This window comes from Lepidochelys olivacea (genome assembly GCF_965140295.1).
Source record: "Lepidochelys olivacea isolate rLepOli2 genome assembly, chromosome: 1".
Classification (NCBI taxonomy): domain Eukaryota; kingdom Metazoa; phylum Chordata; order Testudines; family Cheloniidae; genus Lepidochelys; species Lepidochelys olivacea.
Window position 1 is genome coordinate 217015717 of NC_140411.1, and position 144179 is coordinate 217159895.

Genomic DNA, 144179 nt, shown 5'->3' on the forward strand with positions numbered 1-144179 from the left:
GGTCATATGTCCAACCTTCCACTTCTTGTAAGCTTCTTTTTTATGTTTAAGATCCGCTAGGATTTCACCGTTAAGCCAAGCTGGTCGCCTACCATATTTACTATTCTTTCGACACATCGGGATGATTTGTCCCTGTAACCTCAACAGGGATTCCTTGAAATACAGCCAGCTCTCCTGGACTCCTTTCCCCTTCATGTTAGTCCCCCAGGGGATCCTACCCATCCATTCCCTGAGGGAGTCGAAGTCTGCTTTCCTGAAGTCCAGGGTCCGTACCCTGCTGCTTACCTTTCTTCCCTGTGTCAGGATCCTGAACTCAACCAACTCATGGTCACTGCATCCCAGATTCCCATCCACTTTTGCTTCCCCCACTAATTCTTCCTGGTTTGTGAGCAGCAGGTCAAGGTGTTGCCTGGTATATAAAAGATGTATGAACTTACACTGAGGTTGAGATGGGAAATAGGAGATAGACTTGTAGAAAGTCTCTGGGCAAGTATAAAAGAAGTACAAAGCAAGGGTGATGTCATGGTTGGGGTCTACTATAGACCTAACCAGGAAGAAGAAGTTGATGCGGCTTTTTTTAAACAACTTAACAAAATCATCCAAAGCACAGGACTTGGTGGTGATGGGGGACTTCAACTACTCAGACATCTGTTGGGAACATAACACAGCAGGGCACAAATTATTCACCAAGTTCTTAGAATACATTGGAGACATTTTTTTTTTATTTCAGAAGATGGAAAAAGCAACAAGGGGAGAGGATGTTCTAGATTTGATTTTGACAAATAAGGAACTGACTGAGAATTTGAAAGTAGGAGGTAGCTAAAAATCATTAAATGCTAAATTCATGATTCTAAGAAATGGTAGGAGCGAAAACAGCACAATAAAATGATGAATTTCAAGAAGGTGGACTTCAGCAAACTCAGAGAGTTGGGAGGTAAGATCCTATGGGAAGCAAGTCTAAGGGGGAAAAGAGTTCAAGAGAGTTGGCAGTTTTTCAAAGAGACATTATTAAGGGCACAAGAGAAAACTATCCCACTGTGTAGGAAAGTTTGGAAGTATGGCAAGAGATCACCCTGGCTTAAACAAAAGATCTTCAATTATCTTAAACTCAAAAAAGAGTCCTACAGAAAGTGGAAACTAGTCTAATTAAAAAAGGATGGCTATAAATAAACACAAAAAGGTAGGGACAATATTAGAAAGGCCAAGGCACAAAATGAAATTAAACTAGCTAGAGTCATAAAGGGTAACAAGAAAATATTCTACAAATACATTAGAAGCAAGAGGAAGACCAAGGACAGGATAGGTCCATTACTCAATGAGGGGGGAAAGACAATAACAAAAACTGTGGAAATGGCAGAAGTGCTGACTGAGTTTTTTGTTTCAGTTTTCACCAAAATGATTAGTAGTAATTGGATGTCTAGCATAGTGAATGTCAGTGAAAATGAGGTAGAATCTGAGGCTAAAATAGGGAAAGAACAAGTTAAAAATTATTTAGACAAGTTAGATGTCTTCAAGTCAGCAGGGTTTGATGAAACACATCCTAGAATACTCAAGGAGCTGACTGAGGAGATATCTGAGCCATTAGTGATTATCTTCAAACACTCACGGAAGATGGGAGTGATTCCAGAGGACTGGAAGAAAGCAAATATAGTGCTCAACTATAAAAAAGGGAATGAGGACAACCCAGGAAATTACAGATCGGTCAGCTAACTTCAGTACCTGGAAAGATAATGAAGTAAATAATCAAGCAATCAATTTGCAAACACCTAGAAGATAATAAGATGATAAGTAACACTCAGTATGGATTTGTCAAGAACAAATAATTTCAAACCAACCTAATAGCTTTCTTTGACAGGGTAACAAGTGTTGTGGATGGGGGAAGCGATAAATGTGGTATATCTTGACTTTAGTAAGGCTTTTGATACTGTCTCGCATGATCGTCTCATAAATAAACCAGGGAGATACAACATATAAGGTGGGTGTGTAACTGGCTGGAAAGCCATTCGCCTAGAGTGGGATCCCACAGGATCAGTCCTTTGTCCGGTTCTGTTCAATATCTTCATCAATGATTTAGAGAGTACACTTATAAAGTTTGCAGACAATACCAAGCTGGGACAGGTTGCAAGTGCTTTGGATGGTAGGGTTAAAATTCAAAATGATCTGGACAAACTGGAGAAATGGTCTGAAGTAAACAGAATGAAATTCAATGTGGACAAATGCAAAGTACCTCACTTAGGAAGGAACAATCACTTGCACACATCCAAAATGGGAGATGACTGCTTAGGAAGAAGTACTATGGAAAAGGATCAGGGGATTATAGTGGATCACAAGCTGAATATGAATCAACAGTGTAATACTATTGCAAAAAAAGTGAACATCATTCTGGGATGTTGTCACCGAGCCTCAGTGGGTCACAACTGAGAATACCAAATTAAGGACAAACTGCTGAGAAATAGGGCAGACATATCCCCAAACTAGTGGTTATTCTTCTATAAGATATACCAAACCAGCCACAAAGGCAAACTTCTGGCTCACCACACTGGCTAACAAAAACTCAGAAATGCAGCCTCCGTAGGTATTCCAGTCCTGGACTCAACACCCAGACACTAGACTTACTGATGTGTGGTTCTTTCAAACCAATTTCATCAACCAAAGGGTTCTTCTTGTCCCAAAGGACCAGCCACATACCCACGTCAATATATTACTCAGATCCTACCCAGTAAAATGTTGCTGCCAATCCTTTAGTATCTAACATCTAAAGGTTTATTTATAAGAGAAAAGAAAGAGGTGAGAATTAAAATTGGTTAAAGGAATCATATACATACAATAATTGCAAAGTTCTTGGATCAGGCTTGAAGCAATGGTGGAATAAACTGTTGTCTTGTTAAGTCTCTGGTTGCTTCCAAATAATTGGAAGGTCCTCAGTCCCTTGGTTAGACTGCTCCCATTAGTATAAGTCCATAGTCCAGAGGTTAGAGCAAGAAAAAGGGAAAATGGAGACGTTTCCAGGGCTTTTGGAAATGTGGAGGGAAAACATGTTAAGGGAAACCCATTGTTCCAAACAAAGCCCTCAGCACAGTCAGTGGCAAAATACAGGCACACAAGATGGAGTTCAGTACCCCTTGATCTAGTCACATGCCCTTGCATGCTTTGAGGAGTCATAGCAGAGGCCATTATCCATATTCTAGCTGGAACATCTGCAAGAAAGTCCATCAGATATAGACAAGGTTCATTCATGAACTATTGTGTTTGTTGATGGGCTGGCAACTTAAATATTTCCTTCACAATGTGCTGGCTAGATTGGATGTAAATACCTTTTTGGTGTTACTCAGGAGCATTTGAAATACAGGTATACAGTCAGTATTCATAATTTCAGATACAAAAATGATACATGGATATAAATAGGACAATCACATTCAGCAAATCATAACTTTTCCATTGACACCTTACATGACATAATTTGTACAAGATTTGTTGCAATTCTATAACAGTGGTAGCTACAATGATCTACATGGTCATATTTTAATCAGATAATGACACAGATGTATTAGCAGGATTGATGTAAGCAAGGCACAAGAAGTAATTCTTCTGATCAACTGTGCACTGGTAAGGCCTCAACTGGAGTATTGTGTCCAGTTCTGGGCGCCACATTTCAGGAAAGATGTAGACAAATTGGAAAATGTCCAGAGGAGACCAACAGAAATTATTAAAAGTGTAGAAGACATGACCTATGAGGATAGATTAAAAAAAAAAGGTTTGTTTAGGCTGGAGAAGAGAAGACTGAGGGGGGACATAACAGTTTTCAAGTACATAAAAGGGTGTTACAGGGAGGAGGGTGAAAAATTTCTCTAGTTAACCTCTGAGGATAGGACAAGAAGCAATGGGCTTAAATTGCAGCAAGGAAGGTTTAGGTTGGACAATAGGAAAAACTTCCTAACTGTTAGGGTAGTTAAGCACTGAAACAAATTGTCTAGGGAGGTTGTGGAATCTCCATCATGGGAGGATTTTAAGAAAAAGGTTAAACAAACACCTGTCAGGAATGGTCTAGTTATTACGTAGTCCTGCCTTGAGTGCAGAGGATTGGATTAGATGACTTCTCAAAGTCCCTTCTGGTCCTACATTTCTATGGTTCTATGAATTTTCAATAAACTCTTACTTCCTTTAAGATACTTCTTCTGGTACAATAGTGTGTTATTCACAGTAATGTTTAAATTTATTGAGAGGTGATCGAAGTGTATGTAGTTTGTATCTATTATGGCTGTTTTTCTCTACTGCATCTTTAAATGGAGAGAATTCCTTTCCTTACTGCAATAGTAGAACCCATTTTGTACATTCAGACTGATATCCAGAGATGTGAACAGCTTGTGTGACTGAGCAATAGCAGTTGAAATGCTGGTGTTCTAGCTGAGTTCATTATAAAGGAAAGAACGAGTGGTAAAGTTTGAGGCCTCAGTTCTCAGCTTCCCCCCGTATTTGCTGGTCACAGCTGAATGGGGAGGACATGTTTGCAGCTCTCCAGTGCAGGGTCTGGCTGAGCTCCAGATCATCCTCAGGTTTAGTATGGAGCAGTCCCAGTGCAAATTATTTAATGTTATTATCAGAGATTAGGATGAAGCACAAAGTTCTGATTCTCAGTTTTCACAGAGTTCTAGGTGTTTGGGTCTAGAGCTCTATTGTGGCTCTAGTTAGAGACAAAAACCAGCAGCAAAGATCTGATCTGGATCCGAGCCCACCCCCAAAGTTGAAGATTTTTCAGGTGCAAGATTTTGGATGTGGCCCAAATTAATTAATTAAATTAATTAAATTTCCTATTTTCTTTATTATGATCACCAGCCCCCTACCTCAGTATTTCTTTTATCTACCCTCTTTTCCAGATAGCAAATCCTCTTCTTCCCCTCCACACCCCACCTCCTAACCTTCGGTGTTTCAAAGGTGTTATTTTTGTACTCTGTAAAATGTTTCACAAATAGATTTTTTTAACTTTTCTCAGCACACAGAGAAAAGTTATTACCACCCCTCACCCCCCTCACAAAGAATAGTCTCTGAAACCCAATAAGATTTACAAATTGTCTTTATTAAGCATAATTTGCATGATTTCCCCCAGTCATCTGTACAATGACATTTTTTTATGGTCATTGATGGTCCTGAGACAAACTGTGTATATGGTGTGACACCCTGGCACCCCAATATTCACTACTGTCATGTAATTAGGATATATTTTCCACAACGTATGCCTTGGGAGGTATCATTCTAAAAGTCTTGATCTGCTAGACATTAATATCTCATTGGATTGTATGTTCTATCATCGTATGTGAAGTTATGAGGTTTGCCTATGTATGTGTTACTGAAACATGTTGTGAGGTTGAAAACGCAGTTAAAAAGGCCAAACAATATTAATGGCTTACTGAGGAAAGGCACACAGGCACAAGGATTGCCCCAGGAACTGTGTACAAAAGAAATCTCTCAGAGATAGCACTACACAATGGGAACTGTTTGACCCAGGTCACAGCAAAAGAGATTTCCACAAGTGAGAAGAAGATATAAAAGGGAGATGGGAAGATCATGATGGGACCTCACTCTCCCTACAACAACACACCTGGAAACACCTGAGGAATAAAGACTGAACAGCAGGGAAGTGATGGTCCCAGGCTAAAGGATTGCTAGCCAGTGTATGAAAACCTGGGAAACCAAAGCTGCAAAGCCCAGGCAGCTAGTGCCTTAAGAATCTGCCAGCCTGTTTATCACTCAGGGTGAGAATTTGCTAATTCATATCCTACCTATCTAGTATGTTAAGTTCATTTTGCAGTTTTGTTTATTTACTAGGTAATCTGCTTTGATCTGTTTGCTATCACTTACAATCACTTAAAATCTATCCTTTTTTAGTTAATATGCTGTCTTATATTAAACTTATATTATGTTTAAATCCAAACCAGTGTGCGTTTGACTAAAGTATCTGGGGAAAATCTCAGCTTGGTTACCACAAGTGTGCATGGTCCTCTTCACATTGAGAGAGGGGCAGATGGGATGTTAAACCCATATACTGGTCAGATTTGACCAGGGTAGGACAGTACTGCTCTGGGATCCTAGGCTGGGAGGCTGGCGGTTAGAGAGCCTGCCTGTGACCGCAGTTGTGTCTGTCCCTATGCGTGTGAATGCTGGTGAAAGTGCAAGCTTGGAGGGCTTTGCAACTTGTCACAGCAGCACAGGGTGAGAGGGAGCCCAGGCTGGTGGGTCAGAAGGCTCATTGGTACCCCATGTAGTAGGAAGAGGACCTGAAACACAAGATCTTGGATCTGAGGCCTGAGGCCTGGGTTAAAGTAATGGTTAAAACTTACTAATACAAAGCAAAGTTAAGTTGTGAGCAAGAGGCAGGCCCTGCTCACAGAATCTGGCAAGAAAAGGGCGGATTTTGCAGAAACACACATTCCTAAGTAGTGCTAGGAATAAGAATATATAAGCAAACACATTCCAGAAAGGTGGTACCAGAACACCCTGATACCAAACACTTTCCCCAGAGATAACAGGAACACAATGACCCATCCTAAAGATAAGGTCAGGATGACAGCATGATGGATAGAGCTGTTTAGATTGAACCAACATGTACAAGGTGTTGGGTGGCACCCGACTATGTCAGCGGGTACCACCGAGATATGTCAGGGGCAATACCTAACTTGTTTGTATCTGTGTATAAAGATGTATCTCAGCAGAAATGTCTTTGGCTGGTTGAGGGAAGAAAGGAAAGTCCCGCCATTAACTGAGCTAGTCCATTGCAATGGGCATACATGTGTTAGTGGTCCCATAACCATGAAGCCAGGACATTAGGACCATGCTTAGTTGACAGTAAACCTGACCAAGTTCCTTTGCTACGAACTGAGTCTGTGGATTTATTGGGCTGTTCAATCAGAGCCTGCTTTACAGGCTATCTGGCCAGAGTGAGTACAGCATGCAGAAAGAATACACACACACACACACATACGCACACACACAGCCAAACATCTGACCACATCCCAGTTCCAGGTGGCACCCCAGGGGGAACCCATCACTGATGGACCCAACTGTTCAAATGTACAGGAAACTCCACACAAGCCTGGGACTCAGCAGCAGGCTGTTTATTCTTCTGGATCTCTGTGGGGAGGGGACTGGTGTGTGGGCTGGGGAGCCCATGGCTGGGCTCTGGGGAGAGAGGAGATGGAGTCTGGGCTGGGGGGGGGCACAGCTAGGCTCTGGGGGGAGTGGGTGTGTATTTAGGCTCCCCCCCACAGCTAGGCTCTGGGGGGAGGGGGTTCGGGTGTATTGGCGTGGGAGGCCCAATGGCTGGACTGGGGTGTGGGGGAGGAAGGAGTTGTGAGTGTTTGGCCCCCTGACTGGGCTCTGGAGGGGCAGAAGGGGCATAGAAAGAGGAACTGGGTTGTCATAGGGATTTCTTTAACTCTTTACTCCTAGGGGAATTTTTGTGTGTGTCTGTATTGTTACAGACCTACTTGCTGACAGGTATTTTTGAAATAAATTACCAAAATAATTGAAACTGGCATGATTATATAGTCTTATTTTGACAAATAAAAATGTGCAGAATTTTAAATATCATGTGCTGAATTTTTTGGCACAGAATTTCCCCATAAGTACTAAAACCCCATAGCCAGCCTCTAGCATTACCACAACACACATCATCTAAAGTAAGCAGACAGATCACAAGGATTAAACTGAATTCTTCATTCAAGCAAGCTGTTGTATGTCATGCCAATTACATGTAGCACAAGTGACTAAATGCAATACCCAATAGACCTCACTAGGGTAAGCATGAAAAGGTGCCAGGATGAAAATGGTAGATCCCTGTCTGTACAGTGTGTAGTAGCATGCTGCTGGTCCTTTATAAGCAATACATAACAATAAGAACAAAGCAGGAGGTCTTGGATTTACAACCTGAAATATAACTTATTTCATACACCATAGGGGACAAAATTGGTGACACATAGTCAACCTGTGGAACTCATTGCATGCGACGTTCTGAAGGCCAAAATTATAAATGGATTTTTAAAAGAATTAGATAAGTTCATGGAGGATAGCTTCATCGATGGCTATTAGCCAAGACAACCCCATGATCCAGGTGTCCCTAAATCTCTGACTTCTAGAAGCCTGGACTGGACAACAAGGGATGAATCACTTGAAACATTGCCCTGTTCTGTTCATTCCCTCTGAAGTATCTGGCACTGGCCACTGTTAGAAGACAGGATACTGGGCAAGAAGAACCATTGGTCTGAGCCATTATGAACATTCTTATGTTCTTATATTAACTTTTGAAGTTAAACAAGGCATATGCCCTATCTTTCTTGACTCTTCCTAGGCTCTTTGCTTTCATTATAATTATCCTTTGCATCGGGTTTTTGTTTTCTTTCTATCTTAACAGAAGACACTGTGATCTCCCCTCCCCCCCACCTCTCACGTGACTGAGTTACCAAGCATTCTGATGGGAACAATATATTTGGGGCTGCTACCATTACCCCCATCTGTTCCCTGGTTCCCTTCCATAAGAATCCATGAGGCATTCCACAGCACACTGGGGAGGTGGGATGGAAAGGGCTGCAGCAGCTAGAGCTTCCCACAGGAATTCTAGCTGACCTGGCCAGAATTCCTCCGAGGACAGGATGTAACCTGGTGGCTAAAGGTTTCCATTTTGTTCTAAATGAAAGCTTAGTACCCGGAGCACAAGAGGCCTTTACTAGAAAAAAAAGACAGCAGCTGAACAACCATGGATCAGCCCAGTTCTCCCACTGGAGAATATGGAAAACTCCAACCATGCAGGGCTCCTCCCATCAAACTCCGCTACATTTACAGTAGTCTGCCCTACTGACCAAAGGGTGATTCCACTGTCCCTCATTGCTACCATCTAACTTACCAGCCATTGAAAATCACACGTGATAGCAATAAATTCTGAGCAGTTTTACTGTGTGAGATATGTCTACAGGGTTTTGTCTGCTGTCTAGCTCGCAGAATGACTTCTACTGGTAGGTTTGGGTAACAATGCTGAATTGCCAGACAGCACAATCTCCAGTTGTGTGTTGAGATAATGTCCCACTCTGAAGCAGTGGGAGAGAATTATAGGTTTGGCCTGGTCTGAAGGGATGTCCCTGTCACATTTCAGGGTGCATTTCAGGTCAGTCAGAGCTTGTGTCATTGCTTGTATTATAACCCTGAGTGCCCCAAAATGCTTCTGATATTTGTGCTCCCTGCCTGGGACACCAACACAGCCCTAGCAGCTAGCATGCACACTGTGTTTTGTATTCTGTACAGTTCTGATTCAACCCCTTTGAATCCAACATCCTGCCAGCAGATATCACAGACAGAATCTGGTCTTTACCAGATTGGTTAATGCTAGCAGATGATCCAAACACATCCCCAGTCCTGAACTTTCCCAAACACATGTGCTCTGCAATGTAGAGCCTTTTCCTGCAACATTCAGAGGAATAATAAGATCTGTTTATTCCTTTAAAGAGACAAAACCCAACAGTTTATTAACTTAACTGAGCTAAATATGCTCTTCCCTGCAAATACAGCACTGACTTGCTTTGTTGTAAAAATTAAAAAACAACAATAGGACATAAGTAAATGATGCTAAGTAAAAGAAATAAAAGTAGAGATGGTTATAAGCAAATAAAAGTGAAAACACACATCTAAAAGTCTAAAACTTAATCTAGCAAGGTACAGATGTTATTTTCCCCTTATCAACCTTTCTTCTTCCCAGCCATGGCTGACTTTCCTTCAGTTAGGACCTTCCGCAGAAGTACAAGATGCTGACTTCCCTTTTCTTCCTAGGTGAAAGATCTTTGCCTAAGCAGGTTTCTCATCTACACTCAGTTCCCAGAGATTTCAACTCCTTCTTGGTTAAAGGACCCATTTTTCCTAACTTGCAAGAGCTGTAAAACATAATGTCATATGTACTGTGCATATTAGGCATTCATAAAACACCTCACTCATTATACTCGTTAAAATACAGTAACACTTGATCAATCAGTTGAGTCAGTTGCTTGTCACTTGAGTTTCAGACTGCCTGCCTTTATAGCTCATATATCGTTTTTTCTTTCTCTCTCACCTGCCAGCTTGATAGCTTTGTTTACCTAATATGTAAATAGACCTTCATTGTCTCTGCCTGAGAGATCAGGCTGGTCAGAGAAGCAAACACATTCCTTTGTCTAGGGCAGACCTGCTTACCAATTCCCCATGACATACCTGGTTTAGACTGATGAATAGCTGTGTCACCCCAGCCCTCTTACCTAGGTGCCCTTTTAAACTTATTTGCTGCTATGGTCTCAGTGCAAACAGCTCACAAGCAGCCTCTAGCATGAAAACAGTGGTGTGGGACTGGGGGCCCAGGGGACCATAGCCCTTCCACTTTTTGAAAGTGGATGGGCCTGTCCCATCCACTTTTCGCTGAGGTAGACCCCACCTCTTCCCCTCCTCTTCCCTCGAGGCACCACCCCTCAACCAGGCCAGCATGGGCCTACCCGGGGAGCCCGGGCACTTGTGGGAGCCGTGCAGACCCTCCATGTGCAAGTCACTCCCATGGTACCAGGAGGAAGAATCTAATGGTGTGCCTGACTGGGGGCTAGCAGACAACCACCTGTGGAAAAGATGAATCCCATCATTCTGTCTGTAGCCTGAGGTCTTATGGATACTAAAGGTTATTCTGGAACTCTGTGGGGAATGTGGGAATGTTCTTTTTTGATGTGTTGTCTTCTGTAATGGTGTAACAGGGTTGAGCCTGAGGGCTCAGGTACAAGTCTGCCATACACAGATTCAATCAACCCTCACCAGGAAAATTAAGTGCACGTTGAGGGTGACTCTGACACATCTTCCTCCTGGTACCATGGGAGTGGCTTGCAGATCCTCTTCTGCTCACGCTGCCTGCATTTGTCCTGGTTAGCAAGCTTCTGTTGCTGCAGCTCTGCCTCCTTGCTCAGACAACTGGCCTCCAGTTCTATCCAACTTCATACATGAATTACACCCAGTTTCCTATTTTAACTGAGGCCAAGCACGGCTAAAATAGTTTTAGGTGGTTCTCAAGTGGAAAAGTTGGGATCAGTCAGTCAAAGAAAGGTTACAGTTTTAGAATTTTCTGTTTGTTTATTTCAGGCCAGAGAAATAGAACAAAGGGAAGAGTAAAGATGAGTAAGCAGCAGAAGAAGCAGATGCTGAGCTCACCAAGAAGCACTTAGAAGAGCTGTGTGCACAGTGAGGTCTCTCAGCAGCAGTTTGGAAGAAGTTGTAGCTAGTGACCATGCTGTACTTATATGCCACGAGGCAGGATGGGGCACCTGTTCCAAACCAGGGGCCAGAGAGTGTCTCTTTTTATTCCACAGGGCATGCAGGAGCCCAAGCAGATGGTTATCCAGATGATCCATCAGAGGCAGCAGCAATAGCAAGAAGTCCAGCGCTGTGGGGGCTGCAGTGGAAAAGGCTTCTGGGGTCAGAGTTGCTGGACCAGAGCTGCAGTTATACAAAGGCACTCGGAGCATGCTTGTTGCTGACTGTGAACGTCCCAGGCAGGGAGTTACTCTAGCAAAGCTTTTAAGAAACATAATAGTTACACTGTAAGAAGTGACACAATCCCGCACTGATCTAGATAGCACCCCGAAACAGTGGCAGTCTCCAAATGCTGTTTTGAAATTCTACTTGGTGTAGTAGAAACAGCGAACAGAGGAGAGGCAAACAGAGGGAGTTTGTCTGGGAACCGTCTGAGAGGAGGTACGGTGAGTGCTGCATTAGGGGGACTGTGTTGTGAGCTGCTGGGTGAATATCCGAGTGTCTGTCTTCAGTGACCATTTCTTTGACTGGTGCTAGTTGCAGGGACTGTTTGACCGTGTGGTTATTTGTTTGAAAAGTGTGAATTGGGAGTGCTTTGTTCCAGGTGGGCCTTCAGTGGCTGATTGGAGGGAAGGCTTTGAGCAGGAGCAACTGGTTCGAGCCAGCAGCCTTATAAAAAAGCAGCCAGTTTGGAACAGAGGAGTGGCAAACAGAAGGAGTTTGCCTGGGAGTTCGCCTGAGGGGAGTTCCCACAGAGTTTTTTGCCTTTCAGGCTTCTGTGAGCAGTAAATACAACATCTGAAGAGGCTCTTAGAAGGAAGACAATATGGATAGTAGTGAGAGATCAGCTGTTGTGACCTGCACAGGATGTTCCATGTTTCTCTTTCTCCCAGATGATAGAAGTGACTTTGTACGAAGCGCAAGCTGGTCTCCATATTGGAAGAGAAGGTTCAAGGACTAGAGACCCAATCAACTCTGAATCGCATCAGAGAAGATGATGAGTTTCTGGACAGAAGTCAGCGTCTGGTACTGCAGCCACAGCATGCTGAAGAATCAGAGAGGGCAGTACAGAATGGGGAAGAAAAGTGGCAGCATGTGACCTCCAGAAGAAGAAAGAGGAGAATCCATGAACCCTCAATGCAAATAGAGGTAAGAAACCGTTTTCAGGCTTTCTCCACAGGTACTACGGCGGCGAATGGTTAGGAAGAGTCATCTGAGGGAAGGGATCAGAAGGAGACCTCATCAGCCGGAAGGCATGGGATGCATTGTCCTAGGGATGGGAGTTCCACAACCACCACTCGCAAGAGGAGGAGACGGGTGGTGGTGGTCGGGGACTCTCTTCTAAGGGGGATGGAGCCATCCATCTGCAGTCCAGACCGGGAAACTCGAGAAGTGTGCTGCTGCCTGGAGCTAGAATTCAGGATGTGACAGAGTGTCTGCTGAGATCAATCAAGCCCTTGGACCTCTATCCCTTCCTTCTTCTCCACGTGGGAACCAATGATACTTCCAAGAATGACCTTGAGTGCGTCACTGCAGACTACGTGGCTCTGGGAAGAAAGATAAAGGATTTTGAGGTGCAAGTCATGTTCTTGTCCATCCTCAATGTTGAAGGAAAAGGCCTGGGTAGGGACCATTGAGTTGTGGAGGTAAACGCATGGTTGCACCAGTGGTGTCAGAGAGGTCTTTGGATTCTTCGACCATGGGATGTAGTTGCAGGACGAAGGACTGTTAGGAAGAGATGGGATCCACCTAATGAAGATAGGAAAGAGCATCTTCGCAGGCAGGCTTGCTAACCTAGCGAGGAGGGCTTTAAACTAGGTTTGCTGGGGGGATGGAGACCTAAGCCCTGAGGTAAGTGGGGAAGTGGGAGGAAACAAAAGGAGGAGGGTGCAACAGGGGAGCCCTCCTGATTCATACTGAGAAAGTAGGGCAATCGGCTAGTTACCTTAGGTGCCTGTACACGAAAGCAAGAAGCCTGGGAAACAAGCTGGAAGAATTAGAAGTCCTGGCAGAGTCAAGGAACTATGATGTGATTGGAATAACAGAGACTTGTTGGGGTAACTCACATGACTGGAGCACTGTCATGGATGGGTATAAGCTGTTCAGGAAGGACAGGCGAGGCAGAAAAGGTGGAGGAGTTGCACTGTATGTAAGAGAGCAGTATGATTGCTCAGAGCTCCAGTATGAAACTGTAGAAAAGCCTGTTGAGAGTCTTTGGGTTAAGTTTAGAGGCGAGAGCAACAAGGGTGATGTCATGGTGGGCATCTGCTATAGACCACCAGACCAGGGGGATGAGGTGGATGAGGCTTTCTTCGGAGAACTAACAGAAGTTTCCAGATCACAGACCCTGGTTCTCATGCGGGACTTCAATCTCCCTGACGTCTTCTGGGAAAGAAGTGCAGCAATGCACAGACAATCCAGGAAGTTTTTGGAGAGTGTTGAGGACAACTTCCTTGTGCAAGCGATGGAGGAGCCAATCAGGGGACGTGCTCTTGACCTGCTGCTCACAAACAGGGAAGAATTGGTAGGGGAAGTAGAAGTGAGTGGCAACTTGGGCAGCAGTGACCATGAGATGGTCGAGTTCAGGATCCTGACAAAGGGAAGAAAGGAGAGCAGCTGAATACAGACCCTGGACTTCAGAAAAGCAGATTTTGACTCCTCCGAAGAACTGATGGACAGAATCTCCTGGGAAGCTAATATGAGGGAGAAAGGAGTCCACGAGAGTTAGCTGTATTTTAAAGAAGCCTTATTGAGGGCGCAGGAACAAAGCATCCTGATGTGCAGAAAGAATAGCAAATATGGCAGGCGTCCAGCTTGACTTAAAAGAGAAATCTTCGGTGAGCTTAAACACAAAAAGGAAGCTTACAATAAGTGGAAACTTGGACAGATGACAAGGGAGGAGTATAAAAATATTGCTCGAGCATGCAGGGGTGTAATTAGTAAGGCCAAAGCACAATTGGAGTTGCAGCTATCAAGGGATGTAAAGGGTAACAAGAAGGGTTTCTACGGGTATGTTAGCAACAAGAAGAAGGTCAGGGAAAGTGTGGGACCCTTAAAAAATGGGGGAGGCAACATAGTGACAGAAGATGGGAAAAAGCTGAAGTACTCAATCCTTTTTTTGCCTCAGTCTTCCCAGATAAGGTCAGCTCCCAGACTGAGGCACTGGGCAACACAATATGGGGAGGAGGTGAGCAGCCCTCAGTGGTGAAAGAGCAGGTTAAGAACTATTTAGAAAAGCTGGACATGCATAAGTCCATGGGTCCAGATCTAATGCATCTGAGGGTGCTGAGGGACTTGGCTGCTGTGATTGCAGAGCCATTGGCCATGATCTTTGAAAAATTGTTTTGATCGGGGGAGGTCCCGGACGATTGGAAAAAGGCAAATATAGTGCCCATCTTTAAAAAAGGGAAGAAGGAGAATCTGGGGAACTACAGACTGGTCAGCCTCACCTCAGTCCCTGGAAAAATCATGGAGCAAGTCCTCAAGGAACCCATTTTGAAGCACATGGAGGAGAGGACTGAGATCAATCAAGGAACAGTCAACATGGATTCACCAAGGGCAAGTCATGCCTGACCATCCTGATTGCCTTCTATGATGAGATATTTGGCTCTGCATATATGGGGAAAGCAGTGGATGTGATATACCTTGACTTTAGCAAAGCTTTTGATACGATCTCAGTATTCTTGCCAGCAAGTTAAAGAAGTATGGATTAGATGAATGGACTATAAGGTGGATAGAGAGCTGGCTAGATCATCGGGCTCAACAGGTAGAGATAAATGGGCTTGATGTCCAGTTGGCAGGCAGCATCAAGTGGAGTGTCCCAGGGCTCATTCCTGGGGCCGGTTTTCTTCAATATCTTCATAAATGATCTCGAGGATAGTGTGGATTGCACCCTCAGCAAGTTTGCAGATGACACTAAACTGGGAGGAGAGGTAGATACGCTGGAGGGTAGGGATAGGATACAGAGGGCCCTAGACAAATTAGAGGATTGGGCCAAAATAAATCTGATGAGGTTCAACAAGGACAAGTGCAGAGTCTGATAGAATCCCATGCACTACTACAGGCTGGGGACCGACTGGCTAAGCGGCAGTTCTGCAGAAAAGGACCTGGGGATTACAGTGGACGAGAAGCTGGATGTGAGTCAAAAGTTTGCCCTTGTGGCCAAGAAGGCTAATGGCATACTGGGCTGCATTAGTAGGAGCTTTGCCAGCAGATCGAGGGAAGTGATTATTCCCCTCTATTCAGCACTGGTGAGGCCACATCTGGAGTATTGCATCCAGTTTTGGGGCCCCCACTACAGAAAGGATATGGATAAATTGGAGAGAGTCCAGCAAAGGGCAACAAAAATTATTAAGGTTCTGGAGCACATGATCTACAAGGAGATGCTGAGGGAACTGGCCTTATTTAGTCTGCAGAAGAGTAGAGTGAGGAGGGATTTGATAGCATCCTTCTCCAACGTGAAGGGGGGTTCCAAAGAGGATGGAGCTAGGCTGTTCTCAGTGGTGGCAGATGACAGAACAAGGAGCAATGGATTCAAGTTGTAGTGCGGGAGGTCTAGGTTGGATATTAGGAGAAACTCTTTCACTAGGAGGGTGGTGAAGCACTAGAATGGGTTACCTAGGGCGGTGGTGGAATCTCCATCCTTAGACGTTCTTAAGGCCCAGCTTGACAAAGCCCTGGCTGGGATGATTTAGTTGGGGATTGGTCCTGCTTTGAGCAGGGGGTTGGACTAGATGACCTCCTGAAGTCTCTTCCAACCCTAATCTTCTGTGAGTCTATGATTCTATGAAAGAGAGGCTGAGACATAAGCCCTTGTATCAGAGGCCTGGTATGAGAACTGAGGTAAAGTAGTGGGCGTGCTTTGCTGATATAAAATAAAGTTAACAAATGTCAGGGCTGTGAACAGATGTCAGGCTCTGATTATTTGCAAGTTCACAGAAGCTGGCAAGAACAGGGCTGGCATTGCTATCATTCACATTCCTGTGAAGCGCTAGGCAGAGGACACTCACGCAAATATGTTCCAGAAGGGTGGCACCAAAACATCCCAAACCAAGTATGGTACAAACACACACACACACACACCCAAGAGAAAGAGAACACACTGAACCCTCCTAAAGAAAAGTTCAGGATGACAGAGTGATTGATGGAGATGTCTTGATCGAACCAACATGTACAAGGCAATGGGTGTTAACGAGCCATGTCAGGGGGCAGCAACTAACCATATTAGAGGGGCAGTACATATGCGATACAAACAGTCCTATGTGGCCCACAATGTATTACCTGGCCTTCAGGTGGAGAACCACAGCACCACCCCAACTCCCCTGACCCCTATACCCAGCGCCTTCCGCCCAGAGATCCCTCCACAGAATGGGGCCAGGAGTAGAGCCCTGGCCGTGGGGTCAGGCAGCAGGGACCCTGGACCCCGCTGGGCAGCAGGGCAGCCAGGCAACAGCCGTGACCCTGGACCCAGCTGTGCAGGACCGGGTGGTAGGGCAGCTGGTCAGCAGCCCCAACCCCACCGTGATGGACTAGACAGCAGGGAAGCCCCAACCCCGAACTCCGCCGCACCAAGCAGCCAGGCAGCCAGGACACTGGACTCCACCATGCAGGACCCTGGACTCACCATGGGCCACAGCTGTGTGCTAATTGAGCCAAATGCGGCCCCTGGGCCATGGGTTGAAAACCACTGGGTTAGACAGTACAGATCTTCTCTGAGAGAAAGACTGCATCACCAAGTCCAGGGAATAAGAGAAACTGGCCAAAATTTTCAAACATTGGTGTATGAAACTAGGCATCTAAACCCATTTTTAGGCACCTACATAAAAATGGCCTAATTTGCAGAGGTATTCAGTGCCCACACCTGCTATGGGAGTCAATGGGGCCTGAGGTTGAAAGGCATAATTTGTGTAGCCACTCAAAGTGAGGGAGAATGCCCAAAATAGTCACAACGTGAATACAGAGCCAGACACTGCTGTCCGTTACAGCAGTGTAAACCCAGAGGAACTCCATGGCAGCCAATGAACTAATTCTGGGTTTATATTGATATTCATTGAAGCTGAATTTGGCCTTATAGTTCTGTTATTGAGCAATATCCTGACTGGCATTCATCTTGGAAGGAACTGTTAATAATTTCTTGGGTTTACAGAATTATGAGGGGTTTTAGAATATCTGACAAAAAAGAAACACCTGTACTGCAGGAGACAGCATACATGGAACCAGATCCTCAGCTGGAGTCATTTGTGTGGCTCCGCTTAAGTTAAAGGAGCTAACCTATGTTCTATTATTTTTAAAGCAGGAGTATGGAGTTGAAATTCTGAATGTTTGTGGAGGAAAGTTTTAAGAGGAGAAATCAGCACAGAATGCGAGGTCATTCAGAGGTCAGAAGAGCATGGGGCTGGTGTCCAGTTCTGGTGTCCACTATTCAAGAACAATGTTGATAAATTGGAGAGGGCTTAGAGAAGAGCCATGAGAACTACTAAAGGATTAGAAAGCATGCCTTATGGTGATAGATTCAAAGAGTTCAATCTATTTAGCTTCACAAAGAGAAGGTTAAAGGGTGGCTTGATTACAGCTTGTAAGGATCTATATGGGGAACAAATATTTAATAGTGGGTTCTTAAATCTAGCAGAGAAAGGTTGACAATGGCTGGAAGCTGAAGATAGACAAATTCAGAATAGAAATATGGTGTAATTTTCAACAGTGAGAGTAACTGGAATAATTTACCAAGGGTAGTGGTAGAGTCTCCATCACTGACAATATTTAAATCAAGATTGGATGTTTTTTTTAAAAGATCTGGTCTAATAATTATTTTGGGGAAGTTCTATGGCCTGTGTTATACAGAAGGTCAGACTAAATTATCACAATTGCCCCTTATGGCCTTAGAATCTATAAATCTACTAATCTTTGCTTTTGGGAAGTGAGTTGGTTGTTTGTGAAAATGTGTTTCTCCCACTTTATTTGTTGTTTGTTTAATAATGTCAAAGTCTTAAATGACATTGGTAGTTTGGGAAATTAAAAAATATTTACACCGAACTTGTCTAGGAGTGGGTGTGATTGGTTAAAATTACAGTACAAAGGGAGAGTCAATGACAATGCCATCATAAAGGATGACATGTCTCCACTGGCTTGGATAATAAAGAATACAGCTTCCCATTGGTTCACACCCAACCAATCAGAAAGTACATTTTCTCCCTCTGCCAAGGTTATAAAAGGTCCCCAGCTCAGAAAAGGTCAGTAGACAAGTCTGGCTGCTTTTCAAGAGGTGGCTTAGCCAAGCTACACTTCATCAAGCCAGACCAGGAAGTGAGCAAAGAAGGCGAAACAAGGACAGAAAAATCAGGTGAACACAGACAAGTGAATAAGATTACAAAGCCAAGCAAGGCTAGGCAAGGAAGAAAAGATCCAGACAAACCAATCAAGAAAGGAAAGAAAACCAGGCAAGCCAAACCAAGGAAGGAAAAATTCAGACAAGCTACACAAGTGTTGCTGGAACAGCAGAAGTCTGCAAAATGTCTGAGACTGAGTCTGAGTCTGAGTCTGAGTCTGAGCACTCTGGTGAGACCTCAAATGCAAAGGAGGCTAAGGCCAAAATCACCCGCTCTTCCCGGGCTGGGCTGCTGTTCTCTGTCAGTCGCATAGACAGACTGCTTCGCAAAGGACAGTTTGCAGACCGTATTGGAGCTGGAGCCCCGGTATATATGGCCGCGGTGCTGCAATACCTGACTCACGAGATTGTGGATATTGCTGGAGAAGTTGCTGCCCGCAGCAAGAAGCGTCGGATTTCCCCACGGCACTTGCAGCTGGCCATTCACAGTGACTCAGAGCTCAAGAAACTACTGGGAGGTGTCACCATCTCTCAGGGCGGGGTCCTGCCCTTAAATCAGCCTGTGGTTTTACCTTCCAAGAAGAGGAATGGCAGGAGAGCCATCAAGAGAAGGATTGCCCCTGCTCCTGTCCCTGTTAAGTGAGAACAGAGCAAAGGGGAGACAGCCACCCCAGATTTGGGAAAAATGACATTAACTTGATTGCAAGGCTCTTTTCAAATGCACCAGTATGGTCTAATAAAAGCAATTAAAATGCCAGGTCTTCTTTTGTGAATTCATTTCCTCTTTTACTATCCTACAGTTATAAGGGATCATTCAGTTGGTCAGGTAGCTGCATTGATAATGTGGTGTAAACACCTAAAAAGATAGAACTCAATCATTTCATTAAGAAATTTACATCAGAAATTGTCTAAATGGTGTAGATTGTGGGAAGTGATTTCTCTGTTTGTTCAGGCATGTCCCCAATAGGCTGAAGATTAGAAACATTTTTTCCCATAGTGAAGCAGATGTGTATTACATGTTTTGTAAAAACACAGAAAAGAACAAACTCATGAAAATTTAATCCATTACACATGCAGGATGAAGCCTATGGGCCTGGTTTTTATTTTTGTTTTGTTCTTTTTTTGTTTTTGTTTAGTTATCCCATTATAAAACTATTGACTTGTTTAGAGTAATATCAGATTTATACAGTCTAAGTGATATTAGAATGAAACTTTCTGAAATTATTAAATGCCTGGGGGGTTCACATAAACTTTGATCACCTTTTTAAAACTGAGACTGTTTGAGTGTCAATTATATGTAATAATTATTTAAAATAATGGAAGTTTATCAGTGAAAATGTAGTTGAATTTTCATGGAAAATACATACATTATAAATGGTAATGGCATAAATGTAACAATAGACAACTGAAAGGGTAACGGAGTTTTGTGAGAAGGTGTGAAAATGATTGATGACAAATCAATTACTCTTACATCTCCTCTTCTTCTCCCCCCCGCTCCCTCTGCGGTCTACACACACCGAAATGAATATAGAATATAGAATGTGTAAGGGTTTGCGCCAGCCGGAATCTGGCTCTCGTTACTTCTCTGTTGTGCAGCATTAAATGTGTCAGGCCACTGGTAAAGCCCAGTTCCTCCACCCGCTGTCTCACAAGTTTCCGGATTCTGAGAGGCACTAATCAGCCCACTGCGTTTCTACGCTGCACCTGGGAACAAGCCTCTGAGCCTAGGCCAACAGACTTGTGCGAGTGGCTCTCATGTGAGCACACTAAAAACCGCTGTGTAGCTGTTGCAGCTCCCCCAGGCTTGGGAGCCTGAGCTTCCGTCCAAGCTGCAAGGTCTACATAGTGACTCTTAGCGCGCTATCATGACTCCCTCTGCCACTGCAGTGTTTCTCAAATGTGGCCACAGTGACTGCATGCGAGCAACAGGGGGGTTTCCTTCAGCCACAACAACCTTCTGGAAAGAGATGGAGGAGGGAGGAAAACAGCAGCAGCCTCTCCCTGCAGCGCCCAGGAGCTCAGGGGGTGGGCTTCAGTCCCCGTCCCCCCTCCGCCCCTGCTCCCACTTCAGTCATGGGACTCCTGGGGTCGGGCTTCAGTCCCACTCCCCTGGTTCAGCCAGAGGCTCAGGCGGCAGGCTTCACACTCCCCCACCCCAGCGTCAGTCGGGGGCTCCAATGCCAAGCTTAAGCCCCTCCCCCCGAGCTTCAGCCACAGGGCTCCGGGGACAGGCTTAACCCCCCCATTCTCCTAGGCTCCAGCCATGGGGCTCCAGCTTGGGGCTTCAGCCTAGGGCATCGGAGCTTCAGCAGTGCCAGCCTTACCCAGTGCCATGGTCAAGAGGCAAGGAGCAGGGTGAGCTTGGGGAACGAGCCTACAGAATGGAGCTCAGGGCAATGGGGGGAAGCTGCAGGGCCCAATATTGCGGGCCAGAGGCAATGGGTGGGGGCGCAGGAGGAGACAGTGGGAGTCAGCAGTATCAAAATACAACTGTACGTTATTTTTATTATCATCTGCAAAAAACCACGACATAAATAAATTACAGTGATTGGGACATGTATATGTGCATATTTATTTGTTTTCCCTAAAGTTAATTAAGTTTTTTGAGAAAATTTTGTCGCAGCAGCCACCAGCTAAAGCTGGTTGTGAGACTTTTGTTGTGAGAACCTCTGTGCTAGTCTGTGGGCCTGGACTGGAAGGGTTACTCTGGGATGCAGTATAGAGATACTGTCTCCTTTATAAATTGGTTAGTCTCTAAGGTGCCACAAGTCCTCCTTTTCTTTTTGTCTCCTTTTCTGCTTAGATTTTACTTCTGAAATCTTCCCAGCAGGTGGCGCTGATAAGCTGTCAAATGATTTTGGGAAAGAAGCCAAACTACAGTGGGCTTGTTCTGGAAGCTAAGTGACTCTCATTGGGGGAGTGGGTGCTTCAGCTTCATGCAATGGAAGATATTGCTCACCCAGTTGTTGTCTCTTCCCTGTTTCAATACATGTTCTTCTGTACTGGGGCTGCTCAGAGATTTGGGTAATATGTTTGTTGGTAAATGGATATGTATTGGAGAAAATGTTGTTTAAGCCCCGCTATGAATCTAAAGGGAACAGGAGAGACATCACTACTTTGGTTACATTCCGATCACCTTTAAAAGGTTCTGTTAGCAACCTATCAGAATGACATGACTGCAGATTTGAGAGAAAAATGCCTGGTAATTGATCTATTATAAAGCAGCCCAATTCAAGCCCCGTGGCTGATGGGAGAACTCAACCCATTTAGACATACTCTGCCATAATGACCACCACAGGCCTGCGCATTCTTCTTCACTGATGTGACAGCCTCACTTACCAGCCACCCAAAGTCAGATTTGATAGTGCTAAATGCTACACAGTTTTGTTGTGTTCTCCTTTGTTTATATGATGTCCATATGAATACCTTAGAGTGGTACATTTGTGGCATAAAGCTAGACTGCCAGTTGGTCCAACTGTGTATTGAAATAAAGACTTTTTCTGGAGTGGAGGGAGGGCCAATGGATTTGGCCAGATGCGAGAGGTTATCTCCAGATGCTGTTTTAAAACCGGTCTCAGAAAATAGCTGAAGAACAGGAGAAGCAGCTAATCATACCTGAGCGTGACAAATGGTGAACACTTGGGTTTCTGGAATGGCAAAGAACCCTTACCGTGGGCTTGGCTGCCATGAGGGTTCTCTGAGAGACAGGAAGCATCACCAAGTTAAGGGCCCCATAGAAACTGGCCAATATTTTCAAACTTTAGGATGCCTGAATTTCAGCACCGAAACCCATTTTTAAGCAGCTAACTAAAAGTGACCTGATTTCCATAGGTGCTGAGCACTCAAAACGCTGAGTGAAATCAACAGGAGCTGTGGGTGCTCAGTTCCTCTTCAAATCAGGCCACTTATAAGTTATTTAGGTGCCTAATTTAAGGTATCTAATTTTCAAAATGTAACCAAAGCCTATTTCATGCCATTACAGGGTCCATTCCTAAAAGTCCTTACTCATGAATATAGCCATTATTCTCCCATATAGTCCCATTGGAGGCACAAGTGAGCATTCCTTCCCTGAGTAATAACTGTAGAGTCAGGACCCTGTTCAGTACTTTCAGACTTTGTTTATGACATTCAACCATGTTGAGGAGATAAAAGCAAATTCTAATTTCACTTTTTCATGGTGCTTAAATATATCAGCCCCCCCAAAGAAGGGACAAAACTTCCGTGAAGTAAGGGTCTGAGGACTTGATTTTGCTATCCCCTAACTTGAGCAGTATCTTACTACACAATTAGTCCCACTGATGGCAACGGAATTCCTTGCGCAGTGACTCAGTGTCAGCAAGGGGGGCAGAACAGTGCCCATTGTGAATATGGAACTAGATGCTGCTGTCACTTCCAGTTTAAAATCTGTTCCAGCCCATGGAGTTATTCCTAATTAGAGCTGAATGAATAATTGATTTTTTAGTTTGGAGGCCAAAGGGAAAAAATAAAAAGTAAAAAAGAAATGTTGTTTCTGATTAAAGGAAAAGGTTTGTTCCACCCACAATGAACTGTTGTGTTTCATTTTGGGGAGTTTTTTACCCTTTGGGGTTGTGGGTGTGGGTGTTTGTCTTCTAATGGGAAATACATTTCTAAACAAAACATCATTTTGAAAAAAAGTCAGAAACGACTTTTTCAGGATTTTTTCACTCTTTTTTCCCTGTCAAATTTTGTTCACCTTTGCAAAATTTGCCCTGAATTCACAAGCAGCTTTGGTTGGCCCCAAACTGCATTTTTTCAACAAATAAAACTATTTGCTGAAAAAAATTGCCTAGCCTCATTGTTGATTTACACCTGTGCAAGAATATGATCATATTCTTGCATGGGTGTAAATATATATATATATATAAAAACAATACATATATTATAAGACAGTATCTCCACTACCACTTAACTCTGCTACCATTTATCTTGAGAAGGCATTGCTAGGAATTTCTTAGGTCTATATGATTTTGAGAGGCTTGGATATGTTTGATTTTTTTTAAAAAGAAAGCCCCTCTTGTGGATGAGAGAGCAAACATTATTTTTAGGGTAGTAGGAAGGATTTGAATTTGTGGCTGTTCGGAGGAAGGTTATGAGAGGAAAAAATTAGACCAGACTGCTATGCTTTTGGAGTTCAAAATAAATTGGACTGCTGTCCTTAGTATGTCTGCTTAGGAAAGTGTGTTAATTGCTGATGGAAATGGGTAGCTTCCTCTTTGCCTGGGGGCCGCTAGATAATTTCAAAGTTAATAATACAGGAAATTAAAACCGTTTTACACCCTGAGTTTTGCTAATAGCAGATATCACTGACTAAAAATCCAACACAAACAGAGAATCAATGGGAATGATGTCATAAAAGGATGACATATCCCCTCTGGCTTGGGTAACAGATGAAGTAGCTTTCCATTGGTTTTCAGACAACCAATCAGAAAGTAAGTTCTCTGTCTGCACTGGGGTTATAAAAGGTTGTAGGCTCAGACGGGGTCAGTACACAACTGTGGTAATTTCAAGAGGTGGCTTAGCCAAGCCACACTTTGTCAGACCAGTCATAATCAGGCCAGACCAGGAATAAATCAAAGAAGGCAAAATAAGAGAGAGAAAACAAAGTGAACAGAGCCAGGAACAGAAGGAAAGAGAGTCAGGCAAGCCAAGCAAAGAAAGACACAGGCAAGCGAAGCCAAGAAAGGAAACATCCACTGAAGCTAAACAAGTAAAAAAAAAAAAAGCTAGGTCTACCAACTCCTGCGTAAAGACTCGGGTAAACCAAGCAAAGCAAACAAAAGAAAGCCAAGTGTTGCTGGAACAGCAGAAGTCTGCAACATGTCTGAGACTGAGTCTGAGTCTGAGCACTCTGGTGAGACCTCAAATGCAAAGGAGGCTAAGGCCAAAATCACCCGTTCTTCCCGGGCTGGGCTGCTGTTCTCTGTCAGTCGCATAGACAGACTGCTTCGCAAAGGACAGTTTGCAGACCGTGTTGGAGAGGGAGCTCCAGTATATATGGCCGCGGTGCTTCAATACCTAACCCATGAGATTATGGATATTGCTGGAGAAGTTGCTGTCCGCAGCAAGAAGCATCGGATTTCCCCACGGCACTTGCAGCTGGCCATTCACAGTGACTCAGAGCTCAAGAAACTACTGGGAGGTGTCACCATCTCTCAGGGCGGGGTCCTGCCCTTAAATCAGCCTGTGGTTTTACCTTCCAAGAAGAGGAATGGCAGGAGAGCCATCAAGAGAAGGATTGCCCCTGCTCCTGTCCCTGTTAAGTGAGAACAGAGCAAAGGGGAGACTGCCACCCCAGATTTGGGAAAAATGACATTAACTTGATTGCAAGGCTCTTTTCAAATGCACCAGTATGGTCTAATAAAAGCAATTAAAATGCCTCGTCTTCTTTTGTGAATTCATTTCCTTGGTTATATTGCTAACATTTTAAGGGAAAATTCAATTAGTTAGGAAGTGACACAAAGGCTGTGATATAAAAGCCAAAATGTGTAGCACTCAGGAATTTCTTTACAATATATAGACACATAAGAAATTACATAATATGTCTCTGGGAAATGATTCCCATAGAAGTATGTTTGTGTGGACAGTTGGGAAAGTTGGGCCTGTTCTCGCAGTCAGTAAAGCTGCTTTGGATCTATTGCAGGTTTTGTTGAAGATCTGGAAGAGAATAAATTTGTCTTGGGAGCACTACACAGGTACCAAAATAGGGTAATGGGTTTGCCTCTGGTTCTTCTCTCTCTTATTCTGTTGTAAATTCATTGAATTCACTGGAGTTATTCCTTCAGTATGCCACTGTGAGGTCAAAATGAAGCCCAATAAAATTAACATCTAGGACATTAAAATAAACTTTTCCAATTTTATTGGAAATTTGAGACAAATCTTTGAGGGAGGAGAAAAACTAAGTGCAATAGTTATTTTTAAAGATGGGACATTAGAAAGACACGACATATTCTTAGAAGATTCTGGGAAGTGATACACAAAGATATATTTTGGGGCAAGCATTTGGGAATATTTAGGGCATTCTTCCAATTAAAGAATCTATTTTGGATCTATTGTGGTTCTTGATGAAAACCTTATAGACCCTCTCAGTGGGATGTTGATTAGACAGACCTCTACGTACTGTATGCTGGCTTTGACAGATTGTAAAACCCATGGTGCGGTGATAGGCACCCTCTGCAACTGGCATGAGCTTCTTGGGGTGGGAGGCTGCTGCAGCAGCACAGACGATGTTGGGCTCCATTTTGGACTAGGAGCTAGAACTGAGACCAGCTGCTCCCTTTGGGGTCTGGGCCAAGGGAAAGCTGTGACGGAGCCCTGTTGTTGAGTTGGTGGGGTTGAAGACACACAACCAGGGTTAAGACTACAGTGCAGCTGACTTCTTGTTAGTGCTGAGCCCTCGCTCATGGATTCTTTCTCCTCAGCTAGGCATTGAGAGTGGAAGCTGGAGACTGTCATTGGTGCAGCAGTTTTGAATTTGGCTCACAGGCAGTTGAGGAAAGAGTGATTTATCCCTGGGGCTTTGCTCTCTGGTTGAAGATACTGCGTTAAGATTAAGTGTGGCTGTATTAAGTCTAAGAGAAAAAGTGGGATTCATTGTATTATCAGAATCACGGGCTATTGCTCTCTGACATAACAACTGTTATTACCAGCTAGTACTGTGCAAACTAAGGTGATCACAACACAAAATTGCCTCACTCCTTTTTGTTTCATCTGGACTGCCTTTGCCGCACTTACAGAGTGCTGGTCTGAACTCCTGCTCGCCAGCATGCCAACGAAAGAGAGGGCCCAGAACTATAACCTTAAGGAAGAGTGTACAGTCAGGGATGGGTTAGATCTGGGTATATTGCTGAGAGTGTTGCTTGGGTGTATGTTGCAGTTGAAAGCTGCAGCCATTAGTGAACTATTGCAGTGCAACCTACTGACCTGGTACATTTTTAACTTAACCTGTATTAATCTGTTGCATTGTTTGTTGCTAGGATAACTTTTAAGTAAAATTGTGTTGTTTCTATTTTAGGTGAATATTGCCCGTATAAGATCCATTATTTATATTTTTGTTCCTGAAAGCATCCGAGATACACCCACAGGCATATACAGTGCCAGTCCAGGTGGAGACACCTTCAAAAGTAAATATTCAAATGAGCAATAGCACAGGGGTGTCTAGAAGATTCCAACCTAATTTCCCATCTTAGTTAGGACGGCCAGGATCTTCATTATCCTTAATTACTTAAGGCACCCAGACAACAGGTTGCCTCCTCTAGAGTATCCTGGGAAGGAAAAGGGGGTTACACCTGGAAGACAGACAGATTGTCATGGGAGAATTAAATCCTTTACTGACACAGGATAAAGCCTGACTATTGTTATATATGTAACCTATCATTATGCTATGCTTTGTGGGGCAGCACCTAGCACAGATATCTCTTCTTTACTCCTACACTACTAAATTCAGCCACAAGAGTATGGATTCCCTGCCCCCAAGGAGACACCAATGAGAAATCTAAGTGGTGAGACAGGAATGGAGAGGTAGCACAGAACAAAGGAAAAGAGAGAAAATGAATGAAAATAAATATTTGTTCTGTAATTTATTGGAATTTTCTTCTTCCTTATGACAGCTTTAGCAAGAACAACATGAAAGTTTCTTAAAATCCACATCATGTATGATAATGGCCCAACTAAAAGATCAAAACAATTGTGTTTAACTGCTGAAGGCTAGTTGAAACTTTTTACAGTGTGTGTGGCCATGTAACTGTGAGGACTTTGTCTTCTCTGCATTGCACCTTTAAATTTCTAAGAATTCTAAACAGAGGCATCAACCATTTTATTCTGAGAGTTGCTGCTGCCTGTTACAGAAAAGACACAAAAAGAAAAGGAGGACTTGTGGCACCTTAGAGACTAACAATTTTATTTGAGATAAGCTTTCGTGAGCTACCGCTCACTTCATTGGATGCATGCAGTGGAAAATACAGTGGGGAGATTTATATACACACAGAACATGAAACAATGGGTGTTACCATACACACTGTTATGACAGCGATCAGGTAAGGTGAGCTATTACCAGCAGGAGAGCGGCGGGGGTGGTGGTGGGGAACCTTTTGTAGTGATAATCAAGGTGGGCCATTTCCAGCAGTTGACAAGAACTTCTGAGGAACAGTGGGGGGCTGGGGGAGAGGGGGAATAAACATGAGGAAATAGTTTTACTTTGTGTAATGACCCATCCACTCCCAGGCTTTATTCAAGCCTAAGTTAATTGTATCCAGTTTGCAAATTAATTCCAATTCAGCCGTCTCTCGTTAGAGTCTGGTTTTGAAGTTTTTTTGTTGAAGAATTGCCTCTTTTAGGTCTGTAATCGAGTGACCAAAGAGATTGAAGTGTTCTCCGACTGGTTTTTGAATGTTATAATTCTTGATATCTGATTTGTGTCCATTTATTCTTTTACGTAGAGACTGTCCAGTTTGGCCAATGTACATAGCAGAAAGGCATTGCTGGCACATGATGGCATATATCACATTGGTAGATGTGCAGGTGAACGAGCCTCTGATAGTGTGACTGATGTGATTAGGCCCTATGATGGTGTCCCCTGAATAGATATATGGACACAGTTGGCAATGGGCTTTGTTGCAAGGATAGGTTCCTGGGTTAGTGGTTCTGTTGTGTGGTGTGTGGTTGCTGGTGAGTATTTGCTTCAGGTTGGGGGCTGTCTGTAAGCAATGACTGGCCTGTCTCCCAAGATCTGTGAGAGTGATGGGTCGTCCTTCAGGATAGGTTGTAGATCCTTGATGATGCGTTGGAGAGGTTTTAGTTGGCAGCTGAAGGTGATGGCTAGTGCTGTTCTGTTATTTTCTTTGTTGGGCCTGTCCAACTATGGTGCTAATAAGCGATGGTCACATAAACACCACCCTATACCGGAAACCTACTGACCGCTATGCCTACCTACATGCCTCCAGCTTTCACCCAGACCGCACCACACAGTCCATTGTCTACAGCCAAGTTCTACGATACAACCGCATTTGCTCCAACCCCTCAGACAGAGACAAACACCTACAAGATCTCTATCAAGCGTTCTTACAACTACAATACCCACCTGCTGACGTGAAGAAACAGATTGACAGAGCCAGAAGAGTACCCAGAAGTCACCTACTACAGGACAGGCCCACTGTCCTCAGTGGAGCAATCTCAATTTAAACCGGCTGAGGATCCAGCCCAGTATTTTTGATATTTTAAGTTAGGCCAAAGTCTCAATGTTGGGTCTCTTCATCTTCCATTTAAAGATTTACAGACAATTCATGCTCTCTTTATATCAAGGACAGATTCTTTCTGAACATAGTGACAATTACCTGTAACTAGGATGAATACCTATTCAGCCTTTATGTAAGTGGCTTAAATTTAGTAGAAATGACATACTTCTCCGCATACTATCTATGTCTGTCTGCCCTACTTTTTGACAGTGCTGTCCTATTTGTCCTACCTTATCAAAGTTATATTTGCTGCTATATTTGTTATAGTGGCAGGAAACTTTCCTATCACAAATACCTATAGATGACAAGTACATAAGATTTAGAATTTTACTTACTGGAGCCATTATTATTTTGGGGGTTTTTGGGTGTGTATGTGTGTGAGTGCGTGGATTTATTGCATGTAATGTAACTTTGTTAAATTAGTTTAATATTCACCACAACAAGCCGTGTTCCAAATCCTGAGAGATGCTGAGCATTTAGGGCCTGACATACCCAAGTGAGTAGTCCCATTGACTTCAAACATTTGCTTACCAAGAAGTCCCATTAAGGAAAGACTACTTGGAAGTCAATGGTAACTGCGTGTGCTCAGCACTTCATCACTTGAGATTATAAAAGTACAAATGACAGGAAATTAAAAAATATGGGTCTCAAGGCAACCAAAATAAGTGTATAGTATTATAAGGCAGGGGTTTTATCACCTATAGTTAAGGATGCCCATTGCTTTCCACTATAATACCCTATTTTCAGTTGCTTAGAAGTGTGCCAAATTTTAAAACATTCAGGATGAAATTTGCCATGCTAGGTGTCTTCCTGATAAAGCCTCAGCTGGAATATTGTGTCTAAATCTGGGCATCACATTTCAGGAACGATGTGGACAAATTGAAGAAAGTCCAGAGGAGAGCAACAAACATGATTAAAGGTACATAAAACATGACCAATGAGGAAAGATTGAATCAAAAATTGGGTTTGTTTAGTCTGGAGAAGACTGAGGGGGAACATGATAACAATTTTCAAGTACATAAAAGGTTGTTACAAGGAGGAGAGTGAAATCTTGTTCTTGTTACTCTCTGAGAATAGGACAAGAAGCAATGGGAACAAGAGAGGTTTAAGTTGATGTGACACTCTGTACCCCAAAGCAACACCCTGGCACCCCCATATTTACCATGGTGATATAATTATGATATGTTTTGTACAAAGTATGCATTGTGAGGTACCATTTTAAAAGTCTTGATCTGTTGAATATTAATATCTTGTTGGATTGTACTTGCTATCATTGTATGTGAAGTAGTGAAACTTTGCTATGTGTGTGTTATTGAATGTCCTGTAAGTTGGGAACAGTCACAACCAGCCTTTCAGGTACAACAATGGAGGAGCAAGATGTGTTGATGGCTCATTAAGGAGAATCCACAGTCACAGGGACTACCCCAGGAACTATAAAATTGAGACTTCTCAGGGAGAGCACTTAGACAATGGAGACCACTTGACTCACATTATAGAAAGAGATCTTTCCAGCAAGCTGAAAGAACCTATAAAGGCAGGGAAGTGGCATCATCATTTGTCCTCACTCCCCTCACATCTCAACACCTGGAATCATGTCTGCAGAACAAACAAAGGGGAGGTGGTCCCAGCCTGCAAAGAGGAATTCCAGTCGGTGTATGAAGGAACTATACCATCAGGGCGAGACACTGCTTGATTCAAATCCTGTCTATTTTACATAACTCAGATTGTGATTTCACTTTTATTTCTTAAGTAACCAACTTTGACCTGTATGCTTATTACTTCTAATCACTTAAAAATCTATCTTTCTGTAGTTAATAAATCTGCACTGGCTATACTGGCTCCACACCACACATGGATTTCCATATGCAAGGAAAATTCCCCAATGGTTGTTTGAGCCAACTTTTCATCTGTGTTGCTCTGCCTAAACAGCGTATGAGTATAGAGAGTATCTGAGGTTCTGGCCCATAATGTCAATGATTTTGAGGTTCCTAAGAGAATAAGAACAATATAATCATGGCAAAGTTACTGAGATACCAGCGCACATTTGCAAAACAAACACAACCAGATGCTCACCTGAGAGACTCAGAATGACCCGAGCTAATATCAGATCAATACTCCCTAAAATCCGAGATGTGATTTTATACAAGTGAAGGCACAGAAGAAAATCTGTAAAATTAATCAATCTGTTAATTATCTTCAGTAGCTATTATGGGTATTAAAAACCTTTGGTGGCTATTTACTGATAACATTTGATTAAATATTTAATGCTGCTCATCTCGACGTTTTAAAGCATCACCAGAGTGAAAAAAAAATTGTTCAGCTGTGGAGGAACCAAACATTTTGCTAGTGCATACACTGTCTTTTTAGAGCCCACCAAGATTTGTTTAACTGACTAATAAACCCTGAATGTTTTATAGAAGAAATTATATGAATGTGATAAGCACCAGCCTTATCAAATAATTGCAGCTGATTTGCAGACAAGACATGGAACATCACAGAAAAGTAATAATTTTATTAATTGTGGTAATTTAGGAAAGCCAGAGAAGACCTATTTGTTTAAGAAAAAAATGCTGGAACAATATAAACACTCAAGTATTATGTTATGCCTGCTATTTGTTTTAAAACTAGACATTTTGCTGTAACTATATTACAATCTTTAATGTGTGGGTCTGACAGAAGTAGCCCTGCCATGTGTGGGGCTGACAGTCCAAGCCCCAGCTACCCAGGCCTGAGAGCCCAAGTGTAAGGATAAGGCCTTTTCCGGTAGTCATATTGTGAGGTCTGAGGCCTTTGTCTCCAGACATATTAGGAGAGCAGCAGCCATTAGCCAAGAAGCAAGAAGTCACATCCTTACATTCCATCTAAATTACATTAAAACAATGTATGTTTAATGTTGTTTTTAACAATGTATTAAAACAACAATATCGGGCAGATAAGAAGGCAATCCTGTCCTAATAGTACCCACCATCACCAGATAAAGAAACAGATCTTAAGATGGTTAAAGAAAACTTTGATATCATTCTGTTTGGCAAGAAATCACTTATCAACAGTTGTGACTGTAAAATCTATACTTCTATTGTTTTGCCTTTATGGTCTCCACTTCTCTATTGTTTATCTGTATGGTCTCTGTCTGGTTCTTTGATTGTTTCTGTCTGTTGCATAACTAATTTTGCTAGGTGTAAATCAACTAAGGTGGTCGGGTATAATTGGTTAAATGACTGTTTTACAATATGTTAGGATTGGTTAGAAAATTGTTTAGTAATATTTTAGTACAATGATTGGTTAAGGTATGGCTAAGCAAGACTCAAGTTTTACTATATAAAGTGGGGTCCAAAGGAAGTTCTTTGGAACCAACTCCAGGTCACAGCTCCAAGATCAGAGCTGCCAGACCTCAACACCCTGCCAACCACACTGTGCAGAAGTAGGAGTCCCCCAGATGACCTGATCCTCACTGGCCATCAAGAAAAGTCCATCTGCCTTTGATGATGAGTGGTGAGCATTGCATGCTTAGCATGTGCATTCTGTTTTGGTAATTGTTAATAAATAGAGTTTAAAAAGGATATTACTGTGTAAGGCTCTTTCACTGGTAAAAGACCCCACAAACCTGAAGAGTGTAAGGTTACACCCTAAGGGTAAGGGTGGGTGCCAAAATTAAGAGGGTTACGCCTTGAGCCCTAGGAACTGGGTAAAGGTGGGTGCCCCTACAGTGTGCAAGTAATAGAGAATTTTGTGCAGGTAACATAAGCCCCAGCCTCTATCAGCTCAGACAAATGGGGTTCTATTGCACTAATGGAGAAAAAAGTGTATGTTGCAAACCTCAAAATTTCTGCAAAATTATGGACTGTGCAAAGCAAGCTAATTAAAATCAAAATTGCAGGGAAAGTCTAATATTGTGGGATCCACAATTGCTCCAATATCAGAAATTATGTAAGGCCTTAAATATGTATCAAATAACTTTTTCAGTGAATTTTACAATATTTATTCAATAAATGATCCTGTGAATATTTGTATTATTTGTTCAGTTTATACAGTCTGATGAATATGTACAACTATATTTCAGCATTCTTAAATGGTTCTGACAAAATACTGAATATTTGTATTTTTTCATAATTTACACCCATGCATATATGAGAGAGAAACATATCTATTGTAGCTATGGGGGATAAACAACTTCTGTCCTTAGAATCTAAAGTGCATGGAATACTACTTTGGATTTCTATATTGCCTTTCATCAAAATACCTTAAAGAATTAGCCTAAGAAAACGCTGTGAGGTAGGCAAACATTGTTCTCCACAGTTTATGGGTTGTAAAATAGAGTCATGGACAGGTGAAGTGTCTTACCTATTGTCACAAAGTGTGTCAGTGACAAAGCTGGGAGTAGAACCCAGATTTCTTGATTCACAGACCTATGTTTTAGGCCTCAACTTCTTGCCTCTGGAATGCTGAATCAGTCCCGGATATGGATTCTTTCTGTATATTATAGGATCACCGATGCTCTCTTGCAGCTGGTATCAAGTCTTTTAGATAGCTTATTACTAGGCTTGGCAGACAATAATTTTTATTTTTTAAATAATTTTGATGGATAATATTGTTGTTTATTTTTAAGCATTTATTCTTACTTTTATTTCTTACAATTTTCACAGTTGGAAATTATGCAGGGGTCAGACATTAATTATTTAATCACAGTATATGTTGAGATTCAAAAAGTTAAATCTTTTTAACAATTAAAACACCAATTGTCAATATCATATTCAAAATATAGAAAGTAAATAGCCTTAAATCAAACTGTAGTTGTCTTACTTTTTTCTTACTTTTCCAAAATTATCTATTATTATGGATGGAAATATTTGGATAACTGTGGAAATTGATGGAAATGTGGATAAATTGGAGAGAGTCCAGCAAAGGGCAACAAAAATGATTAGGGGTCTGGAACACATGACTTATGTGGAGAGGCTGAGGGAACTGGGATTGTTTAGTCTGCAGAAGAGAAGAATGAGGGGGAATTTGATAGCTGCTTTCAACTACCTGAGAGGTGGTTACAGAGAGGATGGTTCTAGACTATTCTCAGTGGTAGAAGAGGACAGGACAAGGAGTAATGGTCTCAAGTTGCAGTGGGGGAGGTTTAGGTTGGATATTAGGAAAAACTTTTTCACTAGGAGGGTGGTGAAACACTGGAATGCGTTACCTAGGGAGGTGGTAGAATCTCCTTCCTTAGAGGTTTTTAAGGTCAGGCTTGACAAAGCCCTGGCTGGGATGATTTAACTGGGGATTGGTCCTGCTTTGAGCAGGGGGTTGGACTAGATGACCTCCTGAGGTCCCTTCCAACCCTGATATTCTATGATTCTATGATTCTATTTTTTTCATTAGTTTGTGTGTGTGTGTAAAGTGAAATAGACATTTACCGACAAAAATCTCATCCTTTTTATTACTTTAATCTTCTTCCCACTTCCCTTGCAAGGTACCAACTGGACAAATGTCACCCAAGAGTTTTTCAAACTCTGAAGCTGTGTTTTATTATAAGAGTAGCATCTCAAATTGGCTTTATGGAGTTTGCCGAAGACCCCAGCTTAGGGTATGCCAACTTGCCTTCGTCAGTGCTCCAATATGCAGCACAGTTGGTCTGATTCACATCTCACTTTTACTGATTTTATATCATTGTAACTACATGGAATCCTGATTTATACAAATTTAAGTTTCAGAGTAGCAGCCGTGTTAGTCTGTATTCGCAAAAAGAAAAGGAGTACTTGTGGCACCTTAGAGACTAACCAATTTATTTGAGCATAAGCTTTCGTGACCTACAGCTCACTTCATCGGATGCATTCAGTGGAAAATACAGTGAGGAGAATGCATCCGATGAAGTGAGCTGTAGCCCACGAAAGCTTATGCTTAAATAAATTGGTTAGTCTCTCAGGTGCCACAAGTCCTCCTTTTCTTTTTACAAATGTAAGTGAGACAACAATTAGGCCAAGTCATTCAAACGTTGGAGGGCATGGATCAGCGTTCACGTCGCACTCCCCTTCAGTACCTGGCCCAGGCTGGAGAAACTAATGATCCAACCAGTGGACCAAAGTCGATGATGAATCCTGGTCACATACCACCTGAGGCACATTGCACATATGCTAAGAAGAAGATTCAAAAGTCTGTACCTTCTTTAAGCCTGCCTGCAGTGTTCCCTTGTGCTAGTGATAAAATAATGTTGCCACTATATGTGCAGAAACTCCATTTACAGAAGATATTTTCCCTTCCCCGTCTCATTTCCAAAAGGCAAAGGTCTAAAGCAGGGGCAGTAATAGCTGTATTTGTAAAAGGAAAGCCTCAGGGGCATTTTAGCCATTACCTTGGGTCCCATGTTGCAGTGGTGGGACTGACTTTCTCTTTTTTGGCCACAGATTCAATATAGTGTAACCAATATAGTGTTCGCCCTGCATCTTTCCAAACTTGAGGTGTATTTTCCAAATTTGAGGCGTATTTTCCTAGGTAGGGTTAGGACAGAAGCCATGGGAGGTGGGACAAGAAGAAAGGGAAGGAAGATCCATGGAGGGTTGATCCTTGATGCTGATGAGGGAGTACCTTATTGGGGTGAGCCTGTGGTGGGGACAGGAGAAAAGATCCTTGTGGAGGCTGGTGCAAGGTTCAGCTTTGGGAGACAGAGAATAGAGAAGGGCGAAATATAGAAGAAGGTCCATGTTCATGATGGACATTGGGAACGGGAAATCCTTGTGGTGGAAGGGGCTATGTATGGGGGCGAGATGGGGTAGGGGTAACTTGAGGAGAATGAAACCTTGGGGAGTTGGAACAAACTCATGGGAAACCTGGGAAATAATATGGATGGTCTTGGGGAGAGGGCAGGGAGTTAGTAAACAGAGGAGATCTGGGAGCATCAGAAAAGCAGCTCAGGATGGCTCTGCTCCTCCCACTGCCCTCTGGTGAGAAACATGGACAGGACAGCATCTCTGCTCCTCCCCCTGCAGACCCTGGCCTGGGAAAGAGCGGATGAGGGGTGAAGAGTCCCTGGAACCTCCCCCCAAGATGGTAACGGGGGGAGAGGGGCCCAGCTCTGGGAGAGAGGGTTGAAGATCTCAGGAGGAGCAGAGGTAAGGTTGGTGAGTCTGTACCTAGGGGATGGGACTGAACTGAGAGGGATGAGGCCAACAGAATTGGGGAACTGAACTGATGTGGGGGCTGGGAGACAAGATTAATTGCTGGGCAGGGGATGGGAAAATGTGAGGGTGAAAATTTCTGGACCCAAGGTCAAAATTACCTTACCCAATCAATTTGGAAGAGTGGCAACACTAACTGTCTTACACACACATGCACACACAGACATGCACTGGAGATGGACAGGAGGAGTTCACCAATCAAAAGACAGATTGAAAAAACACAATATAATATTTTTTTTAAAAAATAACCTCCTGATATTTGATCTAATCTTATGATTTGTGTTTGACTCATGATTGTTGATCACTTGAGATTGGCAGTACTACTCACAGCAGGCTGAGAAGTTTCAGTGCACCTGTGCTGATTTATACAGGCTAAAGGATCTTGATTTGAGAATGCAGGAGCCTCCCAGAACAGTATCATTTGGAGATGGTGAAAAAACTGCATGCTTTTGGTTTTCTGTTTGGATAACAGAATGTTTGTGACCAGTTTTTGGTTTTGCAAATACAGTAGCATGGTTTGTTCTATTTCTTCCCCACCTCCACGCTTCAAGTGATAGGAATGTCAATAACAAGCTGCGCATGCTGCAAACTTGATTTTCAAACATTCATAACTGCTAGCTAATTTCTTCAGTGCTTCCTTCTGGCAAATGATAACCTGACCGCATCATATATGGTTAAAATAAAAATGTAAATTAAAATAGGGATTTGGGTTATCCCCATGGGGAATTAGAGAGTTACTTACATTTTCAATACGCTGATTTCCTTAAAATGTGCAATACACCATACCACAGTTTAAGAAAACCTTTAGTGCTTCAAGGAATTTCCACTTTTCTTAAGGAGTCAGGATGAGTGGCCATGATGGTAAAGGATTCAATGCTTAGCTGGAGTCATTTTAGGCATTTGAGGGGAGTGTGTAATCTATGACATGGCACAGCTTGGGTGGTTGCTAATGGTGGGGAGGGATTTGTCAGATTTTGGTTGCTTGGTGTAAAAAATTCTTGTCTCACACAAGTGCGCAACCTAATGATCACACAATCAATTAATGTACTGGTGAATTTCTCTCATTGTTTGGACAGTAGACCTCACAATCAATTCAGAGATTGTGCTCTAGACATGCATCCTCAAATCATGAAATGTCCTTGAGAGATATGGACCCCAATTCCCCTCTCAGTGGACCCCAATTCCCCTCTCAGTTAGATTTGTGAAAGTCTGGAATAAGTTTATTGACTTCATTGGTATATATGACATTAACTATGAGGTAACTGACTTTAGAAATGTGCCATTGTCTTTGAAAGAGGCTGCTTACAGGACACAACAGAAAGGCTACCAGCGTTATTGGGTCCCTTCTAATGCTATTTTAAAGGTGTTGGTGGGGAAGTACCTGAAGTCTAGTCTCTCTTCTTTACTAATTAAAAACTAAGTAATTACATCAGAAAGGAAATTGTAATACTGCTCTGACTCAGTAGTTAGCTGGTTAACATTAGAAGTCAACATTTATCCTATTGTCACACTAGTTTCTGAGATTTCAGAAGGATAATTCCTCATCTTTATAGAATACAGGTACAGGAAATAATGGTTTTAAGCAAAGTAGTCAAATCTATAGCAGTAATAACACACCCTAGTTCAGACCAAATGAAGAAGAAACAGCTTAAGTAAGCTAGAGAGAAGATGTCTTCCTTGATATTGACAAGACTGAAAGGATATAAGGCAAGATCCTTCAGCTCTGGCAGAGTCCAAACTCCAGCAGCCATCACTGACACTTTTGATTGTGAAGTCAAGGCAGAGATCAGACATTTGGCTAGGAAAGCATGAACATTGATTCAGGAACTTCCAAGGAAGTTGCCAGTATCTCTTTCATAGTTTTATGGATGCTGGAAAATATGTGTTTGAATTCAAGGTTTTCTGGCTGTCCTCAACTTCCTAAACTGTGCAGATAATAAAGTTCTTCATTTTCTGAAGAGGAAGGAAGAACTGTTTAAAGAGAAAAGAAGAAGGGAAATATCTTGTTGATATTGCCTTTAGTGAAAACCCAATAATAGAAGTGAAGGGGTGATGCAGAATAATTCTTCTGAATGCCAGGGAGTCACACATGAACCCCCCCGCCCCTTCTTTATAAGGTTTACATCATGTGCTGAGCATAGAAACACATTTCTGAGACCTTTGGGACATGTCAAAGTCTAGAACTAATGAGTGATAATACCAAAGGGAGCAGCTGAAATGTTCTTAGATGATTCAATGCTACAAAACGACAGACTAAGGGAAGCTTTTGTCTGAATCACACAAAATGCACAGAGTTTTCAGCCCAGTGGAAGGGAAGTCCTAGTCCAGACTTCTGGGTTTCATTTTCCTGACGCTCACAAGAATACATCAGTACTTGCACTCACAGAATGAAACCCATATTGAGGAGACTGGAAAAGCAGTGGTTATTAATATTTCATCATCTCTTCACATCAGCGCAGAGTTACTGCTGGGACTGGTGGCTCTCCAATGATACTGAGCAGGGCTCACATCATTAAAATAAAGAGAAATGATAAAAGCAGTGTTGGGCATGATCAGGGAGCCAGTGTGCTGAAGATAAGAAAATCTGAGGGGCTATAGGAAGTTAAAATCAGCCTGAGACAGACAAGAAGAATGGAGAATTTCAGACCAAATGGTTAAAGTGCAGCAAAGTTATGGGTAACTGACAACAAGGTCGTATAATGACAAGTCTCAAATAACTTTAATAACAGGCTGTACTACCAGCACGACGTATAATTTGCAACATTTGGTCAATTTATATTCAAATCCTGCGTCAGTTATGAACCCAGTAGCCCTTTTTTTCTGCTTTTTGGACTTAGCTCCTCCGTGCCCTCAGTTTCTTTTTGAATTTCCTTCCTTTTTTGTTTCTGTGTTTAGGAACACAATTCCAGTATTCGGAGAGAGAGAGATTGATTATATAACTGAACAGGGTTTGCAAAAATAAAAAGGAGAATGTGCTAACCGTGGCTCAGCTCCACAAAAGGACTTGGTACCAAAAATGTGAGCTAGGTGCCCAAATCCAACATTTAGGCACCACTGAGACCCGCAGAACACCAGTTCAGTGGCTGCCTATCTCTAGAGGTTATTTAATTGTCACCATAAAAGTCCCTTATGTGCCTAAATTCCTGCCTCTGGGCATAGAATCATAGCATTGTAGGACTGGAAGGGACCTCGAGAGGTCTTCCAGTCCAGTCCCCTGGACTCATGGCCGGATTATCTAGACCATCCCTGACAGGTGTTTGTCTAACCTGCTTTTTAAAATCTCCAGTGATGGAGATTCCACAGCCTCCCTAGGCAATTTATTCCAGAGCTTAACCATCCTGACAGTTAGGAAGTTTGTGCAATTGCTGCAATTTAAGATCATAGTTTCTTGTCCTATCCTCAGAGGTTAGGAAGAACAATTTTTCTCCCTACTCCTTGCAACAAGCTTTTATGTACTTGAAAAATTTTATCATGTCCCCCTCAGTCATCTCTTTTCCAGACTAAACAAGACCGATTTTTTCCATCTCCCCTCCTAAGTCATGTTTTCTAGACCTTTCATCATTTTTGCTGCTCTTCTCTGGATTTCCTTCCCCAGTTTAGGCACCCGGGTACCTGTCTCATGCCTAAGCCCCAGTGCAATCCACAAACCAGCTGGGAATAGGCATTTCCTTGCCTACCTTGCCTGTGGGGCCTCATCTGGTAGGTGTGCTCTAAACACACCTAGCACCACACAAAATGGTGACAGGGGCCAGTCTTCTAGAACTCCTCCTGTGTTCCAAGACTTACTGAAAACAACATTAATGTTCCAGCGAGCTCTTGTAGATGTTGGCATGAGTGAATTAAACAAAATTCATTAAAATGGACGTGAAGTCATTTTACACATGCTAGGTCAGCCAATCAGGCAACAGAAGCAATAATATGTAATTGAGGGGACCAGATAGAAAGCTCAAAGAACATATTCCAAGTGAGTTACCATGAACAATTCAAAGAGCTTTAAAATTTCTGTTGTAATGTTTTTTTTTTTTAGTGGTTCAACCTTGTTGCATGTATATATTGTATCTGTACATAAATCCTTAATAGTGCACAGATATAGTGGGAAAGATGTAAATATTCAGCCTTTCTGTTTTCATGAATTTGAAGCGCCTGTGTATCAAATCTAATAATGAAACTTTCAGTATAAAACTAGCTGACCTCAGTACCATGGATACCCATTAGTCCAGCTATGTTAGTCCACTCTATACATGACAGAAATCAGAGTGTCCTTGTCCAGGGAGTAAGTGGATTGGGATCTTAAATAGACAATGGAAGCACATCCAAAGTGCATGACAAGCGCAATGGGGTGGGAAATGCAGGTGTAAAAGGTTTTATGCTTCCCCTCGGCAAAGGGGATGTTCAGGATGTGTAAAATATAAGAGAATAGGTAATGGTAACAATATAGCCAACATGCAAACAATAAAAAATGATAATTTGAACAGTATAATTTCTGGTGCAAGCCCGTTTAATCACTAGTGGCATATCCCAAATAGGGGCACGGGGGAGTTTAACCTTAACCTTGTGGGATGCTGCAATGGAGACACTAGAAGATCCATGTTCCCATTGTGTCCTCCCAGCTGGGATCCCATTAGGCCACCCTTGGCCAAGGCAAGTGCCATGTGTTGATAAATTGTATAGTCAATTGCTTGATCACACTTTGGTTCATTATAAAATATACTTAAGAGACCAAATAACCTATGTCATTCAGGTTTATTGCTATAAGTGAATAATAATACAGAATAGGAAGAAGGTTCAATACAAGTCTATGGGAAGCCGTCTTGTACAGTGATGTTATATTCACCTTACGCAGAAGGTGTGCTCCCAAAGTTATACCTCTACAGCCATCTTTTTATACTCAACCTGCTTACAAGCCCAAGGAACATTGTACAGCATCTGAAACTAGATTTCACCCATCAGCTTTCTAGCTTTTTCTTCTGGTACCATGGTTCACCTCTCATCGCTTTGTTCTGAACACATGCATTCCAGGTACCCAAGAATGTGAAGGTATCTCCTAGGTTTGTATATGGGTAGAACAATCATATGTTTTGTCCTTTTCCTTTGGGACATTTGAGTACTGGCCTGTGAGTACAACTCCCTACCTACTGTTACAGTAAAATTTAGCTAATACAAGGTATTATGGGATAGTTAGCATAAAAGAACAGGGAATAGGCCAATTTAGGCTACATAGCTGTTATATTATATCCCAAGTGAGAAACATCTTTAAACCCAGGCACTAATTCAACCCCATGATCACAGGAGAGCTGGGAGACTTGTGCTGCAGACCCTGGGTGTCCCCATCCCAGGGACAGGTCACCCATCCTGAGCCCCCACCACTCGCCCCTGGGTTTGTGATCCAGACTCTCTCAGGGACAAAGAGAATTGAAGCTTTTTTCATCTCTTTCTGAAGGGCCCCTTATGCTTGCCCACCATGTCCATCTCCTCAGCAACTGGAGAGAGAGACTCCTTGTTCAGAGACTAGCAGCTGAAGGTGAAATCCTGATGGAGGCAGAGGACAGGCCAGGGAGGGGATCTACCAGCTGAATGGTCTGCTGCTGCACCAAAGGTGTAAAGAACCCAGCCAGACAACAGGACCCCTAGAAATAAGCCCCCTCCTCTGAGACTGACTCCAGCCATACAAGGGGACACCAATGGCAATGACTCCCCGTGGTGTGTTAGTACCTTTTGTTCCCTGTAGTGATCTGGCTCCCAACACTGTCTCCCGGACTGACACAAAAGCAAGAGAGAGAAGCCCCTGGGTCAGGACACCACATATAACACTCAACAAATCCTTGTTGGATTCCTACTAGAACTCACCTAGAGCCCCTTCCCTTCCCCAGTGCCTGAGAAGGATGAGGGGTTCTTCAGCAGAAGGCTAGCTCCATGTTTGCTCTGGAGAGCTGTGCAGTGAGAACCTTCCCTGCCCCACTAGCTCTCCTAACCCTGCATGTAGGCAGCAATCCCTCGTGGAGCCATGGGATCCAGGGGAGATAACATGGAAGATCATTTCCTGCCTCTCCTGGTGAGAGATGTTCCTAAAGCTCTGCCAGTTTGGCTGGCAATTTCTAGATTAAGTTGGTGGGTAGCTGGTGCCAAGGTAAATTGTGCCTCCTGCAGGCATCCAGACCACCCCTTGATATCTGTTTGTCCCAGTGATATCATAGAGGTGTCACATCACTGCCTTCTCCTTGTTGTGATTCTTAGTAAGGAATGAAATGACATTTTCCAGCCCATTGATTTTTTCACATTGGTTCAATTTTTATTAGTGTCACAATTTCAAATTCACTAAACACATTTTCATTCCTTTTTCCAAATGATCTTGGTCTCCTTGGACAGAAGTTAATAACTGACAAGCGTCTAGTGAAGAGAAAGGAAGCACACTGAGAATAGCTATGACATTACTATGGGGGTGACCATCAAAGCATGAGGCTCTGTAGCAGAGCTCCAAGCCCAGGCCCCACTGTGAAGTCAGCTGGGATCCAGGACAGGGATGTGTCTTGTAGCACTTCCTAATGAATCAATGCTACACCCCCAGCCCCACACTGGCCTGCCCCCATCCCAGCAATCAATGATACAGCCCCAGGCTCACATCAACTTTGCACCCCCAGCCCCACATCATTCCATTGACTCTCATTTCACCTAAGAGCCTCCTGCAGCCTCAGGGGTCTTCACCTCCTCTAACCTTTACCAGTGCTGCAGGGAGGAGAAGCAGGGACCAGGCTGACCCATTGTTCACAGTAGAGGGGAGTAGCATATCCCTGAGCTACTCTTTCTGCTCAATGCTGCCCTCTCCCCTTCAATAAGAATGGTGTCAATTGCTTCCTCTCCGACCTCTACCTGAAAACAGCTCTGGCCTCTGATGGGAGGGGTGATGTGATGTTGCACTCTATTTGATTTTATAAAAATATGCTAATGAGTGTAAATATAATGTAACTGGAATATGCTTCATGCAAAAGGTCTCTTGTAAGTATCATTACAAAGCTTATAATCTGCTGAGTGTGGTCATCCTATTTGTATGAATGTATTACTCCTGTATCTGAAACTTGAAATATGAAATATAACTCTGAGGTCCTATTGTAGTTATGCAAAGTGTGGGCCATTAATGGTGGTTTGGAATCTTAATGGCTCCCATTAACCAGGACAATTACCTGTAGATGGCTCTGTTTTACTTGTAAGTCTTCCTGTATACCTGTGGGCTGGCAAGTGGGTAATGAAGTCTTACAGTGACATGTGATCATGTCACCTGAACTGGAATCCATCTTTAACCTGGTGCTTTTCCATTGAAAAGAGGGGTGGGAACCCAGAGGGATAAAGGATTCTCGCCTTGTCCAAAAGATATATAAGTGGGTAGACCAGAACAAAGGGGGCGGCCATCATGAAAAATCCCCTAGCTACCACCTGAGCTGGAACAAGGGCTGTACCAGGGGAAAGGATTGTGCCCAGACTAGGAAGGCATCCAATCTGTGAAAGAAACTTATTGAAACATCTCTGTGAGGGTGAGATTTTATCTGTATTCAGTTTTATTACTGTACTAGACTTAGACTTGCATATATTTTATTTTATTTTGCTTGGTAATTCACTTTGTTCTGTTTGTTACTACTTGGAACCACTTAAATCCTACTTTCTGTATTTAATAAAATCACTTTTTACTTATTAATTAACCCAGAGTATGTATTAATACCTGGCGGGGGGTGTGGAGGAGACAAACAGCTGTGCATCTCTCTCAATCGGTGTTATAGAGGGCGAAAAATTTATGAGTTTACCCTGTATAAGCTTTATACAGTGTAAAACGGATTTATTCGGGGTTTGGACCCCACTGGGAGTTGAGCATCTGAGTGTTAAAAGACAGGAACACTTCTTAAGTTGCTTTCAGTTAAGTCTGCAGCTTTGGGGCATGTGGTTCAGATCCTGGGTCTGTGTTGGAGCAGACGGGCGTGTCTGGCTCAACAAGAGAGGGTGCTGCAGTCCCAAGCTGGCAGCGAAAGCAGGGGCAGAAGTAATCTTTGCACATCAGTTGGCAGCCCCAAGGGGGTTTCTGTGATCCAGCCCGTCACAGGGGACAACTCTGTCTGACACATGCAGCAGCCCTGGGTGGCTGCTATTTCCCAGGAGGTGGGCAAGGCAGCCCATCAGAGGGATTGCTCCTAGGCAGGGTTTGAAATGCATGAGAGCTGGAAACTTGAGTCATTCCCAGACTAGCTCCAGCTGGGGCCGAAATTGTGTCACTGGCCATGAAGTCCCAGGCGTTGGGTGCTGTGCTAGGAGCTCTGCAGTGGTGGAGCAGCAGCCCCTGCTGCAGATCCCAGGATGGCATGACTGAGGGTGGCAGCACCTACAGGAGGAGCAGGAGACGTCTCCCTCTAGGACTGGAGTGATGTGGGTGCAATGGGGGAGGAGGGGTAGCACTATTGCATAGGCTCCAAGGGAGATGGGGCCCAAGCAGGAGAGAAGAGAGAGACAGACCAATAGCTAAACGTGCTGCATGACAATAGCTACCAAGGATTATTAGATGTGGCTGCATTTCCCTTTCTGACATGGTGCCATGGGCAGGAAAAGGCTATTGCAGTAAAATGCTACTGGAACAGAATCTCCTTGCTGTTGGGTGGAGGCTGAGCAGAGGCTCTTGCTGATGTGACCATTCCGGGTGGTCCCTGGAGGCCAGATAGAGCTTGGATGCAATGATCTCTGCTCTCTCTGTCTCTGGTTTTCCTACTGGTTTCTTCACTATGTGAACAGTCATTAAAAAAAATAATTAAAGTTTCTTGCCTCATAGCAGTAAAGGAAACCTTCCAAATGTGGCACCTAGCAGTGCTGTCTGTCTGAGTCTGCACAGACAGCTTGAATCAATCACTCTGAGATGGGGTCTCTAGTCGAATAAGGCATTAAATGTGAACCTGGTGACTATAGAAATTTGTCCATAGTTAACAATGGCACCTCTGATCATTGCAGCAGAAACGTCCAGCCCACTGGAGTTGTGGGGAAAGTCCTAATTGTTACCAAATTATAAAGAAAAAGCAAAGTAAAGTAGAGACCAGGTGCACATCTCCAGTAATGAGAAGATTTATTGAAGAGAACTAATACATGTTCAGGATATGGACCTGGAGAAAAGCTTCATGGAAGGAAGCATCAAGCCTAAGTTCAGGTAAAAATGACACACGTTGTCATGGACGCCTGTGATTAGAAGGGTGAAGTGCAATGAAATGGTCTTTCTGTGACTGAACAGAGGAATCACTTGTTCACTTGATCACTTGTTCATCGTTCACCACAGTCCTGGAGAAAAAAGCAAAGCAGAAACATCAGTGAGAACAAGGCAAACACATAATTCATAGGCTCTAGGAGAGAATGGATTCAGTCTTGAATACTGTGTACAGATGTGGTTGCCACATCTCAGAAAAGATATATTGGAATTAGAAAAGGTTCAGAAAAGGGCAACACAAATTCTTAGGGGTATGAAGCATCTGCCATATGAGGAGAGATTAATAAGATTGGGACTTTTCAGCTTGGAAAAAAAAACAAAACTAAGGGGGGATATCAGAGGTCTATAAAATCATGACTGGTGTGCAGAAAGTAAATAAGGAAGTGTTATTTACTCCTTCTCACAACACAAGAACTAGAGGTCACCAAATGAAATTAATAGGCAGCAGGCTTAAAACAAACAAAAAAGTATTTTTTCATACAACGCACAGTCAACCTGTGGAACTCCTTGCCAGAGGATGTTGTGAAGGCCAAGACATATAACAGGGTTCAAAAAAGGAATTAGATAAATTCATGGAGGATAGGTCCTTCAATGGCTATTAGCCAGGATGGGCAGGTATGGTGTCCCTAACCTCTGTTTGCCAAAAGCTGGGAATAGGCGACAGGGGATGGATCACTCGATGATTGCCTGTTCTCTTCATTCCCTCTGGGGCACCTGGAATTGGCCACTGTCAGAAGACAGGATACTGGGCTAGATGGACCTTCGGTCTGACCCAGTAGGGCCATTCTTATGTTCTTAATCTCTTGAACTCTGGGTTAGTGGCCCAGCTCACTTGTGCTGCACAACTATACTGAGGGCAGAATTGTGAAGCTGTACCAAGGAACCCAGCTTTGGATACATCTGCAGCCCCAACAGCCCAACCCTGCAGGCAGCAGCCAACCTGGAGTAAGAATGCTCCATTTCCAGGAATTGAACCGGGCCTCACATGTGAGCCGAGATGTCTCCCACTGAACTACCAATACTCCAGCTCCAAGAATGAAGTTAGTATGAGCCAGCTTTCTCTTCAGAAAGCATTTCATTGATTCACTGGCTAGAAATGGAATTTCCAGGAGTCCCAGCTCCCTGTGAAATGGCCAGGTGGGTTCCTGGAAAAGGCAGGCTTTGAAGGGCTGATCTCAGTGGAACAGCTAATACGAAAAGCACTGCATTTTGGAAGATGGTAGCGCTTACAAAATACTCTTCAGCCATTTTCCATCTATCTGATTGTATGCACTTGGGCTCCAATGCTGCAGAGGGCAGAGCTCTCCCTGGGAACTGCTGAGTGCCCCCAACTCCCATCAATTTTGGGAACTTGACATCCGGCAGGATTGGGCTCTTAAATGAAAACAACCTTGTCTCCCTACTCTTTGATCAGGCTGGTGGAGACTAGATACCCTAACCTACAGGAACTTCAATCCACCTGTTTACCCCACCTCCGTTCATCTACTCAGTGCAGCTCCCCACTTACCTCACCTTTCTTCTTGCTCTCCACTCACCACATTCTCCTTGTATCTGCTCAGTGTCTCCAGCTCTCACTTACCTTTCCCGGGCTATTAGATGCTTTCAGGGGTAGTCTCATTGCAGAGTAACTTGTATTCTGCAACAGCATTCTCGTCTGGAAGAGATGGGAACATTCCCATTGCAGTAAGAAGTCACTCCATCTCTGATGCCCATCACACAAACCCTCCCCTCCCTGTGGAGTATCCCTGATTCATAGAAGCTCAAAATGGATCTCCTTGAAATCTTCCCAGTTCTAGTCCATCACCTATTCCAGAGCAGGCTTATCATGCACATTCAGCACCTATGGCCTGAGCCAAAGCTCACTGAAGTAAACAGGTGTCTCTCTATTGACTTGAGTAGGTTTGGCTCAAACCCCTATTGAGTTCCAAGGCCCCATCAGCCTCTCAATTGTAACGGCCCTCCATCAGTTTTAATAAATGCAGTGACACTCCCCGCCACCCGGTGTGTGGTCTAAACAAAGCCCTCCTACCTGTTTCATAGTAATCGTAGATCAGCACTGAAGCTGGTTTGATGTTGGACACAGGAAGGTCTTGTTCAACTGAGAAAGAGAAACTGACAGTCTTCCGTGAGACCTGGGAACGGGGCGGGACAGAGATGGGCATCAGCTTTTATTCATAGAACACTGACTCCTCTGTAGAGGGTCAACCCCAGAGACTGCTGAGCTATGGTGGGTTCCCAACACACACATCTCCTGTGTGTATGATGCACTCCAGCCCTGGCATCCATTATTTACCTGCCTGTATCAGTCATTTTAGAAACAGTCTTAGAAAGTTTTTAAAAAACGTTACTGGTTCTAATTTTCCTCTCCTTCCTGTATGGCTGGGATCCTCAGTCATCATGAGTCCCACTACACAGGGCTGAGAGGAAGCAAAACCAACATCTAAAAATGACCTTTCTAAATCCCAAATGGTCATGGCATTGAAATCTAATACTGTGCAGTCCCTCCAAGTATAGCAGGGAGGGTGTGCATCCCACGGAGAAGCTGGGAATCTCCCCTTTCCAGTGGTGTAAACGCTCCCATTACTAGTCCTGCAGGGCCTCAAGGGAATCAACTTTAAAGATGCAGCATGTTTTTCTGACTAGAAAAAGCTGCTTCTGGGGCAGGACTGTGTCCTGCTAGCTCCAGTCCTCAGACAGGGGCAATCTGATTGGAGGGAAGGGGGAAATTCTCTACGCAGCAATTATGAGGAGGAGAAGGGACATCAAAATTTCCAGACCAGATAAAAACTAGTCCTCCAGCTAGTGCAGTATCCTGCCTGTGCTGGTGGCCAGAACCAGCTGCTTTAGGGGAAACCCCCTAGTGGAGCTGTGTGCCCACTGGGGAGGTTGCTCCCTGGCCCCCAGCAGTCAGTGGCTGAAAGGAGGAAACATTTTTAGTGTGTTTTATTTGGAATAAAAGAACAGGAGGCTGCTGGAAGCTGCTGAGGGGTTTGGAATGTTAGAATAGTTTCAGGGTAGATGGATTAATGGGCAAAGGTGCATGATCAATGCAGTTTATCACATACGTAGCCACTCCACATATGTGTATCTTCTATGCAAAATTAAAACTTGCTAAACCCAAACCAAAGAATTGATTTTCCAGAACTCACATTCTCCAGATAGAGGAGGACGTGGTTTTGCTTGGTTTCTACCTGCATCACATTCTGATCCTCACGGAGCTTTAGGCGAGGAAATGGGGGAAACATTCAAATGTTAATAATCACTGAAAGCAAGACACCCCAGAATCTGCAGTAAATGACTGAGCCAAAGTGTTATCTAATGGCTAGCATGGGTCAATCAAAATAATCACTTGTTAGAGACCCATGTGTTCAGTGGCTTTGTCGGGAAATGCACATATCTAGACAGTTATACAAGAGACAGTCAGTTTGGAATTCCAGTTGGTTAATCTAATCCAGTGATCCTCAACCTTGTCCATATTAGGACACCTCCCTCCCTTGAATCTCACTCCCATTTAGCCAGGCTCTATCTGGGAGCTCCCTCCAATTTAGCAATATAGGAAACAGGGTAGTTGTGACACCCTGACCCCGTTAGGACTCCTGGAGGGCGTGACCCCCCAGACTGAGAATCCATAATCTAGTCAACTGCTACAGACACATTAAAATCCCTAGGAAAGTAGTTTTTTCAGTGCTAACCAGGCCCCTCTTTTTATCCAGTCCATATTGTAATATTCTGTAACCCCCTCCTTTCCCTGAGATGGCTTATTCATGTCACTGCCATTCCTTACCTTCTGCAGGGATGAACTGACAGGTACGAAGCCGGAGAGCATCTTGATGTCAATAATGGCCATGTTGGAGATATTGCGGTTCCCGGTATAACTGAAATGAGAGTGACTGGGTCATTCTGGACCATGAATGTGGAGGAAACACAACACCTTCGGCTCCAGAGTGCACACAGCCTGCAAAGGCCTTTTTGAATTGCATGTAATTGCTAATCATTTATTAACATGGAAGAGGTGCAGAAATGACCAAAGATAAATGTCCAAGAAGGGGACAAGTATCTCCAGGGAGGGACAGTTGTCTAGAAAGAGGGGGTATCCCTGGGGTTTGGGATAAGTGTCTAGCAAACCAAGGCGATTAATACCCATGGGAATTTTACACAGACCATCTAACAGCCCTTTAATATTTGTAATCTGTTCTTTCAAAAGCCATCGCTTCTTAACCAGCCAGTTCTTGTCATCCAGGCAACTGAAAGGAGGTTACCTGGTTGAGAGGACGATGTCAAACTTTGCCCGGAAACTGTCTGCACAGGAAGCATTTGCCGTCTGCACTGAGAGAGAGAACCCAGAAGTCTTCTTGGGAAGAAGGATGTTGTATCTCAGTGTTGTCTGGAACAGATGAAAAATGGTCATGAAAATTAGAAATCAATTTGAGCTATTGACCCACCTGTTGTGTTGCCTAACAACCCTTTTTTTGCTCCATGGACTGGAGAAATCCTGACTGAATGCACCAACTCTCCAAGCTCTCCATCAATAACATTAAAAACCTTCCCTTCCCCACAACTGAACAATGTAAGGAATAAGTGTGCCACCAAGTGGCCAGTCAGAAGTGTGGGGAAAAAAAACATGTCAATCCCCATTAGCTTTTTTACCTGCCTAGGGACCTATAGGGTTCATCACCAATGTATCTGCATCTTATAAATTCTGTGAAGAGTAGGATAGGTCTGGATCCGATTATGAATTCTATTGTACACTATGTGTTGAACACTAGTCCGGACTTGTGCAAGGGTAGCCTGTTGTACTGCATTCCAGACAGCTGCCCCAGCTCCTTGCTGAAGGACCATTGCTGAGAGTCATCTGGGGCTACTGATCCTGAATGACTGAACTATTGGTCCAACCCCATGGAACAATGGTTTCTCTATGCTGGACGTAGAAGGGTAGGGGGCAAGCATGACTGGGGAATCTGGAGCATCTCAGTTAGAGCGTATGGCTCAGAGTCATGGCCCTATTTAAGAGAAAGATTCTGCTCTGTGTAGGGGCCCATCCACTGCAACATGTAAGAAGGGCTTGAAAGAGAGGGCAGGAGAGACTCTGCTTAGCCTGAAACTCTGACAAACCAGGGATGAGATCCGACTAGGGACAGTGCATCTCAGGGCTTCTGTTATTTTCAAAGATCTGTAACTCTTGAATGCTCTAAAAGTAAAGCCACGACGGTTAAGTAACATCTTTGCTAAGCCTGTGTTCCTTACTTTCCTGCCAGAGACCCAGTAGAAGCCCAGAGAGCCTCAGCCTAGCTGGGACTCTGACGGAGTACAAGTAAGCACTTGGGAGGCGGGAGAGGTTTCAGAATCTAGGACAGCTGGACGGCAGCACCCCATGTCCCAACAGATCTGAGCTTCTGAATGTGCTGCGGAGTCTCACAGCTAGAAACAGTGACTAGACTCTACCCAGATCCAATTGGCTTGGCTTGGGCCCACGCACAACAGACTGATGACTATACAGGGTACTGCACCAGGCTGTAATAATACCCATTTTACAGGTGGGAACTGAGGCACATAGAAATTAAGTGACTTGCCCAAAGTCACATGACAGCTTTGCCAAAGCCAGGAATTCAACCCAAATCCCCCGAGTCCAGTGCATTAATCACATCATCATCCTTTCTCTCATTGATTGTGTTGTCTGGAGATGGCAAAGTTTGTTCACCTTTAGTCTGACGTTTGTCTAGGAGGATCCTTTCACCATGACTAGCACATTATATGGGTTAAGATTCAAGGTGCAGCCACTCAGCAGGAACAAAAGGGGCAGTACTATTCCAAAATGCTTCTGTTGTTAACCTCTTGGCAGCTGCTATTTTAATGGATGAAATGTTTCTAAAGAGAGGTGCAGAGAGTTTTGGCCTCTCAGAGTTAGCCATTATAAACTGTAGCAGCTCTTTGGGTTTTGACCTCATAATGCTTGTGCTCCCAGGTCTGGCTGCATCATATGGCATTTTTCCCACCCATTTAATGCTGCACTGCTTCATTAGAGCTTTTCCTGTGGATGATCCTTGTTGCAGTGATTTACTCAAGGTCACTCTGTGAGTCAGTGGAAGAGACAGGAAGAGGACCCAGCTCTTCTGCCTCCCATTCCTGTGTTGCAGTCTGAAGACCACAGCTTAAGGACTGAATTCTAATGTGTTTTCTGCTGGGGAGATGGGCTCCTCTGGGAGGATGCAAATCAGAAAAGCCCGGAGTGAAGGATGTGAGAGCTGGGGACAAGACATGGTCAGTCAAAGGGAACTGGCTCTGGGATAAACTGCCAGAGGAGATCAGGTGAATCTAGAGCCTGACCATCTTTAGGAAATCCTGAAAAACCTTCCTCTTTGAAAAAAAGAAATCTTTCCACTATAGCAACAGTGACACTCTCAACACGGATAGCCCTCATCTACCAAACAAATGCCTACAAACAAAAAAAAAAATCCCTGAAAATACCTAACACGTTTACCTATCCAACCACTCAAACTAAAATATTCCAGGCAGATTTTTACCCCAGATAGGAAGATTGCTATTGATTTGACATGGAAGCAGTTGGATACTACAAAGACGGGCAGCAGTATAAAGCCCTATGACTGACAGATAGACAAACCATACTCCTTCAACTGGAACTCAAGTTTTACAAATAAAGAGGAGGATGTTTGCGTCTGACACATCTCCAGTTACTAGTCATCACCCGAGAAAAAACTAATCATGTGTGATACAGAGAAAAAAAAAACACCAAGGGCCAATTCTTTCTTTCTTTCTGAACTGGACTTTAAGAAGTTGATATATTTGTCCAAAAAGAGTCTTAAGAAAAGAAACAACTGGAGAGGTGGGGGAGGGGAGAAAGAGAGAGACACACACTGGACAGCAGAGACGGACACAAAAGAAGAAAGGCTGTATTATGTGCTGAAGAAGCCACACACTAAAGGGTAGGGTGAGCACTTACCTGCACAAAGACACATCCATTGCCATTCACTTCCAGGGTATAATTCCCCGGGACATCAGGCAGGGAACTCTGCTGCAACAGTAGCCTGTTCTGGCTGTTCACCTCAAAGACCTTCTCAAAAGGCTTGCTGGAGCTGATTTTAACTGTGTTTTGGCCAATCTCAGAGTAGGTTGCTGCACCGTAATCAGCCAGTGCTTGAAGAGCAATAACCGTGTCCTGAAAAAGTGTAGAATAATTGTGAAGTACAGACACACTGTGTTGGGATACTGCATTGGGTTATTAAACACATGGTTTCAATACAGACCACAGTCATTTCACAGCTCAGAAGATTTCAGTGCAGATGACCTCTAGCCAGAGGTGAAAGTAAGCTGGTACGCCCCGGTAGGGTGTACCAGCAAGAGCCGGTGCGCTGTACCGGGGTGGATTGGCTTCCCCAGGTGCAATTTAAAGGGCCTGCAGCTCCCAGCAGCAGCTGGAGCCCCTGGCCCTTTAAATTGCTGCCAGAGCCGCGCTGCCAGAGCCCTGGGGTAGTGGCGGCGAGGCTGGGGCGGCGATTTAAAGGGCCTGGGGCAGTGGCTGAGCCCTGGGCCCTTTAAATCGTCCCCGGAGCCCTGCCGCTGCTTCCCCAGGGCTCTGGCAGCGCGGCTCTGGCAGCAATTTAAAGGGCCTGGGGCAGTAGTGGAGGCCGGAGCCCCGTCCCCGGAGCCCTGCTGCCAGAGCCCTGGGGAAGCGGCAGTGGTGCTCCGGGGACGATTTAAAGGGCCCAGGCCTCCAGTTGCCGCTACCGCCCTGGACCCTTTAAACCGCTGCCAGAGGCCCCGGCTGCTGCTGTTACCCCGGGGAGGAGGAAGGAGGCACTTGCCGGTATAGGGTGGGCCGGGGCTGGCTCTGACCTCCCCCAGCCCCGTCCCTTCCGCCGGAGGCCCCGCCCCTTCCAGGGGCCAGAGCCAGCCCCAGCCAGCCCCATATCAGTGAGTCCCAAGACTTACTTTCACCCCTGCCTCTAGCCCAAACCCATCCCAGTTCGTCTTGGAAACGGAGTCCTGTAGAGCATTAGGGCACACCTCCAGAACGCTTCACTGCACCAGGTGTGTCTGATAGCAAGTCATACACACATCAGTAATATGCTGAGAACCAGGGACGAATGGAATTCTCTGAACTCCTACCCATGTGAAGATCTAACTGTACCTGTTGCTATTCAGTTGCTGCCATGTGACTTTCACCCTTGCACATTTAGAACCAGATTGTCATCTGGACAGCAGAACACAATTCTGACGTTCTGCTCCCCCCACAGGTGACATTTACTCACCTCACACACACACACACACACACACTGCAAAAAGCTTGAGTGCATTAGCACTATGTACGTAGAGCTTGAGGCTAGGGGAACAGATCCTCAAACCCCTAACCAGCTGGCAGGGTGTGGGGAAGCCTGCCATCCCTTCATAGCTGCTACTCCAGCTTTTGGAATAGGGCCTGGACTATCTGTGGGAGAAAGTGGCCAATGGATCTCTTTAATCACAGTCCCATTGGCTCTCTCTCAATCTCTAATGCAGCTGGTTTATGTGAGCAGCTGCCTGAGATTTCCTGGGTGTGAGATTAGAGGGCAGAAAGTAGCTGCTGTACCTGAGTGGAAGAGAAGCCCCCATTGGAATTCTGCTGTCTGACGATCCACTTCACAATCTGGGAGGCGAATGTTAGGTCCTTTGGAGCTCGTTTGGGTTTGTGGAGCACTGCCAGCAGCCCATAGCTGGTCATCTCAACCTCAGCAGAGGGGGCACGGGAATAGAAAGAGGGGAACGTTTCTGCAGGAGGCTTTACCTCCCGCTCCCAGTGCACTGAGCCGCCTGAGAACAGAAAGGAGATTGTGAAGAACCAGAACAGCAGCTTAGTAATTAGTAGTCTGTGCTGCCATGCAGAAGATCCAGTCCCAGTCTCTTTGGGTATGTCTTCTTTTGGCGGCATGCAGAGTACATAGATGGCTAGCTCCCCTAGCATAGAGATAAATAGCGGTGCAGGCAGAGAGGCACTGGTTACGCGAGCAGAGTACAGACACACTTGAAAGCTATGGGTACGTACCTGCGTACTTACCCTACACGGCTTTCTACTTGCCCAAGCCGTGCCTCCCACAATGCAGTGTTCCACTGCCTCTCTGCTGCTGGAGTGTTTCCCCACTTCAGGGAAAGACACAGGCAGTGGGGAAAGGTTCTGGCAGGGGCGAGGCAGCAAAGAAAGGCTCTTCCAGCTACCTGTTGCTGGTGCTTTTCCTCACCATAAGTGAATGGATCTGGCTGCAGGGAGCAGCGCCCCCTTCCCCCCACTTCCCCAACCCCACCATGAGAGACTTTCACTGACACATGTAACTACACACTACAGCGTGGATGCAGCCTTCTTTTCACTGTGATATGCAGCTACACACACACTACGCAACACCAGCAGTGGTGTATAGTGTAGACCCAGCATTTCTTTCTGCAGAAAGGGCCGTGGAGAACAAACTCAGTGCTGTGCACTCCAGTAGGGGGCATAAATGTTTATTTCTCAGTCCTCTGGCCAGATCTGTTTACGTACACTGGTGTAACTCCAGAGAAACTCCACTGAACATAGGAACATAAGAAAGGCCATACTGGGTCAGACCAATGGTCCATCTAGCCCAGTATCCTGTCTTTTGACACTGTCCAGGGCCAGATGCTTCAGAGGGAACGAACAGAGCAGAACAACTATTGACTGATCCATCATCCCCTGTCATCCAGTCCCAGCTTCTAGCAGTCAGAGGTTTAGGGACACTCAGAGTATAGGGTTGGGTCCTTGCCATCTTGGCTAATAGCCATCAATGAACCTCTCCTCCTCCTTTTTCGTACCGTTATACTTTTGGCCTCCACAACATCCCCTGGTAACACATTCCACAGGTTGACTGTGTTTTGTCTATAAATACTTCCTTCTGTTTTTTTTAAACCTGCTGCCTATTAATTTCTTTGGGTGACCCTTGGTTCTTGTGTTATGTGAAGGAGTAAACAACAAGAACACTTCCTTATTCACTTTCTCCACACCAGTCATGATTTTATAGTTCTCTATCAGAGCTCTCCTCAGTGGTCTCTTCTCCAAGCTGAAGAGTCCCAATCTTTAATCTTTCCTCATATGGAAGTTATTCCATACCCCTCATCATTTTTGTTGCCTTTTTCTGTCCCTTTGCCAGTTCCAATAAATCCAGTTACTCCTGATTTACAGATGTAAAGGAGGGCAAAATTTGGTTCCTGCTCCCTGGCTCTCTATAGGACTGGTAGAACTGCAAAGGCTAGGTCTGGTGGACCAGGGGCTAAATCCTGCAAGATCCATTCCTGATCCCAGCATCGTCCTTCCCTGAGGTGAGCAGGGAGTCAAAGGAAGCTGGCTTTGGGACTCTGAGGGAGATTGCTCTGTGCAGTCAAACTTCAACTATTCATTATCTGATAGTTGGTTAAATCTCCTGATGTTTCACTGAAGCTCTGGTCATGGAGAACAGAGGAACTGCTATGCCATACCCACCCAGTGGTCCATCTCATCCAGTACCCTGTCTGACCGTGACCAAAGATAGCCACCTTCAGAGGAAGGTACAAGAAAATTTCAAATTGGGCAGTTATGGAATAATCTACCCATGAAGAAGTTTTTTCCTAACCCTCCTTAGGTATGGGTACTCTTACACCCTGAAATATAACAATTTAATCCCTTTCAAACGTTGGGGATTTTTTTAAATCCTACCTAATGTAACTGTGGATATTCTCATTGTCCATATACGCTTCTGATTTTTTATGAATCCTGATAAGTTCTAGGCCTCAATGGGCTCTAGTAGCAATGAGTTCCATGTACTAATTATGTGTTCCATTAATAAGCATTTCCTTTTATCAGTTTTAAATTTTCTGCCTTTCAATGTCATTGAATGTTCCCTTAGTCAGGTATTATGAAAAAGTCAGAACAGAAGCACACAATCTACCTTCTCCATTTCATTCTTTTATTTCTCCTCTTTCTGTCTCTGCTTTAAATACTCTGTTTTTTTTTCAATCTGCCTTCTAATGGAAATCATTCCATTCCTCTGGTCAGTTTTGTCTTTTATCTCTGAACCCCCTGTATTTCTGCTAGATCCTTTTTGAGACAGGGAGGACCAGAACTGAACACAATATTCCAGCAGACTACTCTGCAGGAGCAGTTACTCATCCATCTGGCCTTAGGGATATTGGGATTAGACTGCAATTATATTTGTATGCCACAAGCTGTCACTCCTTCTACAGGATAGTCACATAAAAAGATAAGACAGATAGATTGAGCGGAAAGGCTAGAACTAAAGCAAGAGAGAGAGTCACTGGTCCCAGTTCTCTCCTTCCAGCTACCTTTGATTTGCATCAGTGAAAGGGAGGTCCGAATCAGGCCCAGTAAATTCTCATCGTTGATAACCAAAAAGTTTGGTGTCAAAGTATTACATAATATTGGGCATCTAGTGTGCAAACAGGTGCATGCAGGAGGGGAGCTTGGGAAGCCTGGTTGAGGTAGGGAGGTGGACATGACAGTCAAGGGCTCCTTCAATATGAAGAGAGGAGGGCCAATCTGGGTTGTGTGTTAAAAACAAAACCACAGATCCTCACAGCATCCCCATTTCAACTGGCGTACCTATGGGCCTGCCTATCTCCCTATGTATTTCTAATGAGTCAAACTCCATGACAAATAGTTACCGTGGTTTCTAGATTTGAACACAGTTAAAGGTGGCAGTATCATCTAGGTAGGCCCATCTGCCATCAGTGCCAATGTCCCAGAAAAACTAGGTGACACTCACCAACTTTCTTAGCTGATTTGTCCAGCTCCTTCAAGAAGAAGTCACATTTCCCCTCATTGCCGACCAGGCAGAAGATATAGGCCAGGAGTGCCTGGATGTAGACTTTGCTGATTTCCTCTCCAGATGCAGCCTCCAAGCAAACCAGGCCATTTCGGACCACGGGGTGCTATAAAGAAATAAATTAGATGTGTGTGTGTGTGTGTGCGCGTGTGTGCGCGTGTGTGCACGCGTGTGCGCGCGCACGCTGTTCCAGAACATTCCAGGCTCACTTTATCTGGCCACCATCACTGCAGAGAACATGGAACCTTCTAGGTCCAAAAGGACTGCAGGAGGGGCAGCATGAAATCTCTGAAACAGGGATTTTCAGACTAGGGAAGCATCATAAAACAGTCAAGTATCAGGGGGATAGCCGTGTTAGTCTGTATCTACAAAAACAACAAGGAGTCTGGTGGCATCTTAAAGACTAACAGATTTATGCCCAGGATTTAGCTTATGCCCAAAGAAATCTGTTAGCCTTTAAGGTGCCACCAGACTCCTTGTTGTTATCATAAAACAGGAGTGTCTTTGGTTTCATTATTGACGTTAAAATTTGAGTATAAATGAGAGCTCATTCTGTCCCCCTTCCAGCCCACTGCTTCTTCTTAGCTCTAAAATAAGTTATTAAACTTCCATTGGTAATATCACATTCTATTGTAATGGACAAACTCAACATTTTGGGTCAGATTCTGGTCTGAGTGCCTTCAGTGTCAATCCATTGACAACTGTGGTGGTGTTGTCCTGAATTTACACTGAAGTAAATGAAGTTACGCCAACATCATGGAGATCACAATTTGACTCCATGTCTTCACTGCGGCAGAATACAGGCCAGGAGGAAGCAAGCTTCTCAGACAGAAACAGAACACCTGCTACAAAAATGTATGGAAAATACAAGTCAGGAAGTCTGACATGTTAGGGTCTAAGGCCCAACCTCTGCTCTCCCTTATGCCAACCACTGTAAAGCAAGACACAACGGGACCCTCACTTTAATGGACTTTTACATTTTTAACTGGTTGCAGCATGTGTATCATTCATCAGAACTGGAGCTTATTCCACCTCTGCACATATTCAGAGATACATGAGATAACAGGCCCATTTAGATGTTTCATGGGTCTGCCCTGAACTTTCTCCTGGTCCTGAGTGACTCATGTTTGAGGCTGAGATATAATACAAGCACAAGAGCCTGGCGAGTTTGTAGGCACATCTAGCATTTCATTTAATCAGAAGTTACACTGAGCCATATCCTGCCCTAGACCCTATTGAGTGCAGTGGAATTCCTGCTTGAAGACTGGGGATAGTATGTAGCCCCTTTTCTTTATTAACAGCGGTGAATGCATACACATTCCATGCAGACATGTCCCTGTGGGTCATCACTTCCAGTACCCAGGCAATTTGTAACACATTCTGGGGCCAAGCCAATTGACAAACAAATTACAGCAGGACAACCATAGCGAAGGAATCCTTACCGAGCTGGGGTGTCCAGCCTCAAGCAAAGCCGTGGTGATGTAGGCTGTGAGTGAAAGCTCGTCGTCAACTCCTCCCTGAATAAAACACACAACAGAACTAGTCATTCCGGGGGGAGGGACCACCTTCTCCTCCCCCTGGACTGTTTCACTGACTTACTACACCAAATTGGTTCCCATATTGTGTTATTACCCGGTTATGCCTGGACAGAGAGTTCAGGATAACAGTTCTCAAACTGATCACCAGTGTTTGCTGGTCACATCGGACTGGTTCTGCTTCTATTGCAGGCCGAGTTCTTCTTTACAATGAAGAGCCTAGCCAGCTATGGAAGCAATTCTTAAGGAAGAAGAACGAGCCTAGCAACATCTCATAGGGGCAGCTGCTTGCCTTAGAGGATGTGGGAGAGGAGCCCCTATCTGCCAGCAAGCAAAGAACTTCTTCAACTTTGTACATCTGTAGTGGATGGGACAGAGTGTAGGAGCTGGGAGATAGGGGAAAGAAAACAGATTTGTGAGACCAGAGATATGCTTTGGAAAATGAAACCCATTAAATTTTGACATTATTACTTGTGTATGTCTGAAGAGTTATCCCAGGGGAAGGGACAGAATTGGGGATTAAGGATGCTATTTGGTAGTGGTAAGAAAGTGCTTTCCCAGTGGCAGGACAGGAAGTTTGGCAGGGAGTAGAAATGTGTCACCTTCAAGGCATTGTTGAAGAGTTTCCCAACACTTTGGAAGCAACCATTTGTCTTCTGTTTGCTTGAGAGCCAGATCAGAGTTTGGGACTGGACACTGTCATCAATAAAGATATAGCGCTTGGCTTGTGCAAATGACTTGTATACGAATGCGGTGAGCCTGGGAGGAGAACAACACAGATATGAGCAGTCACTTGGAGTCTACAGCGTCAAAACGCAATGCAGGTCCCTTCCCCTCCTACACACAGACCAGGAGGGGAATGAGCGACAGATGATGGGATAGAACATTTTCTTTAATCTGTCTGTAAAATGCTGGCTTTGTGTGCATGTGTATGATCATGTCACCTCAAGTGGGTGAATCTACAGAGAAGAAAAAGGGACCTGCTGCCAGTAGCAGCTAAGAGAGTTCTCCTTTAGCATCACTGGTAGAGATGGCTGTACTTAGAGCTGTAGAACTAAAGTTCTAGTCCATGCTCTTTACGTGTGTGATTGATTTATTTAGTGTGTGTCTTTCATCTGCAGCTCATGGATTCATTATCAGCCTAGGCCTCAGCCAGCTTCCCAGCTCTCACCATGTGTTTCCTTCCTTATCTCTGGTCCCAAAGACACTGTAGGATCCATCCGGGTGTTTGTATGACAGCTGCTTCTGGTACCCTGAAAACACACAAGGAGGAGGAAATGTTCCCTGATTAACACCAACAAAATCCCATTTTAATTTGCCATCAAATAAATCCAGAACCCCAATTAAAGAAATCAAATGGGGATGAGTCTGAGGGACTGAGGAGAGCAGAAGAACATTGACTTGGCATCAAAGCCTGGGGGAAAGGAGCAAGGGGAGCGTACTAAGGACTGAAAACAAAAAACAGCCATGTGGAAGGGGCAAGAAGACAAGACATAAAAGGAGTGAACCTCAAACAAGGTGAAAAGGTGGGTGGGGAGGGGATAGAAGAGGCAGGATGATGCTAGTTACAATTTCAAGCAGAACTACCAATTGTTTTGCAGGAGCAAGCAGGTCAGCAGGGTATTACAAGGCAGCTACATGGTTCAGTGTGCTTAGTTAAATGAAAAATGTAGAGTTACCAGGGTAACTTTGTAGTGCATGCTATCAATGGAGGCAGGAGGGTGTCACAAGTTAAGAAGAGGCCCCTCACCACTGACTAAGTATCCAATGGCCTTGGATTTGGTCTCCTCACTCAGCTGCCCCGTCTTATTCAAATAATCCAGGACATAGATGTTGGGGGCAAACAGGACCATGTTCTGCTCCCCGCAGCCAAAGGGCATCTGGAGGAGCTGCTGCAGGTTCTGCATGGCTGTGCCCAGGATATCACCTGGGAATAGAGACATAGGGAGTGAGTTTCACTCAGAGCCAACATCAGAATCTGCAAAGTTAATATGTACTACAGAACAATAACATCAGTACAATAGTCAGGGCCCCTCAAGACCCTGGCAGAGATTCTAGAATTAACCCCTGGCTGCAGAGATTCTACCACTGCTTTTCTCAGTAATCCTTGAGTCCCGAGCACAGGAGGACAGATTTGTTCTGTTCTAAAGTAGAAGACAGCAAAAAACCCCAAACAAGAAACCCCCATACCTCATGCCCCTTTGCCCGCCACACCTGCACTTTGCCAGATAATCTGCACCAGAAATATCTTGAACACGGCAAATGCCTGCAAAGCTTCAAGCAGCTGGTTTTTATTTAAGAACAAAAAGAACACACCACCAAGAAAGGTTTCTTCCTTATCCCAAGAAAGTTACAGTTGTCAGTACAGCCTGGGCAAAAGAGCCCTGGGCAGGTTTAAGAACTTCCAACCCAACAGCGCTAGAAATGGGCACTTCAGAGCGCAAGTTTCCAAACTGTGGTCTCCGCAGCCCTTGCTGATTGTCCATAAAGAGCTGGCTGGTCACATGCCACAAGCATTTTCTCTTTATTTCCAGCTGTTAAAATGCATTAAGAGAAAGCTGAAATGCATCAAGTACTTTCCCAGTGTTACCTCGCCATGTGAGAAACTGCTGTAGCTGCCACAGGGAGGGCATGAGATGGAGAAGCGTATCTCGGCGATCAGGAATCAGGTAAGGGGGAAAAGTGTCCAGGAGGCCGTCTCTGTACTAAAATATTACCCCCACTATGAAAAACTTTGGGAACCCTGCTTCATAACACTTCAGGGGAAGGATTTCTTAGTTCCTCTATGGGACACCCATCAATTGTTTCTGAGGCTTGGTACACCCCAACATATCAGGCCTTAACTGCAATGCAATTATTTAGTTCCAAATGGTATTTGGGTGAAATATTTAGTGGTTTCTAAAATTGTATTAATTTCAATTTGTTCTCCTTCCGTGGCCTGGATAACTGAACTCACAGAGGGATACAAAAGAATTTTAATAAAGCTTTAAAAAAAAAAAACCTTTGCTACAACATTGCTAAAATAGTATTTCTAGAAAGTCTGGCACATACAGAGCACATGATGGGGTGTGGTGACATAATGGGTTTATTGGCATGATTTTGGGAGGACCAGCATAACTCAGTAAGGGCTCTGTCACTTGTGAGTCATGTAGCTTGGGATATAGGATGGTGGGGCACCAAGGTTTTATTGGCATGAGTTTAGGATGGGTGCATTAGGCATGAGTGGCAAAGAATTGGGTCAACCCAAACAAGTGCCAATAAACACTTTATACCAAAAGAAAGGAGTATCCCCACCATTCAGAACCTGGGTTCTGGCAAAGAGGGTGTCTTCTATCACTGCAAAGCTGGATGTTTACTTTCAAAGAGGCAGGAAGAAGCCTTGTTGCTCAGAAGTTTGCCTTTCCTGAGATGCAAGAATCTCAACACAAAACTGAATAGATTTACCAGTGACAGAGCAAAAGGCTCTGGCTGATCCTTCCACCAGGTTTTCAGGCAGTTTCAGAGACAGCTGTTCCGTGGCTGCAGCATCTGTGGGGACAATATTAGATTAATTTTGATCATAGCAACTAAGCACGTCTTGTAAAAATGAAAATGAATGAACATCAGAAGACACCCACAATGGGGAACAGCAGATGGAAACTGCTGCTGTTGCCCCCATGAGCTTAACAATAGGCTGGAGTGAAGGAGACAAAGTAAAATGAATACAGTGAAAGCTAGACAAAACAGGGCAAATCCTCAGCTGATGTAAGTTACCACAGTCCACAGAAGTCAACGTATCTAGGCAAGGCCAGTGCTCACAGGCTGCGATGACACTTGTCGTGGCCAGGAACCCAGGTTGAAGGACCCTCCTTGGCAAGACACTTGATGTGGGGGGTTGGTGTGGGTCAGTGTCCTATTTTCTGCTCCCTCCATTAGCAAGTGGTCTTCCATAGCCTCCACAGCAGCTTGGCTACTGACCACGTTTCATGGCAAAATCCAATCTAAGGCTCCCCTGTCTCTCTCCCACTCCTAGCCCTACCTTACATCCTCACTGGGAGAAGGAAACTAAAACATTAAACTCTGAGGGGAAGACATCAAATATGCCTTCAGGGGGGCCAGCACACGCCTGAAATGGCCCAGTGAACTACGTATCTTAGGTAGCTATATGGCCCCCTGCACTATTAGAAAGTGCTGTTAGGTCTACCCTGCACACTAAACTCGGTTCCATGGGACTGTGCTAGAACATCCCCCCTGCGTTGTAAGCCTGGGATTACAATTGGCAGACCTGGGTCTCAGCACTGTGCTAACGCATCCATCCTGCACTACTCTGACCTGGGTTTGCAGCTTGACCTGTGCACTGCACGCTGCAAATGGACCCAAGTCACAGCAGGACGCAGGCTCTGACCCACCCCTGAGCAGGGTTCTAGGAGCCAGGTCATGAGTGCTTGCTGTACCCAAGTCAGACTGATTTGCATGTGAACAGAAGGGGGGCTTGGGCCCAAACCTGAGTCAGAGCCTGGGCTTAGTATGCAGTGTAGACATACCCTAAGTGACCTGCCAAAGCTCACACAGGAGGTTAGTGGCACAGCAGGGAATTGAACCCTCATTACCCCACTGCCAGACTAGCACTCTAACTCCTGGACTATCCTTCCTCACACATCTAGGTACCACCTGTACAGTGCCTCAGTGAAAGGGGGATAGGTCAGGGAATTACAAAATTATTAATTTGTGCTGAGGGAAAGAGCTTTGGTCCCAGTCAACAAGTACAGAATTTGGAGAGATGCCCTTACCCTTTGTGCAGATGAGGGAGCTCTGGGTCACCTCCTTTTCAATGCCTTCAGGCTGGTCGGTGGAGGGGAGAGAGGAAAACACATACAGCATGTCAGAATGAACATCACAAAAGAAAATGGTCCAATGACAGTAATGAAAAGCCATCCCAGTATCCATACTGTCAAGTAATCAGGGTATTATACCCAGACTCTAGGGGCCAGACACAGCCATGATGTGGCTGCAACTTCAGGGGAGCTCTAGACAATTGGTTCTGGGTCTGTGGAGTCTTTCCCGTTCTCCCTCCCCCTATTACACAAGGGGGTGGGGGAAACTTACTGTATTTCTCTTCCATCTGCTTCAGTCCTCCCCTCTCTTTACTTCCCCCAACATAACTCAGTAAGGGCTTTGTCACTTGTGAGTAATATAGCTTGATATATAGGGTAGTGGGGTGCAAAGGTTTTATTGGCAGTCAGTCCCTGAATGTCCCAGGTTAAGAGGGCATACAGGATAGGAATACTCCTGCCAGCCAGGAGACAGCTGTCCTAGACGCATGATTGAACATGGTGCTGGATGCCCTATTAATACCATTGCTTGCTAGTTAGATAGAGTCAGATGTAGTTTTTGGCTAGGAAATGCTGAGCAGAGCTCTGACAGGCCTGTGAGAGATTCATTTTAACTCTTCTGGTGGATTTGCATTCTGTGGACAATACCTATGCTGGTCCCAGTCTCAGCTCTGCCGAAGTGCAGAATGCAAACATAGTGAATGCATGCACAGGGTATTTTGGTAATGGAGAAGGAGTCCTGTCCTACAAAGTGGCTACATCAGCATAGCCAGTCTGACCCCAGGCTGGCTAATGCAGCAGACAGGACAAACTCTCCAGCACTGCAGTTACAAGTAGGGAGAGGTTTCAGGGTGGGCTGGCTCACACACTCTGACCTCCATCATGTTCACTAAACACTCGCCACTGCCATCAAGAATGTTGTTGAGAGGGCATCATTCGTAAACTGAACACCCAGCCCTATCCCAGCTGGCTGACACTGGACACAAGCCTGGTGCGCTTTAGGGCACTTCAAATACTCTGACTTGCTTTCACGCATACTTGCTGTACTCTTCATGGGAGGGAGGGATGTTCAGACACAGAGCCAGAGCTTTCCACTGTACCTCAACCAACAGGGTTCTGATCAGGGTGTCCTTCCACCCTATCTCCGGCTTCCCAGATGTTCTGTTCCCACACTTCCCACCACTCTTCTTGGTCTCAGCAGTAACACTGAACGTCACATCACCTGGAATAAGACCCAATAAAGAGAAAAAGGTACCTCCATTGCCCAGCGTGATGGCTGTTAGCAGATTTCTTCTGGCAATTGACCTCTACATGTGACAAAGCTGCAGTATGGGACTCTGTGGGTCAGCTGGTGTGATGACTGTTTAGTCACCAGTGTTTCACCACCCTCCTAGTGAAAACGTTTTTCCTAATATCCAACCTAAACCTCCCCCACTGCAACTTGAGACCATTACTCCTTGTTCTGTCATCAGCTACCACTGAGAACAGTCTAGATCCATCCTCTCTGGAACCCCCTTTCAGGTAGTTGAAAGCAGCTATCAAATCCCCCCTCATTCTTCTCTTCCACAGACTAAACAATCCCAGTTCCCTCAGCCTCTCCTCATAAGTCATGTGTTCCAGTCCCCTAATCATCTAGGGAGGTGGTGGAATCTCCTTCCTTAGATATTTTTAAGGTCAGGCTTGACAAAGCCCTGGCTGGGATGATTTAGTTGGGGATTGGTCCTGCTTTGAGCAGGGGGTTGGACTAGATGGTGTGGTTTGCACTCTCAGCAAATTTGTGGATGATACTAAACTGGGAGGAGTGGTAGATACGCTGAAGGGCAGGGATAGGATACAGAGGGACCTAGACAAATTGGAGGATTGCGCCAAAAGAAATCTGATGAGGTTCAATAAGGATAAGTGCAGGGTCCTGCACTTAGGACGTAAGAACCCAATGCACAGCTACAGACTAGGGACCGAATGGCTAGGCAGCAGTTCTGCGGAAAAGGACCTAGGGGTGACAGTGGACGAGAAGCTGGATATGAGTCAGCAGTGTGCCCTTGTTGCCAAAGAGGCCAATGGCATTTTGGGATGTATAAGTAGGGGCATAGCGAGCAGATCGAGGGATGTGATTGTCCCCCTCTATTTGACATTGGTGAGGCCTCATCTGGAGTACTGTGTCCAGTTTTGGGCCCCACACTACAAGAAGGATGTGGATAAATTGGAGAGAGTCCAGTGAAGGGCAACAAAAATGATTAGGGTTCTGGAACACATGACTTATGGAGGAGAGGCTGAGGGAACTGGGATTGTTTAGTCTGCAGAAGAGAAGAATGAGGGGGCATTTGATAGCTGCTTTCAACTACCTGAGAGGTGGTTCCAGAGAGAATGGTTCTAGACTATTCTCAGTGGTAGAAGAGGACAGGACAAGGAGTAATGGTCTCAAGTTGCAGTGGGGGAGGTTTAGGTTGGATATTAGAAAAAACTTTTTCACTTTGAGGGTGGTGAAACACTGGAATGCGTTACCTAGGGAGGTGGTAGAATCTCCTTCCTTAGAAGTTTCTAAGGTCAGGCTTGACAAAGCCCTGGCTGGGATGATTTAATTGGGGATTGGTCCCGCTTTGAGCAGGGGGTTGGACTAGATGACCTCCTGAGGTCCCTTCCAACCCTGATATTCTATGATCTCCTGAGGCCCTTCCAATCCGGATATTCTATGATCAGCCATGGGGTGATGGAGCTCTGAGCTCTATACATGGAAAGGGCAAGGCAATGCAGCTTTCTGTAGAGCACCTCCCAGGCAAGCGAAGTTGGGGCAATGTAGGTTCAAGCTCTATGGACTCAGGAGATGGACTGGTTAGGGATGGGCTTTTGGTGACACATGAATAGACCAGCATCAGTCACAGGACAGAAAGTTGTGCAGAAACTTACCGAGTTTTTTGGAGATAATGTTCCAGACATAGGTTTTCCTCTCACTGGCGCACACACATCCATCATCTCTCTTTGGGGACAGGAGCTGAGCCTGGTAATCCTGGGAATTGGCCAGCAAAATACCAACCTGAAAGCAGGAGAGAAATACTGATGTGGCGCAGGCTATGTCTGACACAAACAGGGTGAGCATTACAGGAACTCCCTTCTGCCTGTCTCCAGTGGGTATCCAATGCCAACACTATGGGGCAGAACCGGGACAGGGGATGCTGTGGTATTGGATGGGCCACTCTTCAGAGGGCACCTTAACAGAGCTCCCTTCTGCCTGTCTCTAATAGCCATCCATAGGGACATGAAATATACCATGGCAGTAAATAACCTAATATACTGACCAGCACCCATGCTCTCACTTGGTACAAAAGGGGCTAATGCCTTCCAGGTGATCTGCATAGGAAACCACTGCCTGGGCTCTTTTTTGCTGCTTTATGGGGTATATTGAAGGCCACCAAGGGTTGTTACTTTTTCTTCCAAACATTTTTCTGATTTCTATGTTTTGTTGCAGGACTATTAGGAAAACTGGAAAGGGATTATGACATCACAAGAGATGGAAAGGAAAAGGATTTAAAACTCTGGGGTCTTTTTGTTTGTTAACATCTATTTAACATACTGATTGTTAAGAGTCTAAGGAGAAAAGTATTTTTCTGATTATTCAAACACACCTCTTTAATTAAAGTCTAAGAAAGTTCCCACTGTAGTTCTCCAGTTATCCTTTGAGACCTCCACCAAAAAGGAGGATAAAATGAGACTTGATTTAATATTAAAATCAAGCAGAAAAAAAAAAACAGGGGGAAAGTCTAGCTTTTTAGATACAATGCAAAAAAGCAAAAAAGGAGGGTACAAATATTTTTCACAGGTCCCCTTTAAGCTGTGTGTAAGCTATTGAGGAGTGTGGGTGCACCCCACTGTTATTGGATGGGTTCTGCCTGAGGGTGGTGAGGTAGGCAGAATTCCCCTATGGGTAACTGGAAAGAACACATTCAAACACGGCTCTTACACCTCCTGTCCTGAAGGGCAGAAAGCTCTGCCTCATGCTGCTGACTGGGGCACAAGAAGTGCAAGCTATTTACCCCAGCCGTCAGAAGTTGTACAGAGCCTCTGCCTAGGCAAATACTCCATGGATACAAGCACTGTGATTCTGATGCTCTCTGTACCCTGCACCCCAGACAGGAGTCAGGATCTGACCAGGCTCAACTCCTCACCTGCAACCCCCTTTCTTTGCACTTTGGGAGGCCCAGGTCCTGCCTGGACTTTCAGCCTCTGTAGCCCCACTAAAGTCAGAGCTGTAAAGAACCCTGAAGCATGAATGATGCTACATACACACCCACATTTCTGGTCTTTTCAACTCCCAGCAGAGGTTTGCTTATATCCCACTCCCAGAACACAATTCAGCAAGCTCTGTCTCTGCTCTGTAGTGGCCCACAAGGATTGGCACAACCAGGCTGATTTGCCGTAGATAGGTCTTAACAAATTTGCCACATTGCTGCTTGTTTTAGCCACGCAGACAGGTATCCTGGAAAGGATGTGGTATCTTCCAGGTTGTGGGGGACACATTTAATCAGAGAGAGAAGAAGAGGACATACCTTGATGCACATGTCCAGGTAGTTGAAGATGTTGGCTCTAAGGAGGAAGTCTTCCCCCCGGATGATGGAGTAGGGCAGGGTCAGGTCAACAAAGAAAGGCTGGAAGGCTGTCAGAGAGGTGGGTGCAGAGATACCAAATCCAGACTCCCTCTCCAAACAGAAGACGCTGGTTTTCCATTCAGTGATGGTGTCAGGGATGGTGAATACAACGTTGGCCTTGCCAGTGGAACTAGAGGGAATGAGGCAGAGTGTGTATGTGGCACTCAGTAGAGACAACAGAGTGAGCACTGCCCATGTTCTGCTTGAAGAATTCCCCTTGTTGTCCGAGTGCCCAAAATTCATCACTCAAATCCTCTGAAGAGAAGCCCCTAGAAAATTCTCCTGCATGCCACTTGCCTGAGGTAACAGAACAATTGGTGGCAGAGCATGGAACAAGACCCTAAGTTCTTGACTCTACCTTAGCAACAAGACACTCGTTCCTTTCGCTAGCCAAGTCTGACATGTTGGGTGCATTATTTGGGAACATGAACTAACAGCCTTGAACAATATCACCATGCGGGGGGAGGGGGGGTGAGGCAGCTATCCAGAGGAAGTGTTTCATGCCTTGAAAGGCAACAGGAAGGGCAATAGTGGGGCCTTTAAAAGAAGATGAGAAGACAGAATAAGCTGTACTCACTCTACTGAAACGAGATCCCAAATCCATGTCTCGGGGAAGAATTTTCGAACAGTCTCAATCATGACTCTGCCTCGAGAATCATCTGCAGAAATAGTCTCTGTTAAGGGAAAATGGGGAACTTGGTCAAACCCAGTGCATTCAGCAAAGGTGCAATGGCAGAGTGGCCTTTGCATATACACTATGGATCAAACTGATGCCACCGTGTTTATCCCCAAAACTGGCAAAGCAGGGGCAATGGCAAGCAAATCCCTGTCCCCATCCCCATGTTTCTCAAACTTGTTCAGGAGAGAAAACCTCTAGGACTAAGCACAGGATTCAACTGTTGTTCTCTATTGAGCTACAGTTGTGGTGGGGAGTTTTTGAATGTGGCCACCTATATCCCCCAGAACTGGATTGAGACCCACCAGCTCACTTCATCAGGCCACCCAATGGCGAGCTGGGTTAGAGATGGGCGGGAAACAGTTTTCCCATCCCTCAGATATTTTCAAGAGATCAACTTTTTTTTTTTAAACTATTTTTTTTATTAAAGGTCAAAGTTAGAATGAAATGTTCACCTACTAAATCATACACTACTTATCCCTTATTCACGATCAGGTTAATGTTCAAACGCCAGGACAAAGATTCATCTCAAACTGGGATAAAAAGTTGAATTCTCAAAAATATTTGTGGTCCTGAACCAATTATGTTTCCAGTTCAACTGAAACGATTCATTTAAATATTGCAAAATGTCTCCTTTCAGTTTTGACCCTTTTTTTCTCCTTTTTCAGTACACCTATCTTAAATTTTGCAATAGAAAGGAATTTCAAATTGGGAAAAACAGATTAAAAAATGATTAAATGAAACATTTTGACAATTTCAAAACATTTCATTTCAATGTTGTTTTCAAGTCAGGAGATCTGTTGAATCTGAACTTGTTTCACAAATGGTTTCATTGAAAAATTACCAACCAGCTTTAGAGATGGGAGTACCTTTGGACAATGTGGTAAGCCTTTGCATTTATGTCGCCCCTTCAATCTGAGGACTACAGATCTCTGCACATACATTAACCAGTCCCTACAACACTCCCATGAAGTATGTATTGCAAACCCAATTTGACAGACACAAAGGAGGCTGTTTGACTTGTCCATGGTCACCCAGGGAATCAATGGAAAAACTGGTTTCAGAGTAACAGCCGTGTTAGTCTGTATTCACAAAAAGAAAAAGGGGTACATGTGGCACCTTAGAAACTAACCAATTTGAGCATAAGCTTTCGTGAGCTACAGCTCACTTCATCGGATGCATACTGTGGAAAGTGTAGAAGATCTTTTTATACACACAAAGCATGAAAAAATACCTCCCCCCACCCCACTCTCCTGCTGGTAATAGCTTATCTAAAGTGATCACTCTCCTTACAATGTGTATGATAATCAAGTTGGGCCATTTCCAGCACAAATCCAGGGGAGGGGAGGTTGGGGGGGAGAAAACCTGGATTTGTGCTGGAAATGGCCCAACTTGATTATCATACACATTGTAAGGAGAGGTTTCAGAGTAGCAGCCGTGTTAGTCTGTATTTGCAAAAAGAAAAGGAGGACTTGTGGCACCTTAGAGACTAACCAATTTATTAGAGCATAAGCTTTCGTGAGCTACAGCTCACTTCCTCAGATGCATATCGTGGAAACTGCAGCAGGCTTTATATATACACAGAGAATATGAAACAATACCTATTCCCACCCCACTGTCCTGCTGGTAATAGCTTATCTAAAGTGATTTCCAGCACAAATCCAGGTTTTCTCACCCTCCACCCCCCCACACAAATTCACTCTCCTGCTGGTGATAGCCCATCCAAAGTGACAACTCTTTACACAATGTGCATGACAATCAAGCTGGGCTATTTCCTGCATAAATCCAGGTTCTCACATCCCCCCACCCCCATACACACAGAAACTCACTCTCCTGCTGGTAATAGCTCATCCAAACTGACCACTCTTCAAGTTAAAATCCAAGTTAAACCAGAACATCCGGGGGGGGGGGGGGTAGGAAAAAACAAGAGGAAACAGGCTACCTTGCATAATGACTTAGCCACTCCAAGTCTCTATTTAAGCCTAAATTAATAGTATCCAATTTGCAAATGAATTCCAATTCAGCAGTTTCTCGCTGGAGTCTGGATTTGAAGTTTTTTTGTTTTAAGATAGCGACCTTCATGTCTGTGATCGCGTGACCAGAGAGATTGAAGTGTTCTCCGACTGGTTTATGAATGTTACAATTCTTGACATCTGATTTGTGTCCATTTATTCTTTTACGTAGAGACTGTCCAGTTTGACCAATGTACATGGCAGAGGGGCATTGCTGGCACATGATGGCATATATCACATTGGTGGATGTGCAGGTGAACGAGCCTCTGATAGTGTGGCTGATGTTATTAGGCCCTGTGATGGTGTCCCCTGAATAGATATGTGGGCACAGTTGGCAACGGGCTTTGTTGCAAGGATAAGTTCCTGGGTTAGTGGTTCTGTTGTGTGGTATGTGGTTGTTGGTGAGTATTTGCTTCAGGTTGCGGGGCTGTCTGTAGGCAAGGACTGGCCTGTCTCCCAAGATTTGTGAGAGTGTTGGGTCATCCTTTAGGATAGGTTGTAGATCCTTAATAATGCGTTGGAGGGGTTTTAGTTGGGGGCTGAAGGTGACGGCTAGTGGCGTTCTGTTATTTTCTTTGTTAGGCCTGTCCTGTAGTAGGTAACTTCTGGGAACTCTTCTGGCTCTATCAATCTGTTTCTTTACTTCTGCAGGTGGGTATTGTAGTTGTAAGAAAGCTTGACAGAGATCTTGTAGGTGTTTGTCTCTGTCTGAGGGGTTGGAGCAAATGCGGTTGTATCGCAGAGCTTGGCTGTAGACGATGGATCGTGTGGTGTGGTCAGGGTGAAAGCTGGAGGCATGCAGGTAGGAATAGCGGTCAGTAGGTTTCCGGTATAGGGTGGTGTTTATGTGACCATTGTTTATTAGCACTGTAGTGTCCAGGAAGTGGATCTCTTGTGTGGACTGGACCAGGCTGAGGTTGGTGGTGGGATGGAAATTGTTGAAATCATGGTGGAATTCCTCAAGGGCTTCTTTTCCATGGGTCCAGATGATGAAGATGTCATCAATATAGCGCAAGTAGAGTAGGGGCTTTAGGGGACGAGAGCTGAGGAAGCGTTGTTCTAAATCAGCCATAAAAATGTTGGCATACTGTGGGGCCATGCGGGTACCCATAGCAGTGCCGCTGATCTGAAGGTATACATTGTCCCCAAATGTGAAGTAGTTATGGGTAAGGACAAAGTCACAAAGTTCAGCCACCAGGTTAGCCGTGACATTATCGGGGATAGTGTTCTTGACGGCTTGTAGTCCATCTTTGTGTGGAATGTTGGTGTAGAGGGCTTCTACATCCATAGTGGCCAGGATGGTGTTATCAGGAAGATCACCGATGGATTGTAGTTTCCTCAGGAAGTCAGTGGTGTCTCGAAGGTAGCTGGGAGTGCTGGTAGCGTAGGGCCTGAGGAGGGAGTCTACATAGCCAGACAATCCTGCTGTCAGGGTGCCAATGCCTGAGATGATGGGGCGCCCAGGATTTCCAGGTTTATGGATCTTGGGTAGTAGATAGAATATCCCAGGTCGGGGTTCCAGGGGTGTGTCTGTGCGGATTTGATCTTGTGCTTTTTCAGGAAGTTTCTTGAGCTATTACCAGCAGGAGAGTGGGGTGGGGGGAGGTATTTTTTCATGCTTTGTGTGTATAAAAAGATCTTCTACACTTTCCACAGTATGCATCCGATGAAGTGAGCTGTAGCTCACGAAAGCTTATGCTCAAATAAATTGGTTAGTCTCTAAGGTGCCACAAGTACTCCTTTTCTTAATGGAAAAACTGGAAGTAAAACCCAGGTGGGACCCTAAACACCCCTGAATTCACACTCTGCAATTCACACTACTGCAATGTTGTTTGTTCAAAATATATCTTATAAGGTATCACTTGAAATGTAATAGCACACTGGTCATTTATATCATTGTAAAATGCAGGTGTTAAACTTATTTGTGAAATTATGAATTGAATCTGTATAATGTTACTAGAAGATGTGTAAGAAAACAGCCTAGCCTAGGTAAAGGTGATAAACAGATCTGCCCTAGACCAAGGAATGTGCGTTTACCTCAACTTAAATATTAGCCATGAATAAAACTATCAAGCAAGCCAGCAGGAGCTGTCTTGAGCTTGAATTTGAGAGACTGAGAATTATCATGGCTCCTGCATCCCAGGGAGACACAGGAGACTGAATACACCTTCCTAACTTTGAGGACAGAGACAATTCTTGGAGAATATAAGGGACAGAAAGAGACTTCATATTTATCTTAGACCTAAACAGACAGGGGAAACCAGCACCTTGTACTTCTATGGAAGGTCCTGACTGAGAGACAATCAACCGAGCTGGACTAAGAGTAGTTGGTGGGTGAAATCATCTTAAACAAAGACCGTGCCTTGTTAGTTAAGATTTAGACTTTTAGGTTCATGTTTTCACTATCATTTGCTTTTAGCCATCTCTATGTTTATTTCTTTTACTTGGCATCACTTAACCCACTTCCAGTTGTTAATAAACTTGTTTTAATTTAAGCCAGCCCCATGCTGTGTCTGAACTGAAGTAATTGTTAACTCCAGTTAATGTGGCAAGCTCTTAGTACTGTCTCTTTAAAAGGAAGAAACAAACCTTATTATATCTCCGAGTAGTCCAGCAGAGGGCTGGTCACTTCAGAGCACATGTTTTTGAGGAAATTCGGGACTGGGGATGTGCTGTGGTCACTTGGCTAGTAGTAACCAAGGCTGGTGGATACCAGAGTCTGGCTGTAGTATAACAAGCAGGCTGCTGAAGTCCGAGCTGCTGAACCAGGTTTGCTCAACACACAGACACCAGTGCATGCTTGTCTGCTAGCTGGGAGCATCGAGACAGGGAAACCACGGCAGCAGAGCACTTTTAGGCACCCAGAGGTACAGGGCAGATCAATGTCTCACTAGTGTCGCTTGCACCCCATAACGTGACACCAGATCTCCTGACTCTCAGCTCTGTGCCCTAATCCCAGTGCTATGCTGCCTCTCAGTACAAACTGCTCATACTAGAACCAAGAGCCAGCCGGTCCAACACATCTGTATTACATCCCCCAAAATGTCTGCTCTCAGGCTGGATTGGAAGCAGTGGCTTAGAGTTGACAGGCTTCCACTGGCATTACCTGAAACCCTGTATGCTTTGGTTCCACACTGGACTGGGATTTCAGGTAGAGCTGTGTGTATCTGTGACTGCTAACATGCAGGGACAGGCTTGTACGTCCACTCCACACAGTGCCCCTTCTCCCCACAAGCGTTCCTAATCTCACAGATCCATGTAGGAAGAAAACAACCTCATCTTTTTTTCTGCCACCCGCTATTACCTGACAATTTGGCAGTAGTCATAGGTGTGGACAAACTTCCACCAAAGCCAGGACGGCCAAGGAAATCAGGGCGTGGTCTGACACTTCCACACACCACAGGCTGCCGCAGCCGAGAGTTGGTAAAAACCTTCATGCCCATCTCCTTCAAAAATCAAAATGAAAAGTACATCAACCACCTCTGCTTCCTAGTACAGCTTTATTCCACTCTGCCCTCCTTCCCCATCCACAGCCTTCTAGTTACAAGAGAGTGGATAATACCACAAGTGAACAGTGCCCATCTAAACTCCAGGCTCTTCTTAGGGGCACTATTTCTCCCACTGCCCCATCCTAGGGCCAGCTTCTCTCTCTTCTCCCCTGTGGGTCTCTATGGCATTTTCAATGTCAATGGGAGTTCCATGCATTTTAGAGATGCAGAATATGCCAAAGGAATCCATTCAGAGTGTGCACTACAAACACACAACACTCAGGACAGAGGAATTTGGTGCTGAATCTCTAATGTACGACAGTGACACCTGTTGTACAGTCAGAAACTACATTAATGGAGCTCTGAAAGGGGCCTCACTTCAGCATCTAGAGATGCAAGAGATCTATCACGGCCCATCTAGTCCTTTACCTGAGGGCCAGTGTAGGACTCTTCCTTACTGTATATTAGGAAATCCAACTGGGTTTCAATCACTTCCCTTGGGAGACCTGTCCACTGCCCCTCAGATAAAAAAAATTGGAGTCTACAGCTAGAAAATAAATTGAGCCATCTCATCTCACCCCTCTGTTACTGGAAGAGGGCCCTCATGTTGTGAGGTTCAGCTGCTCTAAGGGGAGGCTGGATATATGACAGCAGGAAATAAGATTGCACCACAGTGCAGGATTGACTCTGGCCCTATCCCCCGCCCCAGACTACAGACTTCATAATAGAGCTGGGGGCAAAACCTTTCAAGGTTTCAAAATTCTTCCCATTCCACAATGGGACAAAACTAACATATTTCAAAGGTTTTTTGTGTGAAAAAAAACGAGAGAGAAAGAACTCCATTCCAGAATCCCCAACAGCTTAGGGGTTAGCGTCCTCCCCTGGGATGTGGGAAACCTGGGCTTGAGTCAGGGCTCTGAATCAGTGTCAGTCTCTCTCTCTCTTTCTGATACAATGAATATTTAATCACTTAGACTAAGTGAAACAGCTTCAACAGGAGAAGCTCTTCCTATAAAATGACCAACAGCCTTGTGGTCGGAGCACTCAGTGGGTATACGCAGATGTAGGTTCCAGACCCTCCTCTGAATCAGGCAGAACATGGACTTCGAGGTGCATCTTCTACACTCCAGATGGGCGCTGTAACCACTGGACTATTGGCTACTCTGAGATGGGCCTCTCTTTCTGGTTTTGACCAGAAATTCCATCCTGGACCTGATAAATCTTCCTGACAACAGTTTTGTCAAAACCAACCCTTTCCGCTGAAAAGTTTCAGTTTTACAAATTGGCATTTTCTAATGAAAAAGAGTTTCATCGAAAAATTCCTGACCAGCTCTACTTCAGCACTCAAACTGCTTTGCCTACCAATAAGACTAAGTGCAGGAGGACATGTCAGCAGAAGAAGTTATATACCCGACACCAGGTGCCAGCTGCATTTCATGATTTGCAAGGGAGAAAACCAGGGAGGGCACTTAAATTTCACCTTCATCACCCCCACCCCCTTCCCTGCTCTCCTCTTCCATTGCTAACCAGGTGACAGTTCATTGTGGGCTAATTTAAAGAAATTCCAGCATGCTTGCCTTGAAATATTGATAAACATCTGGGGCGAAGTCAGAGGACACAGGCATGTAATACAAGCCATTATGAAAGATGTTGTCAGCCGGGACACATGGCTCTTTGCTGTCATCTTCCAGGTTCAGCCCGTTGAAGTAATAACCATATAACTCTTGCAAGGGAAGTAGGTTATACACCTGTGAGAGGGGAAACAAACACAGACCCTGTATTTGGGGAGAGATCTGTACAGGGACATGCACCAGGTAATGGGTGCTGCTAGGGGTGGGATACCAGTCTGGGACTCTCATCCTTTGCCTCATCCTCTCCTGAACTCTTCAGTCTACCTTGCTCTGTTGTGATGTGTGGTGTCCAGGAAGGAGCACAGGCCCCCAGGCAATATTGGCCTGTATTAGGACTGTCACACTGCTGGCTCATGATCCTCCATTGCAGCCTCCAGAAAGTTTCTTTGTTAACTCTTAGAGCACTGCCCAATCCTAACACATTACACACCTTCCTACCTGGGTGGTTCCTAAAGTTCAGAAGGGGGTGATTAATAGTTGTTGTGGCAAGAGGGTTCCTGATGGTGGGAGGCTGAGACTCTTGCCTAGAGCAAGTCTTGATTGGCTCTTACTTTCCCCTGCTACTGGGATCCTTGCTCCTGCCCATAGTGCAGTGTTCTTCATTGCAAGGCCTGTGAGCCAGTGGTGGCTCCCATCGACACTAAGTGCGGCTCCCTAAGTTCCCTCTAAGCTGTGCGGCCACAATGCAGGCTATAAATAGCTGTGCAGCAGCTCTAAAGGGCCACACAGCAGGGACATGGAGAGGAGAGAGGTAGGGGGTGGGCAGAAACTGGGGAGGGGAGCAAGTTGAGGCTTGCAGGGCTTCTGTGGGCCTCTCCCCTGGCCCTGGAGCTCATTGCTGCCAGAGGTGAGTGAGAGGCCCCTTCCCCCAGAGCTCCATGCTGCCTGCTGACAGGGAGAGAGAGGTCCCTTCCCCCAGAGCTAGCTGCTGCCGGCAGGGGGGAGGGCTAAGGGGAGGGGGCCTTTGGCCCCAGCACTTGGGCAACCTGCCTGCACCCCAAACTCCTCAGCCCTGGCCCCACCTGCACCTCCAGCCAAAGCCCTCACCCCCCGCCCCTACATTCCAACACTCTGCCCCAGCCCTGAGCCCCCTCCCACACCCCAAAACCCTCTGCCCCAGCCCACCCCAGAGCCCACACTTCCAGCCCAAGAGGTGAAAAGAAAACAGAGGAACAAATTGACCAATGAACATTTGGACTGCCTTACTAGGATTGCGATGACAGATTACAAATACTGCATGAACAAAGTCAAGGAGGAACAGGCATGCTTTCGCTCATTCCATTTTTAAAGTAAGTTTTGCTCTTAAAAAGTTTACCCATATAGGTGCCTTTTTAATTCCATATATTTTCCTGCTTATTATTTTATAAAAGGAGTATCGTTTTATTGTACAAGTAGACTTTGTTTCAGTTACACGAGTGGCTCTGTAACATTACATCATTAAGGAGTAGTAAGCAATCTGTTAATTTAGTAGTTGATGTGGCTCTCACACTGAAGGTTTTTTGCCAAAGTGGCCCCCACTTCAACAATAGTGAAGATCACTGCCATAGTGTGATCTGCCTCCACCTTCTGCTGCTCAGGCTGCAGCTTAGCAGGAGGGAGGGGACATGCACTGGGAGGGCAGGTAGAGGCAGAGACAATCTGATGTAGAATTGTAGAATCATAGAAATGTTGGGCTGGAACAGACCTCAAGAGGTCATCTAGTCCATTTCTTGTGCTGGGGCAGGGCCAAGTAAATCTAGACCATCCCTGGCAGGTGTTTGTTCAACTTGTTCTTAAAAACTTCCAGTAATGGGGATTCCACAACCTCCCTTGGAAGCTTGTTCCAGAGCTTAACTCTCCTTATTGTTAGATTTTTTTTTCTTAATATCTAACCTAAGTCTCCCTTGCTGCATGTTGAGACCCTTACTTCTTGGCTTACCTTCACTGGACATGGAGAACAATTGATCCTCATCCTCTTTATAACAGTCCCCTTAACATATCAGAAGGCTGTTATCAGGTCCCCTCTCAGTCTTCTTTTCTCAACACTAAACATGCCCAGTTTATTTAACCTTTCCTCATCAGGTCAGGTTTTCTAAACCTTGTATCATTATTTTCCCTCTCCAGATTTGGACACAGTATTCCAGCTGAGGACTCACAATTGCTGAGTAGAGCGAGACATTTATCTCCTGTATCTTGCATACAACACTCCTGTTAATACACCTCAGAATGGTATTAGCCTTTTTGCAGCTGCATCACAGTGTTGACTGATACTCAATTTGCAATCAGTGATAACCTCCAAATCCTTTTCAGCAGTACGACCACCTAGCCGGTTGTTCCCCATTTTGTAGTTGTGCATTTGATATTTCCTTCCTAACTGAAGTGCTTTGTACTTGTCTTTATTGAATTTCAGCTTCCTCATTTCAAGCCACTTCTCTAATTTGTCAATATTGTTTTGAATTCTAATCCTGTCCTCCAAAGTGCTTGCAACCTCTCCCAGTTTGGTGTCATCCGCAAATTTTATAAGCTTAAAAACACTCCATTATCCAAGTCATTAATGAAAATATTGAATATACTTGACCCAGGGATAACCTCTGTGGGACCCCTCTGCATACCCCCGCCCAGTTTGACAGCAAATCATTGATAACTAATCCTTTAGATGTCTTTCAAACCAGTTGTACACTCACTTTATAGTAATTTCATTTAGATCACATTTCCCTAGTTTGCTTATAAGAATGTCATGTAGGACTTGTCAAAAGTTTTGGTAAAAGTAAGCTATATCACATCTACTGCTTCCCCCCCATCCAGTAGGCCAGGGACCTTGTCAAAGTAGTAAATTAGGTTGATTTGTTCTTAGCAAATCCATGCTGGCTATTCCTTATAAACCTATCATCCTCTAGATGGTTACAAACGGATTGTTTAATAATTTGTTCCACTATCTTTCCAAGTATCAAAGTATAATTTCCCAGGTCCTCTTTGTTCCCCTTTGTAAAGATAAGTACTATATTTGCCCTTCTCCAGTCCTCTGGGTCCTTCTCTGTCCTCTATGAGTTCTCAAAGATAATTGCTAATGGTTCTAAGATTGTTTCAGTTAGTTTCTTCAATACCCTAGGATGAATTTCATCAGGCCCTGCCATCTTGAATATAACTTACTTAAATATTCTTTAATATGTTTCCCAGAGTGGCTGGTGGAGGAGGGAGGAAGCAGGAGGCTCTGCCCACGAGGGGATGGTGTGGTCTTTTGCCTCTTATAGAGTGTTTTTATAGGGGAGAGAAATAAGGGATCAAACCACAGAACTAGGAAAGACCAGGCATGGGGATGAAGGCAGCAGAGCTGCAGGGGATGGGAGAAGAGTGAGGAGAGATAGGAACCAAGTGAATTTGAAAGGAAGCAGCACATTAGCCTGGACAGTGCTGGGTAGAGGACTTGAGGACTTACAGTCTCAGCAGACAGCTCTCGCTCAGGCCTCAGGAGGAGCACGCTCTCATCCACAGCCCGGAGGGCGCAGTGGGAGTTGGCTGAAGCTTCAAGGTGGAGGCTGACATTAGAGGCTGGGAGCCCCTGCTTCTTGGAGAACTGCAGCCGGACCTGGAATTGAGCAGAGGTGTCAGATGGGTTAAATCCTGCCCCTCAAGGGACTGCTGTGTGTGAGTATAGGTCCTGTGGCAACATGGATGGGCCTCTACCCATTGCCACAACCTCATTCTTCTCCCTGCAGGATGAAGGCCTCCTCATCAGACAGAATCTCCTAGGAGTCCCTGTCCCAGGGCCAGATGTGACCATGAAGGCCCTGCAAAAGCTCCTGTGAGTTCTTCTCTACATCTCTGGCAATCCACACAGTGCCTGCCATCCAGCGTATCCCAACTCGTACCTCTTGCCACTTTCTTTTTTAAAAAAAAAGTCTTCAGGACAAGAGCCCTGGAAAGCCAGAGTAGTTAGAGGAATAATGTAAACACACCTTTGCCTCCCCTAATGTAAGCACTTACCGTTCTATATTTGCAAAAAGAGAAGGAGTACTTGTGGCACCTTAGAGACTAATAAATTTATTTGAGCATAAGCTTTCGTGAGCTACAGCTCACTTCATTGGATGCATTCAGTGGAAAATACAGTGGGGACATATACATACAGAACATGAAACAATGGGTGTTACCATACAGCACTGTAACTGCTGGTAATATCTCACCTTAGAATCATAGAATATCAGGGTTGGAAGGGACCCCAGAAGGTCATCTAGTCCAACCCTCTGCTCGAAGCAGGACCAATTCCCAGTTAAATCATCCCAGCCAGGGCTTTGTCAAGCCTGACGTTAAAAACCTCTAAGGAAGGAGATTCTACCACCTCCCTAGGTAACGCATTCCAGTGTTTCACCACCCTCTTAGTGAAAAAGTTTTTCCTAATATCCAATCTAAACCTCCCCCACTGCAACTTGAGACCATTACTCCTCATTCTGTCATCTGCTACCATTGAGAACAGTCTAGAGCCATCCTCTTTGGAACCCCCTTTCAGGTAGTTGAAAGCAGCTATCAAATCCCCCCTCATTCTTCTCTTCTGCAGGCTAAACAATCCCAGCTCCCTCAGCCTCTCCTCATAACTCATGTGTTCCAGTCCCCTAATCATTTTTGTTGCCCTTCGCTGGACTCTCTCCAATTTATCCACATCCTTCTTGAAGTGTGGGGCCCAAAACTGGACACAGTACTCCAGATGAGGCCTCACCAATGTCGAATAGAGGGGAACGATCACGTCCCTCGATCTGCTCGCTATGCCCCTACTTATACATCCCAAAATGCCATTGGCCTTCTTGGCAACAAGGGCACACTGCTGACTCATATCCAGCTTCTCGTCCACTGTCACCCCTAGGTCCTTTTCCGCAGAACTGCTGCCTAGCCATTCGGTCCCTAGTCTGTAGCTGTGCATTGGGTTCTTCCGTCCTAAGTGCAGGACCCTGCACTTATCCTTATTGAACCTCATCAGATTTCTTTTGGCCCAATCCTCAATTTGTCTAGGTCCTTCTGTATCCTATCCCTGCCCTCCAGCGTATCTACCACTCCTCCCAGTTTAGTATCATCCGCAAATTTGCTGAGAGTGCAATCCACACCATCCTCCAGATCATTTATGAAGATATTGAACAAAACCGGCCCCAGGACCGACCCTTGGGGCACTCCACTTGATACCGGCTGCCAACTAGACATGGAGCCATTGATCACTACCCGTTGAGCCCGACAATCTAGCCAGCTTTCTACCCACCTTATAGTGCATTCATCCAGCCCATACTTCCTTAACTTGCTGACAAGAATCAGCAACCTTAAGTGATCACTCTCGTTACAGTGTGTATGGTAACACCCATTGTTTCATGTTCTCTAGGTATATAAATGTCCCCACTGTATTTTCCACTGCATGCATCCGATGAAGTGAGCTGTAGCTCACGAAAGCTTATGCTCAAATAAATTGGTTAGTCGCTAAGGTGCCACAAGTCCTCCTTTTCTTTTTGTGTATACAGACTAACACGGCTGCTACTCTGAAACCTGTTCTATATTGTATTCCCATGGGATTTATTTATGTATCTGCAATAAACACCTTGTGTCTGCTGCAAACAAACCACGGCTTTATTTTTTTCCTCCGAGAATAGACATACCCAGCTTCAGTTTATGGACTTTGGGTAATGTAGTCCAGCAGGAAATTTCCTGTATTAAATCACACTGTAATTAGAATTGCAAACAAAATCTTATTAGCCAAATTGTTCTCTCAGTTATACTGGGATGAATTAAGTGTAACTCACATCAGAAGCAATGTAAGATAAAACACAATTTGGCCCTAATGTGCAAATATCACTGCACTACATTTTCCTTTAAACTGAAATCCTGAAAAAAACAAACAAATAAAAAAAAAAAACCACAGATGAGCTGTGAAAGTTTATAACATCCAAATTGAATTAGAATTATCACAGCCATTTTAAAACTCTACTCCCCAATAAATTCCCAGGTGACGTAAATCTCTCTCTCTCTCTCTCTCTCTCAGCTGAGGGAATCACTGATTTTTTTGGTTTGGTGGCTGAACCGAACAATGAAAAAAATTGATTAGTTTTCAACAAAAACAGATTTGTTTTTTCCTCACTGAAACAAAACAAAAACAATCTGAGGGAGTCAAATGAAATGTTTTGAATGTCAACTCAAAACATTTCCGAATGAATCGAATTAAAAACATATGTACCATTGTGATGCTTCCGAAATTTTTGTTTCTAGTCAAAAAACTATTCACCAAATTCAACCTGAATTCACAAATAATGTCAGTACTCTGAAAAATGCATTTTTTTTGGCAAATGTACTATTTGCTGAAAAATATTCACCCAGCTATAACTACATAGAAATATATCATGGCATTAAAATATACTGAGTACCTTGGGATTTATCCAACAGAGTAACACATGTTCCCTACCTTGAAGAATTGACTATTGGATAAACAAGACATGGGGTAAGAGTTGAGGACAGAGAAGTGCCAATCAGTTTAGGAAGGATTCCTTGAAGAAGTGGATTTTAAGAAGGAATGGCCACTTGGGGGGCAGGAAATGAGAGCCAGGTGTAAGCAGGGTGGGGCAGTATAGCAAAGGTATGAGGCTGAGAGGAAAAGGAGATGAATGGCACAGTAAGAAGATCAGAAACAGCACAGGGAATGAGAGGGTAAAACTGGAGCAGAGATTTAGAGGGGGTGGGGGGAGAAATAAAGGTCTCCTGTAGGAGAAAAAAATATACACTCATAGAAACATCTTACGTTCACTCACCTTGTTCTTGAAGCACTTCTCAATCTGGAATCTGGTACTGTCAGCCACTAGCTCCCTGGCAGGGTGCACGGTGTAGATCAGCATCCGAGCAGCAGGAGCCAGCTTCTCACTGACAGTGAGTGGGATGGAGAAAGTGCCTTTTAGAGATGCTGGGAGAAAAGGACAAGTCAAAAGAAAAATCACAGAGAACTGTTTTAGAAGCTGCCATCCTAGCTGGCATGTATGTAAAATGGTAAGGGGGTTGAGATGGCATAGCGAGGAAATACTGTGGAGATGGACTGATGTGGTGGTGGGTTTGGATTCAGATCCAGATTCCACCAAAGTTAAAATTAGAGTTTGAAGGCATATCCAAAATCCAGTCAGATTCCAGATCAGAATTCAGATCCAACATCCCAATGGCAGACATCTCACAAGATATGTGCTATTCCCTTAGCCACACTCTGCATCTCCTCGGGAAATCCATTTGCTCCAGTTTTCTTCTGGGAGGTCCTCCACAGGCCATTACTTCCCCAGGGGTGACATAGGCTGCTTTCTCCTACTGCCTCTGTGGAGAGTTTGATGGGTTGGGCAGCCATCCTTAATTCAACAGGGGTCTTCTAGGTGGTGATTACCAGTCTGACTGCACCACACACACACACACACACACACACACACACACACGTGGGGAGAGGTGCTGTGCTAGTTCCCTCGTTCTCATTATCTTTGCATCAAAAACCACCATACTTACCACCACTGGTGTTGACTTGCTGTTTGCCACTGAGAACAATCTTGCCCTTCGCCATCACCTGTGCACAGAAAGACACCATGAGATGGGAAACAGGAGGGGAGGGGGGCGGGGGGACAACCCAGTCAGAGAACAGGACGTTTGCAATTAGGATTGTTTTAACTCTTTGGCTCAATATGAAGTCAGGTATAGCATGTCCAAGGGTAGATAGGTCAGATTCCCCACACACAGACATCGTCCTGCCAAACCACCCCAGTCCTGTCCCTACTTTTGTAGTCCTGTTTGCCAGGTTGTGCAGCAATGTGAATCAAGGAAGAGTTCAGCCTAGAAAGCATCTCTGCTATCCATAACTCAGTAGATCAATCACTTGAGATATCGGTACTTGGGGTTTTGCTGGGCCAATCCCAGACTGAGTACTTTTAGGGGTGCAGAGAAGCCACCTGACACTTACCACATAGTAGAATTTCACACTAGTGATCTTCCCATACCCGTTTTTGTTCAGGACATAGTACACTGTGATTGACCTCTGCTGGCCACAGCTCAGCTCTCCCGGCTCCAATTTGATTTTCACAAAGCTGTTAGTCCGGGAGTAGAAGCGCTGGACGGAGTAATAGGCCTCAGGATAGTAGGGTACCAACCAACCAACAGCGTTGCAGTTATCGTTGGTTTTATATATTGCCTGACAAGAAAAGGGGAAGAGGAGAAAAGAACAAACTGATGTTTCACTGGGGAGGCAGTGGAAACAGCAAGTCACGGCCACAAATAAGAGACTGAAATTCACAAGCCATTGATAAGGCATTTTATCTAAAGCTAACTGCCCAGGTAGTGTGAGTGACAGCAGACCATCTCTAGCAACCTGGAGAGAGGTGACAGAAAAAGCAGAGATGTGCCAAAAGGAAAACAAACCTGTGAAAGTCACAATCATTTTGTAGACAAGATGCAAAGAAAAAGAAAAAAAAAAGAAAAGGTAAAAAGTCTAAATCAAATCAATCAATTCCCTTTTTTCTTCCCATCCCAACAGTTTGCCTCACGGCTCCTGGCCAGCATGTCCTCTCTTACCAAAGTCAGCTAATGCTTGAAATATTGCAGAGCACACAAAAGCTGCTGTATTTACTTTTAAATATCTCAGTTATTGCAATGATAATAACTCACTGCTTTAGAAGGTGCTTTGTGATCATTGGGGCATGAAAGGAACCAGAGAAAGTACAGTCCATCACCAGAATACAATCTTCATCCCATCCCAACTGTTGGGGATTGGTCCTGCTTTTAACAGGGGGTTGGACTAGATGACTTCCTGAGGTCCCTTCCTACCTGATATTCTATGATCCTCTTTGGACACGGGTTCTAGCCAACAGGTGAAGAGTAGCATGCCCTCTCCCCAACATAGTGCCTCTCATGGGAATACAACCCTTCCCCACTAGCTCTTCAGGTACTTACCCTCAGGCTAAACTGAGGATTGAACATTTCAGAAGTGTCAATTGAAAACTGAACAGTGCCATTCCCATCCGTGGTGTAGTTGCCCACATTCTTTTCATTGAGGAACAGCTGGACAACCTCATTAGCGATGGGTGAGTCATCCTCATTTACCAGTTTGACCTAAAGGAAAATGGAATGTCAGTCTCAGAGAGGTAGAAGACCAGTGTTCAGTTCCTAATCCATTTGAATATGGACATGTATGTTTTGCCTGTGTTTGTTTTCCATCCACTACAACCCTACCCCCAGAAACAAATATCCAAGTGGCCCTACCGTACCCTCGACCCGGATGTTCTTCTGTGCCCCCCTAAGGCAGTGCACCCCATAGTTTGGGGACCACTGTCCTAGGCTATAATAAAAACCACCCAGGGAGCCTGGGCAGCTGTGGGGAGCCCCAGACCCTCTACCTGCCCTGGGTGGGGACCACAGTACCCAAGAACAGCCCCTGTCCCAGGCTCCCCACTGCAGTGCAGGCTCTGTGAGCAGCTCTTACTATGGCCAGGCCAGGGGGTGGAGCCTTGGGAGAATGGGAGGAGTGGGGCCCCATGGCACGGGGGTATGTGGGGGGCCCCCCAAATGTTCTTTTTGCCCAGGGCCCCCAATATATCTTAATCCGGCTCTGGCTATGGGGAAACTTTGGGGCTGTCTACCACTCACCACCCTCACAGTGCACTCTGCCCAGTACACGCAGCTCCAGGGGGGCCTAGGAGCAAGGGCCAGAGAGCAAAGTGAGGACCAAATGCTGCCCTGCAAGGATGGGGAGTGGCAGGGCTCCCAGCTCAGGAAGAGATGACCCCCAACATCCCGGCAGCTGGAAGCTGCCTCCCGCCGTCAGTTCTGCTCCCTGCTTGGGGCAAGCTCTGCAAGCAGCGAGGAGGAACCGGAGCAGGAATGGGGAGCACACTCAGACAGGTAGTAATAGCACTTCCAGCAGCCATGCTGGCTGCCTGCAGTGCTGCTCCTCTGCCGCCTGGAACTCTGGGATACATCTGGAGGACTTCCAGAATCTGAGTCAAGCAGGGGCTGCATGCCCACAGGAAAGCAATAGGGCTCAGACCTGAGGTCCCAGCTTAACATGGGCTCGGACCATCCAGCCCTGCAGGTTCCTGTGACCATGGGTCTGAGCCTAGGTTGGGCAAACATTGCTCTGTAGTCATATACTGACCCTGTGCCAGTGAAATAAAAATTAAAAAAAAAAAAAAAGAGAAAATTACTAACTATTTTTCCCCAATAGTATCTTACTTTATTCCCCGCTTCCTTCTTCTAGTTGAAGAAAACAGAAGAAAACAGAATTGTAAAGATGGGGCATTTTCCCCAACAGAACAAAATGAAAAATTGAGATGAAAAATTGCTAAGTGAAGTATTTTTGTCCAAAATAAATAAATAAATAAATAAATGCAATTTTTGGTGAATTAAAACAAAACCTGTTTTCCAACATTAAAAAAATAAAAATAAAAATGTTTCAATTAGCTCCAGTTAACTGGCCATAGCCAAACCTGTGGGGTGGGGGTGGGGGAAACTTAAATCACATTGATCGTGCAGTTAAAATCATGGTTAGTTACCCTTTTTTTAAAACACAAAACATTTCCCCTCAACATAGACAAGACGTTAGAACAAAGGCAGTAAATTCATGGGTAATCAGAGGTCCCTATCGACTAGCTGAAGAACGGAGTTGTAGCCAAGGATGGACAAATGTTGTTTAAGAAAATAATTCTTTTGTTCTAAACTGTGCAGTCTAAATAGAAAGAAAGAGTGAAGCTTTGGGGAAGAAAACCTCCTTTGGTGAAAGATTTTTGGTCACATTGCTGGACCCCAATACGCAACTCCCCTACCTCACAGACCCCTTCTATCACCCAGGATACAGTAATTTATCCTAGAGGGTCCCTTGCTGCTGGCCTACCTGTCCAAAGTAAGGAATTCCCCTTTTGTAGGATTGATCCATGTTCTCAAACCGCACACTGCCCAGCACCTGGGTTATGGAAATGTAGGCAGAGCCTGTAAGCTGCACACCTGCAAGACAGGCGCAGGGTGAAGATGAGACATTAATTAGTCTTGAATTTAACATGGTTTAAATAGAGACAAATGAACCAACTAAGTGTTTGCCTTGGAGATAGTTTGCCACTGTATTTATAAAATGTATTTTCTCTGGGAATTGAACCTTGTGCTGGGCAGCCAAAGCTTTTGACCCACAGAGCAGTCTCTCTCTCCCCAACACCCTTTTCCATCACTGTACCCCAGTCTGACTGATTGGAAGGTGTTACCTGTTCCTTTCTCTGTCACAACTGCTTTCACATCAAGGTTCATCTGGTACCCCGAGCGATTAAGCTCAAAGATCTTGGAGCTGAAGACCTGGGAGATGCAGCCATCCTTTCCCAACTGAGAAGGGAAGGAAACAGCCAGTGAGCAGGGAAAGAGCCCAGTTCTTTGCAGGGTCAGGAGAACTGGAGATCCTCTTGCGAAAGGGGGCAAAGAGGGTGCTGGCTTACTCCCTTGAGCAAAGATAACAGTAGAGTATTCATACAAAAGACCATTATGACATACTTGTGCCTGGCTTAGCTGGTAGGTCTCTTGGTCAGCGGAAGCTGGGAACAGATTCCTCACTAAGACTTGGTCACATATCCATTGCTGACTCTCTGGGGCTATGCCGAATGCCGGGAAACACTGCACTGTTAGAGTCTGCCCTCTAGACTTTAAACAAACTCCCTGCCATTCTGCCCTGTATTGAGGAAGGCACTGCGTTTTAACACTGCAGGACAGCAATGCAGGGTGGCAGACCGTGCTGTGTTAAAGGTCCTGTCTTTTCAGGGAGAGGTTGGAAGCAGCTCTCACTCTTCCTGAAGGGAAGGAATCTTATGGTACTTTTCCCAAGAGCTGGAGAGAACCCAGTGTCTTGGTCAACATCCCTTCTCCCCGTGAGACAAATTCTAATACTGCATGGAAGCTATTATTGAATGTTTAACTGGTGCACACAACCGTCCCCAATATTATTTTGATGAAGGATATTTCCTTTCTGATTCTGGAAGTACCTTTATCTAGGTTATGGCTAGTTCCTGTGGTGCCTGGAGCCCTATAGATAACTGGCACTTTAGATTAGATAGATATTTAGCCAGGAACTTCCATATACCAAGGACCCCCATCAGCCCCAAATAAATTGGGGAAATGCTCTGTGAGTCTACCCCAAAGCTATCTGCCCACCCAAAGGACCCACACCCCTCTTACAATATAGGGAAAAAGGGTCAAAACTAGTTAAAATACAATTTATGTTCAAAGATAAAGAGGGGATTGGGGAGAGGAGGCAAAGATAATAATATAAAGATCATCTCTGGTGCTTTTTTCCATAGATCTCAAAGCAGCTTACAAAAGGAGACCAGTATCATTATCCCCACCTTATGGATGGGGAAACTGAAGCATAGAGATGTGAAGTGACTTGCCCAAGGTCACCCAGCTGGCCAGTGGCAGAGCAGGGATGAGAACCCAGGTCTCCTGAGTCTCAGTCCTGTGCGCCCTGCATTAGAAGGGAGGAATGAAGGGGAGAAAGGAGAGAAGAAGAGGAGAGGGAGGCATGAAGGAAGACCGAAGGATGGGAATCTTTTCTAAATAGCTGTTGTGCATCATACGTCTTCGGTAACAGACTGACAAAGTGGATCTCTCTTGCAGTTCCCATACAAACTGAAATCCCTGCACACACTGAGTTGGACTCTCCCCTCGACAGGCTGGCCATAGGTGTACCTAGTGGAGGAGAAAACACAACAGTGAATTGGGGCTTAAGAGGCTGACCTGAGCGAACGGACAGCTACAGACCCTGGACCCACACCAGGCCTGAGAACCCAGAGATGGGAGTAATGTTGTGTGCTTTCTGTCTAGATTGCTGAATACTCCAGAAAGGTTAATTACTTGTGAGCAGCAATGATATGGATTTTCATGCCAACCTCTGTACCCTGGTGACACCTCTCATTGTCTGAGGACATTGCAGCTGAGTTTCTTCCTCAGTATCTCCATTTCCCCATACTCATTTGTCCTAATAAAACACCCTGTCATTTCCTTAAACAGGGCAATCTGTGCTCCATGAAGGGGCCTCCGAGTTGCTCTTAGAGCAGCGATTCCCAACCTTTCCATGATGCAGCCCTTCCCCTCCATGTCCCCAGGCATCTGCTATCTTCATTCCTCTGTTCTCTGTCTCATTTCTCCTTTTCATCTTGCCTTTTTTCCTTTTCACTGTATTTAACATTTTCTTCGCTTTCCCTGTTTATTGCCAGCTCCCCTCTTTTCTCTGAAGTCCTCCAGCAGCTCCTTCCCTTCCTCACTAGATGCCGCAACTTGATGCCACCTGAGGTTGAGCCAAGTGCCACACCAGCACAGCAGAGATGTTAGAGCTGCTGCATTAGCCTGTTGCCACATTCATGTGAGTGGAGCTGGGTGAATAAGGGATTTTTGAGTTTGCTGGTCATTCCAAAAGAATCAGGGGGTGGGAAATCTGCATTTGGTAGAACGGACAATGAAAATTTTCACTTTTTTTCTGGCAATTAAAAAGTCAACAAAAATTGTTTCACTTTCAAGAATTTACTAACATTTTAAAAAAATAAAAGGAAATTTCTAAACAAAACATTGTTTTGAATCAAAAATAGAAATGTTTCATTTCCAAAGTGTCAAAAAAAGTTTTAATTTTATCATATCTTTGAGTGAAGGGGGGGGGGGGAGTTTTGCAGAATTGTTTCAAATGGACATGAATTCACAACATGTGTTCGTGTCTTTGAATTGGCATGTTTTACTAGGAAAAAGTTCAGATGGAGCTATTTTGCCAGGCTCTACCCAGCCAGGACCACAACCAGAGCAAGAAAGGAAAATGGCTGGCTGTCAAAAAGCTACTTGCCATTTGACTTGCAGACTCAGCAGCATGTTGCAGAGTGTGGGGGACATGGACTGGGGGTCCAGGATCTTTCTCTGGCCATGCTGATCCAGACCTCTGCCCTATGGGTCCCCCCTAAACTAGTTTAGCATCCTCCACATTAGTAAACATCGTTTTACAGCAGGAGTGGGCAAACTTTTTGGCCCAAGTGCCACATCGGGGTTGTGAAATGGTATGGACGGCCAGCTGGGAAGGCTGTGCCTCCTCAAACAGCCTGGCCCCTGCCCCCTATCCGCCCCCTCCCACTTCCTGCCCCGACTGCCCCCCTCAGAACTCCTGACTCATCCAACCTCCCCTGTTCCTTCTCCCCTGACTGACCCCTCACCCCTAACCACCCCCCCTGGGACCTCACCCCCTATCGAACCCACCCTGATCCCTGTCCCCTGACTGCCCTGATGCCTATCCACACCCCCACCCCCTGACAGGCCCCCCAGGACCCCTAACCCATCCAACCTCCCCCCCACTCCCTTTGATGATGGCCAGGCCAGAATTTCACCTTTAGATTTGACGTAATAACCTCCTTGTGTAAGAGTTACTTAGCCCCTTTAAAGGACTGAGCCCAACTGTTCTCAGCTACATTGAATAGAATCAGCTCAGGGACCCATGGCCCGCTTGGATGCTGAATCCCTTGCTGGACTTTAACTCCATGCTACTGGCTGGCTTAGCAGATCCTACTCCTAAAATAACCTTTGGGCAGGGGTGAGCCCATCTCAGGGGACCCATAAGGAAGCAGATAATGTGTACAACCCACCATACACCTGTGCAAACAATAAAATTCCCATCCACCCACAAGTCAGAGGAACACAAATAAATGGAGGCCGCTATCCTCAAAGTCAATGGCCTGATTGCTTTGTCCTCCTTCACCTCCATCCCCCCGCCATGCTGATGAGTCTGCCTTTTTGTCAGTCTCTCTGGCAAGGTCTCACCCTGCCCCCAGTCTCTCTGCAGCACTGTATCAGATACTTACACACCACAAACTTTCACTGTCAAATCAGGATTCAGGACTGAGACACTTTTTGGTGCATTGACCACAACTTCAAACTTTGGTAGCACTAGTGTGGGAGGAAAAAGGCACATTAGCTCCTAGGCGAGAAATGGACCCTCCCAATTGTTTAGTTACTACTAACACACAGCAGGCAGGAACTAGAGTGCTCTGAATTGGGTTGGTGAAAGAGACCAAGAAAATGATCTAACACTTGGGGATCATGGTGAAAATGTTCCACTAGTTATCAGTAAACCCGACATAGACAAGTAATGATTTGCTCTGGGGTGCTCCTTAAGGAAGGACAAGCCATGAAACAAGCAGCGTTTAGACTCCTCACGGTGTGCTGAGGAAGCTAGTGAATGCTGCTAGGATAAAGGTTAGTTCCTGGTGCCAATCTTTGTAACTTAAGTTTCATAACCTGCCTAGGAGACGTTTTTCCGCAGCCTGCACCTAGAGGAGATGTTTAACTTCTGTTCTTTGGCTTTTTACTATTTGTTTCTTCTCTCTAGTTCTCAGATGGCACATTTATTGAAGGCAACTAGTGTCAGAAGGTCTCTGGGAACAAAAAAGGGGAGAAACAGAAGACAAGCGGAGTTCAGTGGCTGAAAGACACCAAGAGACATATAGCATACGCTGCAGTCACGGGATGCGAATGCAGCCCGTGTAGATCAAAGCTAGCCAGAGTAACAATAGCAGTGAAGCCTCAGCCGCGCAGAGGTAGCGGGGGAGTTGCCTGGGTTAGCCACACCCATCTAAGACCCTGGGTCCATACTCTAGCAGCTGCAGCCCCTACTGCCATGGCTTCGCTGCTCCTGTTACACAAGCAGGCTTTGATCTAGCTAGCTCAGATATGTCTACACAGGCTGCAATCACACTTCCTGAGTGCAGAATGAACAGTCCAAAAGAGGGACTCATGCAGGGCTACAGTCTTGGCCCAAAGAGCTGGCAAACTGGGGTCAGTACCTTTGGCAGGTTGAGTATGGTGCATTAAATGTATCTCTTGTGAGAGACCTCCCCAATGCAAAAACCTTAGCTCCTAACAACACAGACTTGGGGTTGTTCAAAATGCAAACCCTGGATCTAGATGGATTTCTGGATTCTGCAAACAGACTTTGTCTTTGGAGAGGGCTGAACCAAAAGGCAGAGCAGAACACCCCGGAATTCGCAGTGTAACTGGACCACAAGTTCTTGTGCAGAAAGGAGTGTGGGCATGTTCTGTTGAGTCATCCCAGGCTTAGGCATTCAAACCTTGTATGAAAATCCAGGATAATTTCTGGTGGCTCTAGTTTGGTTGAGAATGTCCCTCTGGGCCAGAATGAACTAAGAAGACGTGGTCCTAGAGACAAAGGCATCTAGATAGTCTTATGTGTAGTGCTGGGGAGAAGCCGGTGGCCGTGGTACAGGTAGGTACCAATGACATAGGGAAGGGTAGGAGAGACGTCCTGGAGGCCAAATTTAGGCTGCTAGGAAAGAGGCTGAAATCCAGGACCTCTATGGGAGCATTCTCAGCAATGCTACCAGTTCCACACGCAGGGCCAGGTTGCTTCAGAGTCTCAATGTGTGGATGAGTGATGGTGTAGAGAGGAAGGGTTTACATTTATTAGGAACCGGGAAAACTTTTGGGATAGGGGGAGTCTGTACAGGAAGGATGGGCTCCACCTAAACCAAAGTGGATCCAGACTGCTGGCACTTGACATTAAAAAGGTTGTAGAGCAGTTTTTAAACTAAGAGATGGGGGAAAGCCGATTGCTGCAGAGGCGCACGTGGATTGGACAGAGACTTCTCTTAGAGGAGAGAGTCTATTGATAGAGATTCTCTCGGTTTTAGTCAGGGGGAGGGGATGAAAGAGGATAAAGTATGGGCCAGATCAGACGAGAAACATTCACATAAAGAATCTGACACATCAGAAAAGGACAGCCAAACAAACAGTGACTTGTACACAAATGCTAGAAGTCTAAATAATAAGATGGGTGAAGTAGAGTGCCTCGTGTTAAAGGAGGATATTGATATAATAAGCATCACAGAAACCTAGTGGAGTGAGGACAAATCAATGGGACACAATCATTCCAGGGTACAAAATATATCGGAAGAACAGAAGAGGGCATAGGAGTGGGGAGGGGGAAGAGGCACTATATGTGAAAGTAAAGGTAGAATCAAATGAAATAAAAACCTTAAATGAATCCACATGTTCCATAGAATCTTGATGGATAGTAATTCCATGCTCTAATAAGAATATAACAGTTGGGATCGATTACCGACCACCTGACCAGCACAGTGATAGTGACGATGAAATGCAAAAGGGAGATTAGAGAGGCTATCAAAATAAAAAACTTAATAATAGTGGGGGATTTCAATTATCCCCATATTGACTGGGGACATGTCACCTCAGGACAAAATTTCTCGATACTTTAAATGACCGTTTCTTGGAGCAGCCAGTACAGGAACCCACCAGGGGAGAGGCAACTCTCGATCTAGTCCTGAGGGGAGCGCAGGATCTGGTCCAAGAGGTAACTCTAACAGGACCGCTTGGAAATAGTGACCATAATATAACAACATTTAACATTCCTGTGGTGGGAAGAACACCTCAACAGCCCAAAAGTGCGGCATTTAATTTCAGAAAGGGGAACTATGCAAAAATGAGGAGGTTAGTTAAACAGAAATTAAAAGGTACAGCGACTAGAGTGAAATCCCTGCAAGCTGCATGGACACTTTTCAAAGACACCATAATAGAGGCTCAACTTCAATGTATAACCCCAAATTAAAAAACACAGTAAAGGAACTAAAAAAGAGTCACCGTGGCTTAACAACCATGTAAAAGATGCAGTGAGAGATAAAAAGGCATCTTTTAAAAAGTGGAAGTCAAATCCTAGTGAGGTAAATAGAAAGGAGCATAAACACTGCCAAATTAAATGTAAAAATGTAATAAGAAAAGCCAAAAAGGAGTTTGAGGAACATTAGCTTTTGAGGTTTTGGCTAGCTAACAACATTTTTTTTAAGTACATCAGAAGCCGGAAGCCTGCTAAACAACCAGTGGGGCCCCTGGACGATCAAGTTACAAAAGGAGCACTTAAAGACAATAAAGTCATTACGGAGAAACTAAACAAATTATTTGCTTCAGTCTTCACGGCTGAGGATGTTAGGGAGATTCCCAAATCTGAGCCGTCTTTTGTAGGTGACAAATCTGAGGAGTTGTCACAAATTGAACTGTCACTAGAGGAGATTTTGGAATTAATTGAGAAACAGTAACAAGTCACCAGGACCAATGGCATTCACCCAAGAGTTCTGAAAGAACTCAAATGTGAAATTGTGGAACTATTAACTATGGTTTGTAACCTGTCCTTTAAAACAGCTACTGTACCCAATGACTGGAAGATAGCTAATGTAACACCAATATTTAAGAAGAGCTCGAGAGGGGATCCTGGCAATTGTTAGGTAAGTCTAACGTCAGTACCGGGCAAATTAGTTGAAACAATAGTAAAGAATAAAATTGTCAGACACATAGAAGAACATAAATTGTTGGGCAAAAGTCAACATGGTTTCTGTAACAGGAGATCATGTCTTACTAATCTATTAGAGTTCTCTGAAGGGGTCAACAAACATGTGGACAAGGGGAATCCAGTGGACATAGTGTACTTAGATTTCCAGAAAGCCTTTGACAACATCCCTCACCAAAGGCTCTTACATAAATTAAGTTGTCATGGGATAAGAGGGAAGATTCTTTCATGGATTGAGAACTGGTTAAAAGACAGGGAACAAAGGGTAGGAATAAATGGTAAATTTTCAGAATGGAGTGGGGTAACTAGTGGTATTCCCCAAGGGTCAGTCCTAGGACCAGTCCTATTCAACTTATTCATAAATGATCTGGAGAAAGGAGTAAACAGTGAGGTGGCAAAGTTTGCAGATGATACTAAACTGCTCAAGACCAAAAGAAGACTGTGAAGAACTTCAAAAAGGTCTCACAAAACTAAAAGATTGGGCAACAAAATGGCAAATGAAATTTAATGTGGATAAATGTAAAGTCATGCACATTGGAAAAAATAACCCCAACTATACATACAATATGATGGGGGCTAATTTAGCTACAACTAATCAGGAGAAAGATCTTGGAGTCATTGTGGATAGTTCTCTGAAGACGTCCACACAGCGTGCAGCGGCAGTCAAAAAAAGCAAATGGGATGTTAGGAATCATTAAAAAAAGGATAGAGAATAAGATGGAGAATATCTTATTGCCCTTATATAAATCCATGGTATGCCCACATCTTGAATACTGCATACAGATGTGGTCCCCTCATCTCAAAAAAAAGATATACTGGCATTAGAAAAGGTTCAGAAAAGGGCAACTAAAATGATTAGGGGTTTGGAATGGGTCCCATATGAGGAGAGATTGAAGAGGAGAGGACTTTTCAGCTTGGAAAAGAGGAGACTAAGGGGGATATGATAGAGGTATATAAAATCATGAGTGGTGTGGAGAAAATGAATAAGGAAAAAGTTGTTTACTTGTTCCCATAATAAAAGAACAAGGGGCCACAAAATGAAATTAATGAGTAGCAGGTTTAAAACAAATAAAAGGAAGTTCTTCTTCACTCAGTGCACAGTCAACCTGTGGAACTCCTTGCCTGAGGAGGTTGTGAAGGCTAGGACTATAACAGGGTTTAAAAGAGAACTAGATAAATTCATGGAGGTTTAGTCCTTTAATGGCTATTAGCCAGCATGGGTAAGGAATGGTGTCCCTAGCCTCTGTTTGTCAGAGGGTGGAGATGGATGGCAGGAGAGAGATCACTTGATCATTACCTGTTAGGTTCACTCCCTCTGAGGCACCTGGCATTGGCCACTGTCAGCAGACAGAATACTGGGCTCGATGGACCTTTGGTCTGACCCAGTATGGCCATTCTTATGTTCAAACCTTAGGAAGAACCATGCTTGAGGATGAAGTTTAGTCTGAAGTTTGGGTCTGCAGGTAACTCAAGAACAAATTTGTCTTATTCTTGAGTTACTTGAAGATCCAAACTGCACAGATGAGGTGAGTCTGGACACCAGCTCAGGTCTCTAGATTCTGCTGAGGACAGGGCAGAGACTTGGTCCATTCTGGAGACCCACACATAACAATACACACTTTTCGGGGCATGGGGGGGGTGTTGCAATTTGGGTCTAACTATTTTTTCCCCTAGTACAAATAATAGCACCAGCAGGTGTTTACCATATTCCTCCACAGAGAATGAGTGACGAGTGCTAGATCCCGATTTCTTTTCCACAATGATTTGGTAGTTGCCCAGGATTGGCTCTTTGATTAACTGGAACGTGAGCTGGACGATTGCCATCTGAGCTGTCACGTTCAGCCACTGGAAGATCCGGTTGCCCTGAGGATCCTAGGGGACAGAGGGAGCAGGAAGATAAGCACAGACACAGCTAGTTTCTTTTTCTTAAAGAAAACCTGGTGCGTTATTGATCTCCCATCTAGCTGACATCTCCTGCTGACACAGACCTTAATGTTTTGCTACTAACACATGCACATAAGCTGTTGTCATACCTATATGGGACACTAATCAATGTTGTATGCTGTCTATAGTAAATATCAGAGGGCAAGTGTACACTACAATGCTACAACAGCACAGCTGCAATGCTGCAGATGGCATGCTACAGCAGCGCTGGTGAAGATACTCTATGTCAACAGGAGAGCGCTCTCCCGGCAGCATAGTTATTCCACTTCTGCAAGAGGCAGAAGCTATGTCAGTGGGAGAGCATCTCCTGCTGACACGGCACCGGTGTGGATAGCGCTTAGCTCAATAGAACCTACGTTGCTCGGGGGAGGGGTGGGGGAAGTGTCTTTTTTCCACACCCCTGAGCGACATAAATTATGTCAACTTAAGCAGTATAGAATATCAGGGTTGGAAGGGATCTCAGGAGGTCATCTAGCAGGACCAATCCCCAACTAAATCATCCCAGCCAGGGCTTTGTCAAGCCAGACCTTAAAAACCTCTAAGGAAGGAGAGATTCCGCCACCTCCCTCGGTAACGCATTCCAGTGTTTCACCACCCTCCTAGTGAAAATGTTTTTCCTAATATCCAACCTAGACCTCCCCCACTGCAACTTGAGACCATTACATTACTGTAGACCAGCCCTAAGTCTTCTAGTTCTTTCCACCTGATGAATTTGGTGCATGTTGAATTTAGCCTGACTTTCCCCACACTTCCCCCCCCCGCCCGTTTCACAGATTTATAGATGCCAAGGCCAGAAGGGACCACTGTGATCATCCAGCCTGACTTCTGTGTAACACAGGCCAGAAATTGTCCCCAAAATAATTCCTAGAGCATATTTTTTAGACAAACATCCAAACTTGATTTAACAATGGTCAGTTGTGGACCATCCACCACAAGACTTCATAAATTGGTCCATTGATTAATTACTCTCACCATTATAGATTTACACCTTATTTCTAGTGTCTAGTATTTGTCTAGCTTCAGGTTCCGCCTGCTGGATCATGTTATGCCTTTGACTGAAGGGCCCATTGTTAAATATCTATTTCCCATGTAGTTACTTATAGACTGTCATGAAGTCACCCCTTAATCTTCTCCTCTTGAAGCTAAATAGATTGAGCTATCTGAGGCTATCCTTTAATCACTCTTGTGGCTCTTCTCTGAACCCTCCCCAATTTATCAACATTCTCCTTGAATTATGAGCACCAGAACTGGACGCAGTATTCCAGCAACGGTCTCACCAATGCCAAACACAGAGGGAAAACAACCTCTCTACTCCTACTCCAGATTCCCCTGTTTATACATCCAAGGATCTCATTAGCTCTTCTGGCCACCGCATTGCACTGGGAGGTCATGTTCAGTTGATTATCCAACACAAGTCCCAAATCTTTTTCAGAATCACTGCTTACCAGGATAGAATCCCCTATTGTGTATGTATGGCCTACAGTATTTGTTCCTAGAAGTATACACTTTCATTAGGTTATATTAAAATGCATATTGTTTGTTTGCATCCTGTTAACCAAGACATCCCTGTGAATTAGGGAAGTATTGCTATCCCGTTTCACTGATCGATAAACCCTACATTCTCCCACCCTGCCCTATATTCCAGAAGGTTGCAGTTTTCCATGCTGTTATGAAGAAGGGGTGGGAGAGGGAAGAAAGGGGGAATCTATCTCATCACACACACAAACCCTTCCCCCCCACCCTGCCCCTCCATTGTCCTAGTTTTCCCCAACTGGAAGGAGAGGGGAGGAGGGAAGAGACAGGGTCAGGAGGGCACTCTACAACCCTATCCCCCTTATTTGGGCTCCCATAGCCTTTTGTTATATTTCATTTTACATTGGTTAAAAGAAAGACTTTCTAGCAATTGCCTTGTGCTTGTTAGTGACCAATGTCAAACTCTGTAATGTTTAAATTTCACTGTATGCAACAACTAATGGCTGCACTTCACAGTACAAGTGAAATGTTGCAGGCACGTCTGCTTGGAAGGGAACTGAAACTTTCTCACTTATTAACAAAAGCACAACATGACATATAATGTCTAAAACACTTCATGGTCCAAAGCAGCTAGTAATTGCATCCACTATCTCCAGTTGTTCCTTGCTTTTCAGCAGGGCAAGTTATGCAAACTATAAACCAAAGCAATTGGAACTCTTGATACGAAGGAGGGGCAACAGAAAGACCATAGGAACAGGACAATTTTAAGTATTATTGGGCTGAACTCTGCTTGTAAAGCTGGACTTGCTCCACTGGATTCCATAGAAATACTGGTATCAGAGGGGTAGCTGTGTTAGTCTGGTTCTGTAAAAGCGGCAAAGAGTTCTCTGGCACCCTATAGACTAACAGACATACTGGAGCATAAGCTTTCGTGGGTGAATACCCACTTTGTCAGATGCATGTGCATTTCTACTAGTGGATCTGAGAGCAGAATGTGGCCAGTTAAGTATATCACACACACACTCAGGATTTCACCTTTATACGTGACACATTTTAAAAAGCAAGTCTCTTACCTGAATGGTGATCAAGGGATACTGAAAGAGAGACCAGGAAAAGAGATTGTAAGTGTTTGAGGAAACAATAATAGTTGTTTCAGCATTGAATAAATAACAATTTTAAAAACTATTTTAGATATTAAGGGCCCAAATCTACAGTGAGTATTCAAGCAAGATTTTCACTGAGTTCAGTAGGAATTTTACCTGAGTAAGGACCACAAGGTTTGACCCTAAATGCTGAAGATAACATATTTTTAAAAAAAGAGGAGATGAGGGCATAAGACACACTGGGACAGATTCTGATCTCACTCATACTGGTGCAAACCAGGAGCAGTACAGTTACTGTTACAATGCTGTACCTAAGATCAGAATCAGGCATCCTATTGGTCTCATCCATCCATACTCTCAGATTATCTAGTACCTTTCAACAGGGCAAAGTCCTGCTCTCTCCTGCACGGGTATGGGGTGAGAATAAGGTGCAGGAAGCCTATTTTCCTCAGCTGAGAAGCCAGCCAGGACCCCTCCATGTGTTGCAGTAAGTATCATATCCCCAAGACAGATAGTCTGTTGTTGGCAGTATCTAGATTCTCTCCCCTTGCAGATGGCGAGTGAGCCTGTAGCCACTGGCGACACATGCTAAATGGGAACAGTAGGAGTGGGCCAAGTGAAATTGCTTGTTGGAGCAGTAAAAATCACCTCGCATTGCAAGGCACAGACTCTCCTTGAAGCCCCTTGCCCAGCAGTAGCAGGAGGGCTCTTGTGCCAGGCACACATCTGCCTACACGCTAGTGCTGCTCTGTGTGGCTGCTGCATGTAAGGGCCGGACTTTGTACGTGCAGTGTTAAGGTTCCAGTTCAAACTAATATTTCTTCTTCGGTTTCTGCAGAAATTCAGCTCCAATTCTGTCCCAAACAAGTGTGTATTTAGAGGTTGGACTGGGGCTGATGAGGTGACACCCACCAATTTACCATCCAGGTGGGGCTCCTGGATAATTCCGGTCTCTGGTCACACTCACCGTCTCCTGAACAGGCCTAAAATGGGTATCGAGAGCGACAACTCGAAACAGCACTGAAAAGACATGGGCAAGAGATCAACGTTAGCTCGCCTCTATCTTCTGAGCTCCAGTTTGGTCCATAGCCCCACTTCAGCTGGTTTTCCAGCACTCCCCCTTTGAAAAAGGAACAGGTAAATCGCAGATAGGATCTGTACCCACAGCGAAGAGGGTTACAGCTCCATCCTCTCATGCGAGAGACTTTCCACGGTATACCCTTCCATGGGACTGAATTCCCTGAGCTGGCCTAGCAGCAGGGAATGCTTTTCTCTAGAGGTTTGTCTAGCCTACTGAAGGAAAGGGAGTGTGGTCCGAAGGAATAGGAACTGGGTTGGGAGCCAGATAACCTGAGTTTTGTTACTGACTCCCTGTGTGGCTTTAGGCAAATCCCCTTTTCATCTCCATTTCTCCACTGTAAAATGTGCCCACCTCCCCCATAGGGGTGTGTCAGCATTAATCTAGTTAATGTCTGCACAGGGCTTTGAGCACATAAAAGTGCAAGTGTTATTAAGAAGCAGCCATTTCGGATTAGAGCAGTTTGCCCGATTCAGAAGTGATTCCCCAGTGTCTGCACAGCAGGTAATTCTGTGTAAGGACCTTCCCTCACAGCCTCTCCTACTGGGTGCTTGCCATGTCCTTGAAGCTGGAAAGCCCAGCCATTGTCACAGATATGGAGCTATAGCTAGAAAGCCATTGGGAAGTGCTCTAACCATCTATTCATGGCTACGAGTGCCTGGGAGCCATAACGAGGCAGCAGCAGTGAGAGCAGGGGACAAAGGCAGTGACTGTGAAAAAGGAGTGAATAAAGACTGGGGAGTGAGTTGGGATTTTGACAGTCACCCACCAGATGCTGTCCTGTGTCTGAGGGTGGCTTCCTCAGCTCCGCTGCAGACATTAGCAATGATTTTACTGTAAGGTGCTGAGCAGTCAGCCCAAATCCACAACATTGTCTGTTCTGACTTGCACTTTGCAGAGCAGTTCGCTCTCTCACTCTAGCTCTGGATATTGGTTCCCAGAGGAAATGACATTAAGTAAAGCAGTATCTACATTCACCTGTCTGTCCTGGCTTGTAGATGGGTTTGTCTGTCTGGACAAAGACGACGCTCTCCACATTCTGAATTGCCACCGACCTCCTCTCTGCCAGCCTGACTGTGGCGCCTTTGGCGGAGAAAGTGATGAAAGCCAAGGGGGAAAAGGTGGCATGAGGAGCCTGGGAGGGATGCAAAATATAAGGGGGAGAATGTTCAGCTTAGACCATTCTCTCCTGGAGCGGTCTACCTGCAGCATGTAGTGTACTATAGATTCACCCCACACCTCTGTCTCTTTCTCAGATCTTTACTGCTTCTCTCTTCCCATATCCCTCTCTTCTCTCACAGTGCAGCTCTCCCCTGCCTCCTTTCCCCCTCTCCATTTCGCATTCCTTCCAGCTCTTATTTCTCCCTTAGTCTCCCTCCTCTGCTTTACCCTTTCCTCTCCCATCACTAACTCTGTAAGATCACTTGTTTGATCGTGCACATTTTCCATGATTACTTTTTCTTTCTTTATTAGAATGTAAATTAAAGTCTGTACCATGAATCTGATGCACTGGAAGAAGTAATTTCCTCTCACAGGCTGCTCAAAAATAGTGGTGTTGGAACCACTGTACTCCAGGACGACACTCACAGACACCGACTCTTTGAGGTTGTGGAGCTGCAGGCAGGCCTGATCCGGAGAGCTACTCTGCAGCACTGACGGCACCATTAGGACATACTGTCTATGGAAATCAAACACCACAAATTAATTCAAGGGACAAGGGGGCAGACAGGAAGGAACAACCTGTTTGGCTGAGGCCAGACAATGGTTATTGAGAAGTAAAGGACTTTTTCATTATAGGTTCAGATATAACATAGGACCCCAGACAGCTCTGCTAATTGCCAGCAATCCCTCACAGCCACTTTGCTATTCCTGGACTTCCCACACAACTCTGCCGATGCCCCTCAATCCTGCTCTGCAGCCCCTCCATGTTATGAATCCTGGAAGCCCATACCTACCACACCACACCTGGCTATTACTGTTCCCTTTCCTATGCATACAAGCTCATACATTTTAAATTTTGTGGTAGTTTAGCAAGGTGTAAAAAGTGTGTTTTGTGCTCACATGTGAAGCACTCATCCCATTTCATAGAATCATAGAATATCAGGGTTGGAATAGACCTCGGGAGGTCATCTAGTCCCACCCCCTGCTCAAAGCAGGACCAAGCTCAATTAAATCATCCCAGCTAAGTTAGAATTCACCCTAGGCTTCCAGATATAAAAGGTGGGGGCAGCAGCAGTATTTCTAACTGTGCCTCCAAACCCTTCAATAAATGAAGGATTCCCAGCAAACACATATCATTAGTAAAGAACATGGTATTTCTTACAGTTCAGGAGCATATGCAGCTGTTAGGTGAACAGCGAGGGCACTCAGAAAAAACTTCAGCAGCATCTTTGTTCACAGAAACAAGGGAAATGCAGAGATATAATCACCCAAGGGACAGCACGTTCTCTGAGATTTTAATAGCCCTTGGACATTCCTTGCTCAGAGTTGCACACTGAAAGAGCCTGTTCCTCCACTCCTCCCTGACTCCCTTTCTCCCACCTCAGTTGCTGATGGCTTTATAAGCCCAGCAAGGGGTGGGGATCCTAGTCCATCCCACACTTTCCAAGACCCTCCCCAGAACCTATCACAACCCACTCCAGCTCCCTGCCCTCCAAGTTGCATCACTTGTTGCAATTTTCTTATCATCGATGCAAAATGTCTTCCGTGACTTGGCTTGCTTCTAACACTGATGCTTGGCACAGGGAAGCAGGAAATGACCCAAAGCAGAATGAGCCTGTTAAACTAGTTTAAGGCTTGGGTTCCCCCCTGCCCCTTGATTCTGGAGGAATTCACCTACCAGGTTGACAAACTGCTTGCAGTGGATTAACTTTACATGCATATTTTGATGCTTGATCTTTGCTGAAATCACATTCCTGGAGTAGAAAGTGAACAGAGTAGAGCACGTCTCCCTCGCTTCACCACCATCTTGACTTTTGAATATGACGATGATGATGATGAGACTGAAGAATAGGGAAACCAGAGCTAGAAACATATCTAGGTCACTCACACCTAGTCTCTCTCCCTGTTGTAGACAATGCTGGATGTCTGCTGCAGTCTATTCTCCAAGGCTTTATCTATTACTCAAACAATGTGCTTCCACCAAGTCCCTAGATATCTGCTAGCACTCCTGGATCTCAGTTTTTCCCCAGTCAGGATACAAGTAATGTCAATGGAAGTTACTCAGATCCTGAAAGAGGAAAATAGGGTCCCTGCTCTTTAACTGGAATCCCCTCCTTTTGTTTTGAAAGAGGACACAAAGCCCAACTCTCCCCACCTCACCACACAAAAACAAGAGGCAACACTGGAAAATAGTTGTTTGATGTTTGTGATTCCTGTACTCCAGAGTTATCTTAACAATTGGATTAAACATCATCCTCTTGGAGCCACATTGGCATGGTTTTATCCCTGACCAGCTCTAGTGCCAATAAATAAAGCTGCAGAAGACCTGTCTGCTCCCTGCAGCCAGTGCAGGATTGTGCTGTTTCAGAAACAGATCAAGCAGCTCATCCTCAACATTTCACTTTACACACATTTCTTAGCAAAAGGGTTATTTTCATATTAACAAATTACAAAAATACACACTTTTGTGTTTTTAGTGCAAAGTCTCTTTTGCAGTTGAATGGCCCCATTGTTGCATAAAAACACACCGCATTTCACTGAAAATATTTATGGAAATATTTGTGGAAATTGCCCCAGGTGCGAGTTTTTGCTGTTACGTAATACAAGGCAAAGAGGCAGCAGCTGATGTTCAGTCCTTTTCCCTGTCAAACTTTGGAAAGGGAATGGCAGCAAGGGTGGAGTTTTTACTGACCCAGAAGCTCAGAATTACTTTGTGGAGTCAGTTTGCAGCAGACGCAGAATTTCAACATTCCTAGCAGCAGAGTAACAGGAAGATTCGGTCTAAAGCCTGAGCTCCTTATAGCTTCCTTTTCCATCATACAATGCTGTATTGTTTCTGATTCCTCTGTTTTCTTGACAAGTTTGGTGTTGGTTGTTAATGTTTGAGTGTTTACTCTTTGTTAAATATGAGTGTTTACCTCTTTGTTAACCTTCATGTAACCCTCTTAGGGTGTGTCTTCACTGCAGCATTAACCCAGGTGTGGGTGGTCACACTGCAAAGCCCTACAGCATGTCTGTGTGCTCAGTGGTGCTGTACTCACCCACCTGCATCACTAGGACTCCTAGGGGCACATCCCAGGGTTCTTTGCACTGCAATGAGCTGAACCACTCTATGACTGTTTCTCAGTGAATTGTGGGTGAACTTGTCTGTCATATCTGGGCACACAGAAAGAAGGCATTGGAGGACTATCAGCACTGGAGTGGTTTAACCTGTGTCCTCACTACAGAATGGGTAGGTTACCAGCCTGAGTAATATTAGCCTATAGTCCCAGATAGGTCAGATAGCCTGGGTTTAAGGCAACAGTGAACTTGGGTGAGAGGGTTTTGTGTGCAGATGGGGTGTGGGGTTAGGGGAAAACCAAATTCAGAGCTCGGGCTAACTCTGCAGTGAAGACATCCCCATAATCACAGAATCATAGGACTGAAAGGGACCTCGAGAAGTCATCTAGTCCAGTCCCCTGCACTCATGGCAGGTCTAAGTATTATCTAGACTATCCCTGACAGATGTTTGTCTAACCTGCTCTTAAAAATCTCCAAGGATGGAGATTGAACAACCTGCCTAGGCAATTTATTCCAGTGCTTAACCACCCTGATAGTTAGGAAGTTTTTCCTAATGTCCAACTTAAACCTCCCTTGCTGCAATTCAAGCCCATTGCTTCTTGTCCTATCCTTAGAGGTTGAGGAGAATAATTTTTCTCTCCCCTTCTTGTGACAACTTTTTCTGTACTTGAGAACTGTTATTATGTCTCCCCTCTTCTCTTTTGCAGACTAAACAAACCCATTTTTTTCAGTCTTCCCTCATAGGTCATGTTTTCTAGACCTTTAATCATGTTTGTTGCTCTTCTCTGGACTTTCTCCAACTTGTCCACATAATTCCTGAAATATGGTGCCCAGAACTGGACACAGTGCTCTAGCTGAGGCCTAATCAGCGCAGAGTAGAGCGGAAGAATTACTTCTTGTGTCTTGCTTACAACACTCCTGCTAATACACCCTAAGTGCAGCACTCTGCACTTGTCCTTGTTGAACCTCATCAGTTTTCTTTGGCCCAATCCTCCAATTGTCTAGGTCACTCTGGACTCTAGCCCTACCCTCCATCATATCTACCTTTCCCCCCAGCTTAGTGTCATCTGCAAACTTGCTGAGGGTGCAATTCATCCCATCATCCAGATCATTAATAAGACCTGCCCCAGCTCATAAGTCATTGGCACAGCCATGAATAGAACCTACGCTGCCTGATTCCACTAGTCCTGTATTTACAGAGCACAATTGCCCCAGCCCCTCTGCACGTAGCCCTGTGCCCCTTCCAAAGAAGCAATAATGTTAGCTGTATATTGAAACATGCTGCTGTAGCCCCTAATTTTTATTTTGCACTAAAGAAATTCCATCTCTGACCCACACTAGCCCCAGTGTTATTTTGAGACCACTCTAAGCTGTGGCTATGCTTATTATAGTGAGCAGGATTTTTTTTTTTTTATCAGTTCACAATCTTCTTTGCTCACAGAACTTCTAGAGAGCTTTGTCTGGGCCTGCATGCCTTAAGAACAATTAAAGAACCCTTGTAAATTAAAGAACTGGAGACCCTATCAGCCAAACAGGACTTTCCATATTAGTGCCAAGGTTAAGCATTGTTCCGCAGACACCTGGGTCAAAGCAAGCATTTCGACCTGCCCGTTGTCTAAACAAATTGTTACACTCTCTTTATCTGCCTAAACAAGGTTTTATAGGAAGCAGTAGGAGTGAAAGTTTCAGATCACTTCAGTGCATTCCAATTAATTTCCATGCCTCTAATGATGAAGTATTAATCCTCCTTGGAATGCAGCAATGATCACATTTAGCCAAAAGGTGTTAGGCCCAGATTTTTAAAGGTATTTAGGCATTGCTGTGATGCTTAGCATTGCAACACCTAATTGATTTAAGAGCCTAAGTATCATTTTCAAATGGGATTTAGGCACTTAAGTTCCAAAATCCATTAACAGCCAATATTGATATACTACACTAGAACAGCGCTTCGAGTCTGGATGCAGCTTATACTGGTAAAGCTGTATTTTTACCAGTATAGCTCGTTCTCTTTCCCCTGAGTGACCAGGAAGAAGAGGTTGATGAGGCTTTTTTTAAACAACTTAACAAAATCATCCAAAGCGCAGGACTTGGTGGTGATGGGGAGACTTCTACTACTCAGACATCTGTTTGGAAAATAACACAGCAGGGCACAGATTATCCAGCAAGTTCTCGAATGTATTGCAGACAATATTTTTATTTCAGAAGGTGGAGAAACCTACTAGGGAGAGGCTGCTCTAGATTTGATTTTGACAAATAGGGAGGAACTGGTTGATAATTTGAAAGTGGAAGACAGCGTGGGTGAAAGTGATCAGGAAATGGTAGAGTTCATGATTTTAAGGAATGGTAAGAGGGAGAACAGCAAAATAAAGACAATGGATTTCGAGAAGGGAGTGTAGCAAGGCACCCCTTCTGCCTCGCTGGACTTAGCGCTCCCTCCTCTGACAGGGACAGGGCCTGGGGTAAATCCTAAATAGAATATCAGGGTGGAAGAGACCTCAGGAGGTCATCTAGTCCAGCCTCCTGCTCAAAGCAGGACCAACACCCACTAAATCATCCCAGCCAGGGCTTTGTCAAGCCTGACCTTAAAAACCTCCAGGGAAGGAGATTCCACCACCTCCCTAAGTAACCCATTCCAGTCCTTCAACACCCTCCTAGTGAAAAAGTTTTTCCTAATATCCAACTGTGACGGGGCAAGGCCAGATGGCTATGGAAAAGTAGTGCGAGATAGATATATTAGCTCCAGGCTCAACAAATCCTTGGTACCAGGATAAGTGAAATGGCAGCTGCTCCAGGTCAATTAAGACACCTGGGGCCAATTAAGAACTTTCCAGAAGGCAGGGAGAACGCTAGGTTGATTGGGACACCTGAAGCCAATCAGGGGCTGTCTGAAACTAGTTAAAAGCCGCCCAGTCAGTCAGGTGGGTGTGCATGTCAGGAGCTGTGGGAGGAAGTTGTGCTGTTGGAGAGGCTGAGTAGTACACACCATATCAGGCACAAGGAAGGAGGCCCTGAGGTAAGGGTGAAGTGGAGCTTGAGGAAGTGAGGGCTGCTGTGGGGGAAGTAGCCCAGGGAATTGTACATGTTATGTTTCTAAAAGGTCAGCTATCATAGCTGATACTATTAGGGTCCCTGGGCTGGAGCCCAGAGTAGAGGGTGGGCCCAGGCTCCCCGCCACCACCACCACCTTTGCCCCCTGATTAATCACTGAGACTGGGAGACAACAGAGACTGTGCAAGGAAGGATAACTTCTCCTCACCTCCCTCGCTGGCTTATGAAGAAAATGGTCAGTAGACTATGACCCTTGTCTCTAGAGAGAGAAGGATTATGTGCAGGGTCACAGTGAGCCTCTGAGGCTAACGAAATCCTCCAGGAAACACGGGACCCACAGAGGCAAGGACAGAGCTTTGTCACAATTGGTGTGAGAAGTGGGATTTCGTTCACAGCATGGCGGAAGAAAGAGGTTTAAGAAAAGGTTTGTTTGTTTGCTTTGTACCACAATGGAGGAAGAGGTAAGAGCTCTGGTACAAGCCACAGCAGCCCAGCAGGAGGCCACCCAGGTTCAGGCAATGACACAACAGGAGTCTATGCGGCTACAGCAGGAAACCAATCAATTATTGATGAGTCAGGTGACCCAAGATCATGCCCTCTTGAGAGAGGTGGTGGACCAGTTGAAGATCCTCACCACCCAAGCCCGGGGGTCCGATGGGACGCAAACCCTGAGGGGCACTGGTTGTGTGCCAAAGATGACATCAGGAGATGACGTAGAGGCATATCTCCTCTCATTCGAAAGGACTGCTCAGCATGAGGCGTGGCCCCAGGAGCAGTGGGCCAGCATTCTCGCCCCTTTTTTGTTTGGAGAGGCCCAGAAGGCCTACTTTGACTTGCCTGCCACAGATGCCACTGACTGTACCCATCTGAAGGCAGAGATCCTAGTACAATCAGGGGTAATGGCAGCGGTAAGGGCCCAGAGATTCCATGAGTGGAAATACCAGGAGAAGAAACCCCCGAGGTCCCAGCTATTTGACCTCATACACCTCGCGCGGAAGTGGTTACAGCCCGAGGTGTGCAGGCCAGAGGAGATTTTGGAGACCCTGGTCATAGACCATTACATGCGGGGACTGCCGCCAGATCTCCACAAATGGGTAGGCCAGAACGATCCGTCCACATACGATGAGATGATCACACTTGTAGAAAGATGGATGACAGCCAGGGAACTGACCCGACTACCCAAGGAAGGCCCCTTTCGAAGCAAGCACCCGACCACAACCCTGGAAGGTTGGGCAGCCAAACCCCCGGGGAGTCCTAGGTGGAAGAAGGGAGGAGCCGAAAACCAGCGGGGACCCCAGAAGGAAGGGATTGGCCTGAGTGGGGGGAACCCCGGGACTAAACCCCCTAACTCCCGGGATAGGGGAGTGATTAAAAGCAATTATAGATGTTATGCATATGGGGAGTGGGGACACATAGCAGCACAATGTCCCAGCACTGAGGAGCCTATTCAACTTGGGGGATTGGGAGGTCCTATGCTCCCTTATCCACCTCACGGGGGTCGCATTAGCCCAGCATAATTACACGAGCAAGTGAGGATATCATCCGACTTGATGCCGATCCAAAAGATCGAGGCAGCCAACATGATTAATCGCAACCGAGATGTGTTCTCTACAAAACCAAGGCAGACGACTGAGACCTATCACTATATCCGCACGATCCCCGGAGCCAAGGTAACATTGAGACCCTACCGAATCCCAGCAGCCAAAAGAGAAGAAATCAAGGCCGAAGTAAAGAAAATGTTAGAATGAGGGGTTATTGAAGAATCTTACAGTCAGTGATCCAGTTCAATTGTTCTAGTCCCTAAACCTGATGGTAACATGAGATTCTACAACGACTTTCACCGATTGAATGAAATATCCCAGTTTGATGCATACCCCATACCACGCATTGATGAACTGGTTGACCGACTGGGTAGTGCCCGATTCTTGACTACACTGGATCCGACAAAAGGGTACTGTCAGATTCCTCTGACCAAAGAAGCTAAAGAAAAGACAGCATTCTCCACCCTGGATGGGCTATTCCAGTACACCGTCCTCCTTTTTGGGCTACTGGGGCCCCAGCCACATTCCAGCATCTCATGGATAAGCTGCTGCTCCAGACCCATACTAGTTATGCAGCTGCATACCTAGACGATGTTATCATCCATACGCCAGACTGGGGAACACACTTGGAGAAAGTTGAGGCAGTACTTCGCACCTTAAGGCGGGCTGGCCTCACTGCTAATCCTGCTAAATGCGCCATAGGGCTAGCAGAGGCTAGGTACCTGGGATATATTGTGGGAAGGGGCATAGTGAAGCCCCAAACGAATAAGCTAGAGGCAATTCAAAACTGGCCCCGGCCGACCCGAAAGAAGCAGGTCCGTGCGTTCCTAGGCGTGGTAGGCTACTACCAACGTTTTATTCCCCACTTTGCCACTAGGGCAAGTCCCCTAATGGACCTGGTGAAGGCCTGAGGTCCAGGCATGGTAAAGTGGACTGACACAGCAGAGGGGGCATTTACAGACCTTTGGACGGTCCTCTGTAATGATCCCGTACTCATAGTCCCGGACTTTAACAGGAAATTTATTTTACAAACAGACACTTCCGAGGTGGGGTTGGGGGCAGTTCTGTCGCCAATGGTGGGAGAAGAGGAACACCCGATCCTCTACCTAAGCAGAAAGCTTCTCCCAAGAGAACAGAAATACACAGTAGTCGAGAGAGAATGCCTTGCTGTCAAATGGGCTGTGGAGACACTGCATTATTACCTCTTAGGCTGGCGATTTACTCTTGTGACAGACCATGCACCCCTCCAGTGAATGCAGCGGAATAAGGAAAAGAATGCAAGGGTCACCAGGTGGTTCTTATCCCTCCAACCATTCCAGTTCCGCATACGGCACAGGGCTGGATGCCACCATGGCAATGCTGATGGTCTGTCACGAGCATACTGCCTGGCGTCACAAGATGCCCAACTCTATGGTGTTGAGCAGGGGGGGGAATATGTGAGGGGGCAAGGCCAGATGGCTATGGAAAAGTAGTGGGATCCTCTGTCGCTGGCCCCGGGGTGTCAGTCCTTCCCCTAAATAGGCACTGGGTTTGCGTGTCTTCCCTATGGGGAGGAGCGCAGTCTCTCACACTGGAAAAGCATATATACCTGCTGCCACTAGCCTTGCAGCAGTTTGTCTCTTCCCCCTCTCCTTCTCTCTCACCAGGAAAAGCATACTCAGAGAGTAGTTATCAAGGGTTCACAATCAAGCTGGAGGGGCATGTTGAGCAGAGTCCTGCAGGGATCTGTCCTGGGTCCAGTTGTATTCAATATCTTCATAAATGATTTGGAGAGATACTACACTTTTAAAGTTTGAGGATGATACCCAGGCTGGGAGGGGATGCAAGTACTTTGGAGGAAAGGATTCAAATTCAAAATGATCTTGACAAACTGGAGAAATGGCCTGAAGTAAATAGGAGGAACTTCAATGAGCACAAGTGCAAAGTACTCTACTTAGGAAGGAATATCAATTGACCAAATACAAAATGGGAAATGACTGCCTAGTAAGGAGAACTGCAGAAAGGGATCTTGGGGTCATAGTGAATCACAAACTAAATAAGAGTCTACAATGTAATACTGTTGCAAAAAAAGCAATCATTCTGGGATGTATTAGCAGGAGTGTTGTAAGCAAGACACAAGAAGTAATTCTTCCACTCTATTCATGAATGATAAGGCCTCAACTGGAGTATTGTGTCCAGTTCTGGGCACTATTCTCTGGGAAAGATGAGAAACTCCAGAGAGCAACAAAAATGATTAAAGGTCTTGGATGACTTATGAGGAAAGATTTGAAAAAAAAGGGCTTTGTTTTGTCTTGAGAAGATCGAGGGAGGATGTGATAGCAATCTTCAAGTACATAAAAGATTGTCATGAAGAAGAGGGTGATAAATTGTTCTCCCTATCGACTTAGGACAGGACAAGACATGATGGGTTTAAATCACAGCAAGGGAGATTTAGGTTAGATGTTAGGAAAAACTTCCTAACAGTAAGAGTAATTAAGCACTGGAAGAAATTTCCTAGGGAGGTAGTGGAATCTGTTGTTGTAGGTTTTTAAGAACAGGTAAGACAAACACCTGTCAGGATTGGTCTAGTTATTACTTAGTCCTGCCTTAAGTGCATGGGACTGAACTAGATGACCTACTGAGGTCCCTTCCATCCCTACACTTCTATTATTCTATGAATCGACTAGCCAGAAGGTTTTACTGGCCTGACATATATCAACAGATATGTGAGTGCCAGAAAGTAGTTCCCTAAAGGAAAAGTGGTCAGACACCCCATATTTCACCACCAAAAATAGACCTATCTTTCTCTCAAATAGCCATGAACATAGTGGGTCTTTTGGAGCAAAGGAATTCAGCATAGAATTGAGTGACTATATACTTAATATCCAGAAGCATTTCCCCTGAGAGGCATAAAGAGCCACCAGCTTGTAGTGGCTTTGGTCCAGTTATTTTTTTTTTCGGTTTGGACTGCCAAAGGAGATCATAACTGACCCGGGGACAAATTTTATATCTAAGGTCATGAAACAGTTATATCAGGAACTAGGTATGAAAAGTATAAAAAACATCCTGTACCATCCTCAGATACATAATTGTTTTCTATATGAATTTTGTTAACAGCAGAGGATCAGAATTGGACAAAAGGCTGCAACGGCCGTTATTTGCCTTCAGGGAAGTGCCTCAGGCAGCAACAGGCTTTTCAGCATTTGAACTTCTCTATGGCCAGCAGGTGCAGGAGGAGAAGGGCAAACCACTGTGAGGGAGTGGAAAGCTCCTTTCTCACAAGACTCACAGTAGCATACAGCTTTTAAAATAGATCTGGCTGAGTAATGGTTCACTGGTAATTTCCCTTCATAATAATGATGATGATAATAATACTATTAATAAATATTGGGTCAAGTGAAATTTGTGCTTCGATTTTGAGCAGTATTTTTAAATTTCTGATTGTTTTTTAAATACAACTAAAGGAAATATCAAACTGAAAAATCAAAACAGGAAGCTATTTCCATGAGTGACCAAATATGCTTCTGTAGAAAAGGATTTTCTGGCCATAAAAAGGGAAGTGAAGAGCCTTAAGAACTATCTGGATTGAAGACCCTTTGTCCTAGAAAATGTCCGTAAAAGTCTACATGACTGCAGAGTATAAAGGACCATAATTCCAGCAAAGCAAGGTGATACCATTCAACATAAACCAGGTATAGACATTTACTGGCAGACTACTTATCTTGGCTTACCCGAAGACTAACCCTAAAGGAGATGGGGGAGAAAATGTGACAGAGTAGACTGTCACTGGATGAAAAAAAAATCAAAAGACTCACTCTCAGAAAAGCAGCTGTAGATAGTGGATTACCCCAGGAAACTAGAACTAAAGTATGTTCCAGCTAGTGCTAATTTACCCCTAATCCTCACAGCGGCTGCTGGGCATGGGTAGGTTCTGGGCTCAGCGTTGCAATGCCAAACTGATTTAGGGATCTAAATCTCATTTTCAAAAGGGATTTAGGCAATTAGGAGCCTAAATTTCATCAACAGTTGATTGGATTTACACTCTTAAGGGCCTAAATCCCTTTTGAAAATCAGATTTGAGCTGCTAAATCAGTTAAGCATTACAACACTGAGGTGGGCAGTACTAACACTGAGGTGGGCAGTACTAACTATCTTTAAAAATCTGGGCCTAAATTATTAAGGCTATGTTTATACTACAGACTTCTGCCATCATAACTGTGTTGATCAGGAGTGTGAAGTGGTGTGATTTTTGTGCTGACAGAAATCCTTAGTGTAAATGTAATTATACCAACAAAACTGCAGTCTTACTGGTGGAGATTGTTTTGCATAGAGGAGGGGGTACGTGGAGTCAGCTATACCAGCAAAAGCGAAGCTTTGCTAGCATAAGCTGTGCCCACACTAGAAAGTGCTTTTCAGGTTTACTCTACTGGTATACTGTGACATTCTATACCGTATGGCAGCATACTATAACCCCCATATTCCTGATTTTGATATAATCGTGATTTTACATATAAAGCATGCCTTGTAAGGTATCAGGGGAAAGGTTATGATCTGCTGAAAGTAATTTCTCTATCCATATATGTATATCATTAATGCATATGAAGTTATGAGAATTGTGTTGTATGGTGGTCACTAAAACATGCTGCAAGTTGGGGAATCAGAAAGATATTAGCTCCAAAGGCAACAGCAAGGAAAATAACCAAAGCCTTCAACAGCCATTGTCCAGCAAGGGAGCTACAATGTGATGACTCACCTGCATGAGGCCACATCAGGGGAATTGCTCAACCTTGCTTGGAGAGACTCAGCAATGCCCCCCCTCACCCCCCGACATGCCTGGACTTGTGCTCCCCTAGCACATGGACTGAGAGTATAAAACAAACAGAGTGCTGTGCCCTTCTCCTGCCCGCACCTTCGCTGCAAGCAACTAAGACACTGAGAAGAAGACAAGACTCCAACACAAGAGATTGGCCCAGGTTTAAGGTACAAACCTGTATATTAAGGACTGCAATATCCAGTGGGGTGAGAAAAACTGCTTAATCTAGTTGCTGCCCAGTCTAATAGGGTTGAGAGATTAGACTGCATGCTTATATTTTCTTTTATTTTGGTAACTAACTCTGACTTTTCGCCTATCACTTAATATCACTTAAAATCTACCTTTATAGTTAATAAATCTGTTTGTTTATTCTACCTGAAGCAGTGCATTTGGTTTGAAGTGTAGCAGAGACTCCGCTTGGGATAACAATCCTGGTACATATCAATTACTTTGTTAAACTGACAAACTCATATAAGCTTGCAGTGTCCAGCGGGCATAACTGGACACTGCAAAACGGAGATTCCTAGGGTTGTGTCTGGGACTGGAGATATTGGCTAGTGTCATTTGGTTGCACAATCCAAACGAGCAGCTTACATGCCAGAGGCTGTGTATGAACAGCCCCAGAGTGGGGGTTCTCACAGTAGAGCAGGGTAAGGCTGGCTCCCAGAGTCGAGGATTGGAGTGACCTAGCAGATCACCAGTCGAGATAACACCAGTGGAACATCACATATACCTACCGGCAGAATGCTTCCTAGTGCAAATATGGCCTAAGTGTAATAATAGAGAACCAAAGCAGAGTGAATACCAGGGTAAAATGTTTTTATTTTTCAATCGGGAAGTGTTGCATGACTACATCAGCTGCTTACAGGACAGCTGGGGATGGACCCACAGCTAGAGCTGGGCAGAAAACAGCTTTTCCATCCTGCAAAAATTTTGAGATATCAAAAAAATATTTCCTGTCTCAACTCAGAACACAAAGTCAAAATATTTCACAAATCAATCCCCCCAGCCCCGAGAAACTTTGGTTTGGATCAGTTGAAAGATTTTGTTTTGCTTTTGACCTCTTTTTTTTCCTTAACATTTTTTAGTCTAAGATTACTAAAATTACAAAATAAAAAGACATTTTGCCACAACTCCCCCACCCCCGCAAAAAAATGTCATAATGGGTTATTTTGACAATTTTGAAACTTTTTTCCAGTAATTTTTTGAGTCAGGAGATTTGTTGAAACCAACCCTGTTTCATGAATAGTTTAGTTTTTGACATATTGGGCATTTTTCAGTGCACACACACACGATTCATCAGAAAACTCCCAGTTCTACCCGTAGTAGGGATCCTAGTGTGGCCACTTCCTGACTGCTAAGTGATGGCATTTCCAAACCCAGAGGTCAAAAAATCAGATGATATACTCAACCTATGAGATGTATTTCTAACTCTAATTGCACATCCAGCCACTTCCAGTGCATAGTGTCCCATCCTGGACATGTACATGATGTCACCAGGGCTCATGATCAAAGGAGCGGGAAACATATGGAAAAATCTCCCAGCGTAATGAGAAGCATCGATTGCTGTTCTCCATTTGCCAGTTGAAAAGTGCCATTTCAAATGCAGTTATGTCATCCTGCCCCACCCGCCTTTTCCAGTGACTAACTCAAAAGATCTACCATAGAGCTCTCCAGCATGGGAGGTTGGCAAGCCTCTGAAATCACTGTGCTCTTAGGAAAGGACTTTGCTTTTAAATCTGAAAGTGGAGACTGTGATGTTCATTTTATATTAGTTTTGGGGGAAGTTGTATGTAACTGTTACCTTAGGTGTTTGGATTCTACTGGTTCTGTGCCCCCTGGCACTGCATAACTTGCCTGGCACATTATTGTTAGGATACAGATATTCAGGTCTGTCTGTAAAGGCCTATACTCTAAGAATTTAGGTGTATTCTTATCACTTGGCTAGTTATAGAGGTATAAAAGAAAGAATCAAAATCACTGTCTGCTGATGTAAGGGCCTTCTCTTACTGTGACAGTCTGAGGCCCTGTGCTTAGGCTGAAACGTTTGGCTAAGCAGCAGAGGCAGCCATAAGCTGGGAAGCGACCAGTCACATCCTCACATTCCAAACTAGCCACACTGAAAGAAGGTGCTACTGGGCTGTTAGGATACAATCCTGTCCTGATAGTGCTGATCACCTCCAGAGAAAGGGAAATGCCTAGAAAATGTAAAAGGAAACTTAGTTTGATAGCATCCTGTCTGGCAAGAACTCACTTATCAATAGCTGGGATGTGAAATCCTCACTTCTGTATTGTCTTGTCATTATAGTTCCCACTTTGCTATTGTTTGTCTGTATAATCTCTGTCTGGTTCTGTGATTGTTTCTGTCTGCTGTATAATTAATTTTGTTGGGTGTAAACTATTTAAGGTGGTGGGATATAATTGGTTACATAATCATGTTACAATATGTTAGGATTGGTTAGTTAAATTTCAGGAAAATGTTTGGTTAAGGTATAGTAAGCAGAACTCAAGTTTTACTATATAGCCTGCAGTCAATCAGGAAGTGAGTGGGTGTGTGTGTGGGTGGGGGAGATAGGAACAGGGAATGGGGGTAAGGAAATTGGAATCATGTTTTGCTAAGGGGGGAATGGGAACAGGGACTCAGGTGAAAGGCTCTGTGGTGTCAGAGCTGGGAAGGAGGAAACTAAGGAAGGAAACTAGAATCATGTTTGCTGGAACTTCACCCCAATAAACATTGAATTGTTTGCACCTTTGGACTTCGGGTATTGTTGCTCTCTGTTCATGCGAGAAGGACCAGGGAAGTAAGTGGGTGAAGGAATAAGCCCCCTAACAGTTATGTGCTTTATTGCATTGATTAGGTGCTTGCCTGTGTGCCTTGGGCTTGTTCCTACCATGCAAGTGTGTGTAACAATCTCTCTCAGCTCATCCACCAAATATGAAGGATGTGACTGTTTGCATACCATTACTAAGTTCTGCAGCTGCTTACTCAGCTGTATTAAGCACTGTGCACAATCAACCCAAGCACACCACCTTGATGATCTATTGTTTATCTTTGATATTACAGTAGTGCCCAGAGACCTCAGTCAGGCCCCATTTTGATTGCTTTTGTACAAACACCGTCCCTGCCACAGAGATCTTACCATCTAAAAGAAGGGGCATGTCCTCAGTCTGGCAGAAAAGAGACTTAGCCTTGGTCTACACTAGGAGTTTAGGTCGAATTTAGCAGCGTTACATAGATGTAAACCTGCACCCGTCCACACGATGAAGCCCTTTTTTTCGACTTAAAGGGCCCTTAAAATCGATTTCCTTACTCCACCCCGACAAGTGGATTAGCACTTAAATCAGCCTTGCCAGGTCGAATTTGGGGTACTGTGGACGCAATTAGACAGTATTGGTCTCCGGGAGCTATCCCAGAGTGCTCTATTGTGACCGCTCTGGACAGCACTCTCAACTCAGATGCACTGGCCAGGTAGACAGGAAAAGGCCCGCAAACTTTTGAATTTCAATTTCCTATTTGCATGGTCACCTGCAGCTTGCCACGCTGTCCAGAGCTCATCAGCAGAGGTGACCATGATGGAGTCCCAGAATCTCAAAAGAGCTCCAGCATGGACCGCACGGGAGGTATGGGATCTGATTGCTGTATGGGGAGAGGAATCCGTGCTATCAGAACTCCATTCCAGTTTTCAAAATGCCAAAACATTTGTCAAAATCTCCCAGGGCATGAAGGACAGAGGCCATAACAGGGACCCGAAGCAGTGCCACGTGAAACTTAAGGAGCTGAGGGAAGCCTACCAGAAAACCAGAGAGGCAAACGGCCGCTCCGGGTCAGAGCCCCAAATATGCCGCCTCTATGATGAGCTGCATGTCATTTTAGGGGGTTCAGCCACCACTATCCCAGCCGTGTTGTTTGACTCCTGCAATGGAGATGGAGGCAACACAGAAGCAGGTTTTGGGGATGAGGAAGATAGCTCACAGCAAACAAGCAGAGAAACCAGTTTTCCCAACAGCCAGGAACTGTTTCTCACCCTAGACCTGGAGCCAGTACCCCCCGAACCCACCCAAGGCTGCCTCCCGGACCTGCCAGGTGGAGAAGGGACCTCTGGTGAGTGTACCTTTTAAAATACTATACATGTTTTAAAAGCAAGCATATTTAATGATTAATTTGCCCTGGCATTTGCGGCTCTCCTGGATGTACTCCCAAAGCCTTTACAAAAGGTTTCTGGGGAGGGCAGCCTTATTCCATCCATCAGGGTAGGACACTTTACCACACCAGGCCAGTAGCACATACTCGGGAATCACTGTAGAACAAAGCATTGCAGTGTATGTTTGCTGGCATTCAAACAACATCTGTTCTGTATCTCTCTGTGTTATCCTCAGGAGAGTGATATCATTCATGGTCACCTGGTTGAAATAGGGTGCTTTTCTTAAGGGGACATTCAGAGGTGCCCGTTCCTGCTGGGCTGTTTGCCTGTGGCTGAACAGAAATGTTCCCTGCTGTTAGCCACGGGGAGGTGTGAGGGGCTAGCCACGTGGTGGGGGAGGCAAAATGCGACCTTAGAACGAAAGCACATGTGCTGTGTAAGTAATGTTAACAGCAAGGTTTACTATGAAAGAGTGTAGCCATTGTTCTAGAAAATGTGTCTTTTTAAATACCACTGTCTCTTTTTTTTTTCTCCACCAGCTGCATGTGTTTCAAGGATCACAGGATCTTCTCCTTCCCAGAGGCTAGTGAAGATTAGAAGGCGGAAAAAAACGAACTCATGATGAAATGTTCTCTGAGCTCATGCTGTCCTCTCACACTGACAGAGCACAGACGAATGCGTGGAGGCAGACAATGTCAGACTGCAGGAAAGCACAAAATGACCGGGAGGAGAGGTGGTGGGCTGAAGAGAGTAAGTGGCAGGCTGAGGAGAGGGCTGAAGCTGAAAGGTGGCGGCAGCGTGATGAGAGGAGGCAGGATTCAATGCTGAGGCTGCTGGAGGATCAAATCAATATGCTCCAGCGTATGGTTGAACTGCAGGAAAGGAAACAGGAACACAGACCGCCGCTACAGCCCCTGTGTAACCAACCACCCTCCTCCCCAAGTTCCATAGCCTCCTCACCCAGACGCCCAAGAACACAGTGGGGGGACCTCCAGCCACCCAGCCACTCCACCCCAGAGGATTGCCCAAGCAACAGAAGGCTGGCATTCAATACATTTTAAAGTTTTAAACATTTAAAGTTCTGTGTGGCCTTGTCCTTCCCTCCTCCACCACCCCTCCTGGGCTACCTTGGTAGTTATCCCCCTATTTGTGTGATGAATGAATAAAGAATGCATGAATGTGAAGCAACAATGACTTTATTGCCTCTGCAAGCGGTGATCGAAGGGAGGAGGGGAGGGTGGTTAGCTTACAGGGAAGTAGAGTGAACCAAGGGGCGGGGGGTTTCATCAAGGAGAAACAAACAGAACTTTCACACCATAGCCTGTCCGGTCATGAAACTGCTTTTCAAAGCTTCTCTGTTGTGCACCACGCCCTCCTGTGCTCTTCTAACTGCCCTGGTGTCTGGCTGTGCGAAACCAGTAGCCAGGCAATTTGCCTCAACCTCCCACCCCGCCATAAACATCTCCCCCTTACTCTCACAGATATTGTGGAGCGCACAGCAAGCAGTAATAACAGTGGGAATATTGGTTTGGCTGAGGTCTAAGCGAGTCAGTAAACTGCGCCAGTGCATTTTTAAACATCCAAATGCACATTCTACCACCGTTCTGCACTTGCTCAGCCTGTAGTTGAGCAGCTCCTGACTACTGTCCAGGCTGCCTGTGTACGGCTTCATGAGCCATGGCATTAAGGGGTAGGCTGGGTCCCCAAGGATAACTATAGGCATTTCAACATCCCCAATGGTTATTTTCTGGTCTGGGAATAAAGTCCCTTCTTGCAGCTTTTGAAACAGACCAGAGTTCCTGAAGATGCGAGCATCATGCACCTTTCCTGGCCATCCCACGTCGATGTTGGTGAAATGTCCCTTGTGATCCACCAGTGCTTGCAGCACTATTGAAAAGTACCCCTTGCAGTTTATGTACTCGCCGGCTTGGTGCTCCGGTGTAAAATTATAATAGAGGGGCATGACTATTGACTTTCTTAGTGGCTGACTGTGTTCTTTTGCTACTGCCCACAGCTGAGTATAAATTAATGGCCCAATGGTCCATTGGAAGTGGTCCGGCAGATAGGAGCAGTGGACTATGAGATAAGACTACCCAGTAGAAGGAAAGAAACTAAGATCTATCATGTGAATCTTCTCAAATCTTGGAAGACTCTGAGATGCCAGGTACAATCCAGACTAATGAGTAGCTGTGTCACTCCTTCCTTGTAACCTAGGTTGCCCTTTACAATGCCTTGCTGCTCACAAAAAGCCACCAGCTTGTAAGTCACCCTAGCTATGTCTCTCTATGTGTGCTGGAGTCTGCCAGCCAGCCAGCCACACCTTGGCTCTCACTAGCCTTAAAAATTACCACAGGGTGACCACAACACACTACCAGTCCTGGATTTTCCCCCATAGATGTATGTCCTGTACTGCCCAGCCCTCTCCTGGATAGTGCACATATACTGAGTCTGTTATTCCTTTAAGGGAATAATATGCACACAACTTGTTGTCCCAAATGGGGTTACCCAGACACTTCATCTTGGACACATTACATTAGAGAAAATAATTAAACAATTTATTAACTTACAAAGAGTTAGATTTTAAGTGAGTTTACAAATAATGAGGCATCAAAGTCAGAAATGGTTACATGAAAAACAATGATAAAACACTTACTAGTGCCTAACTTAACAAACTATATCAGATTCAAGCAAAGTTTCTCGCCACATGCTTTCAGCAATCTTACTGACCAAAGGACCCAAGGACTCTTCCACCAGAGTGTACTGCTTCCTTTGTTTCTTCAGGTGCAGTGAATATGATGGGCAGGGGGGAGGGTTTCTTGAGGTGTTTATCCTGCCTTTTTATAGTTTGTCCCCCTTCTTGAAAAACATTTCCAGCTGAGAACCAGGAGCCAAAGAGTCTATGAGAAGGATATTCCCTGCACTTGTTTTAACTTTCTTTGTCTTTCCTTCCTGCTTGATGATTCTGTTTACTACTTAAATGCAAATTAAGGACAGCACACATTCCTGTGTTTAGGACAACTTCTGTTTGGGCATGACTGTGGGGTTTGGAACATGTGTTAATAACACCATAGAGGGGAATCTTATAACCTTGCATACAATGTTGTCACACATATTTTACCAGGACTATAGTGACCAGCAAATTATGAGTTTTCAAATGATACCTTACAAGACATACTTTGTACAATGATTATAACAATAATGTGTAGCGTGTGAATACAAGGGTGTATTCTGTCTCAAGGATGCAAGAAGCCCTGCTGATAACTCCCTCTTCTACGGAATCTGAATTAGGGCCCCAGGTATCCATTGGCCAAAACCCAACAATATTACTGGCATTACTGGGGGGTGAGAGGCTCTCCCATGTACAAAAGAAGCAGCTCCTCCAATTGATCAAGAACTTTACGACTGTATTCTCCCTCCACCCAGGGAGAATGCAGTTAGTCCAACATCACCTAGCAATTATCCCGGGCCAGCTAGTCAGGGAGAACCCTAGACCATTGTCCAGGAGGATGTGGGACTGTTCGAGAAGAAGTACGAGCAATGCTGGAGAGGGGGGTAATTGTGGAGCCCCAAACTGAATGGAGGATTCCATAGTTCTTGTTCCCAAACTGCACTGTTTGGTTGGGTTTTTATCAACTTCAGGAAGGTTAATTCTATCTCAAAATTTGATGCCAATCCAATACCAAGGATGAACAAGTTACTGGAGTGGCTAGGACCAACAAAGCAGCTGTGCACTACAGACCCAACAAAAGGTTATTGGCAGATCCCTTTATCCCCCTCCTCACATGAGAAAACACTTTTCTACACCCCTTTCAGGCACTTCCAGTTCAAAACTATGCCTTTTGGCCTCCACGGAGCTACTGCAACTGTCCAATGGCTTATGAATAGGATCCTCAGCCCCCACCATCAATACGCCACAGCCTCGACAACATGACCATTTATAGTCCTACCTTGGAAGACCACCTGTAGCACTTAAAGACAGTGTTAAAAGCCCTCCAGGATGAAGGACTAATGGCCAACCCTGCAAAATGTAGATTAGCCATGGGTGAGGTAACCTATCTTGGGTTCTATGCAGGCAGCAGCACTGTGAAACCAGTGGCTGACAAGGTACAGGCCCTACCAGCATGCCTAATAATCCAGAGAAAGAGGCAAGTGAGGCATTTTCTCAGCCCGGCAAGATATTACTGGAGGTTTATCCCCACTTTCAGCTCATTTGTGGCCCCCCTTAAGGACTTCATAAAGGAAACAACTCCTAAAAGATCCAGTGGGATGAGAAATGCAAGGAAGCTTTTAGTGAACTGAAAGCATGACTATGCTGGGCACTCGTGCTCCACGGACCCAATTTTCCCTGTAAATTCATACTGCACAATCAGACGCCTCAGGCATTGGACTCAACGCCATACTCTCACAAGACTTTGGAAAAGAAGAACACACAGTCCTATACCTGAGTAGGAAGCTATTCCCTAAAGAAAAGGCCTATTCAATTATTGAAAAGGAGGCACTAGCGTTCCAGTGAGCTGTGGATTCCCTCCGGTATTACCTGTTGAGCAGCCCCTTCTCCCTGATCATGGATCACACTCCACTAAAGTGGATCCAGACAAAAAAGACACAAACCCTCATATAATGCAATGGTACCTTGTGCTACAACCCTATAGTTTCAGAGTACAACACTGGGTGGGAAAAAAACATAACACCCATTTCTTTTTGTGAGAAATGGGGATGGAGACAAACAACTCCAGAACAGCCTTTACAATTTGAGGGGTAGGATGTGACGGGGCATGCCCTCATTCTGGTGTAGAGGAGACTAATGAGCTTGTCTGGGATCATTCCAGACTGATGAGGCACACCCATAAGGCTTGCCATGACTGGAGGCAGGGAGAGTTTAAAAAGGGAACACCTACTATAGGAAGGTGTGGTGAACAGGAAGAGGACTGTTACACCTCAGAGACTGCTGACCACAGACAGAGAGCAGAAGGAGACAGTTGGAGGCCTCACCATCTCTGAAATTATGTAGACCAGCTGTAAAGCCACAGGCCAAAAGGTGGGGCTAGAGGTAGGCCTTAATCAAAAACAATAGACTCTCTCATAAGCCAAGCCTAAAGGGCTGAATTCCAAAAGACTGCCTAAGTTACAGGCCACCTTTGCTTTGCTTTCATTCAGGTTTTTCCTCCCCCATAAGGGAAAGAGAGAGAAAAAGACTTTTCTTTTGTTTTGCTTAGAGAACCCCACATATGCTATGCTCTGGGGAAGGACATTATACACATTTTGAAGCAGAGTCTAATGGGGACTCAGGGGAACCCCTGATCCCCAACAGATGTCTTTAAGGCTATACCACAGTGCCCCACTGTCTTTTAAACACCTTGTGCCTGGAGAGACCACACCCTGAAAGGAGAAGAGATTGGCAGAGTGTAAGGGGTGGTTTGTGTCTGTCTATGTTAGGGTGACCAGCAAGTGTGAAAAAGTGGGTGGGGGGGGGTAATAGGAGCCTATATAAGAAAAAGTCCCAAAAATTGGGATTGTCTCTATAAAATTGGGACATCTGGTCACCCTAGTCTGTGTGTAATGTCACCTTCTAGTTCCTAGCTCGCAGATGGGGGAAAAGGGATTTGCTACTGCTATCAACTATGGGAAAACTCTGGGTCAAAATCATTTTGGGGAAGAATCGTAAAAGAGTTCCTACTAGGAGAGGGCTAGTGGTCTGCTATAGACCCCCAGGGTCAGACTCAGGTATGAGAGAAATCTCCTTAATATTATTAGAGAAAGAGAGAGACTATTGGGAATTGTATCAGAATGGGTGACTTTAACTTCCCTGATATAGATTGGAGAATAAGTGCTACTAATACTGGTAGGACCCAATGATTTCTGGGTGTCAGTTTTCTTCATCAAATTGTCATTGAACCAACAAGAGGTGATACAATTTTAGACATGTTTTTGAAAAGCAGTGAGGACATCACAGAAGAGTTGGTTGAGGGAAATAAAATTGGATTGAGTGATCATGAACTGATTCAATTTAGATTAAATTAAAACCAGGTCACCAACTGTGTGTGTGTGTTTCAAAGGGGGCAGACTTTGGGAAATTAAGGGAATTAATTAAAAAAGACAGACTGAAGAGCTCAAGGACTTAAATGAGAAGGAAGCTTGGAATTTCTTCATATCAACTATGCAGAAACTGTCTGATATTTGCATCCCAAGCAAGGGTAAAAAACATGTAGGGACAAGCTCCAGGCCCAGCTGGATGAATAACCACCTCAAAAAGGTTATTAGAAATAAACAGAGAGCCTATAGGGAATGGAAAAAGCTGTTGATCATCAAAGAAAAGTACCTCTCAAAGGCTAGAAAATGTAGGAATAAAGTGAGAATTGCTAAAAGTCAAGCTGAATTAACTCTTTCCAAGGAAATTAAAATAAACAAGAAGAGGCTTTTTAGTTTATAAATGAGAAGAAAATAAGGAAGGATGAGGCAGGGTTGCTATGCAGTGTGGTTAGGAAGGAGATTTGGGGGGAGGGATAGCTCAGTGGTTTGAGCATTGGCCTGCTAAACCCAGAGTTGTGAGTTCAATCCTTGAGGGGGCCATTTAGGGATCTGGGGCAAAAATTGGGGATTGGTCCTGCTTTGAGCAGGGGGTTAGACTAGATGACCTTCTGAGGTCCCTTCCAACCCTGATATTCTATGATTAAGGATAATTAGGTGTGGCCCATAGACAAAATGAATACTTTGCCTCGGTTTTCAATGAGGATGATAATATGGAACATGGGTATGAAGGCAGGACATCTGATGGAAATTAGCCTCTAAAAATGGAAAATACCTTGTCTGAGTAGAAGGAAAACTCAGCAGCCCTGGGGTTCACGTCTGATTTATGGCTTATGTTCTTAAAACCTCATTCTTCATGGCTTCAGCCAGCCATCTGCAGGGGTTAGGAAAGGATTTTCCCCTACCCCCAGTTGGGAATTCCCTGGTGCTGGTATCCTTCCTCTGAGGCACCAAGATGGTCATAAATGGCAATGGAACACTGGGTGGAGAGGGCCAGGGCTCTGAGGTGGCACTGAGCATTTTCTCTGTCAGGTGCTTGGCTGACTGGTTCTTGCTCATATTCTCAGGGTCTACCTCAGTGGTTCTCAACCTATTTACCATTGTGGGCTGCATATGCAGCTCTCTAGGTACTATATGGGCCACATGCACACAATATATATACTACCTGTATGGCCCTGAGGATGTCATATGAGCTGCAGCTGTGAGCTGATTGGGCCGCAAGTGGCCTGTGGGATGTGGCTTGAGAACCAATGGTCTAACTGATCACCATGTGTGGGGGCGGGAAATAATTTTTCCTCAGGTCATATTAGCAGTGATTTTGGGAGTTTTTTGCTTTCCTCTGCAGCCTGTGTGTGTGGGTCGCTTCCCAGGATTATCTGGGTATATCTCACTTAGTCATTTCCCTGCCATGGCAAGGGTCTCGGATATTGGTTCAGCTTGGTCCCTCCTATTCTCCTTATATCCTGTGGCATGTAATAGTCTAGTCTGCTGAGGGCTGTAATACTATGGTCTAATTTTGGGTTGGGGGTTCAGTTTGTGGGTTCTGGTTGGTGTTGGTGGCCAGTGGTGGACAGGAGGTCCGACTAGATGGTGGTCCCTTCTAGCTTATGGTCTGTGACTTTAAATCTCCTTTATTGCAAGTGGTAGACACCAGTGGTGCAGAAATGTCTGGACAAAGGCTCTAGGCTCTTCTCTCATTGTACATATGGAATGCAACACATGGATCCTTTATGTGAACTGGAAGCAGATGGCCAATTGCTGTCCAGCTTTAGCAGCTCACCACTTCTAGAGCCTTATCCAACTCCCAATGAAGTCAGTGGAAAGACTTGCGTTGACTTCAGTTAAATGCAAAGAATGAAAGTCAATGCAAGTTGGTTCATATGCCCGGCGAGAAACTGGATATAGCAAATACTGAAGCCAATGACAGGTTTCAGAGTAGCAGCCATGTTAGTCTGTATCCGCAGAAAGAAAAGGAGTACTTGTGGCACCTTAGAGACTAACAAATTTATTTGAGCATAAGCTTTCGTGAGCTACAGCTCACTTCATCAGTCCAATGAAGTGAGCTGTAGCTCACGAAAGCTTATGCTCAAATAAATTTGTTAGTCTCTAAGGTGCCACAAGTACTCCTTTTCTTGAAGCCAACGAGAAATTGTTGAGCAAAGCCATAGAGAGCTGACATCTTCTGTGTGACAAGAGTAGTGCTAGAATGAACGCCGCAGGGAATAGCAACTGCAACACAAATCAAATTGGCAAGTGGTGCAACTTGTACACCTCAAGGGCTGTTCTGGAATTAGGAACAATTCCTAAGGGTTGGTAGGTTAAAGGAGTTTCTCCTGGGTGGTAGGACAGCTTGGACTAAAATTATAGCCAGCAGCTCTGCTTTACCTGAACTTGAGTAAACCGTCTGATCCACTAGAAGATCTCCTGGTGGGGTTTATAAACTTCAACCTTTGTTAATTCCTTTAACAAGCTCCTTCCAATCCACAAGAGTGATCAAGGCATCAATTACAACCAGTGTAAGCAGATGACACTTCACAAAATTCAGACAGCTCTGCCAATGTCCTGTACCCACCACTCCTCTCCCTGCTATTCCAGTCCTGGGCTCCCCACAGTGCTCTGCCAATCCCTTCAAGCTTCATTTGGAAATGTCACAACAAAGAGAGCCTTGTGATTTGTAACATATATTTAAAAGCCATTGATTTAGTCTCTCCACTTGTGCCATTTTACCAAAACTAACTCACTTGAGTTTGCTGTGATCTGTACCGTTCCCATGCCAGAAAGGAAATGACACAACCCTCAAAGGGTTTTCTCTCTAACAAGCACTGTCAAAATGAGGCCATCCATCATTTATTGAGACCTCACCCTCTTGTGAAATGTCAGAAACTACAGCTAAGCAAAATAGGTGTTGCAAAAAGTTATCAGTTTGCCTGTTTTCAGGTTTGGAAACTTCTACAAACTTTGCCCTTGTTCAATTCATTGTTGCTTCTTGTAGGTTTCATTGACTCATAAGATTCTTCACAAGTTAGCCATTTTCTTCTGCCAAAAATCTTGATGGATGTTTCAGTTATATCTAGACTGGAGCTGAAACCATAGTTCAGAGGCCAACACAGACTTTCTTTAAGTCTCTTGTTCAGTTTTGTGTGGCTCTTTTGGACACACTTCTGTTACATGTCTTTAGTATTGCTTCCTCTCCTTGGCTGGCAATTACTTTGTTTCTTGTAGTGTATGGCATTAGGATAGTATCTCTTTTCATAGTTTGTGAGCCCTCCTGAGATGCTCATTGTGTTCTGTGATTTAGAAGTTGCCAGACACCAGCCATAGCAGCAGCAGGTATGTGGTTCAGCCTTCCATGTTTGCTCATATGTAACAAAAAGGGTTATTTGGGACCCAGCTGTGCCTGTGTTGCTTGTTAATATTATTTTTATTGTGTAAAGAGCAAATATGCCATATACTCTTACCTTTTCCCTTTAACTAGGTGTCTACACTAATTACTACTTCAGCCTATAGCTATGACTTTGAATCTGTGAATCGCTCTGTTCATCTCTTTCCTTCATAGGCCATTGGGAGAAAAAGATTGCCTTCAGCATGTTCGTAACACTTGCAGTTCTCCATTAAGACAGTAGCCAGCACCAAACCTCATGCTTCAGGGCTCGGATGGTCACCGGCAGCGGTCAGGAAGGATTTTCCAGTTGGTCAGCTGTATTCTGGGAGTGTTTGGGGTAGGGGGTTACTTCTTCGGAAGCATCAGAGATTGGCCACACTGGGAGATGAGACACTAGACAGGGTGCACCAGCACTATAAAGTTGTACGTCTTATGCTTATAAGAAGCACACAGGATTTTTTCAGGGGAAAAGGCAATACGACCCCTTTATTGAAGATGTAACAATTAGCATATGCATTTAATTACATATACACACTGTCCTGCCAATTGATGTTATCGTTACCAGTCTGGATCAATCTAGTGGCTAGCTAGGCTGATCATGGGTAGGTAAGAGCCAGGTTCTGTCAGTCGTGACACAATGCTCCGGGGAAGTCTTGGCAGGATGAACCCAAAGTATCATGGCAAGGCACCCTGTTTATATAGTGATTTTCCTTCATTGGGACCAATGAATTTACACCATTATGCTGTAATTAATTGTTTGAGTGCTTGTTTTCTTAAATTGTTCTTTTAACTTTTTTTTATTTTTGTATTATGTTTTTTAGGGAGTTACCCCATGCTGGCTTTGATTACAGCTGTTTTATTCCCATTGATAGGTGCTTGTCTTGTCTTTAGTGTCATCTATCTGCCCTCCTCTGACATTTCAGTAGGGACATGTTGCAACCTCCTGGCACCCTTGTGTCTGTCTTCAGTTCCTCCCTAGAATATCTGGTCTGGTGATGGCCTTCACACTTATTTTTTTTAACACACACATTCCTCATTCACACACAACAGAATTGATTTACACAGAACATTTGAACAGGAACATTAAATTGCAATGCAAGAGAAAAAACAACCATTGCATGCTTTTACTTATTTTAAACCTACAACTAATTGGTGACCCTAAAAGATCTGTCACTGCCTTGAAATCAGCACAGACACAGATTCTGGCAGATGCATCTCTACCAATGGCCCATTAGGCCATTCCTTTCTGTTTTCAGAAAGGGTGGCTGGCAGGATATGGTCAAATCATACACCAGTACATGCTACATTGTATTTTATATAATTTAGAATAAAGAATATGAAACATAAAATCCTACTACTACATACAGAGAATCCTCTTTCTTAGATGCCTGGCTGGTTTGTCTTGCTCACATGCTCAGGGTCATATTAGTTGCCAGATTTGGGATCAGGAAGGAATTTCCCCGTAGCTCAGATTGACAGGGAGATTTGGGGATTTTCGCTGCCTTCTGCAGCATGGGGCATGGATCACCCGATAGTATTATCTGGGCATCTCTAACCTAATCCATTCCCTGTGACTGCAGCGGCACCTTAATCCCTCCTGTTCTTTGCCTGTGGCACACAACAGCTTAGACTCCTAAATGTCTATTTTTTTTACAGCAGAATTTACAGTCCAAACTTACTTAGATGCTTTGAAAACTGTCCCCCAAGCATTGATCCTACAATCTCTAACTGCCTCCCCAGTTGACAAAAGCCTGAACTCTCCCTCTGCCAATATCTCCCGTTTCTCCCATGACAGCTTCTACAACACAGGATATGTATTCAACGCTAAATCCAGCAGCATGTTGAAAACTGAAAGTATGGGGAAAGCATAAAAAAATCACACTGGAGCTACTTTACGGTGGGTTTTTACCAGGCAGTTCCTCTGCACCGCCCAACCAGGATGGCATGTCTGAGCGGGAGCAATTCCCCACTGCATGGAAGCAGCAATCAGGAGACACACATTCCCTAATATCTCACAAGCCCTTGCTAGGGAAATATCAGGAACCAGGGAAAATAATGTCATTTCTAACTGACTCAGGGAGGACACACAAACTGCCACCTCTCCATGTGAGAAAACTAGTGGAAATGGCTTCCACTGACCCTCCTGAGCACAGGGAGTTGGCAGAGCAAATGAGAGAACTTAAAGACTATGATCTGTTGTAACCATTTGACTTCCAGCAGGCCACCAAGCTCAACCCAAACTCAGAAAACATCATGAAAAAAACTGTGTGGAATTTGTTGCGAATGTCCAGAAATGCTGAGCATTTAATGCGTAACTGGTGGGAATTTAGCTATGGCAACACAGGGCATGTTACACTACAAACTTTAGTCAACCTATGTTAGGTCAACTTACAGCTACCGCAGTAATGACTGCAGTGGTCCAGCTCCACATTATCCTCCTTCTGTGAGGGGTCCTCACCAGGAGTACTTCCATTGACTTAAGAGGGGCAGTCAGCAGTGTGTATGTGTGGAGGGCTGGGGGGGAGAGCCTGGCCTCTCAGCTCCACATGTGGCTGCCTCCCGGACCTCCAGCTCCCGACTGGGAGCCCAGCTGCCACCACCCCCCAGGCTCTTGGCTCCCCCACTGCCCTTCTCGGCTCTCAGCTCCTTGCTGGGAGCTCAGCAACTGCCTGGGTTCACAGCGGGGAGTTCCATGTCTGGAGCCCAGGCTGATGATGGGCTCCCAGACGGGAGCTGGGAACCTAAACATGGCTGGACTTGCAGCAGGGAGCCAGGAGCCTCAGCAAAGCTGGGCTTCTAGTAAGGAACAGGGAGCCCAGAGCCCAAGGGGCACCCAGGCTCCCTGCAGGGAGAGGGGAGCCTGGGTAGCAGCCTGGCTAGGAGTAGGGAGCCTGGGCAGCAGCCCAGCTGGGAGCAGGGAGCCACGACCCCAGGGCTCTAGCTGGAGCCGAGCCCCACCCCCCCAACACACACACACACCCTGGGGTAAAAGCCTGAGCTGTGAGCCAGACTTTCGTGTCAATTTCGCAGCTCCAGCAGAGAGCCATGAAATTGTCAAGAATGAGAGCCAACAGCTGACATAAGTAATCTGTGCAGCCCTAATTACACCGACACAAACATATGCCTCTCACGGAGGTGGAGTTATTATGTCGGTGTAGTAGGGCACTTACATCAGTGGGAGCAAGACTGTAATGTGGACACTGACTTAATTAGGACATTGCCTTATGTTGACCTAACTTTGTAGTGTAGACCAGGCCATATCTCTTACTGCATGTACCTGGTGGGGTGTATCTATGCTGAGATTCTAATTAGTTGATGTGATGCCTCTGAATTTTTCTATCATTTAAGAATTTGGGACACCCCTACTCAGAAATAAAATGAACAAGTAATTTTTATGGGGGAGGTTGTTGAATTTCCTTTGTGCCTTTCTCAGATTTATTGTAGGGAACTGAGGAATACACATTTGGGTATTATGTTGAATCGTTCCAAGGGATAGGCCCTAGAGTATTGTGTTTTACACTTGACCATTAGATCTGAACAAACAAAGATATCTAAGCACATAATGCAAGGCTGGGAGCATAATTTCAACTCTTCCAACTAGCAATGGGAATTGAGCAAGCTTCTGGGTTCAAATGTCAGGGAAGTTAAACAATGCAAGCTCAGTAACCAGTCTCAGAACTGGATATACAAGATTGTGCCAGGTATGTGCTGACGTCATTCCAATAACTTCTCCCCAGCCTGGAACATACTGACACATTGGTGTGGTTGGGATTTGTGAGGAAGTAAATATTGCACATTTGAGAGAGGCTCCCATTGCGGTTGAATTTCTGGCCTTTGATTGATGCCAGTTAGGCTTATGTTCAGTAAATCGGATTTCCTCATGAATGGAGATTATTGCTCTGGTAATGACATAGCCCAAATTAGCCCAGTGCATTAAAAGAGAATTTTTGCAAGGCCCAGAAAAATGGGAGCTTCTCTTTGATATCTGTTGCATTGCAGGGGTCCACAAGGGAATCGGCTATCCTGGATCTGGGGGGATTTATTTGTCCTGTTGTGCTAGGCACTGCACAAATATGTAACAGGAAGATGGCACCTGCCCTGAAGAGTTTACAGTCTAAGCAAGGCTTGATCTTGCAGCTCTCCCTCATGTGATCAGTAACTCTGGTTTCACTGGAACTATTCCATTGGAGTAAGAGCTGCAGGATTGGGGCTTTCTCTCCCACAGGCCAGACTTAACACACCAGGGACCAAATTCAGTGCAAGTGCTCATATCAGTGGTTCAGATGGAACCTTGGCAGATAATAGTGATTCTGTAAGTAGCATCTTTAGTTTTAGAACAAAATTGTCAGAAAAAAAAATTTCCCTGACTCTCAGAAACATACAACACACCACATACATCCAGTTTAAAAAGTTATGTGCCTTCAGGTTTAACCCATTTTTTTTTTAAATCCGCTCTCCCCAATCAGTTGTCAATGTCTTGCAGTGTCTGCTAATGAGAGAGAACAGAAAGTTCATCTTTGCCCTCAACATGCCCATCGTACTTGACGCTCTGCATTAAGACAAATTACTATAATCAAATCTCATGCTTCAGCCAGTGGCCAACATAGTCAGGAAGGATTTTTTCCTCAATGTACAATTGGACAGACTTATCCTGTTATGTATTTTTTAGTCCTTCCCCTAAAGCGTCAGGGATTGGCCACACCTGAAACGGGCAACCTGCTGGGGTGGACTAATGCTCTGAGGTGGCACAGTGCATCATCTTTCTTAGATGCTTGGGTGGTGTGCTTAGTTCACATGCTCAGGGTCAACCTGATCACCAGATCTGGGTCAGGAAGAAATTTTCCCTCAAGTCAAATTGGCAGGAACATTGGGGATATTCACCTTTCTCCACAGCATGGCTCGCCTGCTAGGATCATCTGGCCATATCACACCAGTTCCCCGCCACAGGGTTCTCTGGCATTGGTGGCACACCTCAGTCTCTGCCTGTGGCACACAACAGTTCAGTTTCCTGAGGACTAAAATCCTTTGGTTTAACTCAAGTTATTGGGCTCAGAAAGGGGTATCTGGATGAAACATACTACAGCAGACCAGGCTAGATGATCCAATGGTTGCTTCTGGCCTTAAATGCTATGAAACTATAACTCTTTGATCAATGAGTTCCTTGAAACACGCATGAAAGAGATAAACAACAACCCTGAGTTAAAAATCCTGTATTACCCAATATCTAGATAGCTGTCGAAGTCTTATTTATAGACTGACTAGATAAGACCAGCATACCCACCTGAGGATAACATTGTTGTAGCAAATTCCTGTGCATTCGCACTCGGCACAAACAACAGTACAATCCCACGCTCTTGTGTGCATGTTCATTTGTGCATAAAAATGCCATAGTAAGTCCCTGTGGGGCCTTGTGCACAGCATTACCACACCAAAGTCCTTTGCGTACACACTTCTGCACAACACTGCACCAACAAAAGCTGCTGCATGCTTGGTATGGTGGAAAATCAGGCTACTTAGACATCTAAATAAGGATTTAAGAGCCTAAATTTATACCTCTAGTTTTGAAAATCTTGGCCCAGGTCTCTGTGTATACAAGAAAAGTTTTCTCAGTGGTAACAAATGGAGTCTGAGTAATGTGTCTATTTGTGATTCTCAGGTCAGGCTGCCACATATTGGGAGGCTGCTTCTGTTGTTTACTTTCATTTCAGCTTGGGCCAAAATGAAAATCCCGCATCCAAACAGCTTAAGAAAAGTTTGAACTGCAAATATCAGGCCTGCTCTAGACAAATTATCCTTGTTTCTGGGCTACAGAGCTCGATTTTTGGTTACTTTGTACCTTCTGTAGCCAATCACAACTTCACAATGTGCATGTAAAAGGCTAACACCAGGTGAGTGAGTGGAGATGATACAGTAGAGTTTCAATAGTTATTGGTTTCAGAGTAACAGCCGTGTTAGTCTGTATTCGCAAAAAGAAAAGGAGTACTTGTGGCACCTTAGAGACTAACCAATTTATTTGAGCATGAGCTTTCGTGAGCTACGGCTCACTTCATCGGATGCATACCGTGGAAACTGCAGAAGACATTATATACACACAGAGACCATGAAACAATACCTCCTCCCACCCCACTGTCCTGCTGGTAATAGCTTATCTAAAGTGATCATCAAGTTGGGCCATTTCCAGCACAAATCCAGGTTTTCTCACCCTCCGCCCCCCCCCCCCACACACAAACTCACTCTCCTGCTGGTAATAGCTTATCCAAAGTGACCACTCTCCCTACAATGTGCATGATAATCAAGGTGGGCCCCGATAATGTCACGGCTAACCTGGTGGCTGAACTTTGTGACTTACCCATAACTATTTTACATTTGGGGACAATGTATACCTTCAGATCAGCGGCACTGCTATGGGTACCCGCATGGCCCCACAGTATGCAAACATTTTTATGGATGATTTAGAACAACGCTTCCTCAGCTCTCGTCCCCTAAAGCCCCTACTCTACTTGTGCTATATTGATGACATCTTCATCATCTGGACCCATGGAAAAGAAGCCCTTGAGGAATTCCACCATGATTTCAACAATTTCCATGCCACCATCAACCTCAGCCTGGTCCAGTCCACACAAGAGTTCCACTTCCTGGACACTACAGTGCTAATAAACAATGGTCACAGAAACACCACCCTATACCGGAAACCTACTGACCGCTATTCCTACCTACATGCCTCCAGCTTTCACCCTGACCACACCACACGATCCATCGTCTACAGCCAAGCTCTGCGATACAACCGCATTTGCTCCAACCCCTCAGACAGAGACAAACACCTACAAGATCTCTATCAAGCATTCTTACAACTACAATACCCACCTGCGGAAGTGAAGAAACAGATTGATAGAGCCAGAAGAGTTCCCAGAAGTCACCTACTACAGGACAGGCCTAACAAAGAAAATAACAGAACACCACTAGCCATCACCTTCAGCCCCCAACTAAAACCCCTCCAACGCATTATTAAGGATCTACAACCTATCCTGAAGGATGACCCAACACTCTCACAAATCTTGGGAGACAGGCCGGTCCTTGCCTACAGACAGCCCCGCAACCTTAAGCAAATACTCACCAACAACCACATACCACACAACAGAACCACTAACCCAGGAACCTATCCTTGCAACAAAGCCCGTTGCCAACTGTGCCCACATATCTATTCAGGGGACACCATCACAGGGCCTAATAACATCAGCCACACTATCAGAGGCTCGTTCACCTGCACATCCACCAATGTGATATATGCCATCATGTGCCAGCAATGCCCCTCTGCCATTTACATTGGTCAAACTGGACAGTCTCTACGTAAAAGAATAAATGGACACAAATCAGATGTCAAGAATTATAACATTCATAAACCAGTAGGAGAACAAACACTTCAATCTCTCTGGTCACGCAATCACAGACATGAAGGTCGCTATCTTACAACAAAAAAACTTCAAATCCAGACTCCAGCGAGAAACTGCTGAATTGGAATTAATTTGCAAATTGGATACTATTAATTTAGGCTTAAATAGAGACTGGGAGTGGCTAAGTCATTATGCAAGGTAGCCTATTTCCCCTTGTTTTTTCCTACCCCCCCTCCCCCAACGTTCTGGTTAAACTTGGATTTAAACTTGGAGAGTGGTCACTTTGGATACGCTATTACCAGCAGGAGAGTGAGTTTGTGTGTGCGGTTTTTGGAGGGGGGTGAGGGAGTGAGAGAACTTGGATTTGTGCAGGAAATGGCCCACCTTGATTATCATACACATTGTGAAGAGAGTGGTCACTTTGGATGGGCTATTACCAGCAGGAGAGTGAGTTTGTGTGTGTGGGGGGGGGGGGGGGCGGAGGGTGAGAAAACCTGGATTTGTGCTGAAAATGGCCCAACTTGATGATCACTTTAGATAAGCTATTACCAGCAGTACAGTGGGGTGGGAGGAGGTATTGTTTCATGGTCTCTGTGTGTATATAATGTCTTCTGCAGTTTCCACGGTATGCATCCAATGAAGTGAGCTGTACCTCATGAAAGCTCATGCTCAAATAAATTGGTTAGTCTCTAAGGTGCCACAAGTACTCCTTTTCTTTTTGCGAATAGTTATTGGGAGAGGCAACTCATTCAAGAGAGAGAGTTGATGGATTGACATAAATTTTACATAAGAGGCATGTCTCAGGCACAGTTCAGAGCAGCATGTACTTAACATAGAAGAATGGACTCTTTTGCCGCAGCAGATGCTTAGGGGAGATTATGTTTCAGGCTGCAAGATAAGGAATATGTGTTGATGACATATGAGACCTCATTTCTACATCTGATAAGTCTGTATCTGTTAAAACAACTTGGGATTATTTGGAACAGAGGACAAACGTTTTATGTGCACACAGTTCTCCTTTCATTTTCTTAGTGATATTTGTATTTCAGACGAAGATAAGAGCGAATTATCTGTAATTGCAATGAAAAGTGATTTTATAACATGTTGTGGCATTAGCTGCATGTTCCCCTTCTGGGTAGTAGGCTTCAAACAAATCAGAGGTTTGCCAGTGATCTGATTATTATAATTACTTATTTATTTGGATTATTGTGTCACTGATGTAGTCATCTCTTTGTTGCCAACAAACCTGATACAATTACATAAAAATTAAAAGAAAGTTAAAGTTGCAATGTCAAGCACTCCAAAGTTAGGAAACACCAGAATTAAGGTTGTCTGTGTAACCTTAATTTGGCTCACTTGTGCATATATATTATGCAACAGTCTTTAATTACATGATCACTGTCACAGTTTAGGGTAACTACACTTGCATTCTCCCTCAGTGGTCAAGCAAAGGGTGCCCACACTCAGGTTTCCAGCTCTGCAACTGTTGCCGTTCTGGATGCCTTTCTCTCTTCCGACCCAGGTATTCCCAGGCTGCACAGTTCCCTGCCTTCACCATGTTATCCCCACCACAGGCAGGTTGCCAAACTCATCTGCCTGTTTTCTCTTCAGAGATGGTTAACAGTTTCAGTGTGATGCTGGCCAAGTAATTTAACCTGAATTTTTCTCTAATGGTTCGCGACTATTTAGAAAAGCTGGACAAGCACAAGTCCATGGGGCCGGATGCACTGCATCCGAGAGTGCTAACGGAGTTGGCGGATGTGATTGCAGAGCCATTGGCCATTACCTTTGAAAACTCATGGCGATCGGGGGAGGTCCCAGACAACTGGAAAAAGGCTAATGTAGTGCCCATCTTTAAAAAAGGGAAGAAAGAGGATCCTGGGAACTACTCCTGAGCCTCACCTCAGTCCCTGGAAAAATCATGGAGCAGGTCCTCAAGGAATCATTTCTGAAGCACTTAGAGGAGAGGAAAGTGATCAGGAACAGTCAGCATGGATTCACCAAGGGCAAGTCATGCCTGACTAATCTAATTGCCTTCTATGACGAGATAACTGGCTCTGTGGCTGAGGGGAAAGCAGTGGACGTGTTGTTCCTTGACTTTAGCAAGGCTTTTGACATGGTCTCCCACAGTATTCTTGCCAGTATGTTAAAGAAGTATGGGCTGGATGAATGCACTATAAGGTGGATAGAAAGTTGGCTAGATTGTCGGGCTCAATGGGTAGTGATCAATGGCTCCATGTCTAGTTGGCAGCTGATATCAAGTGGAGTGCCCCAAGGGTCGGTCCTGGGGCCGGTTTTGTACAATATCTTCATTAATGATCTGGAGGATGGTGTGGATTGCACCCTGAGCAAGTTTGCAGATGACACTAAACTGGGAGGAGAGGTAGATATGCTGGAGGATAGGGATAGGATACAGAGGGATAGACAAATTAGAGGATTGGGCCAAAAGAAATCTGATGAGGTTCAGCAAGGACACCACCTGCGTAGCCATTCGTTGACTTCCACGATTCAACAGTCTGTACCTCAGTCTTTTCCTTCCACGGGGAGGATGGACGAGAACACCACTTCCACCTCAAACTCCTTTATCCTTCTTCCCAGAGCCACGTAGTCTGCAGTGATCCACTCAAGGTCATTCTTGGCAGTATCATTGGTGCCCAGGTGGAGAAGCAGGAAGGGGTAGCGATCCGAGGGCTTGATGAGTCTCAGCAGTCTCTCCGTCACATCGTGAATCCTAGCTCCTGGCAAGCAGCAGACTTCTCAGTTTTCCCGGTCGGGGCAGCAGATAGATGACTCAGTCCCCCTGAGGAGAGAGTCCCCAACCACCACCACCCGTCTCTCTTCTTCTCTCAACAGAAGAATTCTTCCATCAACCTAGCCTCAGGGAGAGCATTAGCTATAGCAGTTGGAGAACCCCTGTCTACATTGAAGCACTACAGCAGTACAACTTTGAAAATCCTTTTCATAGCATTTGATCTTGCAATGTGCTGACCAAGCACTCTGCCCTGATCCAGCAAAGCACTTAAACACATGCTGCATTATGAAGATGTATCAATACAGAGACAATATCTTCACATTTAGGTCTTCAAAGGGTCAAGAGCATCACTGGCCACCTAAAAGAAATAATCACATGCACCAAACTAAAAGTGCTGCATGACAACAGGTGAAAGACTGTCTGACAGACTTATCTGGAGGTGTGCTGGAAATGGCTATTGCAGTAACGTGCTTTAATAACAGAATCTCCTTCTGGGTTGCCAAGCACAAACTCTTCCCGTTGCACATGTGCCTGTTCTAGGTTATCACCATTGTGTTGCTACGAGAGTATTTGGGGCCAAAAGAGGTATAAATAAAAACGCTTGTTCACTGTAACACCATTAAATGGTTGGGGGGGGGCATTCATGTCAAGTTAACACTGGTGAGTCCCATTGTAACAGTCACCATTAAAAATGTTTTAACCTTTTATTAAAAACTCAAGAAGGAAAAACAGTTAAAGCATCTGAAATGTAAAGCATTAAGTCAAGCTCTCACTTTAGCAATTTCCCTCATTCTCTCCCCATTTCGATGTACAGAATCTTTTTATTGGAGAAACCTCTGTTTGACTATCTTTTAGATGGTACTTGTGAAGAATGTGGGAAATCTCTATTTTTTATGAAAATTGTGTATGCCTCGATTTCCCACCTCACTTTTGTATTGTAACCCACTTGCTATGAAGGGAGGGATTAATCTCTTTCCAGAGACAGGGGAATTAAACTATGAATTGACTGAGTGTGAGTCATGTAGACATGTCTGGGTTCGTAGGAATAGACTGACAAAACCTGTCAATGTATGAATGCAGGTACCTTGAAGATATAATGGGATTGGACCATTCATATTTAATGAAACAACTGCCAGTCAAGGGGCCCTGTTGACTGTGGATGGACAATGTGTGAACACAGCCCTCTCCTACCTGAACCAACAACGTTGGAGAAGGGGTGTCAATCTCATCCTGTTAAAATTAACCAGTCCACACATACTGTAATTTGGAGTGTGACATTTATTGAAATGGCCCTATCCAAGCTCAGTCACAGAGGAAAGTAGGGATCAAAATCACATTCACAGCTTTCATTTCTCCTGGTAGGAAAGAAAAAAAGAGACAGTGATTAAAATCTATAGATTATTTTTTCAAGCAGAAACTAATTTTCTCCCTAAAAAATTATAGTTTTGAGAGGAATTTGTTGCCAGAAATGTGATTTCCAAGAATCTGTTCTTCTAAAAGAAACACCAGCATATAATGTGCCCCTGGGTATCTAGGTGGTAGGGAGTCTCTGGACTAATTGCACAGTTTCAACTTTGTTATGATATACCAGCAACTCTGATCTTCAGGGAATGTAGGTAAAGTCCAGGTTGTCCCCAACCTTTTTGAAAGGGTTGGCAGAAAGCAGGCTTTCCTGATCCATAGCAGTATGTGTGGATTTATCTCACATCTAGCTCTCTACTTTTACTTTTCCTTTACACAATCAACTCTCTTATGCTCTTCTTTCCCCATTCATACCGATCAAATATCTGTTGCTCTCAGTTACCCTTTCCAGGCTCTTGGCTGGTTTTAGCTTGAAGCCTGACTGCAGGGCATATTGTATTCAGCAAGAGCATACTCTTCTGAAAAAGAAAAGGAAGAAAACATCCATATTCCAACGACAAATCGCTCCAACCCTGTGCATGCACATCTGTGGTTAACACATATTCCAGATACACTAGCAGCCAATGGATCTTGTTGTAGCCTCCCCAGGCGTCAAGCGACTTGTTTCCATGACTGATCTAGAATGCATAGTCAGTGCCCAATGTATTGCACTGGGCCCACTGACAATGTTCAGAAGTATTCAGTGTATTGCACTGGGCCCACCTGACAATGTTCTGATGCTCATTATGTTGATCAGATGGTAGTATGCACAATCACAGGAAGCAGAACATACCTTCAAATCCTCTGTACATCTCTACTGATCTGGGCAAACACCTTGGGACTTTAAGTGTAATGGTAACTATAGCCTTTGGTACTCCATGAAGACTGATACATAGTTACTTAGCTGTTAGGTTCTATGGGAATGATATGGTGGGTGGGTGAGACATGCCAGACTAGACAAGACAGAACCGCTCACCTCAGGTCATTTATTTTTGCCATCATGCTAAATCTGTAGTACAATGGTTATGCCGCACATTGAACCAAGTAAAGAGTTCTTGAAGTGCCACTGTCCATCTGTCTTTGTGTTCAAATTAAACAAGAATGGGGAGAGAGAATTCCCAATGTCTCTCCTTGGTTGAGGAGCTGTGTAGTAACCAGTAAGAGCTACATACTTACCTTCCACACACTGCTGCTGTGAGGGGAAAAAAAAGGGCAAATGCAGAAATGGAAAGAGAAGTCTGCATCCAACCAGCTGGGGAAATGCATCAGATTTCATCACTATGTAGCTCTTTGGCTTCTGCTAAAGCTGGGATCAGTAGTTCAGTGGTCTCTTCCCAGGCTCAGCCAGGCCACCTACCTGTTTCATAGCAGTCATAGATGTGTGCACTGCAGCAGGTTTCATATCAGACCCAGGAAGGTTTTGCTCAACTGAAAAAGAGAAACTGATTTCCTCCTGAGATGCCTGAAAACAGGACAGAAAACTGCATCAGACTTTGTTTCTTTTAATACTAATTGTGCTACTCTTAATGGATTTATATAGTGTGACTAGGCCATCTGAACAGCCCACCACACCAATTATAGGGGATGGCAACAGACACTTTAAGTCTCTCTGTAGAAAACAATAAACACAGGCTAGTCGCTGACCTGCTGATGATGTGGTTTTTTTCATTTATTTGGGAGTCCATGCTCCAAATATAACAAAAAACAAAAGCACATTCTTCCCCAAGCTTATCTTTTCCAGGTAGAAGAAGACATGGTTGTTCTTGGTTTCCACCTCCATCACTGTGTGATGATCCTGAAGCTTTAAACAAGGAAAATATCAACTTTTAACACAGAAGATATCCCTGATCCTACACAGCCATTTGTAGCCAGGGATGGGCAATGGCTATTATATGCCTATGATTCCACAGTGACATCTACTGGCCAGAATAGGTAATAGAAAAACTATTTATTGTGGTTGTCCTAAAAGGAGTATGAAGTAATCATCATAAAATATAAAACTTCTCAAAATTCAACGTTTCACATTTTATTAGATAATACAGCATCACATGGCCCAACCACCTCAGTTACAAACACATATATGCAACAATAGAGAATAAAACCCAGGACCTTTGGTTCATAAACCCACCTGTTTCTACTGCATTGTCTGTCAGTAGTAGTAGGAATTATATTCTCTGTGGGACAGCCACTAGACGGTAACTTACCTCAATGACAGGGTTAAACATTTGGGGATAGGGATAGTATTTGGCAGTGGTTGGACAGTTCTATCCCAGTGGCAGAACTGGAAGCCTGGGAGAAAGCTGAGATCACTTGCCTCCAAGGCATTGCTTAAATGGTTCCCAACATTTTGGAAATTGACGTCTGGCTTCTGTTTACTCCCAGCCAGATCAGGGTTTGAGATTGAACATGGTCGCAGTATAGATGTAGCATTTGTCTTATGTGAAAGACTTGTATGCTAAGGTGGTGAGCCTGCAAGGGAACCACACAAGCATGAGGGAGAAGCAGGGAGTATATCTAAGCTGCTTGGCAATTCTGCTACCACCTTCCACATGGGATACTGGAGGAGACGCATCAAGCAGAATCTAAAGCCCAATCTAGTCTCATGTCAATCTCCACTCCATGATTTTCCCCATGACTATGCCCCAGCAAGCGGTGCTTGCTAAAAAAGTCTGTACAGTAGACACACAGGTGGGACAAAAGGAATTCTGATTATTACAGCCACCATGTTTCAGCGCCCATTTTCCTTACTCTCAGAATTTTCCCCTAGCAGAGCAATATTTGGAGGAAGGGCAAAGACATCTGTATGTTTCCAAGATCCTTTATTGGGGCAGTTAGAGGCCGTACAGGTGGTTCTCCCACTCCTCATACAAAAAAAGCAGGGTGTCTCCAATCACTCAGCAGCAAAAGCTGCAGGATTGACAGGCAGCTTGGCAGACTAGATTGAAAAACCCTAAAGAATGAAGTTCTCTATTCATGCCCAGAACAGGTACAATCCACACTGCAGTGGTATAGCCTTCACCAAGCTAGCCTTTCCCCTACCTACACACCCCACAAAAGTTGGGGAAAAGGTTGCTTTTAGGGGGCATAGAATATTTGCAGAGGGGGTTCTTTCCCTTAAAAAGAGATGACGCATGCTTATCAGGATGTACCTGAACTGCATAATGATTCAGAGCTTGAGTTCTTCCTTGGCAACATTAAACTAGTAACTATCAGACAGTTTTTCACAAATGTATCAGAATCCATCATCCCAATGTTAAGGTTGTTAAGAAATTAAGTGAGGCAAAATATTACTATTCAAGTAGCAGAAGGAAAAATGGTTCCAGGATACTCCAAAACTTCCCTTTCTGTTAGTATGCAATGTCTCCCTAGTAGGGATGGAAGCTGTTATTCCACAGAGATTGGAGAGAAAAACCCAGAGCATTTACTTACACACCATTGTGAAAGGTAAAGAGGAATTTCAAGGAGAGGAAGAGGCACTAGCATTAATTTGGAGTAATTACTTTCATTAATGTTTTAGAAATTCAGAATTTATCACCATTCCCTAGAAAATCTGGGGCTCAAAGGCATGCATTGTACTTTAGGCAGCAGCTGTGATGCAAAGATGAGCTTCAACCTCCATTGCACATGAGTACCATGTGAGATACAATACTTCAGAGGAACATGCTGACACCCTGGTACTGTCCCAATTGTTTCTGATAGCAAGGTGGGAGGGGGAGGGAGGGTTCTGATTTGAAATGATGGGAGCAGTGGGGAATAGAGTTGTCAGAAAGGTACTGGGATCAGGATTTCCTGGTATATGTAAAGGAGGTATAATAATGAATCATATTGTCCTGCTGTTACAGCAGAGGTCCAGAAAAGGCCCGGAGATTGAAGATGATGTAAATATGATTACTGACTTGAAAATGGGTCTGTTTTTATTGGCCTAAAGAAGATATTAGTCTAATTGGTGGACCTAATGATGGCCACGAGGAACAAGTGTCAAACGCCCTTCATGACTGATACCTTTAGACATAATGTAAATGCAAACCTCCCAGAAGACTAAACATGTATAAGTTAATGAATTGCAGGGGAGGAGTCAAAGCTACGTAACTGAAGGGAGAAGCTGTCATCATGTTGTCTGTGGTCTGCATCTTTCGCTGTTGAAGAGCCATCTTGTGTGCTGTGGGAGCAGCTGGAAGGCAAGCTGCCTTCTTCTGTTTCAGTTCAGATGCTGCATGTCACCAAGACAGTCACTGTGTTTGCTCTCTTCCAAGGAGATTTATGTTTGTTGTTTCTCCACTTGCTATTTTCCTATATCTGAAATAAGAAGCACCTCAACTGAGAAATTCATGTGCTGCTTTTTGTTTTTTAGAAACACACTTGCAACATTTGCCTTTATTTCAAGAGAAGCAGAATTTGCCCATTCTTCGTATCTCATTAGATACACTCCTCCTCCCCCTTTCTTTATCTGAGAGTTCATTATTAGAGCTTGTCAGAAAATGGAACAAAAAATTGCCAAAAATTGTCCAACTAGCTCAGAGGTGGGCAAACTACAGCTCGCGGGCCGCATCCAGCCCACGGGACCATCCTGCCTGGCCTCTGAGCTCCTGGCCGGGAAGGCTAGCCCCCAGCCCCTCCCCTGCTGTCCCCCTGCCCTGCAGTAACACCGCCGCGTGGGCAGCGTGGTTTGCACCCGCCCACCTCCCAAGCTTTCCAATAAGCCTGTCCTGCCACTCTGAGCAGCATGGTAAGGGGGCGGGGGGAGGGTGGGGTTGGATAAGGGGTAGGAGGTCCTGGGGGACAGTCAGGGGACAGGGGGCGGTTGGATGGGGTGGAGGTTCAGGGTGGGGGCGGTCAGGAGACAGGGAGCAAGGGGGCTTGGATAGGGGGTGGGGTCCCGGGGAGGGACAGGGAGTGGGGGGGGGTTAGATAGGGGGTGGGGTCCTGGGGGGCAGTTAGGGATGGGGATCCCAGGAGGGGGTGGTCAGTGGACAAAGGGGGGGGGGGTTGGATGGGTCGGGAGTCCCAGGGGGCCTGTCAGGGGGTGGGGCTGTGGATAGGGGGTGGGGCAGTCAGGGGACAGGGAGCAGTGGGGGTTGGATAGGGAGTGGGATCCTGGGGGGCCGGTTAGGGGCTGGGGGTCCCGGGAGGGGGGTGGTCAGGGGACGAGGAGTAGGGGGTTTGGATGGTCGGGAGTTCTGAGGGGGGCAGTCAGGAGGCGGGAAGTGGGAGGGGCGGATGGGAGCGGGGGCCAGGTTGTTTGTGGAGGCACAGCCTTCCCTACCCGGTCCTCAATACCATTTCGCAACCCCGATGTGGCCCTCCATCCACGCTGTTCTTCGTTTCAGTGGAGGAGTATTTAGTTCCAGGAAAAACAAGCAGAGCCTCAGTGATGAAACCCTGGAGTCCTGGGGAGAAAAATCGTACAATAGAGTATCTTGTTCCTTTCCTGTAGAATTTGCATGGCACTCATGGCTGAAAGCACTTTTCAAAACAAGACCTTACCTGAGCTGAGGAGCCCTCTCCATGGCTTATCTATAATATATGGCCAGTAAAATTTTGTTTTAAACAGCATAAAGTCCTGCAATCTCTCCCCTCCTGTTATTCTAGGGCTAGGATCTGAAAGCTTTGCTGATGCTCCTCAGCCTTTACTGGATGCAACAGCACCAAAAGGACAGGATAGAAAGAACTGTTCTTCAAC

General features: G+C 44.8%; 1 protein-coding gene and 1 pseudogene across 2 annotated transcripts; one reads left to right on the plus strand and one right to left on the minus strand.

Moving 5' to 3' along the window:
- Positions 1 to 18806: 18806 nt before the first annotated feature.
- LOC311520679 (histone H2A pseudogene) lies at positions 18807 to 19265 on the plus strand (annotated as a pseudogene). The gene has a single exon. The product of its transcript is annotated as a histone H2A pseudogene (transcript).
- A 25833-nt stretch (positions 19266 to 45098) lies between these two features.
- Positions 45099 to 102190, minus strand: LOC311522357 (ovostatin-like; the record flags this gene model as incomplete). Its single annotated transcript, XM_084631606.1, has 36 exons — positions 45099 to 45332; positions 46838 to 46912; positions 47288 to 47390; positions 48408 to 48476; positions 49043 to 49133; positions 49518 to 49642; positions 52217 to 52432; positions 53843 to 54063; positions 57018 to 57183; positions 58520 to 58594; positions 59215 to 59371; positions 59784 to 59865; positions 60363 to 60539; positions 62057 to 62140; positions 63382 to 63433; positions 64524 to 64645; positions 66328 to 66454; positions 67965 to 68193; positions 68641 to 68737; positions 74056 to 74197; positions 75817 to 75987; positions 79286 to 79435; positions 82623 to 82771; positions 83350 to 83407; positions 83798 to 84025; positions 84784 to 84942; positions 86720 to 86829; positions 87081 to 87195; positions 88437 to 88548; positions 90693 to 90777; positions 95908 to 96076; positions 98695 to 98715; positions 99692 to 99744; positions 100781 to 100937; positions 101297 to 101480; positions 102126 to 102190. The coding sequence occupies 35 exons, from the start codon at positions 102188 to 102190 to the stop codon at positions 46851 to 46853; spliced, it is 4383 nt and encodes a 1460-aa protein (XP_084487732.1). The 3' UTR covers positions 45099 to 45332; positions 46838 to 46850.
- Positions 102191 to 144179: the final 41989 nt, after the last annotated feature.